This window comes from Rhyacophila brunnea, unplaced genomic scaffold (genome assembly GCF_057557595.1).
Source record: "Rhyacophila brunnea isolate RB1 unplaced genomic scaffold, BYU_Rbru_1.0 scaffold_4, whole genome shotgun sequence".
Classification (NCBI taxonomy): domain Eukaryota; kingdom Metazoa; phylum Arthropoda; class Insecta; order Trichoptera; family Rhyacophilidae; genus Rhyacophila; species Rhyacophila brunnea.
Genome location: NW_028233068.1, coordinates 21,796,352 through 21,940,530, shown reverse-complemented (window position 1 = coordinate 21,940,530; position 144,179 = coordinate 21,796,352). Strand labels below are relative to the sequence as shown.

The following is a 144,179-nucleotide window of genomic DNA, read 5'->3' as shown; positions in this document are numbered from 1 at the left end:
AACTACTCGGTGATATAAAATTCAAATTCTCTCTGAATGATGAGGAGCCCTTCAGAACAATGAAGTGATTTCAGAGGGCGTCCGCATATTCCTAGAATACCGAGGACTCATATGGCACCTGCCGAATAAATCCTCAAGAAAAGAAGGACAAACTGAGCATGATGTATTTGATAGATCCCGTGTATCATACTTTCTATAATTCACTTGAAACTCAACCTTCTGTACCCAATATTGGTGATTCTGAAACCAGCGAAGACGATTATGCATGAATAACATGGATATTGTTATTTTTAAGCCACCTATAATAATGTATAATAATATGCCTAACCTAGATACGTGTGAGATACATTATTTTAAATATTGAATTTGCCAAAACCCGATATGTTCTTTAAAGTGATTTTTAAGAATTTTAAGATTTATAAAATTCAAATTCTCTCTGAATGATGAGGAGCCCTTCAGAACAATGAAGTGATTTCAGAGGGCGTCCGCATATTCCTAGAATACCGAGGACTCATATGGCACCTGCCGAATAAATCCTCAAGAAAAGAAGGACAAACTGAGCATGATGTATTTGATAGATCCCGTGTATTATACTTTCTATAATTCACTTGAAACTCAACCTTCTGTACCCAATATTGGTGATTCTGAAACCAGCGAAGACGATTATGCATGAATAACATGGATATTGTTATTTTTAAGCCACCTATAATAATGTATAATAATATGCCTAACCTAGATACGTGTGAGATACATTATTTTAAATATTGAATTTGCCAAAACCCGATATGTTCTTTAAAGTGATTTTTAAGAAAAACTGATATTTAAATAAAAATGCTTATAATTGATTAAAACTCAGTTAATTTCTTCATAATATTTCATTTACTTTCCTTCATAATTAATTTCACAGTATTTATCACCAGACACACAACATTCAAATTGCTCCCCTTAAAAATAGGTAAAACAAACATATCTGCTTCTGCCAAATAGCCACAGAATTATAAGTTCATAATTGAGTTTTAGATTTTTTTATTTCCAAAATTTACTAATTATTGCTACTAAATATTGTGAGCGAAAGGCAAAGCGTGATAAGGGTAGGGTAATCATTCATATTATTTCAAATTATATTCAGGTTGTGTAAATTAAAAATTGAACAATAAAAATTAGAAAAAAATTATATTATATATATTACTTGAAAATGATCTTCGGAAGTTGTTCTAATATTATTCTTTAAACACATCAGAAAAGGCTTTTCCGAGTGGTCATCCAAGCCATCAGCCTGTGAGAAGTATAAGTTTTCTGATGTAGGTAATTGTTCAGGGTCATAAGCTGGTCTGCTTTGTATTTTCCATCTAGGAATAAAACTAGAAGAGGATGAATCGAGAATTTCATCTGCTCCGGGAAAGTGCTCTCCAAGTTTTTGCCAAAGCGTAGCAAGCCACGGATCAGCAACTGCATCATGGCCCAAATCATGTTGATAATCACAGAGACCTGTAAGAGATATGATATAATGTATAAAACGGTACAATACCATTTTCGCAGATTCGAAGTTATATAAAGTATCACATTTTTTTACGAGAAATGGTTTTCAGCCATTCTCCCAACCTATTTGGTTTCAGAGGCAGACACGGATTACCAATCCTTTCACCTTAGGTGGCATCACATGTATCGTTTTTGAGCTGTTAAAAGCTCCTCCTGAGACATTACCAGGGGTAAAAAACTGCTGATGGTTCAAACCAAAAACGTAGGGCCTCGTGATACGCTTGATTAATACCGTGTGTGGTGCAGGGCGGTTGGTTTGGAGGGGTCATTGTTTGTGTTGTTAAAACGCTGGATGCAGCGTCGAAGACCTGGCAGCGAATGTGGAATGTCTCATATTTGAACTATGATATAATATTATACCCATTATGGTATTCCAACAATATATTTCATTAAACATGTCTATAATATGTTTCCCTAATTACGCTTTTGTTACATCATAGAGAATAATATAATTGTGGTTGCATACATACTTAGTTGGAAAGTTTAACAAAGTAATGGAGAAAAAAACCATTTTACAGCCATAACTCATAAAAATAAAAATAGATAATAACAGCCAGTGCGGAGGAGATGGTTTACTATATAACATCCTTTGTCAAAATCACGAATGCAAGATAAAAAAACCAATTTCTATTGAATTCTCATTGCTCTAAAAAATATACTCACCAATGTCAATTAAAGGCGTAGCTCCCAGTTGAATCAATCGCTTATGTAACTTCTTTCCGGGATAATTAAATTTAGAATAGCTGGAATCACCAAGTCCCAGGACTCCAAAATTCAAATTGCACAAAGAATTTGTTGGTAAACTTTTCCTTAGTAAAAACTTCCAAAACTTTTTCATATTGTCTGGCTCTTCTCCTAAACCCGTTGTAGAGCAAACAAATATTACATGTTCTTCTAGAACCAGATTTTCGATTCCATATTCGTCCATGGCTTTTATTAGACCTGAAAATTTTCGACGTCTCGACTGTCGCCATATATTTTCAGCCAATTCTTGAGCAGTTCCGGTCTGACTTCCATACAATATAGTGATTTTTCTTTTCGCGGTCATCTTAGTATACGTTATCCAAAATAGTATATTATAGTTTAAATGTATGGTAATAATTACTTAGCACTAAAATTATTGTTCAATGGCCAGCTGTCATTAATGTCATGATTGTCAAATATTTTAGGTTAGTTTTAATGGTCTATGGTTTTAAATATGACAGTTATCTGGAAAGTTGCCCTTTAAATAGATTAATCAAAAAATACGTTTCCTTAGAAACATTATATTATATTATTATTATTTTTTATCCACAGAAATTTTGTTAAATAAAATAATTACCGAACCTATTAATAAAATAAATACTTATTGTATTTTTCTTCTTGAAAAATACACTATTTATATTTAAAAAAAATGTGTTTTAAAATAAATACTGAATATATTGTAAGTATAATTATTATAAAGGTACCATCTGCGTTATTACATTATTTTTTTTATGATCAAGCATTGCGTTCACAAAAAAAATAATGAAAGGAGTTTTACCTACCAATAAAACTCTTATTATTCAGGTTGACTTTGAAGTACTTGGAAATAGGGTTTGCTCTTCCTTCTTCGCGTGAGGTGTTATTCTACTAATTTAATTTCCTTTTTCTTGTCGTTGGTCATTCCTCCCTTTTTATTTACTGGTCATACCCGCGGGTCCCTTTATATGTAGGGAGTTTGGGACTCCTTCGTCTTCATTATGATATGGCTCAAGGAACCAGGTAGAAGTTACCTGGACTCCAAAGTCAATATGAATAATAAGAGTTTTATTGGTAGGTAAAACTGCTTTCATTATTCGAATTTGACTTTGAAGTCCTTGAGATATCTGTTTGTTATCACCTGGTGTTGGGTATGCCAAATTCCTGTATGTGACAATGATTCATTGACGAGGTATAGACCATCGTGACGTTCAATGTATAGGGTTGAATAGAGAAGTTAATTGGTTCTATTCCCCTTCTGATGGTGGTGTGTCCATCGTTCTCTGGTAGTTGTAGTGAAATATCGACTCATTACGCCAGTTACCTCTCTTTACGATATCATCTATTGCAGGGCTCGAAATGGAACGGAACGCACCGGAGCGCCGTTCCGGCTCGTGAAATTTGTTAAATTATCGCTCCTTCTCGTGGAAAAAATATGTTGACCATCTGAGCTAGATAGGCCATAGAATAGAAAATCTGACACACTTATTTTTATAAAATACACATACAATTTGATGACTATGTAAATATCTTCAGAAAATTTGTCGAGCGCTCCGGTTCGTAAACTTTTCCATTTCGAGCGCTGATCTATTGGGTACATTTACAGTTTAAGGAAGCCACCACTGAGCTGACACTGCCTGGTGGTTCTTGTACACCTGCTTCCAACAGTACTGACCTTATCCAATTACCTATAACTGTCCTGGTGGCTGGTTTTGGTGGTCCTCTTGAAGATATAAATAATTCCGAAATTTCCCCACCATCTTCTCTCCTTGGGTTTGACATGCAGACGAGTTTCCGTAAGCAGAATACTGGGTCGATGTTTTGATACGTGGAAGCGCTTAGCTTCCATTCCGATTGACGATGCTTGGCGGTATCTGTCTTTGCGCCAAACATTGGCCATACAATTATGTGGTCATCTTTATCCACTAATCCATTGTCTACTATTACTGAGTAGACAGTGTGAGGCAGTGGCGCACCCAGGGGGGGGGGGGGCAAGGGGCCTTGCCCCCCCCAAAAACATTGAAATTGAAAGCCAATAGATTAGACAAATAAAAACACGGCAAAAAACTGATTTGAAATTCTCCAGCACCCTCTAGAAAAATTTCTTAGATTTTAATTTCTAACACAAATGTCGGGTTGTTTTAGGAACTCAATCTCTAATGGAAATGTCAAAAAATTCTCGGTGTCCACCCGAATTCTGGAGTAGTGTACACCGAGTGCAATAGACAAAAGTCCGATAAACGAGAAATTAGGCTGTGTTCTGTTGGGTAGGTTTGTGTACCTATAAGTTAAATGCAATAATACTTTTTTTTCCATTTTCAATTAATATTTTGGAACTTCACTATTAAAAAACCCAAAATCGACGATAAAAATTCGGCGAAAAGTACGTCTACACCCACCACCATGGGCTGACAGGGCTACAGCCTGGGGGCCCGGGCTTAAGAGGGCCCAGCGTGGCGGCTCGTCTAATTGTGAGATAAACACACACCAGAAATTTGTTATATTATAAAAAAAAATCGCATGTGGCGCTTCATCAAAATTAACATAAAAAATATGAAGTATGATGAAGATATGATATACGTAACTACATGATACTCGTAATAATTCACGTGTATCATTTTATATTACAATTATTTTTAGTGTTTCTAGAAAAATAAAAATGGTTATTTATCCAATATCGAAGGGTCATATCATAAATTAGCTTTAATAGTAAAAAAAAGTCGCCTGCGGCGCTATTATACTTCATGGCCTTGAACATTTTCAATTAGTTATATAATTGTGCAATATATTTTTTGATTATTATGTGTCGATACTCGACAGCTCCATTATTAAAGTGGATGTATTGAAAATCGCCAATAATTCACTGTATAAGTACCCTTAATTTGAACTGAAACACAATTTGAAAAACGTTAATGTAGTGTTTCACACTGCCTTTAATCTTAGCGGTAGGTAGGGGGCCCGCGAAATATCCTACCCTGAGGGTCCGTTTCAGGATGTGGGGACCATGGTGTAGGTACACCGAGTGCAATAGACAACGAGAAATTAGGCTGTGAAGAAGAAAAAGAGCCTATGGGACTAATTTACATTCTCCTCCTTGGGCCTCCCCAATATTAAATCCTGGGTGCGCCACTGGACTGTGAGGTCATGAACCCTTCATCCTGATGCGAGAAGCAGCCGAGTAGCTGTCTTGCGAGACGTTTCGTATAGGTTGTACTCCACCAGCGTTGTTTTCCTAAGATGATCTAGGTAGGTACCACTCGTCCTGGATCCCAAACCGGTGGTTTGACGGTTTTGGTTTTATGTACTGAAATTGCCTTTAACATATTGTGTTGTACTACCACGTTGATGCTGATATCTACAATGATCATCGGTTTGCAAAATGTGGCTATGGCTGACTTGTGCACCAGAATGGTGTTGTACGACAAACCCTCCGTGTTGTGCAAGTAGCCTAGGTATCTGGCCCATTCCATTGGTTGAGGGCTATTATGATCCATTAGGTTCGTGTTACCCATTTCATTGTCTTCCATTTATTCCAAGCTGGTTTATAAGTTTTTAGAGTCGAAGGCCGCCATCTGGAAGTAAGGAGTGCCCTTTCTTCCACCATTCAATTTGGTGTTATTTCACCCCACCCGAAATTATCCATAGTTAAAGGAACAGGTCCTGGGTCCTTGGAGGTGGACGGTTGATCTCCGTACCTACTAGTTTCGTATGTAGGTGAGGTATTGTATAAGGAGGTACTATCGCCCTTTTTCGTAAGTCCACTCCCCAAAAGCATTGTTTCCAACTCGGTGCCACTAGTAAGTACTTCCCTTTTGCTGAGTTCATGTGCGCTAGGACTCGTGGAAGTAAGTTTGGTGGGGGAAATATCCACGCCAGTCTGAAGCCCTATACTCGGCTGAAGGCGTCGTGAAACAGCGTACCACTGTCTGTAACGTCTCGTGAGACGTAATATGTTGCAACGACATGTGCTGTTTCGCTTGCGAGTAAATCCAGAGGGTGGTTACGGTGTTGATGAGGTGCCATTCGGGAATGAGTTGTCTGCGGGAGAGATGATCTGCCACGCAGTTGTAACGTCTGCGGATGTATTAATTGTGCAGTAAACGTGATGTTGGCTTGACTGGTAAATACTAGTATATGTCGGCATAGGTTTAGGAGGGTGACATATTTTGTGCCGCCCTCGTTGTTGATGTATGCCACCACTATTTTGTTGTCAGCTGTCTGCAGAAGCAGATCAGATCCTATGATTGCTTGTACCCGAGATTGAATTGCAAACATTTCCTTCCTGTTGGAATACCATGCCATGCTAACTGGTTTTGTTTCCACGTACCTGTTAGGTGGTGTTCATTCAGTTGGGCTCCCCAGCCTGTGTCGGCTGCGTCTGTCGTCAGGATGTGATTGAATGTCGTTCTGTGTGTCAACTCTGAGGATCCTATCACCTGGGGCCACCACATGATGTCCTGTTAGGCCTGTGGTGGGATTGTCGCCTATTGGCGAGAATGGGGCCTCAATAATATTGATGACTGGAGCTTTGTAGCCGTCGGCAATGCATCCTTCCTCGTGGAGGTAGGATGCAAAGTTAAGTCGCCCCAGAAGAGATTGAACATGTGCCTGTCTGAGGGACCAACTGCCTTTTTGTACCTGCGTTGTGTCAACTCTGAGGATCCTATCGCCTAGAGCCACCACATGATGTCTTGTTGGGCCTGTGGTGGGATTGCCATCAATTGGCGAAGATGGACCTTGGCCATATTGATAACTGGAGCGTTGTAGCCGTCGGCAATACAACCTTCCTCGTGGAGGTAGGATGTGAATTTGAGTCGCCCCAGAAGGGATTGGATATGTGCCTGTCTGAGGGACCAACTGCCTTTTTGTACATGCGTTAGCAGATTGGAACGGAGTGCTACACACTTCTCCGGCGACAGAAACCTCCGCTTGTTATGTGTGTCCCACGTGAGGATCTTTTTATATTGTTTAACCACCCTAAAAACTGTAGGAAGGTTATCATGTATTCCATCTGAACCGAGACTGTTTCTCGGATTGGTTGGCTACCAAGAAGTCGTCTAGGTAAGTGAATATTCTCAGCCATTCTTTCGTAGGCGTTCGGCGACCCAATTAGTCAGGGATGCAAACATAATCGGAGCGGCTGACAGCACGAACGGGAGACACGTGAATTGTAGAAGCTCCCCTCGGTAGGCTAGTCGAACAAATCGACGATTTTGAGAAGCCATGGGTACCTGGAGGTACGCCTGGCTTAGATGTATTATTACTAGCCAGTCTTCTTTTTGTAAGACGGCTGGAACCTCGTAATGGTGAATTAGTTTGAATGGCTTTGGCTGTAGGAACGCATTCAAACGCTTTCGGTTGACAACAGGGCATAGGGTCCCGTCTTGTTTCTTGATCAGAAGATGGGTTGAGAGAAAACTGGAGGTTGGACCCGCTTCTTCTAGAACCCGTGAGTTCTTTAAGATCTCGAGAGTGACCTCTGCTGATTGTTGCATTTGAAATTCTTTCCATAAAAGTAAAGAAGGACTTACCAATGGTGGTGTCCGCACAAAAGGTATGCGGGCTACGGCTATTATTTTTACCAATGCTGGGGGGGGGGGGGTACACTAGGCCATCTAGACTCCCCGAAAGTCTCTTAGGCGGCCCCCAATGTTGTTGGTCGTCCAGACGTCGCCCCTTGGGAGTACCCCGGCCATAATGTGAGTTCGAGGGCCTTCCGGGACTCTGAGCTCGGAGGAATCCTTGACAGTGCCTCCCGAGTGAAGATATCCTTCACTGAGGACAAAATCACCTGGCGCGGAGCTTGTATAATCTCGGCGCGCTTCCCGGTAAGGATCTGAGTCATGTCCTCGCAAATTTTATTATGCGTTGTCCCCAAAACCCTCTTCGATTTTTTGGTACAGGCTCATCGCTGTTATAATGTTTTGAGGATTGGTTGCCCAATCCACTAACCCTTGCATACCCTTCCAGAAGCTGTCCCGTTGGGAAAATATCGCATTCTGGAGGGCAGCGATGGTCCTCTCCGTCAGATGGTTAGCTGATGACAGTGGTCGTACCGACGCAACTCGTTATTTAGACCTAACTCTACGACCGTAGGGGCCACCAAGAATAAATTGTTTTTGGGCGTTGTGCCACTATTTGCCGGTCCCCCTGCTGAAATAAAGTACGTGACGAGGATACTTCAAACATCAGCATGTTAATCGACGCTCGTACGTTGAACTTTTCCTCCTGTAGCAGTTCTGCTTCGCTGTCTGGTGTCCATTGCTTTTAGAATATCCTCCTCACGGTCATTCAGATGTTGCGCCATAATCACTGATCACTTAACGTTCACTTAACTATCACTTACGTTCGTCCAAGATAATTTTTTTTGATAGTTAGAAATGAAATGTCAGACGCTACATCTAAACAATAAGAAAGTCAAATTCAGAATGAAGACAAAGGAGTCCCAAACTCCCTACATAAAAAAGGGACGCGCGGGTATGACCAATAAATAAAAAGGGAGGAATGACCAACGACAAGAAAAAGGAAATTAAATTGGTAGAATAACACCTCACGCGAAGAAGGAAGAGCAAACCCTATCTCCAAGGACTTCAAAGTCAAATTCGAATAATAAATTATTTCTGAGTTCCCTGATTGCGCTTATAATATTGTAGAGCATACAACGGCTTTCCTCTTTTTCTCCAGCATAATATCTTTCTTGAGTATCATCGATACGCGAACATAGTATTATGCAAACACTGAAACAACATTGAAAAACACACTGAAAAGTGTCTGAAAAGAAGACTCAGGTTTCGAACCTGGGCCTGGGACCTCCCGATATTATAAGTCGACGCGTTAGCCGCTCGGCCATCGTGGGCGAAATATACTAGGTATCAGAAATTAAAATTATTCTTTTTTCTTATTTTTTATGCCACCCTTCTGCCACTTTATAGTGGTATGCTTATTGGTCGACACTAAATTATTATAAGAATGTCATCCACATACAGTGACGTCCCGTGGGGGTAGGCAGATTGAGCGTCGCTTGGGGGCGGCAGTTACCCGAAGGGCGGCAAATCGAGGAGAATCATTAGGTATATATAGAAATAGATACTAAAACAGCGTAGTAATAACAAAAATATCTTTCTATTAAAAATATCGGCTCACTGGTTGCCAACCAAAATGTATTAATTACTGTAAAAGGTTAAATAGGACTGTAATTTTTTGTCGGGTTCACGATGTCTAGTTTACTTCCATTGTTCTTGGACGTCGCGTCCTTGGTGATCAGCAATGACATGTGGAGATTTGAGAATTACAATTGAATTATAGGTAGGTACATACTTACTTAGTTTAAAATTTATCTACATATTTTTGAGAGTCACTCGCAAGTTTTGGAAGTTGTCAGGTGTATTTTTAAATATACTTATCTGAAACCGTGGACTCGCAATTTTGTCTATTGAAGCAGAGATGGCATTTAAATTAGATTTAGTGGTATACCTATATCTCTTTTCGTAATGTATCCTTACAACACATTTATTAGATATTGGTGTCATGAAAGGATGATAAAAAATACGGTATAAAAATTGGGGCGGCATTTTGGCGCTGCCTAGGGGCGGCATTTTGTCTTGGGACGTCACTGTCCACATACACGCATACACCGAAGGTGAACCCCTGGAAGCTAAACCCAAATCATATGGAAATATACAACACTATCATTACCTTTGTGTTTCGTTGCTTTTATATGACGTAGATATGTAGGTACGTAATTTTACAAAACGAGCAAGTCGCAAGCTATAATCAAAGACAATGTTTTTTATTAGGAACACCCCACTGAAAGCCGAAATTAAATAAAAATTGAAATCGCCTATAAAATTCTTTGTAGCAAAATAAAACAAACGTTCATTATTTATTGTAGAAATAATGATTTATTAACGGCATATTGTCATACATATTATTTTTTTACCATACACAGCTATCATGTTAAACTTTAAGAAAACATGTTAGGAATTAGGTACATTATGTACTTTAATTTATAATTTTCTTGATATAAATAAAAAAGATTTCAAGATATACACATTTATATTTTTATAAAAAAATAGAAGTTTTTAAAATAAATATAAAAAATATTAAAACTATGAATTAGTCAAAATCTACACGGTGAAAAATTTAAAACTTAATAAACTAAATTTTAATAATAAATATGACCATAAATATAATGTAACACTTAATAACGTTAGACGTTACATAAATTGTAGCAAATTCACATTTTTTGTACAATTGTAAGTTTATCTTTGACTTGAAAAAAAATCTTTTTAATGTTTTCAGATACATATTTACTAATTAATACAGTTGAAATTGTAAATTATCAAAATATGTCACAAATTGCAAGCTTCGTATTTTTCCGCTAGGTGCCTCTGCTGGTATAAGGAACCCCCTTAATTACCTACCTACCTATTTATTTTATTCAACGAATAATTCACAAGATTTTTAAGAATATACCATTTTAGTTATTGACCATACATAATTCTGAAAACACTCATAAGAAAATATAGCCAATATGAAAAAAATCTTTTAACCAGAACTTAATTTGGAGAGCGCTTCTGAGCAGGTATTAAAAAGGCCAATAGTTAAAATTTGTCGCAATTAAGCGTGGCAGGCGTAGCACAGTGGTAATGTTTAATTTTTTAAATTGTTTTTCTCAAGAGTGTTTTCAGAATTATAATAGAAATATTCGTCTACCTATAAAATATCTAAAATGATGCCATTTTAGATGGTTAATAGCAAATTAGAATAAAAGTTTTTATCTATTGTGGTTTGGTTTAGGCTAGGATTGGTGAATTAAAAAAAAAAACTAACCAACGCTATAAAACAAATAAGTAGGTATCACTGAAATAGTGTGCACTATTTTTGTCGGATCGCCGCAGCATACTTAAAAAATAACCAGCACCATCTGCAGTTTGTATTCTTAGTTAAATGAAAACAAATGAGTATCACTGACAAAGTTTAGTGTGCACTGTTTATGTCGGATCTTAACAGCCTACCTCCACCCTTTATCACTGGGTAAATGGAAATATAATTATTACATATATATCGTTTTGAAATATATTTTGCGGACGTTCGTCGATGTGCCGCCACCAAGAACATCAGTCCTTCCGCGTACGCAGCGTACGTACATCATGTATGTATCATATTTTTAATTTACTATTACAATTTTTTGTGTCGAGTATTTTGCCGCCCACAGGATCCTGCTGCCCAGGTTCTGTGCACACCCAATATAAAGTTTGACGCGGGCCTGCACAGAAGGCGATGTTTCGCGGAAATATCACGGGAAAGACCACATCTTAATAATCCATTTATGAAGAAAAAGTTGTACACAATTGGATAATATATAAAAACTATTTGATTGATCGTCCATCCGAGCTTTGAGGCCCTGAGTGGTGTGATCTTTCTTTTTTTTCTTGCAAGGCTGTGACGTCACGCCGTCGTTATATTCGCGTCGTATGTGGCCAATCTCTTTCTCGTTTAGATTGATGATGGACATGTCGCGATGGATGACGGCACGCGAGGTCTTTTGTGGGAGACCTCCAGGTTGATTTTTAATGTCAACGAGCAAGGATTCTTTGTTTATTTTAAAACGAAAACGTTCCGTTTGTGACACGAATGAAAATGACATTGAAATATCTGGTAGGTATCTGAAATTTGCTTTTACTGTAGAAACTCTGTGAGTATGCAGATCGTGCATTGATTAGGGTCGGCGCATATTATAACTATCTATGGCCATCAAATAAAGGAAGGAAAGAGAAAACTTTTGAGAGTAGGTTTCGCGAAATGGAGATTGTATGTAAGTAGTAAGTACCTACATATACTTAACGTGACCATTTTTTTTCTCAAAACGGGACAACATCTACTAATTTTTACGTACGTAAGTAATAGTACCTATGTGTATTCAAGAAAACGCACATTTCTTCAAAGTTTTTATTTAAGAACATGAATAAACACGTGAAAATAACTAATTTATGTGGTCTTATATTTTGCTGAAGAAAAAATTTGCTTAAGTACCTATATTTGGTTTTGATTTCAAATACAAATAAAATTCTTGGCAAGACTTCTTAAAATTTACTTTGGTAATTAACATTGCTTTAAGAATTGCGACTTGCAACTGTGTTTTTCGCTCGTCCACAACTTATTCATAAGAGAAAAGACACTTTCTACCGGTGCATTAATGCCGGGCAGACATAAAATATATTCAATAATTATACGAAAGTTTGTATGATTCAAATTCAAGGCCGAAATGGACCGAAGCGCCGTTCCGGTTCGTGAAATTTGTAAAATTATCGCTCCGTCTCGTGGAAAAAATATTTTGACCGTCTGAGCTCTACCACATAATAGTAAATCTAACACACTTATTTATATAAAATACACAAATTTGATAACAAACTATGTAAATATCTTCAGAAATTTGTCGATCGCTCCGGTTCATAAACTTTTCTATTTCGAGCTCTGTAACAAATATTATCAAAAGATATTTTTTTCAAAATGGACTTCTCCCAAACCATTTCTCTGTTTGTATGCTTGAAGTAGCTACTTCTGTTGTTTAGAAGTAGGTATAAATAATACAATATGAAAAAACAGGTTCACACGTGCCTACGGTAACTATAGTTGATTTTCAGAACTAATAATTATAATTATTTTTGACACCCTTTTGAGGTTTTGTGGTCGACATAAAAAGATGGGTGGTAAAAATACCGCTTTTACATAGTGTCGGAAAACAACCGGAGCAGCTAAAGTTTATTGTTTGCGAGTCGATAAATCTTCTTCAAACTGGGGTCAGTGCGAAAACAAAACACACAACTTGCCGCTACAGAGGAAGTAGTTGTCTGGTCATTAACGAATTGGTCTCACAAAACATATTACAGAATGTAATATGTAAATAATAATTCAATTAGATACTGCAGAAAATTTTTTAACCATAATATATTATTATCATTCACTGAAAATATTATTGTACAGTGTAGGCACCGGGTCGGGCCATCCGGGATGAAGAAAATTTTATGGAGTCCAAGGTTTATAGTGCCACAAATGATGATGATATTTTACGCTTTCGATGTAAAATGCTGATCGAATCGCAAATTTGAGTGCAAAATCACAGTAAATAGCAACTCGGTATGTACTATCAAATTTACATTGTAGAAACGTTTTTTAGAAACCACCAAGAGGGTGCTAAAAGCTAAAACTGAGTTTAAATTACGCGCCGCACATAATGCAAAGAAACCACTGGCGTACCTAAAAAGGGTCAAATCAGTAGAGAGGCTTCTAATAACGTTAATGGTACAGAATTAACATTGTTATCATAAAAGCAGAACAGCATATTTACAGTAACAAGGTAGACTGATGGTATTGAGTTACCAAAACATACTTCTAGTTGTTTTTGCAACATGCAAAAAACGATAAATAATAGCGTTCATTTTTTTATAATTCGAACCGATACTGGACAGTGGTTAATGATAGCTGAATTACCTAACTAATATAATTTATTAATTCAATCTTCTCAATATATCGGGTGAATATCATGTCGATGCGTTGTGTACAACCCGTTTAGCGAAGTAACACGAGATAAAGCGATATAAACCAGTTGTTTTTCATGGAATGGCTCGTAATCTTAAACAATTTTCTGCATGTCGCCATCACAACGTCATAAGAGTGACTGACGGACCTACATCAATCGAGGCTGGAGTACTCCATCGCCGCATCATGCGATATTGACAAATATATGTTAACCAATATCGTGACACCGCCGCGTTACGCTCTCTAGCGGTAGGCCGTGTTGAAACCGTATTTTATGTTAAAAGTAAAAGCGTAAATTCTAAAATAATATAGCAGTGTGTAACTATGTTAGCCTGTAGGATTATACTCAGAAAAGTTACTGCGTAGGTATTATTATTATGGATGCTATGAAAATTAATGATTTTTTTTTCTAATAATTAGATATACTAAATATAAACAATTGTGGAAATATATTCTGCTATAATAATTTACATCAAAGATGTCGAAGAAAGCCATATTATTAAGAAAGGACGTCTGGGACTTCTAATTTTTTTAGAAAAACTGTTAAATGAGAGAATGCTTTTATATTATTTGCAAATAAAAATATTTCTTACATCGAATTTACTTCAGCGAGTTTTAAGGAAACCACATGAGAATCAATGTGGCACGTTTATTCACGTAGAGGCCTGATAAACCGCCTGATCACATTATAATAATAAGTTTTTAATATTTTAATATACGAGTACTTTAGCTATTGTATGCCTGGTGTGAACTGTTTTGAGGCCCCTTTTAATTCTTCTGACGAATCGATTGCGCCATCTGCGTCAAAAAAAAACGCCGCTGCTAGCAGGGAGAAGATTCAACGTCTTTGATCTACATAGGTATCTACTGTATGTTTGTTTCATAGTTTCATGAGATCATTTACGCAACTTGAGCTTTTATGGAAATGGCTTGACCAAATAAGCCGGAAGTCAAAAGTATCAGAGGGCGGTTCCCCGTTCCCACGAATACCTGGGGACGCCAGAGGCGATGAAAGTAAACTCTCGAAGAAGTTCTCCGGCTACTGGCTAGCCAATTCGAATACAAACGACTACTTAATATTAAACTTTGGCTATTAACACGCTCCAGTGAGGACAGCTGAGTTCTGAAAGGAAGTAATATAATCAATAACACTCATCATTTTATTACTTTTCATAAACAGGTTCTTAGTCATCATTTTGGCGTTATCAGAACGAATAACACTGTTTCAAATCATAGCAGGGTATGAATTAAAAAAATAATATAGGTATGTACTTATTTTCATATAATATAATTAGCAAGCGTAGGTAACTCCATATTTGCACCAGGGAACACAAACATAAAGAAACTATGTAACGTTTTATGGGTATGGCTGTAAGACTGTATAGTTACGTCTGTATCACGATCATGGCCCCCACATCCTAAAGCGGGCTCCCAGGCCACGATGTTTGACGAGCCCCCCAACCTATCGCTAACGTTAAGGCCAGTGTAATGTTCCACAATAAGAACTCCAGGGTTCAGTGTATTTTTCGATATTTTTGGCATTTTTAAATAAATCCACTTGAATTATCGGCACTCGGTATCATACTATGAAGCACTGATCGCGACCCCATTTTGTGATAGCTGAGTAACATGCGACCTTCGCCATATCGGATAAATAGTAATTTGTATTAGCTGACTGAGGATCACGCTAACAATTATTGTAAAATAAAATTCTACTCGTGAAATAGTGCCGCAGGCGACTTTTTACTATTAGAGCCAACTTGTGGTGGGTGTTTATGTCACTTAAGTGGTCGACCCACCACGCCGGGCCCCTCCTAAGCCCGGGCCCTCGGGCTAGAGCCCTGTCAGCCCCCCCTTGTGGGGGGCGTGATCATGATATACATTGAAGTTTGTCCCGTAAATAAAACGCGCATTCACTATTGGTAATATTTTAGTACATCATGGGCGTCGTATTTCTTGCATTTAATGACCTGATCGTCATTAAGTTAATAAAAACTGGCTTCAAAGTCTTGGTCCATGGCAACTGGCTTTCTCATGTCTATCTTATTTATCTGTTATATGGTTACCATGAAAGAGTCACAACGAATCTGTCATTATTTAGTGGTCTATTGCAGTAGTCCGCAACCTTTTCTCAGCCACGGCACACAACAGGTCTTCCCAGAATTCCGCGGCACACCACACGTAAAACAATTTATACACCAAAACATTGACCCCAAGCCAGAATATTCGGCGCCTCCCCCCCTACCTATCGCTAAGGTTAAAGACAGTGTGATACTTTAAAATAGCATTTTTTCAAATGATGTTCAATGTAAAGTTAATCGTATTGATTCTATGCTTAGCGACTTTTTGTATTTATTAATACATCCACTTGAATTACGGTCAACAATAATTATATGTAGAGTATTGACACAATAATAATAAATTGGATCCCACAATCGTATGTGCTAAAACAATAAAACTTTTTTTGCTATTAGAGCAAACATGTAATGTGTGTTTATCTCACTTATCTGCTTGACCTGCCACGCCGCCCCCCCCTGAGCTTACCTACATATTCCTATGTATTTGTATTAGCAATAGAATACCTAATTAATATGATACCTGAGTTTGTTTCAATGAACGTAAAAGTTTTTAGCCTTACTTACTAAGTTTGGTAGCCTTGTTAAAAATACGAGAGTATTCTTTATTAATCGGAATCCAGAAAAAAGCATAAGCGCTTCTATAGAATTTTCGGCATTGGTTGCAAAAGGGTTTCGAATCCAGTCGTATTGATTGGATGAAAGTAATGATGAAATTTCTTTTAAAGCAAAGTGAAATGTTTTGGAGACGGATCCAAAATTAATTGCTTGTTTTCATTGGTGGTCTGGTAGGTTCTTTGGTAAATTTGTAGAGATCCTTGTCTTAAATACTTATTATTTGTCAGATCACGTCAATATATTTTCAGTCTGACCTTGCATTGTTTTATTAAGTTTATGCCGGTGCTCAAATTTGTTTATTACTAGCCATGTACGCAATTTTGGCTATCAAGTAATTATTGTATAATATACAAAATCATTTGTGTTTTATCAGCAATGCTTTGCGGCACACCTACCATTGTCTCGCGGCACACCGGTTGCGGAGCACTGGTCTATTGTATAAATTTGAGAGGAGGTATCGAAAAAAACTTTATCTATTTGAGGGAGACTAAAATGATAAGATTATTATGTATTATCAAAAGATTTTAATACCTACTATGCTGAATGAGTTACGTGTCCAACTTATTACAATTTGAGTTGTTTCGAGCCTTTTCCTTAAGCCACATACCGTTGATAAGCATAGAGTATAGACATTGGTTCAATTTGATTTTATTTCTATTATTGCAATAAATTAATATTCTAGTGTCTGATACAGTTTTATTAACTTTTTTTTATTAATTAAGTCTGTCGGCTTTTATTCAATACATACTGAATATATTATACAAGATTTGAATTAAAATTCTTTTTTAGAATTATCATCACAATTAATTGAGTCAAATGACAGGGGATATAATAATTAATCACCTACACCGTCGGATTTGTTGAGTAAATTTACTTTAAAGTTACAAATGTACCTACCAACCTACTTAGATTTACAAATTCCACATGGTTATTATAATAAGCGACCATTTTTCAAATTCTATAACCGCTCATCATTTATTATGTTTACACTTCTCTCACTCTGCATGAATGTAATATTATTTTCCAAAATGGCATCAATCTTCTTGAAGATTACGTGACAATGGCTTTGATGTGTAACAATGTAACATACTGTTATAGAAACTCGTAGCTTAACACTGTCATCATGTAGGTACCTATCTAACTATTATTTTATACTTTTTAGTGAGTTTGACGCAAAATGGGAAAATGAATACTTAACAGATCCAGATAGTGAATATAATAATAATAGACAAATAAAATAGTGCACACTTTTTCAGTCATACTTATTTGTTTTCGTTCGATTACGAATGCATATTTCAGATGGTGATAGTTTGTTTTTTAAAATTCATTAAACCCTGCCTAAACAAAACCTTAAGAGATAAAAAATATTCTATCTATAAAATATCTAAAAGTATGTATGATTTAATGGCATAATTTTAGATATTTTATAGATAGACAACTATTTTTTGACTATTATCTATTATGGCTTGATTTACGGAGGGTTTTTTTAATAACCAACACTATCTGCATAATATTGTAGTCTTAGTTCAATGAAAACAAATACGTATGACTGACAAAGTTTAGTGTGCACTATTTATATCGAATCTTAACAGCCTACCTCCACCCTTCGCCAGTGCCAGATACAATAGTTCGTACATAATATTATCTATATAACTATTTACCATTCCAGAGTATTTTTTGTTCCATTTTTTAACGTGTGAGCATTTAAATAACATGGAAATTAAAATGTTGTCTTCAGAAAAAATAGGATATTATAAAATTATAGTAATCTAATAATATAAAATATTTACAAGATCTAACGACGAACCTTTTCAACCGTATTAATTTTCCATAAAAAAGTATCACATAACTCGTATAACAATATAATATATTATATTTTCATCCATACAACTAGTACACAGTTAATAAATGAGTGAGAAATACTTTCAGTACCTTTTCCAGCGCTCGCAATGGAAAATTATACTAACCGGCTCGCTCGATAATTTTCAGAAAATATCAACACATTTATCTAATTTTATGTATATTACGTACAAATAAATGGTTAAGATTCTTTCGTTATATACCTACCTGGCTCAGACAGTCATATAGAATAACAGCATTCAAACTTGTGGTATTGAAAAGCGCCGCAGGTGAAAAACGAAGTTTACGACACGACATAAATATTATTTTTTTCTGTAAGTCTGACAAGTTTCGTATCTATTCAATTTTATCATAATCAAATATGTATATATAGAGTAAGTAAGTGAATTTAATTAGTTTTTTAATAATTCACTAACCGGAGCTGCGTTCCGGTGCGCTCTGGTCTATTTCGAGCGCTGTGACCTTCTCTCGGTTGTTTCCTCAGTGCTGAGGATTGTGACCACCCTGGAATTTAGTCATCTTCTGAGAAACCAAGACTCTCCACCTTTCTTGCTCATCTGCTTCGCTCATGACAGAGTGAAAGCTATCCCCAGTTTAGCTCCTTCAGTTGATCGCTCCAGCACGTTGACGCTCTTCCTCTGTTTCGCCTTCCCTGGGGGCTACCAGAAACTACCGCCTCTCCAGGTTATCTGGTATGCGCCGAATATTATGTCAAAAAAAAACTGTAGAATACATCTCAGAGATATTAACGAGAATCCTTCTTTTATATGGAGTCTCTGGATGACTGCTTGGTTTTTCCTGTACTCTTTCCAAGAAATACGACGCATTCGGCCCAACACCACATTTCGAAGGCAACAATTGTCTTCCGCTCCCTTTCTTTCGGGTCCATGAATCGTCACTATACAAGCCTACCAGTGGGACCTACTAACATCCACTAAATTGACCCATCTTTGGGAATTAGGTAGGATCTGGCTTCCGACGTCTTATAACATAGAGGTGGCTGAAATTTAGATACTATGAATATTATTTTACATTTTATGCTTCAATAAGTATATATTTGATTAGCATTGAGAAACGTGGCAGAGGACGATGCTGCAATTCGCGGCTTAAGAGCCTCCGTGATTGGTAAGACATAGGCAGCAAACGTTAAAGCAAAGACCGCGCCCCGATGGTGGTCGATCTTCGTTAGGGGATGGCACGATAAGAAGAAAAGGAATTGTAAGATGTCACAGACTAGGTTCCTGCTCAGGATGATTGCTGAACACAAATTCTGAGAACGCAAGTTCAGGTATCAGGCCATGTAATTGAACTAACGGTAACGCTTGAATATTTAAATATTGTAAGCTGTAAACTGTACGCTGTCTGTCTTAATTTAAAAAAAAAATAACCGTCCTCTTCGCTAAGTTCTTATTAATTAGATTTGTCACTCCCTGGCCATAAAACTACCTATGTTGGATGTCTCTAGATATTACATTATAATATTATATCACCATGTTCGGTCCTAAGATGATCATATTATAGGCCTCCACAGATTGGAAATTGTATTAATAGATTTTTGTTTTATGAGAAATGGATGTTAGTCACTTGCTTAACTATTAGATCCATACAAACGACTCCAAATACACATTGAAAAACAACGTGTGAATTTGAACAAACCCGGAACCCACTACATTATAAGCCGACACGTTGCCGCTCAACCATCATGGGCGACATGACTATTTAAACTCAAATTGAACGTGCATTTATTATATTTTAAAATACCAAGCACGCTTATTTGTAAATATTTTAAGAATTCTGTTGTTGAATATTCAAAATAGTTTTTTTTTTAACAATTTGTTGACTCGAATTCTTAGTTTTTCCGGTGGCCCGCCGGATGAATCTGCCCCTGTTCGTATCCTTCGGATGAAATATAATGTTGTAGGTAATATTAAATTTAAAAATAGAATGCGTAGCTACCTGACTTAAGTTACTCAGCATTTACATTATTTGAAAAAGACCTGACGAAATAATATTTTTAGCGTTTTACGCAAATACTTCCCAAAAAGTTCTGAAAAGTGATTTAATCATTGGTAACCATAATAACTTTGACCTATATTCAATGGTTTCACCAATCCGGAATTGAAGTGGGTTCTTTTATAAATCTAAGTTACTTGAGAAGAAAAATGATGACAATTATTCAAACGGACTGCTAGCATTTTGATTTGGGAGATATTATTTGAAATTTCAGATAAATAACCGAGGCAAACTTTACAAACTTTTGATTGCGTGCAATTTATTAGATTTTACTTGAATATAGTTCACTTAAGTAGATTATCAGAGTAATGAGCTTAAGAATAAATCACTTAAAAACCAATCAATGAAGCCTGTCGGTATATTATAATAATGCTTAGTCGGGTCATATTATACGGCACGATTAAAGAGTAAAAGAGTAGGTACGTAAAATCAAACCGTGTAGGTATAACACGAATACATAGGTTAAATATTTTTTCAATGATTTTATGTATTTACCATGTAATAAAATCTCTAATTAATTAGACGTGTTGGTCGAAAAATTTCGCTTCAAAAAAGCTCGAGAAATAATCAGAATAATCCAATTTCAAGGAAACCAATATTTCGAAATTTAATTCTAATTTAATCCTCATTTCTCGAGAAATCATCAATGAGATTCTCGAGAAATGGTCATGAGGCTAAACTGTCTACCGCAGCATGAATTCAAAAGAAATTGAATGGGATTTCTGGTTAAAAAAATCTTCCGACGTTCAACGTAATTTCTTAAAAAAATACAGATCAAGAAAATGAGAAATCGAGAATTCTCGAGAGATTAAAAAACCAATCTCGAAATCTCGAGACTAAAAATATTCTTGATTTAGAGAATTCTCGAATCTCGAGAAATCTCAAGCTATATGTCCAAATGATATTATTTTAACGAAAATTGTGTGAAGACAGACCTGACCAGACATGGACATGCTATCTAATGCCGGGTCCACACTGGCAACATGTCGCCGGCCACCTCATTAAATTTTACGATAAGTATGACAATTATCGTAAAATTTAACGAGATTGCCGGCGACATGTTGCCAGTGTGGACCCGGCATAAGACCTAAGATATCGGTGTTGTTTGTTATTTTAATCTACTACTCGTGATACCTATTGAAAGGGCGACTGGTGTATTTAAGAAAATTATTTCGGATACCGATATATTATTCCATTTACGTGAGTGTCAATTTTGATGGATGTTGCATTATATGTTTTAAAAATAGAATCTGTTTATCCCACTCGGATTGAGCCAATTGTTTGTTATGTCAATTATGTGTTAAAATAAAATAAATTGAATTGAAGTTAATCGAATAGTTGCATATGGTTATCTCCCACATCTTTGGTTTCATTACATTACAATCGTTTTAAAAATAAAGTGGTTTAAGTAATTACTTTATAATTGATAAACCATTTCTTTTATTCAAATGAATAATTCACTAGATTTTGAGAATGTAACATTCCATATTTTGAACATACATAACCTAAACTATATAACTTATAACTAAAAGCACGAGAAAAACGACGAGTTTCGTATTTTTTTCAAATACAGTTTTTTCTTGTGAGTATCTGAGGTATTTTCAAGTTATGTATTTTCAATTAGTTTATAATAATTCAAAAAGTATCTCAAAGCATCAACCAAAAAGAAGAAGTACTTAGAGGAAGATAAATTAGGTATACTGGCGATAATTTTTTTTTCAATTGTTTATTATTTAATGGTATTTTTAAATATTGTTAAAAGTAGGTATGTAATTAATATTATAAAGTAGCTAGACTTTTTAAAATCAATGCAAGCGTGTAAGTATTGTTTTACGCGAAAACAAAAGAGGCCGTCCAATCACGTCTATATAAAAGGAAGATCTTTCTTTTGATTGGTTCTAACAATACTCGGAAAACTTCCGTCGTTTTTCTTCTCTTTTCATCGATTTTTTGTAAAAAAAAAAAAAAGAATACAACACCGGGATCGGAAGTATATAGCTGAGAAATGGCAACGAATTTGGACAAAGAGTCGTATAATTGAAGCCACGGGCATTCGTAGACTTCTCAGCAATGAAACATTGAATACTATTGTACCTATCTATGTTATAGGGAAAGTCTCTGTAATAAATAATTGCCCATTAATATTTACATGCATATATTTATTTAGTTGTTACTGGTGAAGACTCGATAAACAGTTGTTATTATTTCATGTAAAAATAATATAAAATACAAGAGTATTCTAAATATAATACCTACAGGACAATTGCTACGAATAGCGTAAAGTGACGTACTATTCCATCCGTTAATAATGAAAATACAATGTGATACTCTAGTGACACATTGTCTCTAGTGATCGAATTTTGGACAAATAAAATTTCATTAATATTAATCTGAAAAGGAAAGTTAGCCTAAATATGAAATAACAAAATTATCGTGTGCTAATGTGGACGTTACTGTGAGATATTATGTTATGATAATAATTATATAACACATTCATCTACATATCGTGTCAATATACATTTAAATCTATTTTTTTTTGTTTCACTCAGTATATATTATATATTATTTGGCCGCTGTGATATGTACCTAAGAATGCAAAAAAAATGATACTTCTTGTAAGAGTTGGAAGTAGGGATATTTTTTATTTTGACATTATTATGCCGTAACTACATTAATGTTATATAACATCTACCTAACATATTAAAACTTCAATTAATATTCCTATTATTGCCGTGTTTATAATGGGCGGTAGTTACTAATAAATATGAATTTAGGACACAATAGTCTGTTTACTGGAAGCCAGCGGCAATTTTTACAGCCCGATTTCGGTAAGCATTCAATTCAAGAAAAATATAACCTAACCTAATCTAACATAACCTAACCTAATAAATAATCTAGTATACCTATCGGCTATTTTAAAAATTTCCTTGCCGCTGGTTTCCAATAAACAGACAAGAACCGAATTTAGTAATAATATCTAGATATATAATATTATAATATTATTTTTAAGCAGAATATCATCTCTACACGCTATTATGAAGGTTATTTAACAGCTGCAGTATTCAGGGGTAGAAAGTGATTTCTGATTTCCAATAGAGGGGTCGTATTAGCTTACGTCTACTATCTATGATCATAACCTTGGGTTTTGTGAGCCCGTTGCCAGACCTCCGCGAGAATTTGTAAAAAATGTTTACCCTTTTTAAATTAAGTAAATAAATATAACGGTTTTTTTTATTAATTAAGCAATGTGGTATTTTAAATGTTAAGTTTGGTTAGATATTCGCGTAGTGGTTTATTGAATGATTTTATAAATTCAGTACAATTATTCATATAGCTATACAATGTTTTGTCTGTAGCCAGTAAGTCAAATGAAAAGCGTTTTCCATCAAATCAATCAAAACAGTCGAACCTCATAATAATATGTATTAGCCAGGTTTTTATTTATGTGAAATGTCTGTACATTAGAAATGTTTGGAATCATTCGATTAGAGGAAGGGACACGGGGAACTGAAGAATGTTCTAAATACACATGTTCGCAATCCAAAATCGTAATAACATGCTATTTAACAAAAATAAGGTTTTTTTTATTCAGTTAGTATTTAAGCCCATGATAACGTTCTGTTATAGAGCAATATTGCCGCTATTTTGCGACTAAGATCATCTAATGAAGGACGTTTAATACCACAGACTTTTACGTTAATTTTAAAAGAGTCTTAATTGCTCAAAATTTAAGAGGCAAAAAGTTAAGATAAGTACTCACTAAAGGATTGATATGGATCTGCCCTTTTTACAAATTAAAACTTAATCAAGTCGGTCGCTAAACGCATTTCCTAAAACATTATTAATTTTGTAGATCTTATCCAAGCGAAAACTTTGCAACTTTGACGGCAATAATAATAATTTAAAACAAAGTTTTCCAAAGGCCCAACCGTTTTTGCAAAGACACCCTTGAAAAACTTGTTCCCGCGCAATTTAAGGCCTAAGTTTGGGACGAAATAATTCGCTGGTATACATCCTGGTTGGATTTTCTTTGATAATATAATATTTGCCATTCTTTTAGAAAGATTACGGGAGATATTTTTGAGCAAATGCTTTGAGTGTTTTTAGCGGCAGAGGTATTATTTTTTATGGTAATTATTCATTCATTTAAAGTAAAAATCGGCATTCAGAATGTTTTATTCTATGTTTAGTCATATTATTGGCATATTGGAGACTGAGATAGGAATTAGAGATGTACCTACAGCAATTCGGCCGCCAACCTTCAATTGAAAACTCCACCACAAAATAAATTGTACTACTGATCATACCATCATAATAGTATACCACAATTACTAAACTATGAAGCAGCTAACTTGTATCATTTATTTATGAAAAAAATACGAATTTAAAATACGTGTGTGCGTAGTCTTTAGGTACCTACCTAATGATAAATGGCTCGTAGAAAAAAATAGTTGAGTTAAATAATTTATTTTATTAATTGAGTTAGCATTTACTTGGTAGAATTCCATTTTACAAGAAATGAAAATATAATTAATATTAAATTCTACAGGTTTTTTTTAAAAAGGTTTGTCGATAGCTATTTCGGTTGTAACACCATTATCAAGACTTCTTGATAATGGTGTTACAACCGAAATAGCTATCGACAAACCTTTTTAAAAAAACCTGTAGAATTTAATATTAATTATATTTTCATTTCTTGTAATTTATTTTATAATAAATAGCTAGCACTGTAATAATGAATAAACATAATTAGGTACAACTGTCACATTGTGACAGTATTGATATACCAATAGACAACACTAAAGAGCGTTTTAGCGTATTTCATAAATACTTAATTCCATTGACACAAAATTGATACTAAAAATTTTACCAATTTTATATTTTTTCTTCTTCTTCGACCATGTCCGATCCTAATAGGATCATATGGGCCTCTACAGAGTAGAGGTTTGTATTAACAGATTTTGTTTTTACGAGAAATGGATATCAGCCACTTGCTCAACCTATTAGGTCCATACCCTGACTCACACACATATTGAAAAACAATATGTGTATTTGCCAGACCCAGGATTCGAACCTGGGACCCACGGCATGATAGCCCAAGGCAAAACAAATTAATAACATCAAAAATCCAATATGGATTTTGGTCGTCTGCCTATCATGTATTTTAACATTATATTTTTATGAAATAAATAATGCTTACTGTTTTGGTCAGCATATTCGTTCAATACTGTGGATCTAAACAGATTGAAAAACAACATGTCAATATTCCAGGATTCGAACCCGTGACTCTCGACAAACTGGGCGAAATGTTACAACTTTCTTCCGTGCGCATAAGTGAGGCCATGCCAGGACAGTGACGTAATGCAGCTAGCCGAAATTAATGAAAAAGCAGCTTCTTGTCGAGTGAAATTTGTTGCTTGCGACACCGGATGTTTTTAAAACTAAAATGTCATTGTATAAGTACATTAAATTACATGTATTCTGTCAACAAACTCACATCGACATATTCGACGCGTTGCTGTCGAGACGAGTTTAGATGTGCGAATCGGCAAAGAATAAAACTCGAAAATATTGTGTGTAGCATCCCGTTTTCTGAGACCACTCACGGAATTCGTCGTCGTTACCAACTCTGCTTCTTTCTTTCTTAATCAGTAGCGGTGCTACAAGAGCGATCCACGCGTTACATGGTTATAAAACAAGGCTCTACAACACTTTATATATTGTCTATGTATATTCCGAAGTTAGAGAGTGTAATAAGTACAATGTATAAAAATAATGCAATTATTGGTATACAATTAAGTTAGGTTATCTCCAGAAGGTTTCGTGACATAAATGAAGCGCATGTAACATTCAGTACTATAATGATTTATACTAATCATTAATCAGTATGATAATGTTTAATGTCAATTTTTAATGGATTGATTTATTAATTAAAATAAAATAAAACTATATTATTAAACAATAACGATACCGGTTCTATGTGAATTAAGCAATATACCTTATTCTTTCTTGACGCTATATCCCAGGACGCAAGTTGGTTTCCTCGAGTGCCATCTATTTGGTCCTATTCCTCCAGTATCCAGGGCATTTAGATCTAGGATATTATTATCAATGTAATTTTCATTTCTACAATATGTAGCTACTAGTGCTATTGATAATGAAAGATAATTGAATGAAATTATCTTCCATAAGTAATGAAGGGTGAATGGTAACACTAAAATAAATCATAAATATTTAATTAGCAATAGTTACTCTTGCAATAAAAAGGCAGTAAAGAATAACCCTTATCTTATTACTGTGTTTTATGGTGACACAGAATCCTCGGTTTGGCAAGATGACAAAACGCGATATTAGAAATCGATACACTGGCAAACGTCCAAAATCTTAATATTATTTAAGACAAAAATGGTGTGATTTTCTGAAACATGTGCCACGGATTTGTGCCACCTTGTTGATTCATTTTTTCTTCTTCTCGAAGGATAAGTTGGATTTAGATTGAAATTGAAAAAAAAGTTCCGTGAGCCCAAAGGTTTTTTCTCGCGCAGTAATAATATTATTATTTATTATCTTGCCGAAAACAAAAACAAATATGTACACACGAGTTACTTTTAAATCAATCATAGCATTTTGTGACACAATTATAAACATAATATTATTATACCATCTTTCATTATACGTAATATTCCTACTGATTTCATTTATTATCATAAATTATTATAAATCAAACATAAATGGGACTAAATCTGAAAATAAAATATACACATTTATTATGTTCAACACTTTTATTAATATTTATTTGATGACTTTACATTATAATCAATATAAACATAATTCTAAAATTATTATCAATATTTCTTGTGCAAATGACAATGTGGGGCAATTACTTATTAACGTATATGTAGTTATGTACATTTCTTAACATTATTTGTAGGATCGTAAATAATTAAATATTTTACTTACTTATATGATTTAATGATACTAATTTTAACAAATTATAAAATAACTTTTTACATTTTCTAATAATATTTATGTATAGTATTATACCTAGTATGATTTTCATTACTTACATGTTTATTTGATAATATTAATATGGTATTTATCAAACATTAAACGATAACAAATATGAAACCGACGGACACATATTTTTATGGTTCATTTAAATTTAGTGAATGTACAAATTGATGATTGGCTCGATGCTGATTTACTGTAAAAGGCTACATCGTAGTTAGGTGTATGTACTAAATATATGACGAAATGCCCTAATAGGAGTAGTTTGTTTGATATAATGAGTTAATTTGTAATTTTAATACTATTTTAATACTACCGAAGGTACTTGATGGAATTTGAATTTAAATTCTGATAGATTTAAGTTTTGTACTATTCCATTTGAGTCACTCATACTCAAATGGAATAGTACACAACTTAAATCAATTATAGTTAATTTGTGTCGAAGGGATTAGGAGGAAGCATTATAGAAAATGTCAAAAAACTAACACAATAATATAAAGTTATCTTTTTTGAGAATCAATTAATATTCTGTCATTTTCAACAAATTGGGTTTTTAACAAATGAGGTGGGAGTTAAATATGTGATTTAAAAATAATTGCTTACGTGTAACGGTGGGGGAGGAGGAGCCATTTATAGATGATTCATTAGTGCAAATTGTATATCTTACTTTTGAGAATGAACCACATGTTAAATGACGTATAAAAGATTCTCAGAGCTTGGAAAATAATTATTGAATAAAACTATAAATATAAAGTGAAAAGCTTTAGTTACTAAGTACACACATCAGGTAATGGCCCTTAACTATCTGATACGACCCCTTTCATTGTCACATTTTGAAAGCATCGCTCGATATTGTACTGGAGTGTATACATAAGTAGATAGTAGGTTTGTATCAATTAAGCGATTCCGGGCATTGTTAAGGTGATAAATTGGTTTAGTAAGCGGGCACTTCGTTCGATTGTCTATTGGCCCAATCCAATTGAGGTCTATGACATTGCTGAAAGAGAATAAGAATATATTATTATTCAATCTGAAATTATAAAACCAATTACCTAGTACAATTGTGACGTTCTAGTTTTTTTTAAATTTTAGATATTGATTGCAAAAAATGTTAGTCATATGAAATTTTTGTCAGTTGTTTTGGTATAGATACGACTTTGAATATAAATCAAAATATCTTGACAAAGGATATCTCGCAAAAAGCGTTGATTAAAAAAAATATATGTCATGAATGTAAACAGTAGAAAATAAAAAAAATCTGTTTTTGACACTTTCGTGTAATAATTGGATTTATGTGATTTATAATAGAGGATCTGTGTAGAAGAGGGACATAAGTGCTAAACTATAGTTGCGAAAAATGCCGTTAAACATTTAATTTAATGCTAATAAGGCGTATAATGGATAACATGTTAAGATAACGGTGCCTGTTGTCGTCAGATCAAAATTATTTTCAGTGATAGCAAAGAAGAAATCGAGGGGTTTGGGTCGAAATCCCGAAGGCCGGAATCCCGAAGGCCGAAATCCCGAATGGCCGAAATCCCGAATGGCCGAAATCCCGAAAGCCTAAATCCCGAAAGCCGAAATCCCGAAAGCCGAAATCCCGAATGCCGAAATCCCGAATACCGAAATCCCGAACGCTAAAATCCCGAATGGCCTCAATACCGAAAGCCGAAATCCCGAAAAATAAAAAAATACAAACACCAACAATTGCGCAATCTTGAGTTGCGCAATTTTTGCACGAGAGACAAAACCCCATTTTTTTGTGGAAAATGTGTTTTGCAGATTGCGCATTTTTTTCAGGACAGACAATTTTGTAGAACAAATGGATTTTGCATCTCTTACAAAAATTGCGCAATTCAAGATTGCACAATTATTGATGTTTGTATAACTCAAGATTGCGCAATTATTGATGTTTGTATTTTTTTCTTTTTCGGGATTTCGGCCTTCGATATTCCGGCCATTCGGGATTTCGGCCATTCGGGATTTCAGCGTTCGGGATTTCGGTATTTGGGATTTCGGCATTCGGGATTTAGGCTTTCGGGATTTCGTCCGGCACCCGAAATCGAGACTTCTAAAACTGTCACAACAGAATATCTCAATGTCACTTAGGTCACTATTATACAAATTAAAATAGTTTTTTTTTCATTTTCAAAGAATATGATTGAAGAAGATATTGTGAGTAATCTTAGGAGTGATAAGAGAAGGAATGTACAACCATGAACTATACAATATTGTACAATGAAGCCATCTCCGTTGGAAAGAACCTGTATCATGGATTTAATCACATTGTTTAATAGACTGACAGGAAATAGAAGGATTGTGTTGTTTGAACTCTGTTGAAGAGACTTAGTATGCACGAAGTAAGAATTGAAATGAAGAGCGTTGCCTAAATGCCCTAAACCACGGCAAGTCCTGTAGACGATTATATAGTCGAAGAAAAGAATAAATATGTATACTAAGTGGATAGATATATTGTTTATCATTGATCGTCTTACCTGTTTTCTTTTGGTTAGCCATACCTTCATGGCTAACTTGTGCTTGAGAAACTCCCTGCACCAATCCAAATACACCCTTTGATAAGACCCATTCTGAGCTGGTGGACTGCATCTTCAATAACAAAAACAACTTAAATTTATTAATAAGAAAGACTTAATTAATGATATCGAGGTAAGTCTGTTACATCAATTATTTGTGTATTATCTGCATTTTTCTTGACATGCATAGGATAACGTGCAACATTAATTATTATTGTTATGTATAAACAATATAATAATAGAACATGTTACAATATCGTAATTTTCCCTACAATATGGCTTATTGTTATCAACTTTATATTAAATTGGTATATATATTATAAGAATAATTATAATTTAGGAATACAAAAACAACATTTCATAATTGCATAAATTAACGACCATAATAATGTTATTGTATACATAAACTAATAAACACGATGATTTTAGATTTATGAGCCCATGTTACAAAACTTTTTTTTTTTAATAAACATAATGAACCGGTATATTATAATACTAAACATAATAGAAACCAAAGTTAATATTATATTGTATATTAAACATTGATTTTTTTGAACGGACAGAACAAGGATATTTCTACGTGAGCAGCTCAAGGAACATTCTGGCTGTCAAGTCTGTGATGATGACTGATGCCAGAAGTTCGATGTGTATTTAAATTCAATGTATAAGAGCTTATAATCTTCTCTTCTCTTCAAATATTTACCAAATCTCTTGGAAAATAATTGTTGATGTAATAGTTTACGACTGATTTCCTCAAAAATCTTTTATTACTAAATATATAGGTACTTGAGAGGCAGTGTATTTTAAGTAGATACACCCACAAAAAGATTTTGATAGGAAAACGAAATTTAAAATCATTCATGCCTTTAATGGTTTTAAGAATTTTAGGTACCTGTCTGTTATGAATATACTCAAAAGGTTTTCATTGGATCTGAAATATTATATGATAATTTAGGTAGGTTCAAAATCTGTACTTAACTAAAAATTGCACTTGAGATACATTGACTCTGAACTACAGATTAGAGGTGAGTTGGAAATACTGTCATCAGTTTGTGCACTTAAGTCTCGTATGAAACTACCCATACTCAGTACGTGTGGCCCAATAAACTTGTGATGATATCATCGCGAGTCGCTCGCTAGTAGATTTTCATTACTATTGACATTAAATGCGCACTAGCGAGATAGCACTTGAATACAAGTATATTTTATTTATTCGTCTATGCACTCGAATGACATAATAGTATGTATGAACAATAGGTCATAAATTTGGTGTAGCAGCACATTCCCTCGGGAATGTGTTGAGGTGACGGCACAGACTTGTTATGACCGTTCAAAACATGTTTAAAATTTAAAAAAATCATTGTTATTCATTTTATTTTTTAACATAAAACAACTCATAAATTGAAAATGTGTTTAAAACTTTATAATAAATGGAATATTTCGAAAAGCCGAGCTCAGTGTATTTTTAGTGATTCTATTGAAGCCGATATTTCAAATACTAGAAAGTATTTGGAACAAGTATCGATACTAAGTATTTTTTTATAGGTACTGGTAGTAAATATACTTAGTCTTCAAAATTGACCAGTTTTCCCACCTCTACTACATACAATACTAATGATTTTTGAAGGTCACGCTTTATTATTGTGTGTAGGAGTGATGAAAAAAACAGTTTTATTTGCCTGAAAGTTACTACAAAGATTTTATTTTATTTTATTTGGGAAATTTTCCCAAAAGATTGTTCGGCGTAAATTAAGCAGATAAACCTGAAGCCTGACCGCCATAATTTAAGTAGGCAAGTAATGATTACGGGGAAGATCGAGTTATTTGCTTTAGACCTCTGTTAAGTGGAGGGGTGGAGGCTTTGGTCAATTATTAACCCTGTGGTTCATTAGAAATCATTTAAAACCGTGAAAGCTTCTCTCTAGTTCTGTAATAATTTATCACTGGCAAGAATAATATATTGTATATACTGTATTCGTTTAAATCATTTAGAACATCATAATAATATCTTATGTCTTGAGTTGTACTTTTTTCCTAAGTAAATATAATCAACTATGTACTTTATACTAAATTGCATAACTTGGAAATCATCAGAGGCATACTTATTTGAAACATCAAAAAAAAAATATTAATCGGAGTGGGATTGGGACAAACATCTTACCTTTCCATACGACTGTTGTAAGCATTATTGATTTATCAACCTTGCAGATTTTGTCCAATACATATTATGATGTGTGAGTTTTCGAATGATCATGGTTATAATATTAGATACCTATTTACTATATTTTATTTATATATGCCGACGGTATTGCTTGATTTTAGATTGCGATCTTGCTAATAAACATTTTCATTGATGATGACACAAGATTGATGAATACTTGAATGTTGATTTTTTTTTAAATACATAAGTAGAATAATCCTTAAAAGAACGTTGAATTAATTGGGATTAGACCACACGTTTTTTGCTTTACAGGTGATTACTCGTATAATAGTGTAACACATCATCAGACGGTCTCAGACTAAAATATCAACCTCGCACCCTAGTCCTAACTTATTGATCTAAATGAGCGTAAGAAAGGTTTTGCCAATAAAAATGCGACATGAGTGAATCAGTATCGAGGGTGTGTTTTAACTATTATAATATAATTTTATCACATAAAATTAGTTATCTATAAAAATTCAATTTCATCAACATCATACAAGATGACAAATTTGCTTTTACCAACTTTTGGAGTAAAAGCGTGTCGCGTGTAGTCAAAACCGGCTCGCGCATCAAAATTTGTCTCGTCTGCAACGTGTTGAATACGTCGATGTGACGTCATGGTTATTCAATGGAGCTCCGCACATTGATGGAATGCGAATTTTTAGTTTGAAAAAAAACATCTAGTGCTGTTAGGGCTGTCTCGGGCTGCGCGAGTCAAAGCCGCCAGACCGCATATGTACATCTACGAATTGGTCATTCCTATACCGGTTCACCAGTAACCGCATTCCAATATATCACATTTCGTGAGGTTACACGCGACTGTCGCTAGGTGCCTATGTGCGCGTTCTCTCATATGCAACATTGGAGCGACGTTCCTAGAATGTTTGATTTATGACTGTGCGGCAAACGAGGTGAGTTTCGATGTGAGAGCCGGCTTAAAGAACTGGCACGGAGAAGAAGAAGAAGATGGAAATATTTGGATGGTTTAAGGTTACAAAATCTAACACCAAAACGAAAACTATGGTGGTAAATTAATAAACCATCACATACATACAATATGTTATTTATTAACATTTGTGTATAGAGCGACATGTCAAACAGGGAGTTATGAATGACAACTGTTATTAAAACCGTTGCAACAAACTAATATGTAGATCCATGTCAAGTCGAGAGAATTTAGAATTAAGCATTGCAATTGAATACAATATATCGTCACTTCAATACCACGTATAACTAGGTACATTACTAACTTGCTTAGATTATGACATTGTTGAGAAATTATAAATGGATTTAATTAATTTCCTGACACAGGAACGTGTTAATGATAGACGTTTATTCACGAAATTAGGAAACAACTCAAATTGCGTAAATAGTTATTATAACATATTTCGAATCCTCTTCTGTGCAAGATTTTTTCTATGTTTTTCTAATGGGTGTGTTTCTGAGGCTTTTCCAATGTGTGTTGTTTCAAAGAAGAATGCAAAATTATCAAAGTATTTGTCTTAAATTTAAAAAAATAATGTGTTTAAATGGCAACTGTAGAATTTTGATATTGGTGCCTACATAACTGCAGAAAATAAGGAGTACTGTCAAGAACATATCTACTTTTTACAGGGTCTTATATGATAGATAATCAATTGAGCAAAGAATTGTCTGTTGACTATGTTATATTGTAGATAAGAAATCGTCTAATAAGATTCAGTAATGTTATTAAAAAAACAACACATACAATAGAGTTACTTAATTGTAATATTTAATAAACTATATAAGCAATCTTCTTCTTCTTAATCCATATCCGCCCGTTAGCATATAGACACCACGTTTCCAAGAATCCCTGTTGATGGCAGTCTTCCAATTAGATCCTTCCATGTACACCCTATGGATGTCGGAATGCCAGGGTGTCGGAATCTGGTCTGGTTGAAATTATCTTCGAAACAGGTCCAACGTCGTCTAATCAATGTCAAAGTGATGACAGGTTGCATGGTCCGAAATTTTGTTTTCTTGATACTTCTAAATTCGTACGATCACACACTCAATATACGGTGTTTAATCTGTATAAAGTAAAATGACTCGCTATCGTAAAGCATAACCGTCAGAATGCAAGCATCGAATAGGCATTAGTCTCAGGCATTCTGCATTAAATAAAATTTTGCTCCAGCCATTCTCATTAGGGTAGCGAGCTATTTTGCGAAGTGCTATTTTCCGTGATGTGCACTCTCATGTATTTAAAGCTATCGACTCTCGATTTTTTGCCCGCCATTAATCAAGGGGGAATATGAATCGGGACAGGTGCTATTGTACAAAACCTTGGTTTTCTTCGTTTTGAGTTTTAAACCGAACATAGCGGGACGAATACTAATGCAGCCACCAATAACCAATTATTCCATTTTTTTTACACGGAAACGTTTCTTGATCAATAAATACAGTATGTGGTTTGATTTAAAGTACAAAACTGCAAATGTCACATAAAAATATCAATAACTGTCATATATAAAAATAGGCATAATATTACACATTAATTTTCGTAAGGGCATCTATAATTATTATCATAATGTTTTTCTTCTTTTCACCTGTAATATGTATTGCCTTTCGTTTCAGATCATAAATCTTTTTTATTGGAGAAGTTTTCTGAATAAAATAATAAACATTATTTATTAATTACATCCGATCCGAATTCCGAGAAAACTATCATTATCATACGAGTAACAGCAAGGTGGAGTTCCTAATAAAACTATCTCTTGACCCATTCATAATGTACCTACACAAGTTGATTGAGAGTTCCACTATGATAATGGAGAAACCAATATTGTTTTTTGACCAACGAAAACGTTCCTAGGTTTATTGTATTATTAGTATACCACTCTATCTTCACGGAAGTTAAAAGGCTATTCAAGCATTTAGTGGGAGATCTGGAAAGGGAGATTACTGTACACAGTTCGTCGATAGAGTTAACGTACATAGTAATGGAAACTTGTTGAAAATAATAGCAACACCCAAGAATTGTTATGCATAGTTTGAAATAATAGACTTATATAATGTATATATTTATATCTTCACAAATATCATTGGTATATTCAACGGGTATTTAAAATCATACAATAAATACAATACATACTATGGTAAAGGTAGCTAATTAATATGAAACAGTTTTTTTTTATATATTTAAATAACGCCCACGGTGGCCGCGCGGTTTAGGCGTTGGACTATAACGCCGTGAGTCCCAGGTTCGAATCCTGGGTCTGGCAAGTACACATATTGTTTTTCAATTTGTGGGTGTCAGGGTATGGACCCAATAGGTTGAGCAAGTGGCTGACATCCATTTCTCGTAAAAAACAAAATCTGTCAATACAAACCTCTACTCTGTGGAGGCCCATATGATCCTATTAGGATCGGACATGGTCGAAAGAAGAAATAAATTTTTGGTCTGAGAGGAAGCAAGTAGGGTTGCATAGAGTAGAGCTTTTTATATAAGGTCTTTTACGAGGAATGGTTACCATGATCATGTCATAAATGAAATCAACTGAATTAGCATACGAGGTCTTCTAATAATGGCTATGGCCAGAAGAGTATTTACCTCCCCCAGTTCCAGTCTCGAGTACCATACATGTAAAACCTTCAACAGACTTCAAACTAAAGTAGGGCGTACTGAAGACGACATTCGTCACTGTTCTGGCAGAAGACACTAATTCGAAAAAATTACATATTGAGTTAGTTATACCAAAATGTTCCTTATTTCAAACTTATTAATAAATAAACAGTCTTTATTTTAAAGTCATCCTTTTGACGATTACTTAATAAACTCACATAATAGACCATTTCACATATTTTAAAAGCTTCAAAGTCAAATTACTCAAAACTAGTATTCTCCAGTTAGTGTGTTCTGCCAGAACAAAGACGATATTATGATGAAATGGGGGTAACTCAGCCTAAATGTGTGCCGAGTTACATAGCATTGAATATTTTTTCTTATGCGAGGCATGCCTACTAAAATGCAACTTAAACGGGATCCTAAGAGCTGACGAAAACGGAGTTACTCTTGTCAACTCCTAGAGTGATGTCATAATATAACAGCTGAAGATTTCGACATGAAGAATAAGAACCAAATTACCGTGATGTTAGATAGTTTTGACATGAAATATGACAATCGGAGCGGCGCCGATTGAGGGAAAGTGGTGCAATTTGCTAATGTAAGTATCATATTATTAGTACTGACTAATTTTTGCGCACGTAAATAAATTGTGTCTGCGCAACTTCCTGGTTAAATAGTTCCATTACAGTAATTGTGGCCTTCTGGATCACATATATGCCGAAGAAATAACACGTGAATTTGACCAGACTCAACCACAGAACAATCCTTTTTTACGGGTATAGTTATTAGCCACTCACTCATCCTAGACTAAAAACTGTGAAGGAACGTCTTTGGTAGGCAGCCAAAATTCAAATCAGATTGTAACAAAAATGAATGTATGTATACGAAGAAATTTCTTATGTTATATCCTTCGTGTTTTTTTTTATTGGAATGTGATTCACACATTGTCTTTATATTTAAATTGTGCCATAATTTATTGGACGATATCGAAACTTTGGAAAAATGCGAGGAATGTATAATACTTAGGTATAACTTCTTATAGCGACAAAAATGTTTTTGGTGAATTGTCTCGGTTATATTGTGCGAGAGGTCGAATTTAGTGGCTGTTGAATTATTCATGGGGACCTTTTTAGTAATATTAAGTGAAAACAAGAAAGGTCGGACACCCTTCGACGTTTCGTCTTTAAATGCTCAAAATTGGGATACTAGTGATCCTTCTACGACAAGTCTACGCCGTAGAGCTGCCGTAGCGGACTTTTACTTGAAGCAATTTATATACAGGATAATATTTCACAGAAATTGAAACTAAGTATCCAATTTAATAACATAAATATTAAATGTAACGTATTTATTCCCGGTATATAACATTACATATTTTGTTGAGCGTATGCTCAAGTTTTATCTTGTAAAAGCATGTCATAATATGGTTTTTAGCGATGTTTCAATTAAGGTGACGCATCAGTGAAACGCCAAATAATTTTCAACTGTACGCGCGACGAAATTTTGGACTCGCTGCCATTCACTGAGAGAATGTTGACCCGGGCACACGTCACTTTGCTGCGTGATGGCGACGGGTCAATTAATTCTAAAATCGTGTAAAGATGACTAAAACGTTACCCATTTACTTTAAAAAGAAAACATGTCAATGAATATATTATTATTGTTACTAATAGAACAATAAACAGAACATAAAATGGACGTATGTTGGATTTATATGACAATTAATATTTCGTTTGACAGGCGTCATTTTCACCCGCCACCCGCAATCCGCGCATCGCCTAGCGACGATCTTTTTAGACCGTGCCTCAACTAATGCATGGCCTTAAGGCGAAGAAGTACCAAGCGAAAAAATACGAAGTTAAAAATTTGAGATTTTTTTGTTGATGATTTACATTTTCAAATAATCCAATTAAGTAATACATACGAATCAAAGATAAACTTAAAATTTAAGAAAAATGTTATAAAATGATAATTCGTTAAAGGATCACATCTTATTATTACATTTATCATTTTATGGTCCTGTTTACTATTAAATTTTAGTTTATTGATTTTTATCTAACGTATTGAAAATGTTTTTAAACAATTCACAGTTTTAATGTTTTCTATATTTATTTTAAGAAACATCGGTATTTATGAAATATAAAAATGTCCCAATAATAATAAAAATAAATAACCAATCTTAACTTATATACAAAAGATGGTCGTAAGTAATACTGAACTTTTAAATAATACATCCAATACATATTATTAAATTATTATTGTGTGGATCAGTAACATAATTAGTGAAATCCATTGTCTGTAATGTTGTTTTTGGAGTAATGTTAAAATCTTTTTTGTACGATGCTTTAAAGTACACGAATCCACGATACAAAAATTAATATCGATATTACATCTCTACAGAGTTTTATATTGTTAAGGGCCCATACGCTCAGCGTAGGTCAAAATGGAGCTTTTATAGTATTTTCAGAGCATAACCCTTGAGATTCCTTAAACGTTGTAGATAATCTATTTATATAATTTTGAAGCCTTATTATCCTTCTATATCTTTATTTTAAACATTTGATGACTGGATAAAGTATTTTTATTACACAAAATAGTATTCTTTTAAACCTTTCGCTCTAATGTTTTAGAATATAGTCCTATTTCAGTACGTCCATGTGAAGTAGGGTTATAATTTTTTAGATTAATTAATTTTTAAACGCATTTACAACACCATTAGTAAAATTAATGTTAACAATATACAGTGACATATTTACGGTAAAAAATTATATTTGATAATCTATTTCATCCCAAATTTGACAAGAATTAGCCATTTTATTATTCAAAAATGGGCACGATTAACACATTTGAAGATAATTTTAAAGATATTGATTATAAGTTATGTCTTTGACCATTTAAATGTGATAAATATCCTACGAATAATGATTGCTTTATAATGATTGTTGACCTAAGAATAAGGTAGTATTATTTTGAAATACGCCATTCATGAAGCATTTTTTTTGTTCTTATATAAAATGAAATAAATTGATCTAAAACTATCATATTATGAATATTGGAAAATACATCGGAAAACTTTTCGCAACGTTGTTTTATCATGTTGTGATAAAGTTATAGATAGCGATATCTTTCAATTTACCGAGCTATTTTCAATCCATTAAACTCGACTGCTAACTATCAATTCCATACATGTTTAACCTATGGCATGTGTGCTAATTTTAAGATGTTATACATAATTTATTACGCATACTCAGACACAGACCAGAGTATAATTTAAAATTAAATCAAACATAGTATTAGGACAAGCTTTTTAGTTTTAATACATTATAGTGATTCTGGAAACTGAAATAGGTTACGTGATTTCCAAGTATGTCAAAGGTGCTGAGTCAAATGGACGAATAATATGTAAATTACACTTGTTGATTATGATTTAAAATATATTACCCTACCGGCGGTGAAAATCTCGGTGGGTAAACGCAGCGACGACTTTTTTTGACGCAGGTGACGCAATCGATTCGACGGAAAATGTAAAAGAGGGTCCCGAAAGCGTTCTCACAAATTAAGTATGTATAAAAATTACTGAAAGCATAACTTGCTACTAACATTAAAATGGGACATTACTCGAACGGATACGTACAAAAAATAAACTACAAATTTATTATAATGTGTCATTACTGTCATATGTAATAAGAATAATTATGATATTTAGTTAACGGCCCATGTGCTCCGCGTAGGTCAAAACGGAGCTTTTATGGTATTTTCAAAGCATGATCCTGGACATTTCTTAAGCGTTGTAGATAATCTATTTATATAATTTTGAAGCCTTATTATCCTTTATATTTATTTTAAACATTTAATGACTGCATAAAGTATTTTTATTACATAAAATAGTATTCTTTTAAACCTCTCGCTCTAATGTTTTAGAATATAGTCATATTTCAGTAGGTATATCCATGTGCAGTGGTGTTAAGATTTTTTACATTTATCATTTTTTAAACGCATTTATAAAACCATTAGTAAAACTTATGTTGACATTATTATAGTGAAATATTTACGATAAAAAATTATATTGATAATCTCTGTGATTCCAAATTTGACAAGAATTAGGCATTTTATAATTAAAAAATAAGCAAGATTAACACATTTGACGATAATTCTAAAGATACTGATTATAAGCGATATCTTTGACCATTTAAGTGTGATAAACATCCGACGAATAATGATTGTTGTATAATAATTATTAAACTAAGAATAAAGTAGTATTTTTTTGAAATACGCCATTTATTTTGGCATTTCCCAGTGGTTAAGCTACAACATACGGCCGTAGCCATAAATTGACAAACTATAACCGAAGTAGGGACTAAGATCATGTTGATGCGCGTGTTTTAACATGTACCGTTTAAAAAAAAGATTTTTTTTCGGTTAGATTATCTACAACGTTTAAGGAATGTCCAGGATCATGCTTTGAAAATACCATGAAAGCTCCATTTTGACCTACGCGGCGCACGTCCCCCCTTAAGGAATGTGGGAGGAAATAGTATGTATTGATATTTTTTACTAGCTACCTATGTAAATGGAGTTGTATATCACGGAGTCACATAAAATTGGTTAAGTATTTATATCAGTGTAGTGCTACGAGAAATTACGAAATATAATTTAATACAATTTACTTCAAAAATATTTTTATCTTTGAAATATAGTTTGATTAGCTTTTTGAAAGTACATACAGGAAAGATTTTTGAATAAACCATAGTTTTAATGTATTTAATTATTTTTAAATATTGAATTTTATAAGAAATAAAAATGTGTTTAACTTAAAATTCATTTTATTTTTATCTTAACGAGATGAATGTTACATAATATATTGATTGAAAAAATATGACAAGACTTTTGTTCAGTTAGAAGTATTAAGTCCGTGATTCATCGATCAAAAACGACACGCGCTGACCTCTGTCTGGTCCAAGTGGGTGGCAAATAATACCATTTCCTTATAAAACTAGGTCAAAAGATTCTAGTTCGTAGCAATTAATATGAAAACGTTTGTTTAAATTATAACGTTATTCACTGTTTGTATACAGTCTAATTCAATGTTTATAAAATAAATATGTAGTATATGCCTCAAGAGAGATAGGCAGCTTTTCGGCCATATAGCCCGAAGAAAAAAAAATTACGGAAGCTCATTGTCAGAGGAAAAATGAGGATTGGTGCTGAACAGATTAGTTAATTACTTGGTGCTCCGAGCAAATGAAGGATGCTACGAGTCTCTCAATACCTTTAGCTAGGGGTAAGGATTGCAATACCGGAAATTGAATTCCAAAATTGAAATTGGAAACAAAATGTAGAATTAATTAATGTGAAAGGTTTAACATGACTGTATTTATGTCGGGTTACGCGATGTCTGGCTTACTTCCGTTGCCTTTCAACGCCTAATTGTAATCCCTAGCTAGGGGGGTATATAACATAGATCATCGATAAAGGATTCGCAATTCTCCAATCCGAATAATAATTATAAATTAATAGATTATGTCAAATTTGGTATATTTTTGTGATACAGATTTTCTAGGTTAACATCTTATTTATTGTGATAAAAATATTATAAAATCGAACATGAAATTAAAAATGAATTAAAACAGTTTTGAATTAATTATTAGCATTAAGCGACTTCAATGTTTTCAACATCTGTTAAAACGTTAAGAGCTTTCTAGTATTATATACGTGGATACGTCCTTATATGTTATATTGAAAAAAATAATAATAGAAGCGGACTTACGAGCACGTGATAGAGATGAAGAAGAAAGGCTATCTCTGTTCAGCGGAGGTCTGTTTGTCATTCGTGAGGTCACGCCGCTAATACTAAAATCCTTCCAAAGACCTTTTATACGAGAAAACTTTGAGCAGTTGATATTGAGAAAAATTGGAAGAGGAAAACTTATTAGCTACAGTGGGAAGCCGGGTTGTTTAGTATTATATTACTCTATGATTGTTGACATTTCTATATTTCATAATAAAAAATACTGACTCGACAAATAAAAGTACAGCATATTATGTGATATAAATTTCAAAGAAAAATACTTTGTCGACTAATATAGGATTTTTTGCCGTAGACTTTTTGTTTGTGTGCTTACGCTAAAAAAAATACCCTTTATTCAACATAATGTAATGAATTTTGTAAGTCGTACGATAAATTTCAATATATATATTTACGGCCAAATAACAGTTAATGAAACATAAGTAGATACATGTATAAAATATTGTTGTTTTCTGGCTTAGCGTTTTTTTAAAAGATGTATGAGGTTAGGTTAGGTTAGGAAGAATAATTCATATTATTGGTTATTTTCAGGCGAAAGTACTTTTTTACAACGTTTTTCCTAGCTCTTATTCTTATTTGTCCGGTGGTTCTTTGTCCGGTACAAATCTTGCAATCAATTTTTAACTAACTTCCCGACTAGCTAGATATTTGAAACTTTTAGAATATATCAGAACACGATGCCAATGCATTTTTTGAATACTTTTAGCCATCTTTAAGTAGAATTGAATTCATTTTCACTTAATTCTGTTTTGTATGAAAAGTTATTTCGACACCATTATTGGTTGCTAGGGGTCTGGGGTCCTAGCAACTAAATTATTAATATATACGTGCGTTACTATGGAAATCAATATGACATGTCAAGTACAAATTTTTTTGATCGTTTAAGCTAGTCAAGTCAAGTTTATATGGTTCAACAGAAAATTTAAAAACGTTGTATATAAAAAGTTCTTTTTATCTAGTAATTATTTGTAATACTTTTATTAATACGTTGTAATATACGGAGTAAAACAATGTCATTGGTAATACAACAAATTATATCTCTGAAGAAATGGGAATATTATAAAATTTTCTTCTTTCTCATCATCACAATCATGTCTGAAAATCGTCTGACAAACCTTCTTGCTTATGCTATGAGGTTTTATGTGAATTTATTCACTTGGTTACCTTATCGACAAAAACTCTGAAACTGTGTCTGAAAATCATGTCATCATTATCTAGCTAGGTTCTATAATGGTTCTATATTCCATTGATGATTTCCTTAGCAGTCAGCAAATTAAAAAAATATAATTTTCCCTTTCTTGGCTCAACACCATATTATATGAAAATGGAAAACACTAGCTACTTCATCTATGATATCTTTTTGTTTTTAAATATATCTCTCTATATATATATGTTGGGCGGATCATACCCGATTTCATCATTTACGCTCCACGTCTAATAATTTTGCTCTCACATTCTCTGAGTTACATAATATAGTGAAACTGAAATTCGCTATCTCATGCACTCGTTTATCGTTTGATAATACGATACTCGCTTGCAGTAAATCTGCTGTATCCACAATAATAATTTTTATTTTAGGAAATTTTATAGACAGTCCACATATCTTCTTCTTTTCTTCTTCCACCCTGTTACGTCCCAACATTGGGGCATATTGCAAGCATAAGTTGGCGCCAATTCCCTCGGTCCATCGCCAACTCTTGCGCCTCCCGCCATGTCAGACCTACAGCACGTAGGTCGCTCTTGTGGCACCGCTGCAGGGCGAGGGAGGGCCGGCTACGGCGACGGAACCCTTGAGACTGTGCCACAAGGGTACGAAGTGCCGCACTCTTTGGCGCCGGAATACGTGTCCCAGCCACGTAAAGCGTCTCACCGAAGGCTGTTGTGTCTGCTCACGAACTCGGGTGTTTGTAACGCGATCGTACGAATGTACCCCTAATATTCGGCGGAGACATCGATTCTCAAAGCTCAAAAGCCGAGACTCTTGAAGCTTAGTAAGATGCCATGACTCACAGCCATACAGGAGCATAGGTAGAACGCACGCGTTAAAAAAACGACATTTGGCCCTCACAGAATACAGCCTTGACCTCCATGCGACTCCAAGTTGGTTGATCTACTGATATGATATGATCTACATATCTACTTAGTGAAATTTTTTTAATACCTTTGCTAAATAAATGAAATAACGATGTGTCATGGTCATAGGTAATTAATCGTCCATGAAATATATGATTGATTAAGCATTTATTCAAATGAGACACGATATCGTAATTTTATCTATGTTTAAAGTTAAGTCGATAATGACAATGTGTCAATGTATGTACATACAGTACATAAATTGGTGGACAGCGATAAATTAAGAGGATTACAATCAGTTGTGACCATAATAATTATGAATATGTAAGAAAATTATCAATCAGTTGAATACATATATATATATGAAACATATGAAACAATAAATTCATATGTATGGTAGTAACATTATAATGACCTCAACAAAATGATGGAGGTAAGGAACTGGAAAAGGATTCTTTATTTAATAGCACTGAATATAGTGACACCCCAATCATTAGACATTGGAAAAACTTGAAATAATATTTTTACGCGTTCTTTAAAATTCAGTTATTGAGGTGCTAATACGAGTTAACGTACAAGTGGATATTAAAGATGAATAGATACGAAAAATTGACATATAGTTATAATGGGAACAAGATAATTATATAGAAATAATTGAATTCAACCTCACTTCACTATATAGACACCTTTGCGATAACAATCTTAAGGGGGATCATATATGCCAACAGAGAACCTAGCGGAAAAATACGATGTTTACAATTTGAGGTTTTTTTTTGATAATTTACAATTTCAACTATATTAATTAATACATTATCTGAAAACATTAAAAATATTTTTTTTAAGTCAAAGATAAACTTACAATATTGTAAAAAAATGTGAATTTGTCATATATTTGGTACATAGCTTACGTTGTTATTACATTATTTTTATGATTATATTTATTATTAAAATTTAGTTAATTAGATTTTCAAATTTGTATCCTGGAAATTTTTGACTAATTCATAGCTTTAATATTTTTATATCTATTTTAAAAAATCGATTCTTATAAAAAATATAAATTTGTATAACTTGAAATCATTTTTATTTATATAAAATCTTATTTAGGTATGATCACAATATTTAATCTCGAAAAATCTTTTTAATATTTTCAGATACATATTTGTTAATAAATACAGTTGAAATTGTAAATTATAAAAAAAAAATCTCAAATTGCAAGCTTCGTATTTTTCCGCTAGTTTTTCTGTTGGAATAAATGATCCCCATTAACGTATACTCACTACCTACATGAAATTAAACGGCGTTTATGCAATATAAAACTATTGTTTTGGGTCGCTACCCTGAAAAATACTTTACTTATTTAATACGAAGTTTTATAATAATTATACTTATTATTTCCAACTCTAAAAGTTAGAAGAAAAATGATATTTTACTAAGATTTATATTGTGTATAAATCAACCGATTGTCCTACATTACACATATTTAGATAGAAAAAAAACATTCCTTTATGTCAATAATCATATTAAAAGTAATCCCGAAATCCTAGGATTCTCACATTTCCTATCCTGGGATTTAAGGATCAAGCAGTCGAGAAGGATTGCAAACCTTATTTTACAGGTCTCACTATATTGGCGAAAACGAATGCCGTGAATAAAGTGATCGACGGTTCTGACAGGATTTGCGCTCGGGTCGGAAAAATTATATGTATTCGTTTTATTTTCTGTAAAACTGGGACGCAATTATCGCTCACAGTATATAAAATAAGTGAAAATTACCTGCTTGAATCGATCACTAGATTGTAGACAGCAACGATCCTCTTTCCTTGCCGACATTCAAACACTGCATTGTCCTTTTGGGTGAGACCGACGACTACTAAGCCTTGGTTTGATGTTATTATGAATTTGTCAGACCTGTGAAAGAAAAATGAATAAGTTTTTATGTAAAATGCTTGTACAATACCCGATGTTATAGAATCGATATTTTTATATGAATGGTCCAATTATTGTAAACTGTGAGAAATTGAGATAGTTCAATATTTGTCTAGACTTTTTATTGCACTGTCGCAATATTTCTTGTTAAGCAATGATGGAAAATGCGTAGGTTTAACAAGGAGTGAAACAGTTTCTTTGATTAGTAAAAAAAGATAAATCATCATCTAAGATGGCATATGATTTCGTTTAACAAATCAACGATATTTTCTTATTAATGAACACGACTTCTAATAATATAACTATACACTATTCATTCACCGTTATTCTGTACATAACTAATTTTCTATTTACATGTAATATACCAAATTTTTACCATTAAATTATTGCTCGAATTCATCATTGGAAACCTTAAAATAATTAACACCATTTCAAAAATATATATAATACAAAATATTAAATTATTCTGACCTTTTGCAAACGTGTAGCGCCCTATCATTTACCTCAGTATATCCATTATGTCTAGAAAAATACTATACTCGACCTTGGAATGTGCCAAAAAACATTTCAGAATCTTAATAGTAAAACGCCGTGTAAGAAATACGAGGGAGATAATTTTTAAATATTTGTCAGTTGCAAATGCATCCGTAAGGAGTAGCCAACCGAGCCTTAGAGGCTATCCTGCCAAAATGTGCGATTTTTTTTATAATGTGCAAGCATTTATAGCTCAGGTATCTAGTAAACAACCCAGTACTATGTGGGCCACTTGTGTGGTGTAATTGATTGTCTGATATGACGTATAAATGTACCCCTAATGTCATTGTGTTAATAATAATAATATACCTAACTCTGTGCAGAGGTATCAAATCTCAAGTCCGGTATTTTCTTAACCTTTACTACTAAATAATAATAATGTGATCCAAGCCCCTGCAAATATTCCCCTCCCTTTACTGAAATTCTAAAAATGAAGGACTCATAAACATTCCAATCCTGGATACAGTTAAGAGGAGTTATCGCGAGCCCCACAGTTTCAAAATTATCAAAATTAATAACACTATGATGATTGATATTATTAACAATTCATCCCTAATAATAAATCATTACTCCTGTGCACAATACTTTTATTTAAATTTTTGAAATACTTTTTGAAAACCACGGTACAACCCAACGTATTGTCATTAATCAACTGAAAGCTCTCGATGTCAAACAACAAGTGAAAAGTATTCTGAATACAGAAATTGGAAATATTGAAACTACAGTTTTTACATAGTCTGAGATATAATACAAGTGGAGCAGGATAAAATATGTGTTCTCTTTGACATTCAATAATGAATTACAATAGAAAAGAAAACAACTTAAGAACAAAAATGGATAACTAATGTCTTTAATGGATTAAAAAAGAAAAATAGAAAAATCAAAATGTATAGGAATATTTTATTTATAACACTATCAAAAGAAAATAAATCGTCCAGATAAGAAGATTGTATGTACGACAAATTCAAAGAAATTTCATATATCCTACTGTCAAATAGATCAACGCTAGCATTAATGATAGACTTCTTTTTTATATTATGTAGTCGGAAAAATACATAATTAATCAAATGAAAATCTTTTAATAGTTTTAAACTAAAGAATGTAATGGTTGCTAAAGTTGAATTAAATATGAATCTGCCTAAGATATTAGAGTACTGACAAAAATTATCTACAAAAAGTTAATATAATAAAGGGTGGTTAGTAAAAAAATATAATATATATATATATATATATATAATATCTCTTAATGGGAAATAACGATATCGTATTACAACGATGGATTATTTTCGTAAATAAATATTTATCTATATCATAAATAATAAATAATATACAATACAAACAAAAACTTTGAAAACAAAAAGCACGAAGTTAGGTATAATTTGGAAAAAAGCTTTATATTAATTCTCTTCAATCCTATAATTATGGTTGAGTATTTTTTATTAACGTGAGTATCAGCTATGTATAGTAATATTATTGTTATATACATCAAGTACCTATTTAATAATTTGATTTGTACAATTTAATAGACTTTATTTGATATTATATTTTGATTCGAAAAATATTGCGGTAATATAATAAAATACCTATCAATAAACCATCAAATACATATTACTAAAGCTTCACAAATAGACCGCAAACAATTTCTCGGAGAAAATTGAAAATGCTTTCGGCAGGGGTGTAATGGAAATTAGTTATATATATAGGAATATATAGGTTCATGTTCAGATAGGATAGGGTTCATATCACCCCATATCCCTTTTCCTTCCGCATTCACTATCATTCAATTACCTATCAGACGATTTCTCATTTCCCGGGATATTTACGCAGAAAAAACTGCAAAATTCCCGGGTGGATGTCCTAGCCTGACCATGTTCTGTCTACTGCCCCAGTATATTCTACCTAAAAATCTTCATGCATATACAATATATCATTCTGCAGAACATTTAATTAATTGGATTAGATTTTCCCCACCATGTCAGCTCCAAATGGAGCATATGAATGAGACAATATATTTACAATACTTATATATATGTATTATGATGAATGGTTTGTTATTAAATAATGAGTGTAGCATAATTGACAAGGACGGGAATACAAATATCAATATCACGTATTCCTTTAAATTTCTCGGTCATTCGAAATGAATATAATAATTATATAAACATCACGTAATATGTAGTTATGCGAAATGAATCACATAAGTTTTTCGAGTATATTATATATCATGATTCGGTCATTTCAGTCAATAAGAACGAATTACATAATATGAGTCTTTTCCCAAAAAAAATTCTTTACATCTGAGTATGACGTCTTCAAATCATGAAGAATGAATCCCGCCCATTTCTTATTACAAATCTCTGCTCTATCACCAGATCCACGATCGTATATGGTGCAAATTCATAAGTGGGGACAAAATCTATATAATTTGTATGAATGCGGTGAAATCTAAACTGCTGAGAATATCATGAGACTTGAGCTCTGAATCTACCAATATGAATGAATGAGAATGATGACTCTCTAGTGAAAACCATTTTTGACGATTTAATGTTGGTACCTGTAATTTTATTTGTTCCCAGATCTCAATAATAATACGAGTATTATTTATTAAATATTAATTTTCACGTGGAATCAGTCAGTACATATAATATAATTTCGTAATGTTATGAGATAGAGGATAGCGGGTCATAGTTGATTGGACATGTCACTCGATTATAAGTTCTCGTTAAAAACACATCGCACCGAATTATCATTATATTTATTATATTGTATCGATTGTACCCTTGTAATTATTGAAACAGTAAAAAAATTCTCGCCTCCTCCATCATCACGAACAACTACTTACTGTCTTTCATCTGCACCACCTATCCATCGCCGAACCGGAATACCTACATAATATGCATCGAGTCAAAAAGGTGCAATTTTATTGGTTTCCTCATATACTTGCACTGACTACCCCATAACATTGTAACAGTCACAAAATAACTATAGCTGCCGTATTTTTGGGACTTTGAATATGATATTCTAGAAAAGATAATAACTAATTTCAAACAAAACGTTCCTTACGCCCTTTTTGACTTAGCATCTTTAGTATTGTCTATTCTTGTTAGACCCTACTGGCATAGGATTGAATGAATAAAATATGATATAATCAATTTCTTAAATCATGGGATATAATTCAGGTCGAATATTTAAAATGAAGTTACCTATCTAATTTGAGAAAATTTTGGATGAATAAATCCTAACATAAAATTTTAATCGCAATGCCTGATTAATTTCTTTGAATAATGTATAGTATTATGGAATAAAACATAATTTATGAATCGTGATAAATAATAACTTTTTATAAACTTAAAAGACACTTTCTCATTTGGGATTCGTTTTAGTTTTTAATTATTTTCTTAAGTTCTCTGCCTGCTTTTAATGTTTATGTAGCTAACATAAAATAATTATTTTGTTTCTTAATAAAAAGTCTTGAAATCTTTTATAATATATTTTCCGTTTGTGGAGCAAAGATTTTTCTGACTAATGAAATTAGTTGTTTTATTCCGCGAACTAATTAACGTTTGCTGGAAAATAAAGTATAAAAATATTGATTTCATCCTGTGTAATTTAGAGTATAACAAGTGTTTTGAGGGCTTTCCAGTGTTGCCTTGAATATTGATGAATTAACCTTATTGTTTTATTTCCACCTCAAAGATTTCCCATTATTAATGTTCATCAACTCGCTCGGATAAGATGTGTATTTTTATTTAAATATTGTGATTGGTTATACGTTTATGCTTACGTCATTTGCTTCCATAATATTGTGTTATAAAATGTTTTCTCAAAAAAACAAAATTTAATAACAAATAAAAATATTCATTTTGTGATCATGAAATGATTATTTTTTTCACTACATCAGTCAAACTATGTACCTACTTAACTAACTTTTCCAAACTTTTTTAGTACTTCGCCTCTTTTTTTCAAAGATTATTTATCTATTACAGTTAATATTTCAATTAAGTTTCGCCAAAGTATTTATGTAATTGAACATACATAATTTTGAAAAACACTTTCTGAGAGAATATATTATAGCCAATAGAAAAAATCTTTTTTTGAAAAAAGTAAGCCGGGAATCAAACCCTGCATCTCACGGGTTTACGCCCCATCCGTCGCATTTACCAATATGCTACGCAGTGACATACTAATTGCGATAAATTTTAACTATTATTATTATGCTTTTCAAAATTATGTATGTTCAATAATCAGAATGGTACATTCTTAAATCTGTGAATTATTCGTTGAATAAAAGAAATAGTTAATTATAATTTATGTAACGGTTTATGTAACTATTAAAAAAAATGTTTGTGAAATGAAAATAACTTAGAACTGAACTTTTAAAACTATTTATTAAATAACAAAGATGAACAGCATTACTGTAAGAATAAATATGTATAGTTATATGTATAAGTGTCTAAAATATTAATTACTTGATCCTTAATGCCCCATCTCTATACTGATACACCCCCATATCTCCCCCTTTTCACTTTGAAAACCACTTTGCACCTTCTTTTTATTAATACGTGTGTAATAAATTATAGAATATCCATGAATACGATTATCAAAAAATGAGTAGGTAAGAAGCAAAAAGGATTCTTTTCATTTTTGAAATCAAAAACACACACTCTTTCAATTGTCCAAATTAGACCAAATAAATTTTAATTTAAACAATGGTCTACAATAAAACTTATAATGTAGGTACATAAAAACCCATAAAAAACTGTGTTATTATTTTTATGCGTATGATGGAGAGAAGTCCTTTGGATTTTGAGGTAATCAAATGAGGGATTATCAGCAAAAAAACATAACTAATCTCTAACGGTTACATCACTACTACCGTCATTCTGTGTACATATTGATAATATAAATAATAATTATATATTTGTCTTACCTCTGTAGCAAATCAGTTGAACCATCCTTGTTTCTTCTGTGCCAAGAAAACGTTTCATCTTTCAAAACTTCAGGAGTGTTAGCATATACTCCGAAGTGGATACTCTGCCCAAATGTTGCAAGGACCTTCTTGGGCGGAATAAGTTTGTTGCAACCGTCTGGAGATGAGTCACTTACGTCTTGGAAAAGCCTTTATATAATAAAGCTTCCATTATAATTTGAATGAAAAGATTTTTCAAAAAGGTTTGAATGATGTAATGGTGGTTGAGATACGAGATAATGGCAAAATATTATTTTTTCAAATGCAATGGATAGAAATGCTTTAATCATTGAAGAAAAACACCAGTAAAACTTTTGTATACTTAATAAATTAGTATTTTTAGATAAATTTTGAACAAGATTAAAATCATTCAAGAAATAGGCATTTGCTCCTAATTTTATTACATGCCACTAAATTTGGAGTTATGTAACTTTTAATTACTTAATATATTTTATTCAAAGCTCAATATGCTTACACAACATTTAAGAAAGTAATTATTCAAAATACATAACTTTGAAAAACCTAAAATAACATACTTAAACATGGTAACAAAACAAATTTCTATTATTGAGGGAGTTAGAAAACACCTCAGATAACGTAGTTATTAAATAATATCCGCACAGTTTAAATGAGTACTATTTGAGTTGGTAGCTAAGTTATAAATGTTTTAGTCTGGCAAGCAAAAATTATGTGTTCTGATTCTTTCCAGTGCAACTATTATATTACTACGTTTTTTTGATTGGGTATATTCCAAGAGATTTTTTAAGTTTAATTTTTATATATTATAGTACTGTTATAAGACCTAAAAATGGAATCAATTTACTGTTCTTATTTCTTAAAGTGGTTACAGTTTGTATGGTAGCTTATATTGTATAAGAATACTAATAATTAAATTAATTAAAACATATATTTATTCTTACCCTTCTGAATATGTTTGACACGTGTCTTTTATACTGTTCCAACCACAGTACGGATCTCGCGAACATCTAACGCAAGAATCATAACGATTTTTACAAAGTCCATCAAATCTCACTTGAACTATTTGTCGATCAGAGCCGACATAAAGGCTGGAAAATTTCTTCGAGTGGACCATGGATACTATTGCTTCATCATCAGGAAAGATTCTCCAAATATCTTGAAGAAAACTTACACTTTCCCTATCTGAATCTTGGTAGGTGGTGTTGCCACTTTTCCATTGTACGATTTTATAAACGTAACCTTTACCTGAAATAGTATTAATATATTATTAGAGGCGTAATTAAAGGATAATTTATTTGCGGTTAGATATTTGAACTAATTTCGGCCATTAAACGGCAGGATAATTAATTTGGTTGAACATGCAAATAGGCCATTAAATAATTTTAGTATTAATATATGGGATAGATATTTTAAAATAATATAAGAGAGAAATTCGATAGCATACTTGTCCCTGCATAATAAATGGTAAAGCTTTCATTGTTGGTATAATTTATTTTGTCGACAACTAGGACTGTGAAATATACATCTCTTTGTAAGAAAATGGGTCCGTCATACTTTGGTTTGATTGACTCAAACATCATCGGATGTGATCTAAAAATAAATTAAACATTGTAATACATACCAAAATATGTATCTAAGTAAGTATGCATTTTTTTCTAAAATATGATAATCAAGTGTGATTTATAGTAAAATTAAAACAATTTCTTAAATATAAAACATTGAAGAATATCAAAAAATTATATTTTATGTGTTTACAAATAAAATATAAAAACAAAAAAAATTGAAGGTACATACTCTAATAATAAAAAAGTACGTAGTTTTCTCATTAAATCGAAAATAATAACAGGAACAGGTACCTACCCATATTTTTTTAAATGGAAAAATAATACATAAAGAAAATTAGATAATTTAGAACAACAACTGTTTTCTGGTGAAAATAAACTAATTAATATATAAGTATGTATCGAAATGTGATTTAAAAAAATACCTCATAAAATTAACCGAAGCATCAGTGACTTGCTGCGCTCCTTCTTGAACGCACATGCCGGGCCTCGGTTTAGGTACCCTGTCCTCCGGAAGCGGCCCAACCACCCTACCGGAAGTTGGAGTAGTGTCTTTGAATGCTGCAGAAAACGGAAATGCTACGTCAGCGGAAGTGTAGGCGCAGAGCAGGGATGCAGCCATAAACGAACCCGTCACGCTCGTGAACGCACCATAGATATGCGAGTCGTCGCCAGGAATTTTGTAAACGCTCTCTATAAACAAAATAAACTGTAAATATAAGCAGGCATTTACTAAAATTCAGATTTCACACTTTTGTTTTATTTGAAATCAAAAGAAAAAGTGATGAGGATTGTTAAATATGCCCCGCGCTGCAAAAATAATATTCAATGTCAAAGAAAGTGTGAATCATTCATTTTAAGCGCGTAACATATGAATTATATCATAAGTGGTATATTATACAGGTATCAAATTTACAGGTAAATTATACAGGTAAGAAAGTTATAACAAAAATATATTTTGTTTTTTTAAGATAGGAAAAATCAATTCATTGATCAGACACGAAAATTCATTTCACTTGTTTCGAATAATCTTAATGTAAAATTTCTCATTATTTTTTCTGATTAGTTTACACTTTAGAATGAACACGTGATCGTAAATCAGGCTTTCACATTTTATACTTTGAGAATTTTTTTGATTAAAATAAGGTTTACTTACGAACTATATAGATTCCATCCTTAATATAGGACGGATCTTGAAGACATACATTGATTTATGCTTGTTTTAGTTGGTTGTTGAGGATATCAAATCAATTACCGAAGGATTATTTGCTTTATACAAGAGTGTGCTTTGGAATATATAACGAAATTACCTAAATGATGGAAATGTTACTACAAGCAGAAATCTATAAGCCATTTAAATTATTGGTGTCGAGTCAACATATAAGATCGATCATAATAATAGTTTTACCTACATGTATTCAAATTGCAATAATAATTATTGATAAATTAATTTCGTTATTAGCCTAATAATTTGACACTTAAATTATCTACGTGAATCTGGACAAACATATTTAAATATATAAACATATTTAAACATAAGCATATTTAAAAAATATTTTTTTGTTATTATTAAAATAAAATTATACAATGCTGAATATTATACATAATAATAAATGATTTAAAACTGTTAGATTTTTTGTTGAAAATAGAAAATTTTGTAAAACTTCAAAACTTTCCTACATTTGAAAAATCTAAATAAACCATACTGCACAGGCCATAGTTGTTGGAAATTATTCTCTAAAAACGTTGGACCTAGCTAAATTTTAACGTAAATCGTTCACTGTACAGGTGAGTGTTCTTATTCCTTAAGCAATCGCTCCGTCTCATGAGAATTATTTCTGGTAATTCACTACTTATCGATTTTTTTGTATATTTCTTTTTAATAGATATGCTTTTAAGATTTTGGGTATTTTTAATAAGAATACAAAATTCTTATATAAATAATGTATATTCAGTAGTAAATAATAATACAAAAAAACTAATTAAATAATTATTATTTATTCAAATAAAACGCAAACTTTATCGTACATATTGATAACACTTTTATTGAATTGTTAGTCCTAGTTGAAAATGTCTCTCAGAGGCGGACGATACCGGTCAAGTTATTTAATAAAGTTGTAAACAGCACGATACAATTTTCGTTTTATTTAAATTAATAATACAATGCATTTCCACCATGAATTGACAGTTAATACAATAAAATAAATTAATTATTATTCTCAAGAGCAAGGCTGTCATAACTAATATTTGGATAAATACCATAGACACCAGCTATAAAACTCTCTTTAATAATATCATTATTTTGAGTTAAAAAACAAATCTAGTTGAATTATTAGAAATAATTTGAACGAGACATAGACGGTTTGATAAGATAACGGCGCCAGATATTGAAATACGTGAGTTGGAATCTCTTTCAGTCCAACTGTTATCTCACCACTGTTTCAGTACGCACCCAATTAAATAAAACGTATATTTTTTGTAATTTGTATAAATGCTTTTTTTTATATTTGTATAGATACTAATATATCAATGTCATACTCAACTTATAATGTCATAACATTATGCCATTTAATTGAAAAAAATATTGTATTTAGAATAAACAATCATAAAAGTGTATGGAAGGTTATAGGTATTATGGAATATGTTTTTTGTGTGATATCATTAAAATTACATGAAACGTCTGTAACATCACTATAGAAAATTTTGCTGATGTAATGGCATTTTAGCAACAACATGATATTAAAAAACTATGTAAAATTGTAAATAGTATTTTATTTCAAGAATATTTTTTTGCAGATTGACTATTTTCAGCAGAATCTAGAGAAAACCTTCTCGCATCTGATCTATATCATATCTCATTTATTTTAATTTTTTGTGGACTGGCTACTTTCTGCATAACTGTGTCCAGTTTGTGTAGAGGTGGTAAAAGGCAAAACTCGGGTCAAACCAATTTATTGAAATGGGAAAGTATAAAAATCAATTACAATATAAATTCAAATTCCATTAATAATTACCCTCAGTCGATAGTATTATTAATTTTCATCAAAATAAATAGCTACATCCATTTCAAAAATCTTCATTATTAAGATAGGTGCATTGTCTGAAAGTTGAATTGAAATCCTTCTTTTAGATCGCCGAGCAAAGTGATTAATGAATAACTCCAAAATAGCTTTTCCTTAACAATGGCCTAGAAACGTAATTAAATAATTGTCACAGAAGACGATAATTCGTGACATGCTTTTCAAGAGCTTTACAAATTAATTATTATTTTGTTTTATGTATCGTGCGTAATAACTTTGAAAGCGCTAGAGGCTTTAATAAACGTAATGTTTCTATATAGGTAAGAAAGCTGCAATTATCATTAATTGAAAATTATGCTTAATATTAATTTTATATATTATTATTTTCATATAACAAAATACTCTATCAAAAGTTTTCAGTGGCAGATGTTTATATAAATACAGAGTATTTATTTTTTAATAATAAATAATGCTACTTACTCGATATTATACCCATTAAACGATATTAATTATTTATATATGTAATTTTCATATACGACAAAATGTCAGTGAAAACTTGCTTAATATATTCAATATTATTACTACTATAGAAGTATCAAAAAAAAATCTGCATATCCCTTAATCTAATCTCTAATATGGATTATATGGAAAAATTGAAAGTATTAGTTGCTACTCATTCGCTTTAATTGGTCAAAACACATATAATTGAAGTAAACATCATGTCAATTTCTTCCAATAGTTTGAACCCACAACCCAAGCAATTAAAACACATGTTTCTAACCTCTACTCTAAAGAGGGCGTTTGAAACTGTATATATATCTAGTCTCATAATTTTAAGTGTAAAGTATGTATAATATGTATAATTATAAGTATAATAATATTATTTCTTATGATTCGTGTCAAACTATAATAATGGAATTTTAATATATACATACATTCCGCTATCATTGCAGCATCCATTATTTGACACTTTGCATTGAATTTGATTCAGCATACATATGCAATCCGGCGTTTACCGGACGCAGGATTACAATAATATATTTACCACTAACTAGTGGGTAGCAGGGTTAATTGAAAGCATTCAGCAAGATATACATGTCTAATACCTACCAACTTATAACAATGCAATTGAAATATGTCAAGCGAACTCACCGAGTTGGTCATAGTGCGGAGTGGAACAGGTGATCTCCGCCTTGGCAAACGTCGTCCAGTGGCGTCGGTCTCTCGGGCCCCCCTTATCTTCGCTACATACCCGCGCCACCCTCGAAGAACGCCACTGAGGCGAATCTGACAGACCTTCACTAAAGTGACCCACGTGACCTTGGATCCTATTCTGGTGAACTTGGCCATGGTGGCTCTGACCTTTATGGCTTTCGTGACCTCTAACGGTTTGGCCTTGGTTGGTGTGACTTAAAACCGTATATTCCTTGTGGGTATAGGGCATGTCGGAAGGCGATCTAAGGTCTCTATACTCGTGTGAAGTATCGCATGCTACTCGTTCACGCATGAAAGCGTATATGTTGGACCCCAGAGACTGGAGGGAGACGAAGATCGGATCTAAAAAGAAAGCTTTCATCTTTATTATATGTCGGTCAATATACTATCGTTATCTATATAGTGTATATTATGTAGGTTCGTAGAAAGATACGATACTTATATAAAATTACTATCGTATAATAAGTCTTCAAAAATCTACAGATATATAAATATTCAATTCGACCGAAATTTGTATTGAGGATTTGATACTATGTTATGGTTATCTACGGGCACCATTGGTGCTCGTAGTTCTAAATAACTTTGAACTTTTGCTTAGAGCAGTGTTTACAAAAGTGTGGTACGCAAAGGGCATGCGGTCTTCAAAACTATATCCAGAATTGTATGATTTATGATATTATTGTGATAGTTTTCCCCCTGTTCGACTGTTTTTGTCCAACATGGAGATACGCCGGTAAAACAATGTCTTTAAAAGGGTATGTCCATATTGCATATTTGTGAGTAGACTATTCTAAATTATAGAGTCAATATAAATATATTTTGCTAATGCATATCTGATTTACAATGAACTATTTCCTTTTTAATATCACCAGAATATAATATTATAGTGATATAATATCGATAACCTAATATAATTGTTGTTTTTATTTAATAAAACGCAATTTTTTTGTAGTACTTATTCCACTTTTAATCAATAGATTAGGACCGGTTTCGTCCGCCTAAGAGGGACATTTTCAACAGTTGAATAATGTGTGGAATAAGTACTACAAAAAAAATGCGTTTTATTAAATAAAAACAACAATACAATGCAGTTCCACCTTGAATTGACAGTTAACAAAATAAAAGAAACTAATATAAATAAAGGCAGGTGCAGAATTCGGAAAAAAACCTTAGAAAAATACATATTATTAGAAAAAATCTTGAAAAACTCGTCGGGACCATATTTTTTTCAAAGTTGTTTTCTAATATTTGTGTTTCCAAAATAATGTATGTTGAATAAAGAATATTAAATTCTTAAATCTTACGAAATATTCGTTGAATAAAAAATGTTTATTGATAAAGATAATTTATTTAAGTAACTACATAATATGATGAACAAATGTATATAAAAAATATATATTAAACTACTTTGGAAAATATGTAAGTAGAATATTTTATAATACGTTCTAATAGTTAATTTATTGATAACAATATTTAATGTACTATTTAAAGTGTTATCATTGATTTTTTATTGACTTATACACCACACCCAGACAAATTCAAGTAATTTTTAAAACCAGATATCTGTATGACATTATTAGATTCAGATATGTCCATATTTAAAAGCAAATGTTTGGATACCTAAATATTATTTTATTATTACATTATTGATATAATATAAGACCAAATTTGATTAGGCTTATATCAATATTCATTCATAATATGTATATATATTTTGTTATAAATTAAGATTCATAAAGTCACTTTTCCCCACAGTAAGATAGGAACGGGGTGATAATATAATATTGAAATAATGTCGTTATAATATCATAAAATAATTACAAATTGTTGAAAATGTCCCTCTGAGGTGGAAAAAACCGGTTCTAATTTATTGATTAAAAGTTTAATAAGTACTACAAAAAAATGCGTTTTATTAAATTAAACAACAAATATATTATCGATACCTACCCTATAATATGGATACAGCAACAAAATAATACGTCTATGATAATGGCATTTGAAATTTTTACACATAGTTTAGTTCCAATTTAAAAACCTTGATTTTTTAGGGAAATCTGTTTTTTCATTTTAATCTTTTAGTTATTTGCAATGAGCTATAAAATGTTACAGTTTAATAAAAAATCAGTGTAGACATTTCCGTATACAATTGAATAAATAATTTAATCCCAGAAAGCATTATTTGATAGTAGGACACGTCATACAAGAAATACTTGTTGACTTGTTTTTTATACTGAATTATAAATAAAAGATTAAATATAAAATTATAAATAAAAGAAATTTATTCAAAATCATAAAATTTTTAGTTCTTTCAGTATATAACTAGGGTATCGTTATAATATAATTGTAACATTATATTGATATATAATATATAAATTAATTGAATATTTGATTTAACCAGAACTGAAAAATGCTTGAATATGGAGAAAATCATCATCATTGGCTTTTAAAATCTGTGAAAATCTTGGCTGTTATCTGTTCGTTCCATTCTGTAGAGTCTGGATCTAAACACAAATTGAAAATAAAACAGTATGTATTTTTTTTCCAGATGCAGAATTCCACCCCGCAACCAACGGCTTCTATCATGGGGATGGCAAAAATATTATTGTTTATTATCTTTATGAAAATATACGAGATCCGAGATCATTAATCACAGTTCATTTACTTCAGTTATATCTAGGAATAGCCATTTATGCTTGGTACCTAATTTGCTCCCAAGTGTATAAACTTATTATTGAATTATGTTCCACCTCGAAGCATCTTCTCAAATTATTATGATCTGCGTAATCCTGCCTTTCTCATATTATATTCTTACCTACCCACCCCTCTCCCTGTAATTAGGCAGTACTTTTTTATATCTCAATGCCATAATAACGGGATGCCTTTGAACATAAAGATTTTCATTGGCATTGTGGACAACGAGCCAACCGTAAAAATAAGAATAAAATTAATTTAGTACCAAGGGATTTTCTCGAAAACAATAATAAAAATATTGTTTCCCGTTGGTTTGAAATCGTATTCATATTTCGTTTCCGTCGGTACTTAAATATTTATATAGAAATACAAAACTAACTTAGCAGTCTCACGAATATGTTTCGTAACATATTTTTTTTTATGACACACAGATGTGAGCCACTTGCTCAACCTATGCTCTTGGTACAAATACATATTGAAAAACTACATGTGATTTTTCCAGACGCGAGATTAAAACCGATACCCGGACATTTGCTACTCCGCCATCACGGGCAGGTTATGTAAATAATAATGTTTTATATAAATACAAACTCTGTTAACGTTGTGAATTTATGCTAATGTAATGATAAAAGTCTATCGTATGGAACCAAGCAGTGACATGTACTGTCGCTTGGCTGGCGAAAAACGAAAAAATAATAATACCTACGCACTATGGTATTTAAAATGTCTTATTATCTATCTATAGTGTACAATGTACATTAACGCCATGGCAATTTGTTATAGCCTATTCCCATTAAATATAATAAGCTATTTCTTTTATTCGACGAATAAGACATAATATTTGGGAATGTAACATTCTATATACTGAATAAACATAATTTCAAAACATCTCGTGCATATACACATTAGAAAAAATCATTTTGTAGAAAAAAATTCGATACCCGACGGAACTTGAACCTGTAACTTCTGGATTCGCGAGAGTATGCTTTTACAATTAACACAATTACTGCGTACCTTTTAATTAATTTTTAATTACCACGTTTAAATAACATGGTAATTGCATCTAATGGCCGTTTAACGGGGACACGGCAGCCGTGTCGTCCGCGTCGAACGAGATTTATTAAGCTATGGGTATCTTATTGAACTACGACGATTTTAACTAATAATTTTTACATGAAATGCTTAAATGAAAAATCATACTGACGCGAATCCAGCAGATATAGGTTCGAGTCCCGTCGGGTGTCGTATGTTTTTTCTCTACAAAATGTTTTTTCTAGTGTGTAGGTATACGCATGAGATGTTTACAATGTATGTATATTTAATATAAATATAACAAACATACTTATTAGAAAAAAAAATACGACCGAATGAAACTTTCACCTGTAACCGTCGCGATCCAGATGATATGCTTTACTGATTAAGTTACAAATGCTCACTAACCACGCTCAAATTTGTTAAAAAAACGTAAATGATAAATTTTTTGTTTGGTGATAATACTGCAAAGAAAATTCCGCACACAGCACATTACGCATGTAAAAAAATAGCACACAAATATATATTTAGATATAAAAATAAAATTAAACAAGATGTAAACAACTTTTCTAAATAATGTAAAGATAATTCAGAATCTATTGATTAGTTTGTGAGCTGTGAGCGAAATTTTCTGTGCGGAATCTACCGATTACTACGAGTATTTTAAAAAATTCCGTAAATATTGGTGAACATAATTAAATTGGTATTTTTTACAGTAGATAGTGACCTTGATTGATAAATAAAATCAAGACCTCTCCGAAAAAATGTTTTGATACACAATCTAATAATTAGCTATTTTATTTTCATTATACATGAATTTATAAAAAATTGATGAACTTTGATTTTGGCGGAATATAACGTCTTTGAGTGTTCACTGCCATTAAAGTTTAAGTAATTACTTTGATAGGCTTTGTGAAAATCGCTTTGAAGAGTGACGCCACGCGAATACGCTAAAATATTTATAAGCTCAAAATAGTTCAAAGTCGAGGTATTCGACGGAATAAATTTAAATTATTGATTTCATACCGTTAGGTCTTATTTTCTATCCCAGTAAATAATTACACAGAAACTATTTATAATTAATAGTGTTAAGCTATCTTTCGTGCGCCTAACAAACCTTCCGAGAACTGAGATCCAATGTTGCTTGTGAATACCACGCACATCTATCTAGCGACAGTCATGCGTAGCCTTCGAAACGTATTGATATTTGACACGGTGATCGGCGAGCCGATATAGGATTGACCAATTCGTAGGTATTTGTTTGTGACTTCGACCCTCCGACTCGGAGTCCGAGAAGGATGCAACTTGTCGAATGCAACAGCCAGACCTTTTTTTTCAGACGAAACAATTGCATTCGACCAATCTGCCGAGCTCCATTTGGCAACGCGTGTTTTGTTGTTTTGTAAAATAAAGATGACGTCACATTGACGTATTCGACACGTTTATAGTTGGACGAACTCTGATGTGAGAGCCGGTTTAAGGTGTATGGTTCCAAATCACATTGAAAAATAATATGAAAATTAGCAAGACCAAGGATTCTAACTCAAGGCACACGGCTTCATAAGCAGGCTTACCGTATTATACTTAAAAATCGTATAATTATACTATTTCTATAATAGTAATCAAATGGATTCGCATAATGTTGGATGGTTTTTTAATAAGAATTATTTATTCATTTGGATAGATTGGTGACTTGAGACCAGCCTGGAAATTTTTACAGTTGGTTAACGTACATTATTCGTATGAAAAATGTACAAATGTTGACTTGAAACGCGGTAAAAGATCGGTAAAAATGTAATGCTCTGTATGATCTCATTCAACAAATTCAAAATTCAAATTTTGAGAAAACTGTGACAATATATTTAGACATAATATATATTTTATTCTTAAATTGTGATACAATATTTAGTAAAAAATGTACTTGCAATTCATCGGTCTACTGAATTTTTTCCCAGTGCCAGTCCAGTGCACTTGCTTGTTAGAAATTGGCTATAACGTTATTTGAATGTAGGAATGGGTATACTTAAGGCCAATACAATTGCCGTGATTTGGTTACACATGGATTTGCATATTGATTTAAAAATGAAGACTGATGTATCACCAGTGCTACGCTCTACCTTTGTGATATTGCGGACAAAAAAGGGCACAAACAAAAAAAATACACAGTTTTAGATAAGTAGTCTAATCCCAAGTTTGTTATATTGATATTATTACTACCTATTTAGTATTTTGTGTTCTAATAACATTTTTCTATGTGGATGAATTTTCTTTCCTCTGTTATAATAATTAAGTACTTACTAACATCCATTCAAGTTTTCCTTATCACCGACCCAACAGAAGTTTAATACAAGTTTTCATGGAGTGGACATGTTATAATATTTTTTTAGCAAACAAAATACATTTCCTACACATTCAGCTAATGTGCGTTTGATGGTAATTGCTGCTACAAAATGAGGAAAGGGCGTCTAACCAAAGAAAAAAGTTTTGTCTTTTACGGGCAGCCATTTTCATGATACTAACCAAAAGACCTGAACCTCATTATGTGAATCAAAACTACTAACATAATAATATAATATTGGTTGTAATAACGTAACATAACCAAATTATTTAAGTAATAGTGCATACAATTATTTTTAAAGAATTTTCCAAGGCTTTGAACCGAAACTTAACCGAAAACCAGTAAAAACCGTTATGTTTGTCAAAAAAAAAAAGGATTTTTTTTGGTTCGGTACATATTCAAACACGCGTGTTAGGTGCAACACGTCTTACGTCTTGGGTCTTGGAAACCTTTAAAAATTAATTTGAACCGAAAACCGGAAAAACCGTTATATATTTCAGTGGGTCTATTCTATACTTATCGAACACTAAATTGATAAATAGTATCAAACTTAGGGTAGGTTTGTATCAAAATATTAGCACTTATTGTAACAATTACACGAAGCCGGTTTTTATTGTTGCAATAAGTGCGATATTTTAACAGCAGCAAGATAGGTGCTGTTAAAATATAGCACTTATTGCAACAATAAAAACCGGCTTCGTGTAATTGTTACAATAACTAATAAGTGCTAATATTTTGATACAAACCTACCCTAAGTTTGATAATATTTTTCACTTTATCACTTTAGCGGTCGATAAGCATAGAATAGACCCACTGAACGAAATCCGGTATATATATGTATATTTTTCTTGAACCGGAACGAAAACCGAAATGAAAAAAAATAATGGTTCGAAGCCTTGGAAGTTTATATGTTTAAGTTTCCGAAAGCAGTTTCAGTTTAATTAAAAATATATATGAAGCTAACGTAATTAAAAGTTACTATGATAAAAATAACAGCATTATAAAATATCTCGATATTACTTACCAACTTACCACACTACTTCAAAGTATATAGACTACCAATAAAAAAATCTCTACAACGTTGTATATTGATTACATCTCTATAGATTTTGCTCATATATTATCTCCACTTTTATTTAGTTTCTTTCCATAGGTATATAATGAAAAGTTGTAGCAAACTTATTAAAGATTATAAATATACCGGTGATTTTTAATTATATAATCAGGTATATCTTCATTTATAAATTTGGATGCATGTAGGACATACTACAAAAAGATCAAAATGTATTATATTTAGATAAAAACAACAAAAAATAGATAGGTGTCGTGTCGTTCAACGAATTATATAAATTAATACTGTCACTGTCACTCACACTCTCTCTCATACATATATACACACACAAAGGACACTAAACGACCACAAGGTGGTCCTAAAAGCCACTGGATCAACAAACTACTGATTATGTTCCGTGAAAACGTAGCTGTGATATGCTTAGAATCGAGGTGAGTGAAAGTACTATGGGGAATAGATTACGTATTAAACATCCACCTTAGCTGATGATGATTGATAAATTCAATATAACACCGCTCATAGCTTGCAATTTTTCCCTGTGGAATTGCTCACTGGCCAAGCCTCAGCCTGCTTGCATTAACTTCAACGTAAACCATGTAAGTTTTTTTAATAAGTTCCATATCATACCAAGTTAGGAATTTCTTCAGGGATAAAACCATAACACAGGGTGCTCCATAAATTCGAATAAATGTATTTATCAGATTACTTAGTATTTTACATTTACTTTAGATTCAATAGTAATTATATCAAATTGTTATTAATACTGTACATTAATATATAATCGTTTCGAGTTAAATTTTCACACTAAATCAATAGTATTATAAGACTATTATTATTACCAATTATAAACCAATTCTCAAAGATATACTATAATAATATGAAAATTACGTAGCTCTAAGCAGCTGTCAAAATTCTCAATATGAAATGATTGTAATTCAAAGCCATAATTATTAACATCCGTAGGTTTGATTCTCAATATTATGTATTACATACCTGTGTTAGTAACTGTGACACTATTGGTAGATAATAAGTAATTACATTACTTCAATGTCGGTATAATAACCATTAATATAATTACGGAATTTGACGATATTATATTACGATTAGTAATTACTAAATATAGTGAATTATCGGCAACGTATTATAATATATATTATATATATTCATCTTAACATGAATTTATTATTATACGTCAGGCGCGTACATTAGGTGGGGGTCCGGACCACCGCTCCCAGAAAAATAAAAATTATTTAGGTGATTGGAATATTACTTTCATCTTCGTCAGGTCCTCATGGCTGAGGATTGTGACCTGGATGTCTTCTAAAATCTAAACGGGTTTCTCCAATTCTCTTTACATCCTAAGACAATAATGCAATAACTCGCAGACGAGCACGCTTAGTTAGTAGGTGCAGGCCAGGTGACCATCGCTAGAATATAAGTGTGGAGTGTCTGAGTATGAGGAATGTACTAATATGGAACCACATTAAAAAATCAATAAAACATTATTATGGATATATTGGCCCCCATACCGTTATTCTGTGTGCGCATCTGTTTCATCGAATTCAAATTCATTGTTATTTTTAGGTTTAACACTGAAAATAAATTCATTACATATAAAAATTCTGAGCTTTATCACGTCGTGAGTTTTATCAGATGCCTCTCTGTCGCATTAAATAGGTCTTTTTATACTTTAATCTCATAGCATTGATAATAATCGTATTTAGTCTATCTCGGACAAGATCCAAGCTGGCATGGTTAACTGGCGATATGCTCAAACAGTAAATTTAATATTGGTAGAGGAAAGAAAGATTCTTTTGGCATTGTTGCCACGACGAAATCACGTTGGAATGGTGTTAGTGTCATTTGATAGTAACGATACCAATACCGCATGCACTACCACAATAATCTGATACCATTCTACCTATACTTGATAAAGAACGCAATGTGTGTTAAATACGTATGTTGTAACATACATACTAAGTAATTTTATATATTATCATGAATTACCATCAAATGAATGCTGCGCATCTATTCTATTCACAAGACTGCTTTCGGCCGCTACGGCAGCTATCTAGGATAGGTTTGTAGCGAAGTATTAGCACTTATTTTAACAATTACATTAAGTTAGTTGTATTTTTTACAATAAGTGCTATGTTTTAACAGCAATTCTTTTGGCTGTGGTAATTTTTAGAGCAATATAGACAATTTTGACTGCTTAGACGGTTAAATTATTGTAATTGTTACAATAAGTGCTAATACTTCGATACAAACCTACCGTAGATAGCTGCCGTAGCTACCGTAGCGGCCTAAAGCAGTCTTGTGTATAGAATATATGCGCAGAATCTCTTGAAATTTTTTTTAAACTTGATCATACACAGTACAGACCACGCTGTATAGAAAGGTTTCTTTATTCATACATAATATCAGAAAAAAAACCTTTTTAGAATGTGAACGCTGCGATAATAAACAAAGAATATTACTCAATATGAAAATTCCTCTCGAAAAGTCCGAGAATTTATTCCTTACTATCTATTCGATGTCTAACTTATGACTCAGGAATTATTATTTGGGGAGGAAAATAAAAATTGATTATTTTCGGTTATTTGATGTCATGTTATTTTATTACTTCATTTGGAGAAATGTCATGCGTATTTATCTCGTAACGGAATTTGCTTCTGTGTAATAATATTATTATTTGATCCAATATTACAGATTTATTCCTACAACGTTTGATATGTATTTACTCATTTGATTTTTATTGGGAAATAAAAAATTATTCCTACATCAAGCAATCTTCATTCATGTTTTTTTGAATTCCAAATTTATATTGATTTAACTAATGAACCTATATAAACGTTAATACTCTTATTATGTAACATTGTTCCTATAAAACCGAACTATCTCGAGCAAGGCCTGATCAAAAATGAACCATAAGTGCGAGTGAGTAATCATTCGGCACTCTTGTATCTCCGCACTATGCATTAGAGTAATATAGAATTTATCGGGCTGAATTAAATATTTTTTTAAAACGTCGCCGGTAAAAGTGGATTAGACTGATTACATTCATTTAAAAACTGCGAGCACGTGTTGTTGGAATTTGGTAAGTGCTAATTATTTTTAGTTATTTTAGTAGAATATAATATTATTAACTATGTTGTGTTTAAATTTGGTAGCCGTACTGAGAAGGAACACGAGGGTATAGCGTTTCATAGTTAAGTTGATAATAATAAAATCGAGATTCTACTGTGCGTTATACGCAAGAAACACGGCTTCATTTTGCCGAAAAATAGGCGCTATCTTAGACTATAGATACATATAGACGCCACCCGTTGCATTGCTAAATGAAGCCGCGTGCCTTGCGTTTGGTTTGTGAGCGATCGAACGCATTCGTCTACAAATGTTCGAGACCATAGACCATTTCGCTAGTGCTCACCCAAAGTGCTCGCACTAGACGCTCAGAATTAAAATATAATTTTCTATTTTTTTACGTTATATAGTATTTTTAAGCGGTCAAAATGCAACCATTAGATAAAGATATCCATAATTTAAGTTATTTTAAAGAAACAGTAGGTCACTGATATTAAAATATATAATAAAATACAAATAAATTATCACGAACATGTATCAACTTACTTATGAAACGTAATACCATCTTCTTGCTTATCAGTACGGCTACCACATTTTAAGACAACACACAGAACCATCTTTTCTACTTAATTAACCAAAAATATTTACCACTGACTTTATGTTTAACACAAAAAATATCAATTTTAGCAACACGAGCTTGCAAGTTATCGACGCTATGTGAAGCGTTTCGCCCCGATTTGATGGCGATACTTTTGGAAACTGGCTTGTAGCTAGTAGACCTTTTATCTTACTCTAGCGCGTGTCGCAGAAATTGTAAGGGTGCCGAATACTTTCTCACTCGCACTCATGCATCGTTTTTGTTCAGGCCTTGGGCGCTATCTATAATATCATTACTCTAAGGTCTCGAGCGTAATTCGTAATAATCAGAGAAAATTAATTCTTACTTGACAAAAATCTAGTATTTAAATTGTAACTAATAGAGTCCGTATTTACGTCAGGTTTTTCACATTGACGCATGATATTACTGCTACATATATATAAAAATATATATTAATATGAATATCTTACTATCCAACCACGCAGTGTTGTGCTTGATTGTCCTCGTATATGAAGGGATCCCTTGCTCCGTGCCATTGCTTAGGTCCCATCTGACGATGATGGGATCTGACGTCACGGGATCCGCCCTCACTGCAGAGTAGAGGCCCTTGGACCACAAAGAGGCGCTTCTGACGTTGGGAGACCCGTCGCACCTTCCAAGGCCTACTCCCACGCCAGCATAGTGGACGTGACGCGGTAAGTGTTTGAGATTTTTCTGTAAAAAAAAGCAACAAAATGATAAATATATATTCAATAAATAGATAATATATTTTATCATATAGGCAACCAATACACGCGGAAAGTTATTATTAATGAAAATTTTCAGTACTATAAAAATTACTTTATTATAGAGGCCTGTTATAGTGTATTAAAGTACCCAATATTTTAAAAACAATAAGTGGAATGTCGGTGTATGTAAATTGCCGACTACTGATAGGGCATAGACTGTTGAGCTGATTATGTAGTTAGTTGTACAATATTTCAGTGGTAATTGCATTCTAATGAAAAATGTCATAATTATTCTAAAATCTTGTGCATTGCACATTCACTGCACACATTAAATAATCGTTTAGTATCGATTCTTTATAATTTTTATAGATACTTAAATACATATATACTTTAGATATATACGTATATTTACAGGTTAGTTTATTTGAAAATGCACTAACCACTACCACTCACAATTCTAATACAATAAATTGAGTTTGCATTTTTTTGATACTAATGTATAATTCCAAATCGTAATAATTTACATTTAAAGAAAATGTATGATAATTACAAAATAAGTATTCTTGAAAAAGTCGTCTAATCATGCAAATGTAAATTAACATAAAAGAAATATTATAGTCCTGAGTAGATAGATACTTGAAATTTCCTGCTAAAAAATCTTAGAGGTAATAAATATTGTAGTCTTTAATTTGAAAACATTAAGAAAATCCAAATGGTGTTGTTATTTAAATCGAGTTGTCTCGCAAAGAAGATATATGTACGCTCCACTTACATATATTACTAAATCCTTTGGGTTATAGGCGTTTGTTCCACAGACGTATAAAAGATTTTCCCCGATGCTCTCAATGATACGGATGTGGTTTCTGCATTCGTATTCCTGCAATAAAATAACATATATGCGGTTATTATACTCACATTAATACTACAATACCTACATCTGTTAATCATATACAGAATCGGATGCTATTATATTTACATCAGTTGAAAAATAAACGTTTATTTGACAATCATGTATATAATAATCATGTATTATCATAATCAAATCACGTAGATAGAAATTAGAACATGTTGAAGTAATACTAAGCATAGCTGTTTAAACACATAATTTTAAAGGTTCGGTTCATGTGGAAAATGATTAGTTTTGGTTCTATGAAATAAAAAATCGGATCCCAGGCTCCGGAGCATGGTTTTGATTATTTATAAAAATAATATAGTTACTCTCCGACAAGAAGATTTAAGCAAAAGCCGGAAGGCGCTGTTGTCGACTAAATGGGAGGAGTTTGTTAGTTTATAATGGAATTGCGGTTAAAAATGGGAGGAGCTTGTTAGTTCACAGTTTTAACACGTAGCCAAGAATATGTTGTACGAGTTTACCTACTTATACTTGTATCTAAGTACCTAACATTCTATTTAGAGGTATGGTATGAATATTTTATTTTAATTTTAAAATATCAAAAGGTAAATATTTATACGATTTTTTTTAAATATCTTTATTAGTTATCTACAATAATTGTAGAATATATTATATTTTACCTACCTATATGAGTTCATAATTTAATAATTTAATTTACCTGTAAAAATAGCACGTATGAAGAATAACTAAAATAATTGAATACGAATATTAGAAAAAAAATAATAATATAATCTCTGAAACCCCGACATTTTTAAGGTGTCAAGGTTCTGGTTCTAAAATGATGAAAGTGTTTTCTGGGTTCGGTTCCGGTTCTATTTCCAGCTCTGGTAATAAGAACTCAGTCTACAATCCGATGTGGACCTTGGCCACCTCACGAAGAGACATTGATGTTAGTCAATTGCTCTGTCTGTTTGATCCTTGACCTGGGTCAAAGCATACATTGCAAAAAATATGTGAATCCAACCCAAGACCTACGACTTTATAACCAGACATCTCATATATCGGGGGTGCGTTTTAACTGGAGGTATTGTCTTGAATAAACGTTATATGTAAGATTTTTATGAAATTATTAAGACTGAAAATAAATATTTTTAGAATATTCATAAACAGTTTAAATAATAGTTTCGTTATTAATATCTATAATATAGAACGGTTTAATAATTTTCTAGATGTTTTACAATACGGGTCACTATGATTTTGGAAATTGGGCGATTGTATTTGATACAGATACTTTAAATTTGATAATCAATGCAAATTACACGTCGTCAGATTTATCGAAACTCAATGACGCATGCACGATCAAGCATCGATTAAGCGCCTCACGTTTAATGGACCAGAAGAAAGTGAAGTGCGGGAAGAACAAGTCACTTGATGGTATCCAGAAAGACAGGCGAGCGCTGGAAGTCAATAACTGGAGAAGGAGAGTGGGCGACTGAAAAGAATCGATGAGTCTACTTAATGTGGCCAAGAGCCTCGTAGTCTAGTGTGTATGGGGCTGGCGTTTCATCCCGGGAGCCCGAGATTAATTCTCGGTGAGGTCACAATATATTTATGTGATTTTCTCAAAATCCTGGAGCTAAGTGATTGTTTAAATTAATGACCACTGTTTCACTACATTACTGTCATTGGACTTCATTGCTTATTGTCGGATTAAAAAGAAAAAAACCCCAGGATGTAGTGCATAGTGTCATAAATCAAGAATAAGTAATGTTATATTAAATAATGAAATACTACATTACATATTATTAAGTTATTTTTGGACGGTAAATTATATACTTAGTTATTTAATTGCAGTAAATGTATGCGCCCACGATGGCCGACTAATTACACATCAGTCATGTATCTCGGGTTAGAATCATGGGTCTGGAAAATTTATATGTTGTTTTGCAATGTGCGTTTGGACCTAGATGCCTATCAGATCTTCTATCGAACATGGTAAAAAAATGCATATTATTTCGAAAGACACCGATATTTGAAAGAAAATAATGTATAAATAAATCATAGGGGTTCAAGTCACCTATTTGCATAGCAAACAGGTGACGAGTAAAACAAAAAATGAGTTAAACAGTATTTTTTTCAAATTATCGTTTAGTTCAGAAGCTCATTAAAAGCAGTGTGAAACAAAATTATTAAAAGTTCGTGAAAAAGCAAAATAATAATAATAGTTAACATACAATATTGGTAAAATAATAAACCATTTATATACCAAATTGGTTTTTTGATTAACGTTTTATTTCGATCAATAATGCATAAATTATTGCACATGCCAGAAAATTTGCAGTGACTTACAATTAAAAAATTACCCCGAAAACAGATTTTTTACTGAGAAATGGATGTTAGTCACTTGCTCAACCTATTATGACCATACTCTGACTGATACACAAATCGAACAACAATAATATATGTATTTGGCAGACTCAGGATTCAAACCTTGGACCCACAATATTATAAGCCGACGCTTAAGCCGCGCAGCCATCGTGGGCATTGAACAAAATTACTGAAATATAACATACAAATTCTATGCTTGTACACGAAAATAATAAAAAAAAAAGTCCAAATATAATTCATATTCGTATGAAAATTATATATAAGAAAACCACAATACTTTTCAATGGGTAGTAAATCAAAGTCTAGATTTAGGTAATTCCATATAATATAACCGCAACTTTTCATTGCCAGATCATTTTGCAACTAGAGTACATACAGCCTTAAAGTCATCTCTAATTTTTTGATTTATAAAATGTTATCGCATTGAAACTGCGGAATTTCGGGATTATCTTTGCAGTATTAAATTACAGTATTATATAAATATTAATATAAATAAATTTATGTATGATGTGTCTGTATTATATTATATAACGTGAATGGGTATATGAACTCTAATAGAAATTCTGCCAGTGTTTACTATTTTTTTTTATAATCTACTTTGATGCAGTTAATCAGACTTAATGGAATAACTCTGGGGCATTCACGACCAATGAAATTAGTTTAAACTATAATTGAAGAATACATCCCGTAACGTTAGATCGAATCAAGCAATGACAAGTACATTTTCTGGGCCCCTTAGGAATTTACTAGATAAATTTTCCGAAATTCCGGTGTCCAAATAAAGTAACGAAAATCACCGCAATCAATAAATTCCGGTAGGAGATTTATGAAATATTATCAGTATCTTCCCCGCGAGTGAGTGTCCCTTAGGGGCCATATTCCGGCACCCACTATCCGTGTGACGTCACGGGATTGTGACGTGGGGTGAGCAGAGTTCGCGTGATGATAAATGGTCCTCGAAGACAGCGTCTTCCTGTCCCGCGCCGAGTTTTTTTGGTTGTCACCCCAGAGGAGAGGATTTCTCGAATGACAAATGATCGCGGACAGCACCTACCCGACTTACGGGACGTTCTGATAACTTTGAAGAAGAACGCTTTTTCTTTGTTTCATTCTTTTTTTATTCTTTTGTTTTTTAAACGTTTTTTGTTTGTTGCAAAGAAAACAAAACAAAACAACAAGTTATTATCGCAAAAGTTTATTAAAGAATAACAATAAAATAAAAACAATTAGAAGGTAAAAACAATGAAGTATGGGCATTCTTTTGGATGGGCTATTCAAATTTTCAATTATTACGACTTTATTTTGATTTTTCAGCTCACTTGTGAGTTTTTCTTTAATTAAAATCAACAGTCTACCCTACCAGACTGATGTATACGAAGTAATGATTATTATAAAATATGATAAAACATCTCAGAAGTACGAACGAACTCCAGACTCCCATAGTCCGGTGAGATCTTTGTTTACAATAGAGCTTAAATAAAACTTACCTGCGCAAATCAGTTTGTGTCAGGAAGCCCGTGTGTATGGAAGGGAAAACTGAAGCTCGCGCAAACCGAAAAGTGTTGCAAAAGTCTATACCACGCAGGCAAGTCAGTGCCATCTAGCCGACGCATATGTAATATTATTCTCCATGGTTACAGAATTCACAAAATATTGCCAAGTGTTCAAATAACCCTACGAATCTTTTTGAATATAAAAGATTTTAGAATATAAACGTGGCATATGAAAATATGCAGATACTGCGCTGGATCAGCCACGTGCACAGAATGTCGAAGGATATACCAGCAATTCGGGCAATTTACGCAACCCTCGAGGGCAAGAGAAGACATGGACGGCCGACTGAGATGGTTGGAATACGTCAAAGGAGATTTAAGAATGCTCGGTCAAAGCAACTGGAGAGTGTCTGCACAGGATCGTTCAGGATAGAGGAAGTTTTTGAAAGAGGTCAAGTCCCGCCATGGGTTTTACTGTCATAAAGGATGAATGGCATATTTTCTTTTTGCAAACATATTAGCAAACAGTAAACAAGGCGAACACCTCAATTAATTTTATAATTAACGTAATTAAATAAACTACTAACTGTCTTTAACATTAAAACTGTTAAAAAGATATTTAAAATTAATCGTAAAATATTAAAAAAAAAAAAATACTGCTGATGAACATACCTAAATGATTTTGCAATCAACCTCACGTTTAATTATATTTAACTGACAAACTGAGTTAGATTTAATATTTTTTAAATATACATACGATTGAACTATAAGAATCAGAATCAAGAAAAAAAGTAAAATAGAGGTTACCGATTTTGAAACTAATATAAAAAAATATTTATATTAAATTTAACATAAGTACCAATATCATAAATATACGTAATATTTTTTTTTATAAAAATATTTGTAATACATGAAATTTGACTACGAATCCATCGTAGTTCGAAGGGTGTACTTTACCAATTAAGCTAACGGTGCATCACTAAATTTGTAAATTTTGATCAAGGTTTTATATTTTTTTTTGTTTTTATTTCTTGGTGAATATAGGTATCAATTGGAAATAATATTAAAATTTGGTTTGTGAAAATGCCTTAGGACCAAACCGATATCACATTTATAATATAAATTTATTTAAATTGTAGAAATAGTACCCAATTGAAATAAAAAAATAAAACAAATCAAAAAATTAAGTGAATGGGAGTTATCTATTTTAATTTGGTGAAGATAATAACAATATTAACATGATTCATGGGCAGCGTCAGTGTCTCTCTAAATTTTAGTTTTAACGAATTTTCGGTGGCCAATATTTAAAAAAATATTTAATTTAACAAACGTATTTTAGACATATAGTACCTATTCTAAACAACTTTACATATTATTAAATAAGATACTTCTATTGTAATTCATACATTGATAATAATATTAATCCAATATTCTAACAAAGAGATTTCTCGTTAAAATAATGGTAATAATTGACGAAGCGGTTAGGAATTCCAGTTGCGGAACATTCAAGCGGCATCTTGTAGTATTCATTCCAAAGATTTTAGCGCATTCCGGCGGCATTTCCTATCTCCGTATAACCATATTGCGCTAGCTTCGTAGAGTCGTAGTAGCGTAGCGAAATAGAACCATAGCGTAGCACTATAGCGTAACGTCTATTGTTCACGCGGGAAATAAATGTGACGGATATGAATCAAATTCGGAACATTCAATGAATAGGTATTATTCGTAGACTATTGTATTGATGTCTGAAACTCTGGCACTGATTTGATTGTTTCGTTGATACTTTGATTAAATTAAATTGTTAATTAAATGATACAGTATTTTAATTTCCTCTGTAAAGTATAAAATACTATTAAATTTAACTATCAAGATATAATTATTGTTATCATTATTTTAGCGTGAATTTTATCCACGACAGGAGATATGCCTTGTATGCTCTTATATTAAATCTTAAGCGCCATAAGTTCTCAATTTTAGTTATGTTTTGATGTTTTAATATTTTTAAATAGTAAGTAATTATCAAAGAATTTAAAAAAAAAACATAAACCGTAATCAATATTTCTTTCATTTAAACTAGTTTTTAAAATTTACGTTAGACATTGGTTGCATGAATATTATTGTTGAATAATTAATAATAAATTATTCATAAATTTTGTAATAGCTCAGAGGATGCTTTACATTGCCAATGCGATGAATCGTATTAAGTTTTATGAGAAAAATCTTAATTTTTTTAATTTAAAAAATAGACTTTAATTATTAATAAATCGTTTTACAAATTTAAAAAAACCAAATATAAAATCAGTTATGCGCTGAAATTCAAAAGGTACATATATATTGCAATATTTTTTTTATTATTGTCAGAAAATTTCTGAGTGAGGTTGTTCCCAGTATGCAAAATTGCGACTAAAATTCAATTGAGATTTTGTTGTGGAAGTACCATTTCTAGATAAAGCTCAATTCAAAAACACAAATTGATCTTTATAATATTTAATATTTTCATGGTTGTTTGTCACCTAGATTTCTGGGTTGTTACCGCGTGTTCTTCCTCCTTTCCTCGATGTTCATTGCAGAGACCATCCTCAAGAGATAATGTGTAATTGTCTTCTGAATCTTGTAAGGCATGCAAATACTAGGGTTGCCAACATGACAATACCGACATTCAGATATAAATAATAAATTTTCTAGAAAATCGACGCTCTTTAAATTTCGCAGAATATACAACATTACGTATGAACCTAAATATTAATGTGAGAAATAACTGTAAATAGTTACAGGATAAAAAGAACTTTTTATATACAACGTTTTTAAATTTTCTGTTGAAATATTATGCTCAATATGCTCAAACTTGTACTTGATATGAAGTAAATAATAAACAAACAAACAAAGAAATATAGAATACTGAAATGTCATTTTGACATTTCATTTGGATTTCCATAGTAACGCACGTATATATTAATAATTTAGTTGCTAGGACCACCCCCTTAGCAACCAATAATAGTCTTTTACTTTTTACGGATTTTTCTGAAATAACTTTCCATACAAAACAGAATTAACTGAAAATAAATTCAATTCTGCTGAAATATGGCTAAAGATGATGGGGATAAAGAATGCATTGGCATCGTGTTCTTATATATTCTAAAAGTTTCAAATGGCTAGCTAGTCGGGAAGTTAGTTAAAAATCGATTGTAAGATTTGTACTGGACAAACAACTACCGGACTAACAAGAATACGAGCTAATAAAAACGTTGTAAAAAATATAATAATATTAAGATTAAAGCTTTTGACGAATACTACTTTCATGAAAGTTTTTTTAATAATTAATATTGTAGTGTTATGTTTGAATATAAAAACATATTTAATATTTTTAGATAGGTACGTTAAATTTTCAGTAAATTGTTAAATAATGATATCTGTCACTACATTTTCATAGTTACTACATTTCTTTTTATACCTCTTATGATTATTGTTTATAAGTTTCATCTAATAGAACTATGCAATTTCCTGCATTGGATATAATATAATATAGATGATAACACGACCATTGTCCAGAAACAATGATTTAAGTGAATATAGATTCATCATGATGCTTTTGGTATCGAACACCTATCTATCACCAAGGGGCCAGCAGATGACCATGCAAGACCGAAATAATGTACGCCATTAATATCAGTATTGTATTGCTGCCATTGTTATTTCGGAGATTCTTTTCTAAGTGCCGCTACCAAAAGAAATTTCAAGAATAGCTACCGGACAATAGAAATAATGGCAGGCTTATAATAATCATCATAACATGAATACCCGAAAAAGAAATATAATATAACCATATACTCAGGATAACAATGTAATATTTTATTATCAAAGAAAATTTTATTCTATGACTAAAACGTGCCAACGCAAAACAACAAAATTGACAGTGATTCTTAAATAAATAATTTTAAATATGTATAATCATTATCATCATCAGCTGGGGTTTATCCACTGATGAATGAAGGCCTCCCCTAACTCCCACCACTATCCTTAGTCCTTAGTTTTTTTCTGACATGTACCTACATCCACTAGCTTTATGAGTTCGTACAGAAGGTATAGCGCGTCTGCAGGTGTATACATAAATGATTAAAATATTTATGTGCCATTCAACTGCGTATCTGAGACAAGGAATATGCATAAAAATCCAAAGAGGTAATGCAGTCGCTGTTTAAGGTACTCTTGAGGTATTCAGGGTACTGAATCAGGTATTTTATAGACTTGTGTAAACCTAGTTTATCACTAGTTTTATAATTGTTAGTAATATTTTGGTTGTTTTGGTGTTCGTAATCAGGGTTTTTTTTTTTACCGTGTTGGGTGATTAGCCCTACGACGAACCCTCCTCTTTTATCCGGGCTTGGGACCGGTCATAGCGTAGGTAGAGTAGTTCCCTATTACTATAGATCTATATATAGGCTATAGAGACTTGGTGCTTAACCCAAAACGAGGAAAATAAATTAGCTGTCTTCGAGCGAAAAATACTCCGAAAAATCTTTGGACCCAAGCTGGAAAATGGGAACTACAGAAAAAAAATGAGCCACGAGTTGGAAGAGCTGATTGAACAACAAACAATCATAAGATACTGTGAGTCCCAAGGATTACGATGGGCGGGACATGTGGAGAGAATGCCTGAAGTTAGAGCGCCAAGGATCATGACAAAGTGGCTACCCTAACGGAAGAGACCCAGAGGCCGACCAAGAAGGAGGTGAGTTGACGCCCTAGAAGAGGACTGGCTTCATATAGGAAGACCCGGTAACTGGAGAAGTGTGGCGAGAGACCGGAGTGGAGAGCGGTTGTGGAGGAGGCCAAATCCCACCCCGGGGTGTAGCGTCGTGAAAGAGTAATATTTTGGTTTATATAATTATAATATGTAGTTAAATCGTTTAATTTTACACATTTTGTCACTTATTTTATTATTATTGATGTTTTTTTTATAAAATTATTTATTAATTCTCTATAAAATTCTCAATATAATATACTTAATATTGTGTAACTGTTTATTTGCAATAATAAAATACAAGCTATATTTAGAAAAAATATTCAATAAAATTGTTACATTATCAAAAAATGTATAACACCATTAAATATACTATATTAATAAAGTCTTGAATTTCGTTTTTGGCATCTTCGTGCTTTATGTATGGTAAGTAAATGGCGAAAAGTAAAAGAAAAAGGAGGTACTTAAGATGTGAGATCCGAAAAAGTAATGTTCACTCTAGTTAGTTTCTAATTTCAATTAAACCTTGCCTAAAGATAAAAGAAGCTACATCTAAAATTAATATGTATGTTTAAATGGCATATTAAATAAAAGCTTCGAATTTGGAAGCATGACGTTCAACTTACGTTTCATATAATTTTCCGATCGGCTTTGAAAATACTCCGATTGGTATCTCCGTATATCTTATATAACTCGATGATAAATCGAGTGCTTGATTACTGTAGCCTACGTATACATCTGTGTGTTTAGTCTAAGTAGTCGGCTATTACTGCATATTGTATAGGTGGTACCTTAGGGCAACAATTTAAAATGTATATTTAGTATATATGTCTTTGTTTATCTGTTATTAATTAATATAATAGAAAATACTACTAAATACTGTTATTAATTGAAAAGTATTTATTACGACATGTTATAAATGATCGTACAAAGTTTTCGAGACTGTGTTATGCACACAATTGACAACAATTATTAAAGTAGTTAATGTGTGAATTTTTTTAAAACTAATCTATATAGTAGTGAAAAATTGCACATGTTATCTATCCTCTTTATATCTTAATGATTGTTTATATATATATATATAACATTATATAATTCGTGGAGTTACTGTTAAAAGTTGATAAGTCTCTATTATATTGAATGAAATTGATTTTTTTTCAAGCATTTATTATATATACGCCTAATCCATTGTCAACTCTAAATACGTAAATTATCGTCATACTAAATTTTACACCCATGGTGGCCGCGCCTCTTAAGCGTTGGACTATCACGCCGTGGGTCCTAGGTTCGAATCCTGGGTCTGGAAAGTACACATATTGTTTTTCAATTTGTGTCTGTCAGGGTATGGACCTAATAGGTTGAGCATGTGGCTGACATCCATTTCTCGTAAAAAACAAAATCTTTTAATACATACCTCTACTCTGTGGAGGCCCATATGATCCTATTAGGATCGGACATCGTCGAAAGAAGAAATTTTAGCAGTAACCCTACGAATTATATAACCTTGATACCAAATGGAAAAAAGTACTAAACTATTATCAATTATTAGAATTTAAATTAAGTTTCTATCTAATCAGGTATAAATTTTTGGGTTTATTAACTCATTCGCTGCTGACTATATAATGAGATTTTAATTAGCACCTTTAAAATGCACGTTAATTACATCGATCGGCCGCCTGGTCATTACGCGCATGTGCGTCTTCAGCGTCCAAAGTATTAAGTTCATGACGTTAACATAATGCTTACGGGCCCTTTTAATTAATTTTGTAATTAACGTGTTAATTTGCATTTGAAAAGTAATTAGCAAAAAATTTTATGCGGCCCGTAAGCATTGGGTTAATACTTAATTATTATTATATGATAAATTAAAAACGATACGGACGTTAGAGTCTGAGAAAAATATAGAAAATTAAGAAATAATTCACGGACCATACTATCCCTCATCACATCTAAATTAGAAAGATGCGTCAAAAGAGTCACAAATTGACCTATTTTATGGCTGCTAATTACTATATTTTGACTGTATATTTGGCGGATCAGTGGTAGGTATCCCCTAGAAAGATGCAATAGAAATGTCGAATATAGACTCTTCTTCAAATATGTAGCAATTATGGAAGTAGAGAAATAATATAGATTTTAATCATTATTGAATATAGTTACTTACGTGACATTGCTGAAAAAAATATTATTTATGGTATGTTTATAAAAAAATGTTCCTAATACTACATTATATAAAAATTACCAGCGTACATACCTACGAGTATCTACCAGAATGTAAAAGTTTAGAGATTAGATAAAAAGTTATGACCGTATTCTAGTTTTTTTAATATATAATGTTAGCATTAAAAATATAAACAAAAATTTAGAAACTTGAGTAAGTACACATTTATTTTATAAATTCAATAAGTACCTATATCAAAGATAATCGTCGTTCGAAAACTTTTAAAGAAATTTCATAAAATTCCAACGACTATCTCAGTTTGTACAAGTATTTTGCAACATTTCGCAATCTGATTAAAAACCATTTAGCTGACAAAAAGGAGAGCACTCTTAAACTTTGAAAAGGAAGCAATTTCGTTCGCCTTCATTCGACACTGGAATTATTTCCGATGAGTAGAAAACTTAAGTCGAAATTGAATTTTTCATTTGACACTCCCTGACAGTGTAGCATTAAGGGAATGCTTTTATAGAATTAATAAAAGCAATATGATTAATGTAGGTACAACAAAATTAAAGAGGAAGATTAAAACCATATTCAAATAATTCATTAACGTATAATAATTATGTATTTTAAACAGAATGAAAATTAATAAACGTCTATCAAAGAAAACTATGCAAATGGAATAAGAGCGCATTGTGTGTAAATAAAAAAAATTCCAACTGATATATGTACATAAGAACATATATCTTAATCAACGAATATTTTAAACTATGTACATAATATATGTTTTATTTTCAAATACATGCTCCGATAAAAAGACTTCAAGTAAAAAAGTACTTACGTTATCTAAATATTTTTTTTACAACACAGACGATGACATTTGGACACACGTTTTATAGGCTTAACACTTCAAGAATGTTAGGTGCGTTCTTATTTGTTAGTTTGAATTGTTAACAAATAATTCTGATCGTCGTACAAAACGCCATTTTTGACTTGTAATGGGTGACAACGATGTCCTGAGAGGCCACACAGACTGAAGTATATCTCATTAGAATAATTTAATACTATAATCTTGTACTTCTATTACTATTGGTCAAAATACTTCTATGTTAAGGCTATACTTCAGTTGAGGCATAGTCTAAAAATATCGTGGCTAGGCAATGCGCGGATTGTGCAAATGACGCGTGCCGAACAAAATATAATTTGTCATAAAAATTCAACATGCGTCCATTTAATGTTATGTTTATTGTTATATTACTAATAATAATAGTATATTCATTGACATGTTTTCTTTCTTAAGTACATACGTACACTTTTTTAGTCATCTTTACACGATTTACGAATATTTTCATCCGACGCCAAGACAAAATAAATCGACGTGCGCACATATCGAATGTCAGTCTCCGATTGGCGAGTCCAGGCGACGAGTGAGAAATTTCGTCGCACCTACTACTGTTGAAAATTATTTGCCGTTTCACTGAAGTACGCTCTTAACCATATAACAGGATTAATATTACCAAATCGCATATTTTGATAATTGAAACACAGTCAAAAACTCAACCTATTTTTATTTTATAATGATCATTCTTATTACATATTAGACATACATAGATAATGTTTATCACAAGAAAGCATGCTTGATATAGGTTCTTAAATTGCTATGTTAAATATTCAATATTCTATATATAATATTATATATAAAACATTATTAAAATTTTTTTTCGTTTAATAATCCATAAAATAAAGTTAAATTTTAATAAATATTACTCAAAATGACAGAGTTGAGACTTCTTCAAAAGTATTGCCAGATTTTTAATATCAGAGTATAAATAGCTGATCAAGTTTTGATGAAATTAATAGGTTGTATTAATTGTTCTAGTGAAAATATTATCATAATATTGAAACAGGGGCCTGCAGAATTTTAAAAATTATTTTTATAAATTGAATTAAAATAATTTTCATATTATATTATTAATATTAATTCGAATCCTAGGTCTGGCAAAAATATACATGTTATTTTTTCCCAATGTGTAGGTATTTAGACCTAATATCAATTTCTCTTAAATATAAAAATTTGTTAATACAGTATCCACCATGTGGATAAATCTATAGATAAAACGATGGTAAAACGATTGGAATGTGGTAGAGAGAAAAAACACCTGCGCGCAAGAGAGCTTATTTCTAGAATACAACAGAAGGATGTCGTAAGCAGAATATGAATTACTCATGAAGACTATGATCTCAGTAATTAGACAATAACTGAGAAGAGTTATAAAATCTTTCATAATAATATAATATCTAAAATGTTGATATAACTTTTAGACTATCAAGCAATGCTCATTTTAAACAAGCATGTTTATTTATTTCACATACCTACTAAGTTAATTAATTTTACAAGTCGGCACATTAGTAATAACGTATTTCGGTGTGAGCGATAATAAATATTGTTGGCAACATATTTTCCTAAGTACAGCTCTCCTTCACAGTGTTGTCATAATACTTACGCTGCAGGAAAATTGTGCGCGAAAGCTTATATCCATAGCTGCAGTGGCCATAAAAGATGCCCATATACATTTCATTCAAAAGAAACCTTATCCTTGCACTATCCATAAATAATCACAATTTCGAAGTGCATGTAAACGATCGAATTTCTTCGTCTGGTGAGAGGAGAAATCACTATGTTTTCACATTTCGTGGAAACTGGAAAGTGATACAAATGAAGTTATATAAAACCAAATTGAAAAATATTATTTCCATTTAGTTAACTTTTTAACAGTGTATAAGTAACATTTAAATATTCTTATATTCTCTTTACAAGCAATTGCTTGAAAGATAATGAGTCATTGCATCAAATTCCGTATCTGGAAAACTCAAAAGTTGATTAATACAATATATAAAACATAATATATATATTTAGAAAGTACATAGATAGTAACAATGTAAATTTATATGATATGATGGGTATCAAACCACGTTTCATGAGAAAGTGAATTTTATAATATTAAAAATGTCTTTTACTCTTATGGTAAATTCACATAGGCAAATACACAATATATTATATTTTCACATATTATTATACCTACTTATTTCTTATCATCCTATGGTCTTTAAATTTGGTACACCGTACTAAATGTGATGGAAATATATTTCATCAACATTCTCAATATACTATTATTCGTCTACCGTCAGCCGGCTTTAATGCCCACGGTAGATGAACGGCTTACGCATCAGCTTATAATGTTGTTGGGTCCCTGGTTTGGATCCTGGGTCTGGCAAATACATATTGTTCTTCAATTTGTGTATGTAGTCAGAGTAAAATGTGTCTTTATTTCCATTAAAAATATTTAGTGATCTGATCATAATCGTAACTCTCATCCAATGAGAAAATATTTCCATAGGTTATAAACATTTTTTGAATAAATAAATACTTAGTTTTTCATTCGCAATGATATGCATTATTATTAATGGTATAGTTGTATTCCACATATTACTTATACCATAAAAAATACCAAATAAAAAACCTTTATAATAATATTATGTACGTTTTTAGATGATTAACTATTGCCTGTAAAAATACACCAGAAGAAAAACCATTTTGGGAATGAAAAATACAAATACACTATACATAAAACATATTTTTTGTAATGTATAGGTATGTACCACTATGAAAAATGTAAACAAAACTTGTCGTGAGGCATTCAACAAACCGTGAAAGATAAACAGTCTCATCATTTCCGCCAGAATATACAAGAAAAATGAAAATAATATTTTAATAGAAGGAACGTACATTTTAATGAAATATTATTATGTTCAAAATATTAAATGTAGTAAAAGTTTAATGTAAGTACTTAAACATTCAAAGCTTTGTAAAATATTGTCTAAATACAAAATTTAATTACACGTTTGACGTGAATTTGTTGTTATGTAAAATACGCTATTAACAATTCTTCAAAATAATTAAGCAGCTATGTTATTTGAATAGACACAATATATTTTAGAACAAAATCTTTCCCAAAATCTAGATAAATATTATAAATAAATATCAATATTATGTTCTTTTTTAAATACTTATATTTTATATATTTTTTTTAATTTAACGAATAATACACAAGACTGGACAAACGCCGTCATATAGTGGTACTCAAGGGTGACTAAATGCCCACAGGGACGCCCTAAAATCCGCTGGATAAACGAACTCATAAAGTTCGGTGGATGTATGTGGTAGTAAAGAGCTAGAAGAGTGGAGATAGAGGATGCCTTCATCCAGCACTGCGTCAACCTCAGCTGTTGATGATGATGAGACTAGATGAAAAATGTTTTTCACAACCCGTTTGAACAAAATCGTTTTGAGCCCTTCATAGGTTTTGAGCGCTTCTCAATTTCATCGTAACTAGGTGTAGTTAGTTAAATTGATAAAGCACATTGGCCGAAAATTGATGGATGCGAATTCGAATCCCGCCTGCTACCATATTTTTTTTCTTTCTCGAATATGTATGTTTCTGAGGTGTTTCGAAGTAGGTACTATTGCAATTAATAGTGAGGCTATTTAGAAACGCCATGACTTAAATTATCTCTTAGGTTTTTCTTTTATAATTCAAATATAAATCCAAAATTAAAACGTACAGTTTTTTATATTTTAGATTTTTCAATAGTTTTTTTTGTTCAGGTATATTTTTCCAGTAGCCACTCGGGCCCTATGACTGAACATCGTCAAACGAGGCGCAGAGATACTGATTGTGACCGATTGTAGTGAGAGATAGAGAGAGAGATCAGGGTTCGGAATAGAGATTCCTGGAGAACGGGCAGTCAAACATGTAGTGGACTGGTCTGTAGCACCAGCTTGTAATTAAGTATATATACTGTCAACCTCAAATATTCGTAATCCAAATAATTAATATACCCTAGTCTACCATTGGACAATACTGTCTTGCCGAAACAGTCATCACATTCTGATCGCTGTGCTTTATCAGTAAAACTGTCGATTTCCAAATAATACACAACAGTCTATATTGTAATTGCTACAATTACATAATTAAATTTGTATGTAACACAAAATGTATGGAGATTAATCATTGTAATATTCAAAATCCTCTTCTCTCACTACTATTGTTTATAGAAATTTTAAGGACAAATATTTACTAGTCTTCGCGAAATTAACAAATTCTGTATTTTGATTAAATATCTTACGTCAATTTATTAGTTAAAACCACTCAGTTTTATAAAGTTTTCATATGTAGTTGATTGTAAATTAAGTTTTACACCATTTTCAAGTATATTGTAAATCGCTGTAAGTGAAAGTAAGAGTGAAATGCAAGAATCGCTGCATTTCAAGCGTACTTTTTGTTTAGCAAAAATCTTATGAATAATACAAAATATGACTACTTTAAATATCTTTTCAATTTCTCGTGTCAGAGGTTTTTGAAAAAAAGTTTACATCAAAATATCGACTAAATGAATCCGGCAATTTATTGTTTTCTACATGCTATACTAAATTTATCTAACCGTTTTGATTTTTGGTTCACTAAGAAATTAAATCGCCGCTACATTAATTCTTGTAATTTGTCCGGATTATTTACCATGACGTTAGATACAAATAATTACACCCCGCGGATTTTGCTATGAGGTCTCATTCACGCTGCGCCCAGTTTGGAAATACGACGGTATCTCCGTTTCAGACGTTTTCATACGTTTCATTTTAAATCTAACAATAAAATTACAAAAAATATGACTAAAAATTCCATTCGTGCCCTTGATATATATATTAATAATTTAAATGAACATTTATCCCAGCATAATATCAACAACAAGAAAAGAAAGTTCAATTAAAAACCTATGATTTCATTAATTGTAAACAATTACTAATTATTCCTCCCAAATAAAACATTTTAAAATCCAATCTTTAGCAAATCTGCCTACTATTTTTAATGTTGTAATGTTTAAACTAGTAAACTAGTAGTCTAAATATATTATTGTTCCTGTTTTTCATATTACCACCCGGATATACTCGTAATCACGATCTCTGTAAATTGTATAAATATATAAAGCTATTCTTAGTATACCTAATAGACTATTTTTTTATTCAACGAATAATTTACAAGACTTGAGAATGTTACATTCTCATTTTGAGATGTTTTCAAATTATGTACGTTCAAGATATATAATGTTATATTATTAGCAAGTCTAAGTACGTTATAAAAAATAAAATATTGCAGTGATCCGTGAAGTCGTGACGAATTAAGGCATTTAATTTACATCTATCTTGATTTAATATACAAAAACTGATAGCCAACATTGTAACGCTATTTGATGAGCAGTGACGTCCCTAGACAAAATGCCGCCCCTAGGCAGGGTGAAAATGCCTGGTGTCGTATTTTTTTTTTCTGAAAAAGTTATTTAGTGGGGATATGCATGAGATGTTTTCAAAGTATGTATTTTCTTAATATAATTTATATTTATTAAAATATTTCGCAGAAATTAGCTATGAATACCGGTGATTCAGGTGTTCTGTTAGTTTAACAGTTCAATGCGTAGTCGAAAATATTACAAACAATAAAGTGACATAAGAATGTCTCTTACAAACGTATATGGGTTCAAATTCCTTTCTTTTCGCGAAGTTTGATCCTATAAACATAAACTATATTAGAAGGGGTGTATTATAAAGAGTGAATAGGATATATCATATTTATTTATTCCAGACAGGATGCCGCTCAGTTTGTCGCTACAAGATGGTGACGTGTCATAGATTAAGGGGCCGTGTCAAAAACACTACTCGATTTTCCTCTACCCTAACACCCTTTTTTGAAGGGGTGGATAGATAATACGGCACCCTACGCTCAATTTATTCAAAACTAAAAGGGAGGGTGAATATCTATTGTACGAGGGTCTCGTTGATTTTTCAATATAACATTCCGAACGTAAAAAATAAAGGCGTTTAGTTTTTCACAGTTCCGTTTATCTTATAATAATTGCTTTCAAGTGTACTACATATGGTTTTCCAATACGCGTTTCTGATAAATAAAATGGGCTGTATTCTCAAAAATGAGAAAAAAATAACGATTCTATGAAAATTTTAGGTCACGAACACTGGCTGGACTAATAACTTACTATATAGCACTTTTCAGTCGTTTATTTTTATGGATAAATCATGCATACAACGGAGAATAATGTAGGATTATCGACATTGCCAACACATTATCCTACTTAGTTATTTACTTAAGCAACATCTTAAAGATTTAATTATTTAACTAGATGGCTTGAGACGTGGCTCTGAGACAACGTCTTTTTATTATAAAGATTTATTTAAAGTAAAGTCTAATTATTATAGAGTACAGCGTGAAATATTACTATATTGTTTTCAGTTGTGGCTTAAATATTAGCAGTAATTTTTGAAAACTCATTAAATTTGTCGCTAGACCCGTACTCACAGGCGTTTAATGAATACGTTTTAGTTAAAATATTTTTTACACATTCATTAATTACTTGTATCCGTATATGTATCTACATATAAAATTGAAAATACTTCAATGACAAGAGAAGTGAAAAGATTATGACATTACACATTACTTTAATTAATTACCAAAGATTTCAATTATTATATATGATATCCTTTTGCAATAAAACATGAGTATTTGTGTTAATAGAGTACCTAGAGTTTCTATGAGATTAATTATTAACCTATATTATTCTGCTAATTGGTAATATTATTTAGTATTTTATGGTTATGGTGATTATTATATATAAAAAAACGTTGTTGTTATTATTTGTAAATACCTACTTTATTATTTATTGTTGATAAAAGTGTTATTGGAATAAGGGTTGACATATCCACAGACGTTAGTAATGTTTATAGATCATTTATAATACTAAATACTATGCATCAACCCAGTCTGCTGATAAAATATATAAATAATGTCAAGGACTATGTTCATATCTGGAGCAGCATCTTTGATAGCGAGGCTGTCACTAAATGGAGAATAGTTACATGTTACGTCAAAGCTGCAACAAATTTTAAAGAGGAAAAATATTACTAAATGCGACTAAAACGCATGTGTTACTTAAGATCTTTTGTCTGTCCAATTTATATGTATGTCGCAGATAATGATTTAGATTTAGAGGTATAAAAATATATCAGAATGTACAGACTTGTTAGAATTACAGATAGAAAATAATAAATTATATGACAAAGAAAATATCATCTATAGCTATACGGTGGTGTAGATACGAAATACAAAAGGAATCAGATTGAAGATAAAACATATAGTAGGCGTCCATTATTGGATACATCTGAATAGAGGTAAATGCTGGAGCAAGGTTATAGTGCCAAGAAGAAGATACAGAAACGTGTTCAATCTCAATACCATCATCCGGGGTCGATCCACTGCCGGATGAAGACCATCCCTGATACCACTCATCTCGGTCCCTAGTTCTCTGCTGCCACGTACATCCATCGAATTTTATGAGTTCGTCTATCTTGCAAGTTTTAGGGCGTCCCTATGGTTGTTTAGCGCTCATTGACAGCATTTTTTCAGCGGTTGCTCACTCGCCGAATGGCATGTCTAACTCATTTCCATTTCATCTGCTAAACGACCTTTATCACGTCGCATATCTGGTCTATACACGTTATGCCCAACATGCATCTTTCCATTTACATTAAGAGTCCATGTTTTAAACGCATACGCCCAAATGTATTCCATGTCAGTTTGGTTCTGCGAGAAACCTTGGCATCACCGTATCTTAGAATGCTGGAAAAAGAGGAGCCATTCGCTAGAGAAGGCTATTCGATAGCCAAATCATCCGGATTACGATCTTCAGCCATGATGTCATGATGAATAATAAGAAGAAATAATATTCCATTCACTTAAATAATTTTCGTTCGTAGAGGGGGGCATACGGACCCAAAGCCGCACACAATGGGTGGTTATCTAAATATAATGTATCAATAATATTAATATACATAATACTATAACATAATATCAGTAAGTATTTATATATTTGTATATTTGTATAACCAATGAAAAAAACTAGGCATGAATAATGCATGTCCGATATATGTGTATTTACCATTTCTCTTGATAAAATACCTAAACGAAAATAATGTATTCTCGGTTACGACTAAAAATTTGTCAAAAGAAATTCAATAAAACTGTAGCCAACATATTAACAGAAAGACAAAAATAAAAATATATATCACATACATAACATCGTTTCCAATTTGAAACGAAATATATTATGCGTTATATTGAAATAGTCGAGCAACCCTGGGCACAAGGGCACTTGTATCTGTCCGAGGATCATAAATAAATACGCTTCGTGGCGCTGAAGTTCCCCGCCACTTGAAAACTTCGATGAAAATTCTGTCATCGGGGAAGAACCGTTTTGACAAATTGCACTCGTCATTGACACAGAAAAGCGGTCGAAATGTTTTTGTTTGCACGTTCCGTTGTCCTGTAGATGTTTGATGGGATTTTAATGAAAATTTGAAGTTAGTGCCTACCCCATTCAATCATATTTTGTTGACAATACAAGGCGAGGGAATTTAAAGTTCAATTTTATTTTAAAATCTTCCAGGCGGACCATGCACATTATAATTATAAAGTATATTTACGAAGGTTGTAAACCTGAACAAGGGTAGAAATAAGAAAAAAAAGGACAAAATATGACCGATTCTCATATAATACTTTGTGTCGATACAATAATTAGTAAAATATATTTATGAAATACCATTTTCACTTATTAGTGGAGCCAATATTATGCACCCACATTTCTGATATTATATTAACAGACTTTATATGAAAATTGGTTGTTATTCATTCGCCATTGGTTTTGAATTATACCTACTTTTTGCCAGTAAGCGATGCCGGTCTTAATTTTTGATTATTTAAATTTAATTTAGTAGAGCAAAGCATTATTTTCAAGAAGAACTATTATGTGATATAAGATTGAATTTTTGCCCTACATCAATAACATAGCAACGGCTTTTATAATTAGGATTTTGAGAAGTTCTTCGCGAGTCACTCTTAAAATAACTTTGGACAGTGATCCACGTCCATTATGCCACGGTATATTACCCGAAAGGTTGTTGAGACATGGTAGCCGGTGGACAAAGAATATTAGTAGGTACTTAGTGTTGCTATCGTAAAAGATTACAATCGTGATTAATTGACCAAACTAGAGGCAGTTTAATTTTTGATTGATTTTCTTATTTTGTTTCCTAATAACTATTTATTGTTGAATTATACCTTATACTTATTTATGTTATTACTATTGCCACATGAATATAATATATAATAAGGCAGTCCAGCGAAAGCGGTTAACATAGACGCTTTTGCATTCGTATACCTACCTGAAAAGGAAAGAGTTCTTCAATTGAGCTAGCGAGCATCCAAGTTAAAATGAAATTTCCCCAGGCTTGTTTTTTTCGGAGCAAGGAAGCGTGTTGTAATCTCTAGCCCCTTTCAATAAGTGAAAAATCAATTCAATAACTGAGTATAATTATTATATAAATGTGATTTGTCGAATGTGTAAATGTGTTTGGTTGGATCCGTCCATAAATAATCTACTTATTGTAAATTGCTTACCATCCCATCTCTTAGAATCTAAATGATGTCTAGTTTTCTGCTGTTTACCGTAAGGTACAATAAAATTAACCTTAGTGTGATATTATCTAATGAAGTCATACGTTGTGTTTGATGAATATTCAAATGTAATGTACAAAATCTATTTGTCTGGTAGTGGGCATAACTATTTTTGAATCTATTGAACATTTTTTTATAGCAACATTTTATATGTAAGATAAATTATTATTCGAAAAGATTCATAATTAATTTATCGTTGTTGTTTTCATACGCGAAAAATCAGAAAAAGAAAATAAGTGGTTCTACGCTACAATAAACACGTAGTTTTTTGTGTAGTCACTAGCTTTGAAACATAAGAAAAATATTTATTTTCGTTGAAAATTTCAAAAACATTCTTAGTGCTTTCATAACAAAGGTTGTTTAGTTTTACGGTTAACATAATAATATAAAAAAAGTAAATGGACATCAAAAATAACGACAATATTTTCTTGGAAGTGATATTTTGACACGTGACTACATGCTTTTTTCGTAATATTATTTATTATTAGTTTTACAAATGTTTTAACAAATAAAATGTTTTTTATCACAATTTTGGAGCAAGTTAATCGAAATTTTTCATGTTCTGTTATTACCGTATAATTGTGAGTTAATTGACCCACCGTTGGTCAAAACTGACGTAACTGATAGAACGTATTGTTGCATTAATACGGCGGAGCCGATCGGTGGTGTATCGAAACTCGAAATGATTTGACGGGTCGAGGTTTTCAAATAGTAGTCACCTAGTTCTACGCAATAAATGCCGTTAACAATGGGACCGGATATACTCAAATTTCCCGGCGCCAAAACCTCTAATAAAAATAAAAAGTAGGTATGTATAAAACATCAGTAGCCTGATAATAAGTACCCCCGCTACACGGAAGTACATTGGAACATGTATATGTCTGAGAGCGATTGAAGACACATAATGTACTTATATGTAGCGGAGTACTCAACATCAGGCTACTGATTCAGGCGGGTGGGTAGAGGTTGGTGGTGTTTCGTGTGTTTGTAACAGAGAGATTGTACACTGTGAGTTCTAAACGTTTTTTGATTGACTCCCAGCGATAAAACAACATGGTTATTAATATTATCCTTGTCAAAAAAATAATAATTTAATAAATACATATTAATAGTAAAAATACAAAAAGTTGCATCGGCCGGGAATCGAACCCGGGCCGCCCGCATGGCAGGCGAACATTCTACTACTGAACGACCGATGCATACAGGCGGCTGTTATATTTTATAAAATGTTATTTTGCATAATATTACAATATGTATTCACTTATTGACGTATATTAAATATTAATATTAAGGTTAAAAATATAACTTAATAATTTAAGAAATACATATTAATAAAATAAAATATAAAAAATATTTGTCGGAGCTTGGATTCGAGCCCACGCCAACAGAACTTCAATTCAATTTTTAAACAATGACTGCTGCCTTATTAGACCGCTTGTCGCAATGTTGTGAAAATAATAATAATAAAATGAGTATCACAGTAACATTTTGCGTTACACTCAAATTTGGTGCACAGAATTTTATTTTAATGTCACGGTGAGCGGTAAAACATAAATACATGTTAAAATAATATCTGTAATAACAATATGAGTAGAAGATAATAATAACCATTAATATACTGACAATTATTTCAAATGAAGTTCAAAATTTAATTAAAACAAGTGAATACTACGATAAATCTATGATGATTCATTTTAATTGAAAACATACTACCCACTTTATTACCTATTACTATATCATAAAATATAGGCTGTGTATTTAGTTTGGCTGGAAGAGTTCAAATTCCACTCAGTCTAATTTTTTTTTGAGATTTTTTCTAATAAGTAGTTGCGATTCGAAAAAGTGTACGAATTTTATTCATTGGATGGTATCTTGTGATTAATTTTGTTTACGACTATGTCTTGGTTAAATGCTACAATTTTCTAATTTTTTTCTTAATATTGGTTTATTAGATATAATCCTATGTAAAAATGTTGTGTACTGGAAACGCTGTGCGGTATTTTTACCGAGCTCAAAATAAATAAAAATCGTCGCCACGCAAAAATAGCATGATAAAATTCTGGCGCATTACAAGAAGCATTCTGGAAATTATATCGTTACAACTGACGACAGATATTTATTGCGTACTTTTACAATTTAAATAGGACACGATTCGGGTGAGGTTTGTGGGGAAATTACACAACATGCTGTGACGTTGATGTATTTCATCAAATAAGGGTTATGTCTACATATTACTTTTTGATGACTGACTCTTGTAAATAGATAATCAAATTATAAAAAAAATATTATGTTCGCACTTGTCCACCTTTAAAGATATCATTTATTTAATTAATTTAAAATGTTTTTGAAAAAACCTAAGATATATTTCTATTCTAGCCACAATTTTGGTTCAAGTGCGATTCGACTCACATTTTTTAATTTTATTAAGATGGATTTTGTCTATTGAGCTCTAAATGAGTTCAATTTTTGCTTATATATGCCACTGCAATAGTTATAGATAATTCAGATTTTGCAATTAAATTCAAGACATGCTCTTACTACCCAACGGCGGGGGTAATCATTTTTTTAGTTATTTCATTACTTATAATGTAATTTTAGTAAAAAAAAAAAAAAAGAAACACAAGCCACAGAGGAAGGGAGAATTACAAAGTAATTTTCGTCATACGTTACATACTTGACAGGTTAATATTATTGTGAATTGTAAATGTAAGGTATCTAAATTTAATTAAATGCAGGTGCTATAAGGCATTACTGTCTTGGAAGCGCAGAATTACTGACATGCAAAAGCGGACAAATAAATGTCGGAAGATTCGCATTTTAGTTACAGTGCAGCATTCTTTCTTACTCGACATAGTACCAAATATCGTTTTACAAAGAAAATCAATTCCATTACATTGACTGCTGAATTAGTTGTGTGCCCTGGTCATTATCCGCTTAGGTGCTTGACATTTTTGTGCAATTGCAATGGGCTAGATAATATGTCCTCTCGATGGTGGATAACCAATGGTTAAATAAATGAAATTATATAAGGGGCACTAAGCGACTACAGAGATGCTTTAAAACCTGCTAGATCGACAAACTCGCGGATAATAAGGTAGCAATGAGCTGGCTGAAGCCTTCATGTAGCAGTAGATCGACCCCAACTGATGATTATGATGATACATATTGATTAGATATACATAGTATAATAATTATAATAAGACACACCCCTTTGTTGGAATATATTATATATTTTTCTATTATACTCGCAATGAAATTATGAAAACAATCTAACTTTTCCACGTTTATATTAAATTTGGCACACGTTCGAGAATAATAGAGCATTTATATTCAGTTGCAGACATTTTTTCTCTCGAAGCATAAAAATGACACGTAGCCATTGTTTACGTAAAATATTGACAGGAGAAGACGCCAAACACAAAGATGTCATTTACCATGCTCAAGAATATTTTATATATAAGTATATATATATTTTTTAATATATTTTTAAATAGAAAAAAATCCATTTCTCCTATCTAAGGTTAACATGTGTTTACCTTTACATTATCGTGTTCACGGGTACAAAACAGACATATACAAACTTTTTATGAAATGAGAATTTGATTTTTTTAATAATTTGGTATATCATTCATCAAAATACGTACGTCAAGCTGATTAGATTAATCAAGATATTTGTTTAAAATAAAACGACTATATTATGTGTGAAATGTAGGTACCTACGTGTAAAATTATTTGCAATAATTGATCTCAGTTCAAGAATTATTGATTAAACCAGAATTGTGGTAAAAAAGGAGTGATAATCTTTGAGATTTACGAACCGGAACGGTGCTCCTGTGCTTTCCGGTCCATTTCAAGCCCTGAGTCATCGAGAGTATCATTGAAGACTTAGCGGAAAAACGAGTGTTTTATCAGCAAATTTCACATTCGAGGTAGAATATCCTCGGTTAGACTGCATTTATTTGGTCAAATAACTCACAGATAAAATGGTAAACTGGAAAAACTATTGTTATTAATTTAGTTAGCCAAAAAGTAAAGACGAGCTCCATCAAGATGGGCGAATCAAATCAAAGGTGTCACAGGCTTTCCTTTGATATATGAATCTACGAAGAAGACTGCCAAATGGCCACGATTGCCATTCATGAGATGTTTTTAAAAACCAAATCAAAACAACTGATTTAGTTTGAGAGAAAATTAATATCTCACCTCAATATTCACGATCATAAAATCCCGAAATCGTGTGAAAATGCTTTCATATTCTCGGATATAGACATTTAAATTTGCGATGTGTTTAGCCAGTTTCACAACATGTTTTAATCACTACTATGAACAGAGTATAAAAAATGTATAAATGTAACGACAAACGTAAAACATCTAATACCACCTATGTGTTAATTGATATATACCATAATAGTTATATACACGAATATAATATTTAAATATTTATAAAGAAGTAAATAATATTCATTAACGACTATAGTCAGAAGATAATTTTATTATTGCCATCAACGGATGATGTTGAAAATTTAATTTTGGAATGAGCAAAAATACGTGAGACATCTATCAAAAGATTAGCCCACGATTACGTAATTTTTCAGATCCTTTTCATCAACAAAAAATCATTTGCACGAAGGCGACAGTCTGGGCACAGTTTAATTGATGTGAATTTATACACAGTTTAATTAAAAAAACATACCTTTACTGCAAATATTTATTTATGCTAAACAAAATTAAAATGTTACATGTTTACCAGCTAAATGTTTGTAGATTTAATATAATAGCCCGAGAGCATAACGAACATAAAAACACCACTTTGTTATGTTAAAATAAAACGTTCCTACACTTTTGTATTATTTATATTTTTTGACGTAGAACCACGTCTTTATATTTGGAAAGTTAGATGAAAAACGATGACTTTATAATTATTATTGCTTATACATTTTGAAGAACATAACAATATTAAAAATGTATGACTAGGTATACAATGGAGTCCCATGACTATGAATATTAGATTTAAACTGGACGGACCTTTAAGGTCTGCGAGATAAATGGGATGAAATTCACCTCGATTACTGAGTTCCGGCGGTCATTTTACGTTCATAACTTTGTGAAATCTTAACCGATCCGATTTTTTTCACTGCGCTTTTTTAACCATCCATTTATTCAATTCACTATACAATTTAAAAAACACTTTGTTAATTTCGCCCAGGACCGTCCATAAACTCTTCGATTCAATTCGTCAATGAATCACTATATTTTTTTTTATTACGGTGTGAATTTTGACCGGGTGTGGAACCTATTTAATTATTTTTATTACGAGAAATCGTGGTTACATACTGGTTATCCATTCGCTTATTTTTTTTTAAATAGGTACCATAATCAACCCTTGATTCACGGATTTCGAGATATACATATGCTATTATGCCACTACTCCAACGTGGTTCTATAATGGTGTTAGTATAAGATTAGCAATAAAGATATATTTTCGTTTCGCTATTAATATGGCAGTTCACAAATTCTGCTGTATGCTACAATATTGGTTTCAGAAAAGGCGGCATTTTTTTATGATATCGGTACAAAATTTCTTATAATATTGTGGTATTTAATATGAAATCTCTGCGACCCACATCAAGATTTGGACCATCGTGAAAAAGTGTATTTCACAGCATTACATTTCAAATAGATTTTTCGTAGCATTTCCGCAGATAAACGAAGTTTAATGATACCTTTGCGTTATTTTATTATTTAAAGATTAAATCGTTTCTGTTCTGGCAGAACACACTAACTGGAGAATACTAGTTTTGAGTAATTTGACTTTGAATTGTTAAAAAGTTTAAAATAATGGTCTATCATGTGAGTTTATTAAGTAATCGTAAAAAGGATGACTTTAAAATAAAGACTGTTTATTTATTAAGAAGGTTTTCAGAGAGTAAAGTTTGAAATAAGGAACATTTTGGTACTAACTCAATATGTCATTTTTTCGAATTAGTGTCTTCTGCCAGAACAGTGACAAAATACTGTTTCACCAAAGGGTTTGGACTACGGGGACCGTTCGTCGTTAATTTAGAAACCCGTAGTTTATTTTCGTTACGTTTTGAAAAAATACTGCAGACAGATTGACACGGAGAAAAAACCTCTTACGTCTGATTTGGATAGGGGCACTTTGGATTGGCAACTCTAAAAAGCAAAAAAGTCACTAATCCGATTCTGAGTGGAAATTTTTCATTTGGCAACACGGAAAAGCGAAAATCTAATTGTAAATGAAAAATTTGACTAATTCAACAACATCCACTATTTTTAAAAAGAAAATATGGTCACTGTAACAATAATTACAATAATACAGAATAATAAAATACATAGAAATAGTAATCGTATATATAATCTTAAAATATTCCATACTTTCTGTAGGTATTTAAAGATGCTCGTCATAAACTGCGTTCATTACCCCATCATTATTGGTTTGTTTTGAGGATTTATTATAAAGACCGTGTACTGTTGTTTACGATTTTTTGAGATTGTTCAACTTATGTTTGAAAAAAAATATTGTTGAATATATAAGGTTACCATATAGCATATACGATAATAAAAAATATTGGATTTTCTTGTTCCTATAAATATCTGCATATTTAATAAATGTATGGAATTGACTGATTGAGTGAATCTAAAATTTTAAATGCTTTGTTTTTTTGACAGATGTGAAGTTTGTTACAACTTATAGCTATTTAATTATTGACCAAAGTAACTCTTTGCTATCTTTGCTTTCATGTATATAGTCACCATATATTTATATAGACATAAATAGTTATCTTCAACATTACAGGTTTTGACATTGTTTTGATTATTAAGTTAAATAAAAAATACATGAAAAGTATTCTTATTAAAATATTCCCTTTTTATTTTCGCAAGAACTTATTAGATAAGATTTTAACAAGAAAAATAACAATGGAATAAGAGAAAAGAGTCCAATAAATGGGCACCTTCTATAATGGTTTTATTAGTAAACTTTTGAATTCAATATATATATATTGAATGCCTCTTATTAGCTTATTTAGAAGACTCCAACCTTCGCACTGGGTTAGCCAGTTCCTCACCGGCCATGGCAACTTCGCGGCCAGACTCCACGAGTTTGGCTTGATAGTAGATGGGCCGGGTTGTACCTGCGGGCATGACCACCAAGATGTTGAACACATCCTCTGGGATTGCCCGCTTATGGAATTCGAACGAGTGGAGCTGTTTGCCAGGGTCCGTCCTCACACGGGCCCAATTGGTCATGGAGATCTGGTAGCAACCGAGGCCAACTTTGCGGCATTTGAGAAATTTGCAGCGTCGTATGGGGAGCGGGATAGTCCCGACTCTTCTGTAGACTCATCCATTTCAATTCGTGACACTCAGTATGCGGGTACACAAAGCTCTTAACGTCAGCGGACAGCGGAGCCAGTCCAAAAACAGACATTTTCTTTCTTAACTTTCTTCTTTAAACACTACGGTGCATGGTTGCAGCATCAGTCCCGTGCGGCTCCGTCTCGGGACGGAATGAGCACTTAAAATCACTTCTTTCAGACACGTTTAAAGCGTCATAGAAAGCGGTCGTGCATATCCACGGTTGTGTATATATGACGGGTGGTGGTAAAAAAAAAAAAAAAATACTACACTACACATTAAGCGAAATAAGCCGGTTGATCAATATTAAATTAAGTATATTTTGTATAATTTTATTCAATAATAAGTATCTAGTGTATATTTGTGCTAACGTTAAAAATAAAATAAATTATACTAATAGTAAAAGATATGTTTTTAACTTACTACATTTTTCGTAATATCATTTCGGCACTTGTCAACACATTCCCTATTCCCTCATTCTCTGTAAGCATTAAAATACCTTCCCACAGATAAAGCATTGTTGAAGCAGCTCAAATTTTCTTCTCTCACCACAAACATCGTCTCCTCAAAAGCGTAACCAAGCAACGTCGCGTCGCCTTGACACTTCCTTGAAAGGATTTTCTGAATTAAACGGTTTCACGAACGCATTGTACATGGCGCCAATGTTGTCTTTATACTTACCTCCTTCTACTTAATATTAGGATTTTAACTTCGCACATAGAAATATATATTGTTACGTCATTGTTTAAACTCAGACATACTCGTGGCTGTTAAGAGATCACTCGAGAAGTTAATGGCACTTAAGTGCCAATAGCATATAAATGAAACAGGTGAGTAAACAAATAAATAATTAATACAACATTATAAGTATATATAAACGAATATAGCAGGCATGTAGCGGATCATATTATGGTATTTTACATATCTACTAAAAGGTATATTAATATAGGTACTATTTACGATCATTGCTTGTTAGCTACTCGTTTAACCTATAAGGTCTTTCTTCTGCATCAAGAACACATTAAAAAACAATGTGTGAATTTTCTAGTCGCGGAATTCGGTTTAAGAAAACAATAAAAAATATGTGGTATAAATGCTAAATTTTTATTTAACGTTTCTAGTCAATTAAGATGATTTATTTATCGTATTATTAAGTCAGTGGCAAATTTTATTTATATTGGATGAAAATTGCAGTTTATTATTTTATTAAAATATTATTCTCTAATTTTGTAAGGAATTATTCTTTAGCAAGAAGCTTTAGCTTGGGTCGAAGCTTCAAATAATGCTTGATATTTATTTATTTAGAAAGCGTATTATGGCATTACAGCGATTGGTCAATGCGACATAATACATAATAAATACAAATTATAAAAATGACTTACAAATAACAACCAATATAACAAGAAAGTATGTGCTTATGTAGATATTAAAGTTAAATGAAAAATAAATTATAAATTTAAGACGTCCACAAACGTGATATTGTTAATAAAAAGAAAATCAACCTTTATGGTGCCATCAAATAAGTTAATCGCACGACACACAGCATCATGAAACATCACATCTGTCCTGCGTTGGAGTATCATGAAGACCGTAGAATTTTGGAGAGAATATAAGTTTAAAAAAATAAGCTTCTATAATCTATATAGAAAACATTATTTTTCTTCTTATTTTTATCAGAAAATCTCTCGAGACTTTTTATGTTTAATTTTTGTATATTTAATATGAATATAATAATACCTAGAACAATATATTTTTTATATAAATTCATAAAAATTATCGTAAAAAACACATTTTACCGCGAGAGCAAGAAAAGTCTTTGCTCAAATCTCAATAACAAGAAACACAGGTATACCCTTAAAAATTAAACTTTTAAAAGATACAGGTCTTGCAATATGCAATAACACTTCCAGAAATGGCTACTTTAAACGTAAATTATGCAAAAGTATAGCATTTGGGTCCTGCATTAAAAACATTTTCTGTGGCTTTCGCGGGGGAAACGTACTTTGCATAACCAATATTTGTTATTCATAAAAAATCTGTACATACACTGATGTAAATATTATTAAAAATTTACCGACATGGTTGTGCGGAAAAAAAGGTTATCAAAACCGTGCAGTAGATTCTGGGAATATTCACATTTTTAACTTTATTGAAATTAATATGTGAATACCCTATTAGCTATAAAGTTGAAATTATAATAGGGAGTTATGTAATTAGACTAAATACAATTATAATTATTGTTAATAATACGAAACATTTTATTGCATTTGAAAAATGGGTACAAAATATGCATTTAATATTTTTAAATAGGTACTATAATTAGATAACTTGCTTTTCATTGTTTTTGAGATAGCTATTGAATATCATTCTACATTTCCTTCTCTACAAAATGATAAAACTATGTAAGTCTTGAACTGTATTAATTTTGTGTTTGAAAATATTAGATAACTTTAAAACCATAGATGCATTAAATAAATTATATACAATTTTTTTCATACAATTGAACATTATTTAATTGTTTCCAATTAGACAAGCTCATTTTTCCATTTTTATTTTAAATAAGCCTAGCTAGATTTATGTTAACACAATCACTGCATACCTTTTAATTAATTTTTAATAACCACATTAAAATAATTAAATAACATGCTAAATGCATCTAATGGCCGTTTAACGGGGACACGGCAGCCGTGTCGTCCGCGTCGAACGAGTTATTAATCAATTTAAGTTTAAATTTCATTTTCCCTACAGTGACCGAATCAGCGTTATCTACTTGTAGTACTGAAGTGACGAATTAATAAAATCGGTCTAATAGAAATTGATTTTAAATTATATTAATTGGCGATTGTTTTAGTCTTATAGAATCAATGACATTATTAATGGACGACTCACTCAATACAGTAGTTAGCAAATAAATTCACGCATAGCGACATTCGCACATGTATAGGTATACGTCACGCAATTTCCATTATGCGACATCACGCATCGGGAATTTATAGCAATATCACCTTTATTGTAATGGCGTTAGAACAGTGTTTCTAGTGACAATCATCGTTTGAGCGAACCCGTTCGAACCGAACCATTCGGCAGACCCGACACAAAGCATCGGGAATTTATAGCAATATCACCTTTATTGTAATGGCGTTAGAACAGATTATGCCATTCGGCAGACCCGACAAAAAAGTGAGTGTCATTTTTCTTTCCAGATGCGTCGTCCATATTAATATGTCATTGTATTAGTAAAAAAAACTGATAAATAAGAATGGTTTAGTGTTCTATGACATTTATTGTTTTGCTTCAAAGCATAGCATATAATAAGTATCTAATATCTACTCTACATGGAGATAGATTATTTAAAAAGACTTTTTAGAGAATGGCGGTTACCTATTCACTCAACCTATTGGGTTCTTGCTCTGTGTTCAAAAATACACCGAAACAATGACATGTCAATTTAAGTCCACTGCTGTATTCGAACCGGATCCCTATACATTTGATGGAACGGCTTCTGTATAATATTATATCATTGCGAAATATTTATTTTAATGGATGAAAAATGGTTTTATAATGATCAGCTCGTTGTCATCATATATACCTACAAACATATTTAAACCAATGAGATTTTTTCTACAGGTAGGTAATTAAATTATAGTTTCAAATATTTGCTAGATGTACACACTTATCGAATATTAAAAATAATAATCGTCACTGTCAGTGTAGTGTTAATATTTATGAGGCACTAAAGGTATTAAAAAACGTAGGCATACTATTATTGTCGCTCCTAAACTGGGCATAAATGTGTCAATATAGAGTGAATTTTTTTTTTTTAATTTTTTGAAGTTACACTTCTTTTGGCGCATTTGGGAAATCAGATCAGAGTATATTTTTGGCGTGTGACAATATGTAACACATAATTAAATTTATTTTTTCACACGAAAAAAAACGTACTCGATTGGATTCGAACCACCGATTGTTCAGTTATCAGCCGAACGCACTACCTTTACGCCACAGTATGATACTGCAACCGTAACGATTATACAGTATAATAGTATAGTTTAAAATTGTTCCGTTGCCTAGGCAGCGAATTTATTATTGTCGGCCATTTGCAATTCCTTACGTAAACAAACGATTAAACGTCGGTTTCAACGAGTGACAGTTGGTACTTTAAAAATAAAAACAACGAGAAACCATTATATAATTTAGTAATATAAGTTAAAGTGTATAGATATAAACCAATGGCGTTCCAATAAGCGGTCCCTTTTCTTGAGAGTGTAATTTGATAATTAAGAGCTTGTCAAAGAATATAGTTTATCACAAGTTTTGTTTTTATTTTGTTACTCCAAAGAAGTATAACTTCTAACGCGCGTACATAAGTACACACACCGATTTTTTTTACGATGAATCGTTGTTAACCATTTTCTAAACACCCGGTGGTGTTTTTCATAAGACAAAACAAACATTTAAAAAATAGCATCCATTTTTTGCTCAGCCCCAGGATCGAATCCAAGATCCTATAGATGGCCGATTTACCAACTCGCCCATCTTAGCAAGTGTGATATATACAAATAATATATCCCCATATTATATTGGTGGAATTGTTTTTATTTTGACCATGTCCAATCCTAATAGGATCATATGGGCCTCCACAGAGTAGAGGTGTGTATTAACAGATTTTGTTTTTTACGAGAAATGGATGTTAGCCACTTGCCCAACCTATTAGGTCCATACCTTGACTCACACACAAATTGAAAAACAATCTGTGTACTTACCAGACCCAGGATTCGAACCTGGGATCTACGGCGTGATAGTCCAACGCTTAAGCCGCGCGGCCACCGTGGGCGCAATGGAATTATTACATAATATAATATTATATATGGTGGATTAATTAATAAATCGATTTAGTTGCAATTTTAGTCAAATATAGATTTATCGTTATGAAATGCAATATGTACAATTATCATATTTTGTTTTTTAATATAAGTTTAATACAGCGTAAAGACACATTGGGTTGGATGACTGGCTAACAACCATTCATTGTACAAAAAAAAACTCTCTTAATAAAACATTCACTCTATGGACGATATCATGCTTCACTTTAGACCGAAAATGGTTATTTACTAACCGATATTTCGGTATGAGAAAAACATTAACTGATTGCAATACTGGTTAGAGTCAAAAATCACATAACTTTTTACAGTTGACAGGGCAACATGTAAAGTTTTACAGTGAGTGTACATTTACACTAAAAACTTCTACGTTGATTAGAAAACTTTTAGCTACATGCTTTTTAATTTATATGTAACCGAATGGATTAGTAGAAAAACCATAATATATAATATTTAGATTACTTTAATGTATTAAAAAACTTTTGCACTGACATACAAAGACTAATGCTTTTGTTTTGACTTTAAGTTAATTATATTTAATATGTATTGAATTTCAGTAATTATTAAGTTAACTTATTTACAGAACAGTATTTTGAAATAATCTACAATCTACATGGTCTCACATTTTCACAAATGGTAGAATAGTAAAGCATTATAAAGAGAGATAAGATAAATGTTAGGTACTAAATACCTTACAGTGTAGCAAAGTGCCTTTAGAAATTTAGTGGAGGACTAATTTCCTTTTAACCGAGATCGGAATTAATTTTAACTCACCTCAGATTTTCCGCTAATAATACACTTGGCTACGTCAGTCGCTTCCAAGTAGAGGGAGTCTTTCTGAAATTAATACATGTATGATATCAGTGTGAGAGAATATTTATGTAACTAAAATTTATAACGTGACAAATGCTGCTTGAAAACAGGAGAAACACATATATTATTAAAATATTAAGAGATAATTTTTACTACTAACTATTGTTAAAATTGCAAATAATAAAATACATTGAAACCTTGATCATCCGGATTTTTGATTATCCGGATTATTCAAAACAAACACAAATTAGTTTCCTGAAATATTTATCTTCGCGATTTAAATATTTATTTTGAATATTATCGATATGCCATTGAAAATAAAACATGTTGTACTATTATTAAAAGACAAAGTGGTCTGACATACCTTCATCAAATACTTTTATAGACACGTTAAAAGTGTTTTTGGAGAGATAAGAATACTATGAAGAGTTTATAATGGTGATGTAATAGGTTTAAATTCGAAAAAACTACAAGTTTGTAGCATTAAGACTTGAAAATAATGCATCGGGGTAAAAAATTGTGATGCGAACGATCGTGGATTCCAAATTTTGAATGATGAGAAAATAATTGAGGAATTATCTTCCTTAGAGGAACAAGATCAAAAAGACAAATAGGAGATTTCCGAGGGGAGAAATTATTGGTCATACACATTATGAAGCTTTTCAATGCTTAGATGTCGCCATGAAGTGGTTTGAAAGCCTAGAAGAATGTCTTATAATGTCTTAAAAATATTCGTAATTTGGCAGTTTTCAAAAGAACAGCTAAGCAAAAAACAATAGGTTATTGAATTTTTTGCTAAAAAGTAATTTAAAATTGAAGCTATATGTATAATATATAATATCAATAAAAATTGTTCATGCAAAATGTACTTTTCTTTCTCTAACAATTACGATTTTTTCAATTATCCGGATTTCTCACTATCCAGACTACTTTAATCCCCAATAATCGAAGTTATACTGTATACTTAGGTAAATATTCGTATTTACCTATGGGCTACCTAAACACGGCGATAGACATAGGAAAGTAATGCGATAGTTAACATATAGGGTGAAGTTATTCTAAAAATTAATAATTGTTTACTTAATTATCATCACAATTAGTAGGTACATAATAATTTTAAAATAATATATAAAACTAGCTGAAGTACACGATTTTGCACTTCATCGATATACCTATATTTATCTTAACTTTAGAAAACAATAATAATTATTTTATTATCACGTTTTTCTTAGATCGTATTCTTGTTTGTCCGGTGGTGGTTTATCCAGTACAAATCTTGCAATCGATTTTTAACTAACTTCCCGACTAACTAGACATTTGAAACTCTTAGAATCAGAACACGATGCCAATGCATTCTTTTAATACTTTTAGCCATCTTTAGGTAGAATTGAATTCTTTTTCAGTTAATTCTGTTTTGTATGAAAAGTTATTTTGGAAGAAATCAGTAACCCAATCCACTACTATTGGTTGCTAAGGGGGTGGTTCTAGGACTAAATTATTAATATATACGTGCGTTACTATGGAAATCAAAATGACATTTCAGTATTATATATTTGTTTGTTGCAAAATAGCAAAAAAATGATTTGTTGACAATTGCCTTATTTGTCCTAAATTGTTAATACTTACATAGAATTGTCAAGTTCATATGATTCAACAGAATATTTAAAAACGTGGTATATAAAAAGTTCTTTTTATCTTGTAATTATTTTTCAATATCAACCTACCTACTTAACTATATCTAGGTAGGTATACAAAATGAAAATAACTTTGACTGCAGAAGTCAAACAAAAGAACACCACATTAAATTTGAATTAAAAATATGCAAACTTTATATTAATCAGTGGTAAAAATTCAAAATTGGAAGGAACAAATAAAAATATACATACCTACTTTTTATTTTATATTATAGAATAGGTATACAAAAATTATGTTATCTTACAACCTGAAAATGTATTGATTGAAAAATGTATAGAAAATTCAAGAATATCAGAAATATAATATCAAAAATATGCATAAAACATACAAACATAAATTAATAAATTGGAAATTTAAAAAAAAATGTAATAAAAATAGTTTGAGATGTATTTAAGGCAGATTATTAACGTGTATTACCAATATAATACTATGTATCTACACACCTAAAACAATATTCTATTACAATTTAATTGCGTATTTAAAAATGTACAATATAAAAAATAAATTAACTAACCAGGATTGCCTATCAAGAATGAAACCAGACACAGGAGTATTAAGTATACAACATTTAAATTTATGCCTCACATACTATGTCCCAGTGGAAATACCAAGGACTAGATATGCCATGCACGAAATAAGAGCGCAGAGGGAAAAAAAAACAAACAAAAAATCAACTTTATTCCGTTCAGTCGTCAGAAAATAAACTCCAGATATACCTATACAATATATTTACACATAGTAGGTACACAGACCAGCTGAAGCATTTTTCCATAGCATTATTAAAGACTGAATAGACCTAATTTGACAACATATTTAAAATTTCATTCAAGATGTTATTAGGGCAACATACCATTTAAAATGATTTATGGTAAAATAAATTATTATATTTATTAAATATTTTATGAGGTTGACGATACTTTATTCAATTTGTGTCTTATTATTGTAAATATTGAAAATGATGAACTTTTATACTAAAAAGAACAGTCATAAATATTCATGTTTTATATGTAAAGAAATCAGTGGCGCACCCAGGATTTATTATTGGGGGGGGGGCCAAGGAGGAGAATGCAAATTAGTCCCATATGCTCTTTTTCTTCATCATATAATTATTTTTACATATTTTTACAATACAGGGCGATATATTTGTACAGTTTCTCCTAGTTTTTATTAAATTGGAGGCATAGTGGCGGTAACCGTTGAGCGTGTCATCGGCGACTGGCGGATTGGAAGTGACTAACAGCGACCATGCTGGACATGTTCATCCAGTGGCGCATCCAGGATTTAATATTGGGGGGGGGGGGGCAAGGAGGAGAATGTAAATTAGTCCCATAGGCTCTTTTTCTTCGTAACAGCCTAATTTTTCGTTTATTGGCCTTTTGTTTATCGCACTCGGCGTACCTACACCATGGTCCCCACATCCTGAAACGGGCCCTCAGGCTAGGATATTTAGCGGGCCCCCTACCTACCGCTAAGATTAAAGGCAGTGTGAAAGACTACATTAACGTTTTTCAAATCGTGTTTTACTTCAAATTAAGGGTACGCTTACAGTGAATTATTGGCGATTTTTAATACATCTACTTTAATAATGGAACTGTCGAGTATCGACACATAATAATCAAAAAGTATATTGCACAATTATATAATTGAAAATGTTCATGGCCATGAAGTATTATAGCGCCGCAGGCGAGTTTTTTATAATTAAAGCTAGTTTATGATGTGTGTTTATCTCACTTATCTGGTCAACCCGATACGCCGGGCCTCCAGGCTAGAGCCCTATTAGCCCTCCCCAGGCATGACATACACCACTCTGGAATTCGGGTGGACACCGAGAATTTTTTGACAGTTCCATTAGGGATTGGGTTTCTAAAATAACCCGACATTGGTGTTTCGAAATTTTTGTGTTAGAAATTAAAATCTAAGAAATTTTTCTAAAAAAGGTGCTAGAGAATAATTACAAATCTTTTTTTGCAGTGTTTTTATTTGTCTAAGCCCAAGGTATAGTTTATTGCCTTTCAATGTTTAAAATCATTCTGATCATTTTCATTTTTGGGGGGTGCCAGGGCCCCTTGCCCCCCCCCCCCTGGGTGCGCCACTGAAAGAAATGGATATTTAATATAAGAGTATTCTGTTTCCTGTTAACATAAAGTTTGTGCAATATTTTCCACCGCGTTATTTCTTTGAAAAACTTTCCACTGTTTTCTCTATAATAGTTGAAAATAACTCGTTATAAAATATTTTTGACAAAGAGTAATTTTGCCGCCTAGAATATGAAACTGGTATTTTCTGAAACAAACAACAAATTCTAGTAGAGCTTCCTGTAGATGTCAGACCGTCTGTCAATTATTTATTTGCATATTTTATAAACTCGCCTCGCTCACAAATCTCTCTCTCGATGCTCGTATATTGAAGGGAAATTTTGACCTCTTGCTGTCAGGAAGTTCTGCATAATTCATTTTTTTTAATTAACATAAATGTAACATTTTGAAATTAATAATTCTGTACATTACTATTTTGTGGATAATTATTATGGCTGAAGTAAATAATGTAGTTTTTCACAATATTTTCTTTAATCATGACCTATACTAAGAAGATCATATTATCTACATCCACAGAATGGAGGTACTTCTTTCACGGCGTTACATCCCGGGGTGGGATTTGGCCTCCTCCACAACCGCTCTCCACTCACTCCGGTCTCTCGCCACACTTCTCCAGTTACCAGGTCTTCCTATATGAAGGCAGTCCACTTCTACGGCGTCAGCCCATCTCCTTCTTGGCGGGCCTCTGGGTCTCTTCCGTTGGGGTAGCCACTTCGTCATGATCCTTGGCGCTCTAGCTTCAGGCATTCTCTCCACATGTCCCGCCCATCGTAGTTTTTGGGACTTACAGTATCTTATGATTGTTTGCTGTTCAATCAGCTTTTCCAACTCGTGGTTCAACAGAATGGAGGTTGTAATAACTAATTTTTGTTTTTACGTTTTTATACAACATATTTTAGCTCCATTGGGTCTTTTATCTGGAATCCTTATGAAGTTTCCTTCAAGCTTATTTTAGAACGCGTACAGAAGAAATTTCTTCGATGTCTTTATTTTAAGACCTAAATAACTATTTTCCTTTTAATAATTCGTAGGTCACTTCTGCTCTTAGAACATTTTTGCTGGCTATCACGAGGGTTGGTTTCTATTTCTGGCATCCTGAATAATTAAAATTTATATGCGTCTGTAAATTACATACGTGGTCATGGCCATGAGCGATTCTGGGTCAGAACTGTTTCCCCGAGTCAAGCCTATCAGGTACCATTAGCGAGGGGTGCAAGACTAGTAAATGCGCTCCCTAAAGACATATACATTTTCAATGATGTACTTTGAATTTTGTTTTTCAAACTTTATTATTATTATTATTGTATTCTTCTCTCTTGTGAGAGTAATATTTGTTATAATGTAAATTCCATGTTGTAAACATCCTGAATTATGATTTGTTATGTCCAAAATGTTTTGTTTTCTTAAATTAAATAAATGAATGAATGTTAAAAAATACATTGATAAAAAAGTGTTTTTTTAGCAGACCCGTGATTCGTACCCGAAACTACTGAAGCGATTTCTGATATTCGAAAATATCATGTTAACATATGACATCTCTCTAAGTATTCTAGGGACTCTAAGTATTAACAAAATTGACACTGCACGCATATACGCTTAATTCAAATAGTCGGCACATTTTAAATTTACATAATACATTTAGCATACCTACTTAACTATTTATGTATCCTCCGTATTTGGGATAATATTGTATGGGACCGGATATGCTTTCTAATATACCTGCCTACTGTAAACTTTTAAACTTGTCAATGTAACATTCATTTGACACATGAGTATTGGATTAATTTAAATGCATACACACTATACTAAACAAAATCTACTGAAGCCCAGTACAACTCAGACGTATACACATCTTCCGGCGTACACATTATAAAATCATTGTAAAACTTTTGATTTTTCATAAATGCACGTCAACAAACATGTTTTGTTTGAAACTCAATTCATGTCCACGTACGCATACACTATCATCATATTAAATGATGTTCGGACAGTCCACATCGTAAAAATTTGGGAATTTTAATCAAAATAACACTCCACGAGACCGCGTGTCGCTACTGTCGATGAAAGAATAAAAATATCCCGGAAATATGTATGTATACTTAATTATATTATTATAGAAAAAAAAAATTTTTGATCATGTCCGATCCTAATAATTACAGATTTTAATTTATACAAGAAATCTCAAGAAGCCTCTTGTCCAACCTACTAGGCTTAACATAAATTGAAAAGCAATATGTGTATTTTCCAGGCCCAAGATTCAAATCTAGGACCCACGACATTATAAGCCGATGCGTAAACAGCTCGGCCATGGTTGGAATTCCGATTCTCGGAATCTTGTTCAATTTCTTGACTATAATTTCATATTTTGCCGTTGGTTAAAGCTACTGAAATAGCATTCATCATCTTTCCACGGATTAGGTAGCCGATAAGAAATAACATGTTCAATTGTAAAATATCGTTTAAACTAAATCATTAATTAAGGTTACATATTGCAAGTAAGAATTCTAACAATTTTGACAAAATCGCGAGGTAGAAAAGGGATTATGTTCTAAAGAATTAACAATGAATCCAATGATGGTTGTAAGAAACACATCATTTTCTATAGAATAAATAAATAGTACGTCAAAGCAAAACCGCATAAAAATAAAAAAAATAAAGAAAATGTGTTTTGCATAACACAATAATATAATGTTATTATCCTGCATCTGATGGGTTTTGAAGACGCAATCAGTAATTTTATTCTGTGTAATTTATCGCCTTCCTTAACAGACGTGGGAAATGTTAATATATCAAGAAAAACTCAATTATTCAAAGAAAATTTTCTTTACAAGTTTTATGTTGTTTTTGCCGTAACCGTCTGCCGAGTGAAATTGAAAGGAAATAAATTGGACCAATCAGTTATTTGATATTTTAGGAGCCGCGGGAGGCTATTTTATATTCATTTTGGACAGAACACTGTCATGGGGTTTTAGGAAAAACGTTTGATAAATTCATAGACCAATGCTATCGAATAGCTTGTATCACTTACCTATATAAAACGACTAAACATTTTATAATAACATCTTTATAATATTGTATTATTTTTAAATAATATAATCGTGATATTAATTAAATAATGATTCATTCATTTATTTTTAGGTGAATAAAACTTCTAATGAGTAATATTAAAAACTAAATATATATTTTTTAAATTATTTAACTATGTTCGAATTAATAATATGCGAGATTTAAGAGAGTGACATTTTTAATTTAATACATTAGAGTAACACACCAGAAATATACGTATTTTTTTAGTATCTAACATATTTACTGGAATCTGCATGGGTGCGGCGGGTGCATTCAGCCAACTTGGAGATGTATGGGGATGAAGGCTGTAAGACCAAATGTCGTTTGTTCAATGCGTGCGTTCTATCTGTGCTCCTGTATGGCTGTAAGACATGGCACGTTACCAAGCTTCAAAATTGTTAACTGTTGAACTTTAAGAATCTATGTCTTCGCCGAATTTTAGGGGTACATCGGTACAACCACGTTACAAACGTTCAAGTTCGTGAGCGGACATGGTAACCTTCGGTGATTGAAGTAATCACAAAGATACGCTTCACTTAGTTGAGACATGTGTTCCGAATGCTGTCTGTGGGTGGAACACTCCGCACCCTAATGGCACAACCTCAAGGATTCCGGAACCCCGACCCTCCCTCACTCTGCAGCGATGCTACAAAAGCGATCTACGCACTATAGGTATCACACGGCGGAAGATACGAGACGTGGCAATTGACCGAGGGAAGTTGCGCAATCTTATGCTTGCCCTATGTCCCAACACTGGGACATGACAAGGTGAAGTAAGTATTGTCGAACAAGAACTTCTTGTCTACGTGTTAAAACTGTGAACTAACAAGCCACCCCTGTTTTTAACCGCACTTCGACTACAGCGACTTCCGGTTATCGACGAGTTGTCCACGTGTTAAAACTGTGAACTAACAAGCCCCTCCTATTTAGTTAATCGCACTTAGCGATTCAGATTACAGCGAATTCAGGTTATCGCCTAGATCTTTTTGTCGGACAGTAAGTAATATATTTCCACTAGAGACTTGAACCCACAATCGTCCCAACCCAATACAAATACGTATCTGAAGAAAACCCGAGTCGCTACGTATGTATTACTAATACGCAAAAAATCAATTGTTATATACTCGTACCTACTATACATAATATATGAATAAGAATACCTACCAATTTCTTAAATAGTAACATTTTATACATGACAAAGATGTACCTACCCATAATCGCTAGTAACACACCACATAGCAAAAAATAGAGGGTAGCAGAGGAAATGGCAAATTGTACCTTATATACTCTCGGGTACTGGATTAATATTCAGGATGTTGGTATGTATATTGATGCGATTTGGCACACGTCAGGTAGTAGTGCGATTAGGTTACGCCAAACTTCAATAGAGTAAACAACCACAATAAAAAGAAGAGACTACATTAATGATGATAATGAACAATGTTAGTACTCAATTACTATATTCGCTTTTGTGAGAAGATTGTTTTAATCTTAGACTATAGATACATATAGACGCCACCCGTTGCATTGCTAAATGAAGCCGCCTGCCTTGCGTTCGGTTTGTGAGCGAGCGAACGCATTCGTCTACAAATGTTCGAGACCATAGACCATTTCGCTAGTGCTCGCCCAAAGTGCTCGCACTAGACGCTCAGAATTAAAATATAATTTTCTATTTTTTTCCGTTATATAGTATTTTTAAGCGGTCAAAATGCAACCATTAGATAAAGATATCCATAATTTAAGTTATTTTAAAGAAACACTAGGTTGCTGATATTAAAATATATAATAAAATACAAATAAATTATCACGAACATGTATCAACTAACTTATGAAACGTAATACCATCTTCTTGCTTATCAGTACGGCTACCACATTTTAAGACAACACACAGAACCATCTTTTCTACTTAATTAACCAAAAATATTTACCACTGACTTTATGTTTAACACAAAAAATATCAATTTTAGCAACACGAGCTCGCAAGTTATCGACGCTACGTGAAGCGTTTTGCCCCGATTTGATGGCGATACTTTTGGAAACTGGCTTGTAGCTAGTAGACCTTTTATCTTACTCTAGCGCGTGTCGCAGAGATTGTAAGGGTGCCGAATACTTTCTCACTCGCACTCATGCACCGTTTTTGTTCAGGCCTTGGTTTTAATTAAACATACTCAAGTACCAATAGTACCTATTAAAAAAGAACGATACACACTGTATAATATTTCAACATATAAGTGATATTATATATAGGTATACGATGTATAGCATATTATTATTTTATTTGAACATACTGTGATGTGATGATAATATTTTATTTATTTAGGAATTGGGATCCTAGACAGAATTTTACTTCCCGTAGTGCCTGGATTATTAACATTATCGAATCGAATATTATATGATATTGTACGCACAATACCTTTTCGTTATTTGTAACCAAGTAGATTCAGTGCCGGGCTACGAGACTTGGACACCCGAGGTACTGAATGATTTTGAAGCCCCTACGGTAAAATAAAATAACACTAGGTATACCTAATTTCTAACTATCAATGTACGTAGTAAAAATAGAAATGTATATCTTCTCTAGTAACAGAGTGACATAATATAATATTATTAGTGGTTTTTTTTTTGTATACAATTACATATCAAGTTACAAGATTTTTTGCAAGGATTTTGTTACAATTTGAGTACCTAGTTACTATTATATACGCAATTTGTACAACGCATATTTTTAATATTTTGTTGTAATTTAATAATAATTGTATGACTAGATTAAACCGAAGCCCCTTTTAAATCTTCTGACGAATCGATTGCATCATCTGCGTCAAAAAAATGCACCGTTGAGTAGATTAGATTTTGTTATCTATTTTTAATTATGTTGTTATTTCCACACTCCACCCCAATCTGATGTGTTCCCTTTTTTACATAATGCGCCGTGAAGGGATCAATTTTACTTTCTTTCACTCTCATTAATTAAATACAGATGAATGATTTTAAGCTAAATTGATAACTTTACTTAAGTACGTATTTATTATATTAAATCATTTAGAAAATTTTAATATCAAAACCTTCATTTCACCAAATGATTATTGAAATACCATAAAATTTGTTAGTAGTTGTATAGTTAAATAAAACTGTTTTTATAAACCAGTGTAGAATGTGTCAATTCATTCAAGGCAACGATAATAAATGTAATAGGTGAGTATATTTCGACACATCTTTTCTTCTTCTAATAATTAAATGAGTAAGGAAGAAGTTTTATGGGAATGTAAAAAAATGGTCGATGCATAATTTCGAATACATAACATAAAGGTTCATTCAAAACAATCACATTACAATGAATAGTAATAATTCAGATATTTTTTTTACATAATGTGAAAATCTATTATATGACTGAACGTATCGTCAAATATGATAAAGGCGACATTAATTCTTACGATAAATATAAAATTATAAAGACGCAATAATTTCTTTAGATCAATCAAATGCACTATTTCTTACAACAACAAAAATATGAAAACTAATCCTTAAGTCCCGGTATGCGCCTAATTATTCTCCATTCCACGATTTTGAGATTTTTTGCAAGATTCAGGATTGCATCCTCTAGTATGTATTATAAACGTTTATTAAACGCTCATTTAGGTAAGTCTATAGATAAGCGTGTGTGTAGAATTATTAAAGGGTGAAGTCTAGGAAGCCGTCTGCCAAGTTTGGCGCGTTTCCTGTTTGGGATGGCGGGAATCTAGCGCTGCGGGCACCGGAAGACGCTGGCGACGCTATTGTTGGTCAGGATAAAACAATAATAATTGAAGTGATATAAGTAAATATGCCATATATTATTCAAGGATATATGAGAACTTTTAAATAGTCGCGCGGTAATAAATTAATGATGGTGCATTTTAGCTTGACACCAGACTTGTTAATTGTATGTGATGATCTCTCATAACATCGTGTAGTTTCTCTTACCAATGAAGGTAATAAACATACCGATACTAATGTTATAACATCACTGTGTTATATAAAACATTCATAACACATATATTTCTCAGTTGAGGTGCAAATATATAAAAAAAACATATTTTTTGTCCCATGTTTCTATTTAAAATCTATAATATTTTACGATAATATGAATACTTAGGTAGTTGCGTATTGCAGCTTAGTGAGTACAGACAGGTTATACGACAATGGCTAGAATGTTGGATTACTTTGAAAGGAAAATGTTGTGGGAGCTTTTTGGAGCTATGCAGTACGGGAAACCTGGCAAATAAGACGCAATGAAGAGCTGTGTAAGATTATATATAGGTACAAGGTACAATGCACCTAGGCTCTGTATACAATATGTATATTAAACTGTTGTGACTCATGTGAGCAGAATACATCCACCGTATGCCAAATACATGCTTTTTAAAAATAATCCATGGGTCTACTGGATAAATTAAGAGAAGGGAGTGCGATGTAGCTGTTTGGTATGCAGAACTACGTGAAGACTACTAGAGACCAAGTGTATTATAGTAAGAAGAAAATTAAGGTATTGAAATCCCGCATGCGTCAGAGGTGTTCTAAATAATTATATACAGTGACGTCCATAGACAAAATGCCGCCCCTAGGCAGCGCCAGAATGCCGCTTTATTTTTTATCTAGTATTTTTTATGATCCTTTCATAACTCCAAAATCTAAGAAATGTGTTGTATTGATACACTAGATACTAACAAATACAAAATTAAATTTATAAATATTTTTACCCCAAAAGTGGGATTTTTTAACGTTGGTAATACAGTGGCTTCTTACATATCCCGAACCCGGCAAAAAAAATACAGTCCTGTTAAACCTTTTATGTTAGTTAATACATTTTGTTTCCAACCAATGAGCTGATTTTTTAATAGAAAAATAAGTTTAGGTAGCTATTTCTATATGTACGAAATGATTCTCTTCGATTTGCCGCCCTTAGAGTAACTGCCGCCTCCAAGCGACGCTCAATCTGCCTACCCCCATGGGACGTCACTAATTATATATGCACATACGACTATACGAGCACATATTTTTTTTTAAACATTTAAGTATTAATTAATAAAAAAATAATCTAATAAAAACTCTCATAATATATCTCAACCTGTACTCATGGTAAACATAATTTATAAAAATGTATTTATAGGAATATCTATAAATATAAAATTATCCAACCATAAAATACCTTCGTGAACTATCTACCATAAAATGGCGCTCCTTTGTCGTAATTATGGAAGGTGGGTTGTAGGAATGCTGTGGCCCTGATTTCCAGATAGCCGCCCAAAGGGTTCGTAATTAGGTTTTAGGCGAGCGAGATGTACAAACAAGTTTTTTGTAATTAGAAAAAGAGATAATTTGCGGTCGCACAATGGTAACCACTCTCGGACCTAATACGATTAAATTTATTGTATTTTTTCACAAACATTATTATATCAAATTTACTGAGCGTAATTTTATGAAGCTAAATTAGACAAACAAAGGAGTAATGGAAAATTATACTAACATATATGGGTTTATGAGAATTTCCATTTAGTTGCGGGGGTTTCTATATTATTTTAGCTTTATAAATATGTAAAATATATTTATTTTAACATACTCACGTTATTCTAACGTAGTGTCTGTAAAACTTTTTTTACCTGACGGCACTCTGGGGAAATTGATTTTGCTTAGGGCAAAATAAAAATTCCCCAAAAAATTAAATAAATGTTACACATTTTATAGGTTACAATAAAATAATATTGTTTTATTATATTTATATACATAGATATAAAAAAATATTACTGAAAAGGTTTTGTAATCATTTCTATTTTATTCAAATTTCATTTCCATGGGTGCTAAGAAACCTTATTCGTAAAAATACGACGATGGCAATAGAGATTTAATTACTGTAGAAACTAATCGAGGATATTAACTCCAAGCCGAAATGCTGACAATTCTCGTTTAGAAAATAAGGTTTTGTGCACAGGATTGTTTTTTGTGTCTATTGATGGCTATCCACTAAATGTCAGATGTGTAGTATTGTATCTTGCGAAAAAAATGATGACTCACAAATACATTTCATAATTGAGTAATGGAAAATACTAAAAATATGCGGAGAGATTTTCCACTGTCTTACAGCCGTTATATTATTTATCAATGTGATACACACTGTTCTCAATTGATTATATTTTGCATTCACAATAATAATTACAATAGTGTCACTTTATTTCCACCTTATAAACAGTTTTGTGTAAATGATAATAAATAAAATACTTGAATGATAATAAGTATTATATTTTTTTGTAAATAAAAAGCTAGCCAGACTATGTAAAAATGGTACTGGAAATATAATATTATGTATTATCAACAGAGGGTTGGAGCGGGCCCTTTTTTGAGTTGCTCCACACCGGGTTAATAAATTTTGTATATAATTATACAAATGTTAAAATATTAAAAAACATAATAATAGTTTTAAAATAATCGTCATTTTCATTATTATCGTATATTTCATTATTTTCATTACGATCGCAACGGATTAGGTTTTGGAAGTTAAAAAGACACAAATAAAACATCAATTTTTGCGGGTAAATTATCTACTGACACAGAGTAATTGTTTTATTAAAAATGAGACAACAAATATTTTTTATAATGCTTATAATAAAAACAAAAATATTCTATTGGGAAACTTGAGCTTATTTGTTGTAGGTTAAGTAGACCAGAATACAAAATCTACACGTGTATGTTTATTTTAATTGTGTGTACATATTGTTTGTAAAATGTTTGTAATTATTTTTTATAGAATGTTCATTTGTTCATGCGTATTGGTCTGAAATAGGCAGCACCTAACGCTTCATGAAGTTTGGTTGTGAAAGTTTATTTCGAATGTAGTTATTTATGACAGTCATTGCAGAAAAAAAATAATTCACATAAACTTCTATAGGAAGTGTGAAATGAAATCAGTATTTTAATGACCTACTTCGTCAACTCTTGATGGAAAGCGTAGCATAGTGTTGGGTTCAGAAATGTTAATTAAAGCTGTATTGTTTTAAATGCTTCCGATTTTACATTTTGTGCACACAGTATTTATTTTTTTCATCAAAGAGGGTCTCAATACCAAAAATATTGGGAGTACCTGATATATGTTATAATTAACAACGGTATGTCTCATAATTCTCACATAATAAAGTGTATCTGAAAGCTCATATGAACAGAAAACAATTCCCGTGAAAATCCGCGCACTCGCGTAATCTTAAATGTGCAAAAACCAAACTTCCTCAAAGTTGTTAGCAAACAAAGCGAACTGACTCGACGGCGAAGCAAATTTCCAAGAAAATAATAATCGCTAGCTATTAAGATAAATTGAAAAACAACGATCTGTATCGTTTGCATTTCCTGCCTCACAGCCGAGAAAATAACTCTTGATTCAACAAATTATTTTAATGCGTCTGACAGATTGCTGTAATTATTATTAAGTAGAGAAATGGAAACAAGAAAAACCAGATGTTTCATTTTCTTGGTCTTTTCTTGTTGTTGTTTTTTTTTTTTTTTAAATATAAAATTATTCCCGAGTTTTCTCTTGCCGATTCCGAAATACGCAACATAAAAATAAATTATTCCAACACCTTACCCTATTAGGAAGGGTCAACGATATTAAATTTACGAATGTAAGAATCCGTTTTCTATTGAACTTGTATCATAAATAGATGATTAAATAATCAATACATTTTTTTATGTAGGTACTTTATTCTACTTTTATTTTCTAAGAATATTATCAATACCAGTTTCATTTATTAAGTAATTTTCTGCTGAAATCACCTTTCAGTTTCACATGTCACGTGAAAAGTGGAAGAAGTGTGTACTATTTAAAACTAATTAATTATTTAAATGAATAATAAAATAACAAGAAAAATAATTTTAGCATGTAATCTATTTTATAATATTGATTAATAAAATGCAGTACATAATAATTCAATTATAATAATACGATATGTATAAAGTATTTAAAAAGTAGAGTTATATAAATATTATTACAATTCATTACCATTTTAGAAAATATTATGCAGACTTATAAATCATCTTTGTTTAATAAGCATGTGCCGCTATTCATCAAATTGATAATAGCAAATTCTTCTAAAATCTTTAAATATACAACTCGTTGCAGATTACTGCCTGCTTTAACTTATAGCGGAAATTGGGTTACCTTTATCTATATATATAAGTATATAGATAATATTTAGTGAGAATAATAAAAATAATTACAAGATAAGAAGAACTTTTTATTTACAACGTTTTTAAATTTTCTGTTGAATTATTATGCTCAATATGCTTGTACTTGATATGAAGTAAATAAAAAACAAACAAACAAACAAATATTGAATACTGAAATGTCATTTTGACATTTAATTTTGATTTCCCTGGTACCGCACGAATATATTAATAATTTAGTTGCTAGGACCACCTCCTTTTTACGAATTTTTCTGAAATAACTTTCCATACAAAACAGAATTAACTGAAAATGAATTCAATTCTGCTTAAAGATGGCTACAAGTATCAAAATAATGCATTGGCATCGTGTTCTAATATATTCTAGTTTCAAATGTCTAGCTAGTCAGAAAGTTAGTTAAAAAAACTATTGAAAAATTTGTACTGGACAAACATCCACCGGAAAAACAAGAATACGAGCTAATAAAAAAACGTTGTATAATATCTTTAAATATAAAGAAATAATGAATAATCGCGTTCGTGTAGGTAAGTTTAAATAATTTCGCAAATGCCTATTTTTAAGAAATATCCAGCTTTGCATAAGTTTAAAAAATGTGTTTTAAATGCCCGTATAAATAGTATTATCAAATGTTTAACATAATAACAGAATTTCTGTTATAAAACACCAGTCACACAATGATTGATGAAAATGCAAGGATTTTATCAATTTATATTTATTGCCAAGTTGCACAATTACGAAGTCCTTTTAGTAGAGAGTAGGTATACCATAATTTTGCTTACTAACCAAAGTGTAATAAATAAGCATTATATTATAAAATAAGTATTTTAATGGTGCAATATAAATCATATCAATGCGCCATGTATATAAACAATATCCCACTGGTTATATTTTAAAGAGGGTTTTAAGTTGAAAATTGCTTTTGAGTATGAAATATAAATCACTTGAAAATACGGTAGCATGCACACTATCATTTTATACACGGTTGGTTAAACGATGCAAGTTATAGCAAACTTAAATAGTTTGACACACTTATGTACCATTTTACCAAAGCAATTTACCACTATAGGCGGTTCACACACAGCGACTCAATGTAGAGCAATAACAAACATTTATATTTTTTTTATATAAATGATGATAGTAGATACGTGGTAGAACTCCATTATTTTTTAAATTCCATCATTAGTTTTAAAACGAAGTTATTTTCGTTAATTCTACTTTCTGTATTAAAAAAAAATATATATTCATACTTATACTCTTTTTAACACTATAATAGGCCATGCGGTCCAATGACAGTAGTGTAGTTAAACAATAATGTATTTGTTAATAAACGATAATCAATAACAAACGCCTAGGCTTTGAGAACGGGTCTAGGATGATTTGGCACCGCGAACTGGCCTCCGGCGATTGGCCTCCGGTAATTGGCCGCCAGTACAATCGGACGCCGGCCCAATTGGACGCCGACCCAATTCGACGCCGACCCAATTGGCCTCCGGGAGAATTGGACGCCCCGCAGTTGAATTAAATGCGCAAAGGAATAGACGTACGTTACGATTTGTTGAAGTAAATAAGAAAGTCAGTTTAATATGCTTCTATCTTCTCAGTAGTTGTACCTTATACATTTCCGTATAAGGTACAAGATTCCGGCCATTCGGGATTTCAGCGTTCGGGATTTCGGTATTCGGGATTTCGGCTTCCGGGATTTAGGTTTTCAAAATTTCGGACATTCGGGATTTCAGCATTCGGGATTTCGGCCTTCGGGATTTTGTCCGGCACCAAGTACCTAAGTAGTTTATCAATCAAACTACTGAAACATTTATACTTAGCAGATAACTTACTTAATATTTTGTTTGTAATTTCATATTATCTTAAAATACGCATTTATGCATAATAATATACATGTTTAAGCTTTATTATAATATTAAGTCGATAAAACGCTGAAATATAATGTTATTTTCATTCTAACATCTAAAATTATTTTTAATATTTGTTGTAAATATAAATAAGTATCCATGTATAGACAATAAATCAATTGATTATGCACATCTTTAAGTTTTAACGAGGGAAGAATTATTTTCTTTTAATAAACATCATAAGGCATAATAATTATTCTCAATCTATATTAAAAATGTGTCAAGCGCGAAATGTATAAGGTACAACTACTGAGAAGATAGAAGCATATTAAACTGACTTGCTTATTTACTTCAACAAATCGTAACGTACGTCTATTCCTTTGCGCATTTAATTAAACTGTGCGGCGTCCAATCTTCCTGGAGGCCAATTGGGTCGGCGTCCAATTGGGCCGGCGGCCAATTACCGGAGGCCAATCGCCGGAGGCCAGTTCGCGTTGCCAAATCGTCCCATTCCCTTGAGAACATCACAATGTGATGTCATAATTATATTGTGAGCTCATCGAGAATCGAAATCGAAAGCCTTATGCACTGGACTACGACTACAATATCTAATGAAAAAGTAAGCAAACATTCATCTAATCACGTAGAAACATGAATAAATGTAATATAATTATTCTTCTTCTCTTCAGATATCGTTAAGGGGATTAATAATACTTGTACAAAAAACTTTCGAATAATATTTGAAAAATCCTAGCAACTGAGGCTATTTCACAATAACGTATAATGGCGGTGGGTTCGTGAAAGATTTTCCAGTGGTCAATTATTGACCACAGATGATATATATATATATATATTAATTATAAGATTTTTAAACTATATCTGTGTTTAATGTATAGGTAAATCACAGGAAAAACTCAATTAATTTTCTGTATCTTCGAATTATTCAAAATATAAAGCAGACAGACACTTCAATCCATTATTAAAAGTTTTGTTCTGCTAATAAAAAGCCCAAAACACAATGTATCCATAATATCGTATTTTTTTAATAAAACTGTGAGTTTGTAACAAGTTTCTGAAGATATTAACGGTGAAATAATTTTTTTTTATAATAGATATTTTTTTATATTGCATCGGGAAAAATGGCATTTGACGCTAAATACGTGGATAAAAATAACGAGCTGTGGTTGCGCCAAGTTTCTATGCGCGAGCTCGCTCACTATTGTTTCCTTTGAGTAAAACTTTAGATTAAGCTTAGTATTATTAATATTAGTGTACTAAGACTACTAAGTATATTTTATAAGTTATTAATTATTGTTTTATCATTATTTTTCAATAATGATAGTTTATGAAAGAAGATTTTAATTTTAGATAAAATTTAATACGAAAAGAATAATTACCTCACAGTCTGCTGTGCTGATATTCGAAAGATTAAGCCGGTAAATGTTGTCCCTGAAATTAAAGAAAAGTAAGTTACATTAAAATCATTATTCTGGCAACATTTAATTATTTTATGAAGAAAAGTCTACTATAAATAATATGATTATATTAACAGCTCGGGATAAATTTTGCCAACTAATTTTCTGGCATACCTATGTTTCGTTTTGTAAACGTATAGTGTATTCAATCACTTTATACATACGTAATAATGTAATATAGGTAGTATCCCATCATCATACTGGAAGGATAATATATATAGAAAATAATTCATATTTTTTTTTTTTTTTTGACCATGTCCGATCCTAATAGGATCATATGGGCCTCCACAGAGTAGAGGTTTTGTATTAACAGATTTTGTTTTTTTACGAGAAATGGATGTCAGCCACTTGCTCAACCTATTAGGTCCATACCCTGACTCACACACAAACTGAAAAACAATATGTGTACTTGCCAGACCCAGGATTCGAACCTGAGACCCACAGCGTGATAGTCCAACGCTTATGCCGCGCGGCCACCGTGGGTATAGCCATACAATAATTACGTATATTTATGACATTTTTCTACATCTATCATCATCAGCCTGAATCTATCCGCAGCTACTTGTTTAAGCTGTTAATTCATTCCTTTTTTGTGCAGTGTATTGCCGCATACTTTCAGAGAACTAACTGTTTTTTCCTAGGGGCGGCAGGTTATATGAAAGTATGGTGAAAAAGTATGGTGAGGCAGGTTGATAATCAATTTGCGGCAAAATTTCCACGTTAACATTATATTATATGGGTACGTTATAATGACCAAAGTAAATCCTCCGTGATGCCCTGCATTTTTTTTTATCGCGTAGCTATTTCTCGTAAGTTGTCGGCTATTGTTGGCCTGCTTCATTTAGTTGTATGAGAAAGCCGATTACTCCCTCCTTTTTATTGAATGGTTTTGTCATTCCAGCGGCATATAATACCACCTTTTGGACATTTCCACTATTTATCCAGCGATTGTCCCTTCTTCGAGCTATGTGATCAGCCCAGTTGACCGATTTTAGCAAACTTAATTACATTGCATACATTTATGTGTTCCCATTTTTAACAATTACGTTTTTTATCGTTACGTGTTATGCCCAATTATAACAAGGTGGATCTTCATACCATGCTGTGCTTCTCTAAGTTTTTGTTTGTTTATTTTTCGTAAGCATATGTGACTTCCGGAAGTGCACACTGTTTATACACTATATTTCGGGTACACAAAGAAAGTACCTACATAATCAGGTGGCCAAAAGCATAGTAGCAAAAGTAATAATTATAAAGCATCTTCATCATCATGATCCACTGCTGGATTCTTCCTTACCTTCTTCCATTATTTTAGATTCCTAGTTACGTACTGCCGCAGAACTTAATGAGTTTGTCTATCCATAGAGCACCCATGTGGTCGTTTAATCATCTATTGGTACCATTGTACGACGTCATTTATCCAGTGGTTGTCTACTCGTCAAACAACATAATATCCTGTTCATTGCCAGTTCATTTGTGCTTTGGAACCCATATCATAATTATCACGTAATACTATTTTTCTCTTTATCGAGCTTAGATTATTTTATGGTCTTTCCGCGTCATGCTCAACATGCACTTTTCCATGCCACACTCTTATAATTTCTCGTTCTCGTAGTACAAAGTCGTTGAACACTTTACGCTTAAGACACAATGGAAGGTCATCTTTGAATGTACTATTTAGGCGCCCAAATGTCATTTTGGTTCTGCGAGAAATCTTGACATATATAGCCGCGGACATTTGACCAATAATTGATATTTGTTATCCAAGATAGAAAAGCATCGCTATGTGTATAATATATAATAGTAGGTAATTTACCACGAAAATGTTTATAGATTACAACAAGTTATTTATATAATAAATAATCTATGGTGATAAAATATTTTACCATAATAATATGTTTTAATGTAAAACGTATGTTAAACCTTTTAATAATAATATCTAGTTTAAAAAAAGAATACTATGCCACGATACCGTATTTACTATATTTTAGTGACTGAGTGCCAATAAACTTTTCGTGTAACTTTCCCACTACACCATTTCATATCTATTATAGTATTATGAAGTATTTTTGTACACTACGTATAACCATGTAAAATTGTGCCAAATGTTGCATCACAATTTTACAGCTTTCAATAAACTATATAGGTGCATAAATCTCAGGTCACGAAAGCTGTGAGGAACCCATAAATCAGAGACCGCGCATGAAATGCCTTTAGCATTATAATATAATACTGCCACATAAGATAGTTCATGTATGAAATAGCACACAACTTCTCAAAAATATATTATCAGATAATAGTTTATCAAGATTTGAAAAGTTACATTAACCTAGTGTTACGCCAAATCTATATATATAAAACAAGGTCGGGTTAGTTACACCATATAACTCAAGAACGGCTGAACCGATTTTTATGATCTTTGATTTGTTGGATTTGTCTCCGCCCCGAATAGCAGAATAACTATTAAAACATTGGATAAATCACGGAAAAAATAAATTATGAAGAAAATTAATTTTCTCATACATTTTGTATGGAAAGGCTTTTGACTGACATCGATGAATTTGAACGATGAAAACCTCGCGCATTCGAAAATAAAAGAAAATCACAAAAAATTTAAATCCGTATACAACGCCATCTCTGATACATGACAGAAACAATAAAGAAGAAACAAACAAACAAAAGAAAGAATGATAGTCGAAATGTCTAACTGTCAATAGTGTAGTGTGCCCAACATTTCGTGCTTCATGATAACAGCTCAATTTGCTTGAAAACGATACTCATTGAGATATGACAATCGCTGAAGCAATTGTTTCTGCATCTCCAAGTCAGATACGCACATTATTTGATATCATTATTTCGACATGCTTCCCATCGAATCCACCTGAACTATGGAATAAGTGAAAGGATGACATGTCAGAAGACATTTTACATCGAATTTGTGTCAGTTCAGGGAATCACGATCTCTAGGTGAATGAGGGGATACATAACCAGGCTTTGCTTTTGATCAAATACATGTGTTACCTCATGTGCGGCAGTTTTTTAGTCAAGTTAGGAATGCCAACGCCACATCGTGGAATGAACGACGCTTTCAATCGAGAATTGGAACGTGATCGTGAATATGATCGAGATGCATTGAACCAATCAGTTCGAACGAATGTACCACTGTTGAACCCTCAACAGAAGGAAGTGTACGATACGTTAATGAAGGTAATTGATGATGGAAATGGTGGCTTATTTTTCCTCGACGCGCCCGATGGAACTGGGAAGACATTCCTCATGTCATTGATTTTGGCTACTGTTCGTGCGAGATCCGAAAATGCTGTAGCAGTTGCTTCTTCTGGGATAGCGGCCACGTTATTAAAATGATGCCGAACGCCTCATTCAACGTTGAAATTGCTGACTGAAAAACCGACATGCAACATTGCGAAATACTCAGCAATGGCCAAAGTTTTGTTAGCAAGTAAAATCATCACCTGGGATGGATGCACAGTGGCGCACAATCGCGCATTGAAAGCACTCAATCGAACTATGAAAGATCTGCGCAATGACTCAAGTTTTAGAGGCGCAATGATTCTACTGTCTGGCGATTTTCGCCAAACACTACCAATCATTCCAAGATCGACCGCTGCTGATAAAATAAATGCTTGCCTCAAATCATCGACTCTGTGGTACTATGTGAAGACACTTCAGCTGACGACAAACATGCGAGTTGCATTGCTAAACGATCCATCTGCCGAAGATTTCTCCAAGAAATTGCTGACTATCGGTAACGGTCGTGTTCCTGTCGATGAATCGAGCGGATTGATTTCATTTCCGCTGAATTTTTCCAATTTCGTCTTAACTAAGGACGAACTCATCAACAAAGTGTTACCGAACATCATTGCTAATCACAAACATGACAATTGGTTGAGTGAACGAGCATTATTGCGGTAAAGAACAAAGATGTGGATCACTTAAACTTCACAATTCAAAATCAAATCGTTGGTCTACTGCATTCCTTCAAATCTATCGACTGTGTAACAAACAAAGACGAAGCAACCAACTATCCAACTGAATTTTTAAACTCATTGGATCTGCCTGGCTTGCCACCGCACAATTTACGACTGAAGGTTGGCTCGGTAGTCATCATTGAATTGAAATTGAATTACAATATGTGAACTAACCAGACCCAGGATTCGAACATGGGACCCTCGACACTAGATATAGACCGGCGCTTAATCCACGCGGTCATCGTGTGTGTACAGTGTGTACAGTTCAATATAATTAAAACACTTTTCATTTTGATTTGATTTTTGCACATTTATTGAACTTATTCATTTTGAGTATTCATTTTAACTTAATAAAAAACTGAATTTAATTCAGCTAATAAGTTAACACAAGATTATTGATTCTGAGGCGGTACGAAGTTTGCCGGGTCAGCTAGTATTATATATATTATAGATGTCAGTTTGATTGTAGAACTAGTACCGATATAATAATTGTCGACGTTTTCGTATTTTAGACCCGTAGGCATCTACGTCGCGTATCCGGAAATTTGTACGTAAACAGTTCACCGCAGGACACTTATTCGTGCGCCGCAGTACGTGAAACATGAGTTCGTGTAACATTTAATAAAATGACGAGTTCTTCGTTGAACATTTCACCGTGGAGTATATTTGTACGTATGCTACAACATGTGGCGCTAGTTTGCTGTTCCAATTAGATTCAATACGAATTTTATGAGATGTCTTCACTAGTTTAGGTTAGGTTAGGTTAGGGTTAATCTAATTGGAACAGTATTATTTGCAAACTATAGCCGCATTTTGTAAAATACGTACAAATGTATTCCACGGTGAAATGTTCAACGAAGAACTCGTCATTTGATAAAATGTTATACGAACTCATGTTTCACTTACTGCGGCACACGAATAAGTGTCCCATGATGAACTGCATACGTACAACTTACATGTAACCTACGTCGGTGGTATATACATGACCATTCATTCTGGATTTTGAAGGAGACTCTATTATTAAAAAAAGAAGTTAATTGAGCACACGACTATTAAAGTGGGAAGCCATTTACGAACATGTACAGGAGATTTGCGAACATGGTTGTAAAGTGTCTGTTTTTCATATTACACAAAACTGAAAAATCTATATGAAAACGAATGTTTTTGATACTTTTGGGAAATTTTTTGATAAGTACATTACTTGCACTACCATAATCAATTAAAAGACGAATTTAGTGAGATTCCAAGAGACCTCTTGGAAGAACTGAAAAAACTTTTAATAAAATAAATATTTTTAAAACAGCTTATATACATACAGCGATATATACCTACTAGATTTTTTTTATTTAGACGAGATAACGGGATGAAAATGATAAATGATAAAGAAAATAGTTTATTGGAAAATATAAATTAGTATGGTAATATTTTATTGTCCAATATTTTCATCGAGAAATTATGGTCTCAGTAAACGATTTTTTGAGTGATATTCTATCAACGTTGGTAGCGTATACGACATATAATCGATAGTCTGGTGAAGATTATTTGATATATAATTACAAATTCTGTTGTACATCAACAATTTCAAAGCTATTTAACCACATAGGTGTACGTGAAGCGAAAGTGTATTGGTTCTGGGTGCTTGTATGGCAAGTGATAAAGTGATATGTAATATTATAATCATGGGCCCCACATCCTGAAGCAGGCCCCCAGGCTACGTTGTTTGGCGGGTCCCCTAACCCATCGCTAAGGTTAAGGGCAGTGTTATGTTCTATAGTAGTATTCCTCGAATGGTATTCTGCGGAACTTCAGGGTTCCGTGTAAAATAAAGGGTATTCCGTGTATTTTTAGCGATTTTAAAATAAATCCACTTGAATTATCGGTAATCGGAATCATATTATGAAGCACTAATCGTGACTCCTTTTCGCCATATTGGATAAATAGTAATTTTTATTAGTCAGAAAATACACCTAAAATAATTTTACACGTGAAATAATTCCGCTGGCAACTTTTTTACTATTTGAGCAGATTTGGGGTGACTTTATCTCACTTTTTGTTAAAATAGCCTCCACAGTTGAAAAGGAAAGTTACTAGAAATAAATAAATTGAATGAAATGATCGGTAAGTAATGTATAATATGGTGATACTACTGGGCTAAGGGTTTGTTTTAAAATGGACGGCAGAAAGCTCAGTGTTAGGATTTCCTTACAAGGGAGTTGGGTATCAGAATATATTTATATACACATAACACATATTTAATTAAAGAAGATTTGCTAAGAGGATGGCTGCATATCTATTTTAGCTTAGAAAATAAATAAAAATGGCGGAAATACATTTTTAAACGATTTATTGGTGAATTCTCACACGGAATTCAAGAACATTCTCGTGACTGTTGACAAACCCGCAAATTTGCAATTATAAATTAATCGGTAATAATAACGTAAAACAATTATCATGATCATAATAAATGTACTATCGGTTTATAAGTTTCGTCAATACGTTGTCACGATTGGGATAAAAATGTTAAATGTAAATACAATGGAAGTATGAATTCGACTAGACAAAAATAAATTATTGATCGACAAGAAAAAATATAAATTATAAAATAATCATTAAGATGAAAATATCTAAAACTATAACAATTACCTCGTTGGATATATTATTTCTTTTTATAAAAAGGGTGTATTGATAATTCTATAATTAAAATAAATTGCTAGGATATATTTTACTGCGGGTGCTAATTATTTGATAAGCAAAATAGCGCTTCTAACATCCCGGACGATAGCATTACCAATAGGTATGATGATTTTGTTACCGAATAACCGGTTAATCGAAAAAAATAGATAATTTTATGTTTTTCGAGAATCCGCGACGCGTCACGCCGAACCCTCCCCCTAAGCTCTAGCCCCCAGGGCCATGATTATAACCATCGGGTTTATAACCGTTTGTGGATTTTGGCATCCTTTCGAAGAGGTTGCTTAATTGACTTTTGCACAAGTTATTTATCGTCAGCCAATTGACCCATTTATTTGGTATATGCTCTGGATCAAAATATTATAATTTTTCCAGACGCTGGATTTGATCCCGCAACCCACAGCTTCGGAATAGGATATTCTGCCACTCAACCACAGCGGCTGCATAATATAAATATAAAATATCCAGACTTTTTCAAGTAACTAAGAATACAATATATTTTCACAACTGCCTATATAATATATTTTTTCATTCATCACTCTTAATAATATATTCGTATAAGAAATACTAATATATTTTTTTCTACATCTATCATCATAATCGGATAATGTTCCAACAGTGATGTAAGTATATTTATCAATGAATAAAATTGAGGCAAACATAATATTGATGATACATTCACCAGTCAGTCATAAATAAAATAAAATTATCGTTAAAAGCATAATATTATCTTTTTAATATAAAAAAACAAAATATTTAGATGAATATAATATCTAGTTACATTTTTATAAATGAATATTAAGCAGGATTTCAGATATTACATGAATAGTTACAAGTCGTTTAAAACTTTTCTAAAATTAATTATCAACTGCTGTTGATCCACTGCTAGATGACGGTTTCTCCATAACATCTTCCACTTCTCTCAGTTTTTAACTATTTACTGCTAAGTATAAAGCCAATTTTAACCAATACAGTAATTCTATGGTTGTTTGGTACCTACTCCCTGTTTACTGTTGTTTGAATTTTCCGAGTAACCAGCTCATTGCCATTATTTTAATATTTGGTATACTATCTAATTTATCCCATCGCAAACTCTTGTCTTGTGCATTCATTATATATTTGTTTCTTTTGATGTATATCCTCGACATTAGTGACATGCATATTTAAATCCAATATTAATACCATATTTAAAAAAGAAACTGGTTATAGGATCAAAATAATTAAAATTAAAGATTATATATAAAAGCAAGTTTAATTTCCTTTCTGATTCAAGTTAGGCCAGATTTTCAGTATTTATTTTTGCTAACAACAAGGAATATTAAATTAAATACAAATCATTAGATTAAATTTACTGCCAGAAGTATTGTGCAATATGTAATTGTAATAAATTATATTGATAAGTATTTTCAACATACACTGAGACGGCTACACTGCGATTGAAAAAATCATATAAATACATATTGACGACCTATGCTATGCTAAAAGAATTTTATAAATGCAGGTCGGGACGTTCTGAAATTTTCAAAACGAGTGCGTTGGAGATTTGCTTTGAATTTATATGCAGTGCAAAAATCCAGGACAAATTCATAGCCCCAAAGATATTATTCATGGAATTTCGATGCGATGTATAATATATTATTATGAATTTTATAGATAGAACACAATGAATATAATAGTCCAGCGGCATAACTAAAAATTTCTTCCTATACACTTATCTAATATTATTAGAAAATATGTGAATTTTTTGATCTCCATCTTGATATTTCATGTGCTTACAATTGAAAACTATCAATTTAACTTCTTATTAATATTCAGCACCATAAAATATAAATGTCTAAACTGATAATCAACCGAACTAAACGGTTATTACATTATAGAAAAAAATGGCCGAATTGAATTGTAAAGTACTAAGTTTAGCTTCAAATTCGTATCCATTACTATAAAATACATGCTCAAACCGAAAAATAATTAAATAGAGATAATAGTTTCAGAAAATTAAATAAATATAAATTTAAAATGACTCAAAATCTCTAAAACACCATGCATAGGCATATTTTCAAAACTATGGCCGCCGGGTTATAAGCAATTCTAATATATTATTAATTTTCACGAAAAAACTGTTTAGCTTATAACAAAAAATATTTATTTATATTAATTTACTGCTGAATTTAAGGAATTGGAACAAAAAATGTTGTTATTGCAAGAATATAATATTAAACATAAGCACTTTTGTGAAAACGAAACAATAAAAATGTCAATAACATGAATTCATTTCTCATAAAGAAGTCATTTATATGCCCGTATTTGTTTCTTGTCTTTTGTCATAATATGCTTTATTTCATACATTGTGACTTTCACGACTTCCTTTCCCATAATTTCCTCATTCATTCTCCAGTTTGAATCAATAAACACAGTTGAAAATATATAGGTAATTCACAGAAAAATAATATTTAGGCTACGACTGCAGATAAATTCAAAAACATGATATATTATTATTATAGTAAATATCAATAAAATAAATAACCAACGACAATATATTATTGGAGGAGATAGCAATATATTATGTAAGTTTATAAAATCAATCTATCACGTAATCTATATCTACTTTATATAAATAAAATATTTATCACAACACGTATTTCGCTAACATACTGTACTTATACTAGATCACGCACATTATGTGAGTAAAAAGTATACCGTATTAAATGATTTTTATATATTGTAGTGAATATTAACTATTAGTTATTAAATCGTAAGGGTTATTTTCAGATATTCTATATTATTACTTAAATAATAAGTTTTTTTGTCACACGCAGGGAACATAGAATTAATTGGAACTGAAATATCTAACGGGTCTGGAGTAACAGGCCACTAATCTCGGGTGTGGAAGAATATAGAATAAACTTAAACACGTATCAAGAATACGTCATTCTAAGCTTGTCTTTCGTTCTGATAACTGTTCTCTGTTTATTCACTGATGCTCATTCAATATTGGTCTATTTGAAGGTTGCAACACACGCTATTGCACGTATATAATATTGTGTAGTCCATTTTTGTAGGACACTCACACATGCAAAACCCTGCTTCAAAATGTAGTATTTATAGCCTATCTGAATTATATTTTTTAATCTATTCTGTGGTCACATCGAATATTCTAATAACGAAATGCATTATTTATTTTTATACTTCATACTCGATGACAGAAAATTTTCAAAACCAATAAAAATATAGCATTTGCTGTCATTGCTTGCGTGCAGAGTGGCCATGTTAAATTTAATTAAGCTATTTACAAATAAGTTATTAATACTGATATATTATTAAGATACCATTATCATGTAATATCAAATACAAAAACCAATAGCAAGTACCACACCATAGCATATTTTTTCACATAGGGGGCAGTACCGAGCAGGTTATAATGTAACAGAATAATTAAAGTAACATGATATCATATATTTTGATGATGAAAATGCTTTTATTCAATAATAAAACAAATTGATAGCTGTATTATTTTGAATGGCACGGCTAAGAAGATTAGTTAAATCATAATATTAGCCGGTAAGCCGACAGTTGGAAGTTTCTATCAATTTATTTTAGGGATTTTATCTCAAAATTTCAATGGTGCGTATTCACCGCAGATAAATTCAATTAAAGCATCGCCATTCCAATCATAAAATAAAATACAGTAGTATTACGAAAGGCCATTAATCCTGTTAGAAGTTATCTACTATTTTCTCGATAGTGCAAACTGATAGTAATTTAGGTCAGACATGGTGTTCCCACTAAATCTACACAGTAAAACTATTTCAATCTTTCAGAGCGGATATACGTCATACTCAGCAGTAGCGAAGAGTGGAGGTAGGCTGGATCCGCCGTAAATAGTGCACATTGAACTTTGTTAGTCATACGTATTTGTTTTTATTGTACTAAGACTACGATTTATATGTGTCGCTGAGTTTCAAAACCCACTACAACACTTTTTTGAAATAATTAGGATATATTATATATCGTTGGATTCGTTATTAAAATTTCTACATGAAAATTTTATCGCCTCTTTCAAAAGCCGCTACGATTAACTGTCATTTATGAAACAAAATCAATGTGTCTATCAAATCCCGCTATAACACCATCGAAACATTCAAAAACCTTTTTAGTTCAAAAAGTTTTTGTTGATTTTCTCAACATAATGAAAAAGTGTTATAGCGGGTTTTGAAACTCAGTGACACATATATAGTATTGGTTATAGTTTTTAAAAATCAATTAAACCCTAAAACAAACCATAATAGTTTTGGCATATTTTGGTTGATACGACAAAATTGTGCACACTCTTTTATTCATTATACATATTGTTGGTTCATTTTTTTTAAATTCATTAAGCCCTGCCTAAGCCAAACTATAATAAATAAAAATATTGTTCTATTTATATAATATTCAAAATCATGTTAGTATGATTTAATTGCATAATTTTCGATATTTTATAGATATACGAGTATTTATTGACTATTATCTATTATGGCTAGGTTTTCGCATGGTTTAATTGAATTTTAAAAACTAATCAATACCATCTGTAAATAATTGAAGTCTTATTTCAATAAAAACATATACTTATGACTAACAATATTTTATGTGCACTATTTATAGCCGATCTTATTAGCCTACCTCATAATATGATTATGCTAATGCATTTATGTATGCCAAAATTATTTTTTACTTCTAATTTATGGTACTCGTGTTGACTTTTATTATCATCATAGCGCGGAAGACTCCTCTTTCTACTTCTGAGATTTTGACCATAGTCCGTTTGTACGATTCGCAGTCCTCTATTTATATGTGAGTAAGTATTCTACATACCAAAGTCGTTCAATCGAGATATGGCGTGTAAAGCATTATTTCTAGCACAATGTATAGAAAATAATTAGACATAAGTATCTAATCGATGCACGAGGTTGCAAATAAAAGTCGTAAAGTAAGTTTAAAGATAAATATCTCGAAGACAAAAGTAATGCGAAAATAATTTGCTGAACCAAAAGCAGCCCTTATCAATGGTGCTCATATCGAGCGAATCAATAACTAAATTTATCTTCACTAATGTTAATTGACGGTAGAATATATGGCGAGATTTCTCGGAGAAACAAACTGATATGCAATGCATTTCGCAAAGTGACCTCCCAATCAACGTGTGCCACCAGTACTCACGTATACGCATAAACATAGACCTTCAATTTATTCAAACACTACGAGTAGTACAACATGGCATGAAAAAGTGCATGTTGGGCATAACGCAAAAATACCACAAAAAAACTAGTGAATAAGGAAGCATACAATAATTCGAGCAGCGCTTGAAATGGAAAATTTTACTCACCGGAGCGATCAATAATTTTCAGAAAATTTTAACGTAGGTGCCTAGTTATCAATTTAATGTATATTTTATAAAAATAAGTGTGTTAGATTTTTTTCTTATATGACGTATCTACGAATGGCCGAGGAGAGTGAATAAAGGTATTGGGAAGGCTGATAATTAATTAAGATGACCTAATCCAGACCTGGGCAAACTTTTTGAATGAAGGGCCACATTATAAATATAAAATGAACGGCGGGCCGCAAGTAACATAATATGTTCAGACATAGTAGATTATTTATCATCATGAAAAAGGAATTTCAACATAAAAAAATAAATGATTTTATAATAGACAGTAATTTAATGTGTAGAATGAAACTGTTTTACATTTTCAATTTTTTTTTAAATTCATGTGTTAATTTGTAGTTAAGACTCTTAAATTGCTTGAAAATGTTGATGGTGATGCTTGATTGTAAAGAGTTTTTAATGATTTTCATAATTGAAAATGTTTGTTCATATATTATGTAAGTTTATCCAAAAATAACCAACATCGCTCAGTTCGCGCGAAATCTCAAATTCTATCATAGTTTGAACAAAACCAGAGATGATAAGTCAATTAACAGGTTGATAAACTCTTCAATGTATTATATATTAAAATTTTAAAAAAAACGATGTTAAAATGTAGAAAAAAAAGTAAACTTTTTCAGATATACCGTACGATTAAAGCTCGCGGGCCCACAGAAATATCTGGCAGGCCGCGGGACGTAGTTTTCCCAGACCTGAACTAATCAAATTTTTCTCTCAAATACGGCGATGATAATTTCACTATTTTTCATGTATTGTTTATTTATTATGTACTTATATCGTCACTGTTCTGGCAGAAGACACTAATTCGAAAAAATTACATATTAAGTTAGTTATACCAAAATGTTCCTTATTTCAAACTTTACCGTCTGGAAACCTTTTTAATAAATAAACAGTCTTTATTTTAAAGTCATCCTTTTTACGATTACTTAATAAACTCACATGATAGACAATTTCAAACATTTTAGACTTTCTTAGAATTAACTTATTAATTAACTATTTAAGTTAAAATTAAATGAGGCGTATTTCAGAAATCATTTAACATATTAAATACCCTTAATTGTTATTAAGTAAGTACGCAGTAAGGAAGTAACTTTTCATTGTCAATAGTTAAAATGTGCCACGATTTTAGGTGCTAAATTTTAACTCTCAACCTAAAATTACACCGCTCAACGTATCCCATAATAACAATAATGCCTGCTTTATGCGGATAGCACTTGGCACTAAGTACTAAAACAAACAAAGGTCAATACTCACATTCCACCCGCGTACAGAATTCCATTCTCTTCGTCTATGTGTAGCGTCCTATAGTAATTTCGGCCACAGGTGAAATCCGAGATGAAATCTGTCAAACAACAAAGAGTTAGCCGTATTATCTGTTGAGATATGAATGCTGGATGAAAGGTCTACATAATATTATTGGAACACCATTATAATGGATTTTATACAGATATCGGTAGGTATATGTATGTAATTCAATCACAATACGAAGGAAAGAACCATGGAAATACTATGTAAGTACATACTATAAATATGTTTATTTGACATGTTGCCTAAATTGTTACCTATCTACTTCTATAGTTCCAAAAATAGGAATGTGAAGAAAAGAAAAAAGCATCTGTTGCGAAAAGTAAGTATTCGGATTCAATTCATTTTTATTTAGTGTCGAGTTAAGAGTGAAAAATGTACTTTTTTATAAAATATTACTTAACAAAAGAACAGACTAACATAAAAAAACGTTAATGACACCTTTTAGCTTCGTTTTTATGGTTGGAAAAATGTTCAAATTACTGTTGAATTACTACGCCGAATTTTTTGAAAAATTACAAGATAATAATAGTTTATTTTTGCTTGAATTTAATAGATAAATAAATTTATTATAAAAAGATATTTCACACTAATTTAAAGTTATTCATTTGACATATAATATTTTTAAGTTCCTAACATCGACACCTTGATAAATTATACACAAATTTACATATTTCTTAATAGTCAATATTTGATTTCAAATCGAAACATTTGTTGTGTCATTTTAGTGCTGTTGACTAAAAAAATGTACATATTGCATGTAATATATATTTTTTTATGTATTTATCTTATTTTAGTTTCATTGTGAAAATGATATTACTGCCTACAATTACGTATTAGACTTAAACATAAAATATATATGAACCTACCTATGTATGTGTTTTAATCATTTACATGTTTTAATTATAAAAGAATATGAAATGTAAATATAAAATCTTTGAAAAGAATTATAGTGACTGATATTATATCTGCAAGTAAAATTATTGTATTGACCACATACAGATACAATTAGTAAAATGTAAAACCAAAATTGTCTTATGCAAGCTTATTAAGAAAACTCATCAAGTGTCCATTTTTCAGTTACACTTATACATGTAACATTTATTAGCTTATTATTTGTTTCTGCGCATCTATTCTATTGACAGCTAACTTATTATAACAATTATAATACCACAATACATGAAAATGATAAACTACTCTCGATAGCCACCGATAATAGCCTTGTGTATAGAATAGATGCGCTGAGGTTGAATGGTAAGTGAGATTTGTTATGATTATTGTAAGGTTAGATTTATGTTTAAATGTACTAAGTATCTGTTGCTTCTCCTTGTTTATAAAAAAATGTGTTATCATTAGATTATGTAATTAGTTGATAATAATAATGTGTACATGTATTTGTGGGCATAGCTCAAAATTATTGTGGATTATTTACTTTTTAATGTAGTTATTAATATTCACATACCTGTTACTAACTATGTAATAAATTATATACTTTATTGACACAGTACCGATGATTGATGAATAACGTTGAATATTTCCTTAACTGGTAAATATTGTATCTTTCAACCTATTACAATCCATACAAATATAGATTTCGATAATGGAAATAGCATAATAAGCTAAACAATTATTTATGTTATAAATTATTAACCTTTAAAATCGAAAATGTAGTTGATTAATGGTTCACGGTACATATTCGTCACTTCAATTAATTATTTCCACTTATGTTACATTATTTGTTTATTTGGTAAGTAGTTTTATATAATGTCTTCGTTCAATGATTGTCAAGTCCATTTTTAGCTAATAAAAGTGAATTAAAAATGGAAGTTACTTACATAATCGGCACACGCATCGAAAAATATAGTTTTGTAATAATTAGATTTTATTTATTCAGGTGCAATTAATAATAATTATTATGTTTGTCAAATATTCTTATTGCAGTTTCGTAATATGGCGCATATTTTTTTATAAATATCGAATAACAAAAGTTTACAGAGCTAACTGACTTTGTAAAATAGTTGCCTATATTAAACGTTGAGATTTTTTTTAATAGATGCACGGACAAAATAATAAATAGTAAACAAAATTTTTATAAATATAATATACAAATCGGTATCTATTTCCTAGACTGTAAAATTATGTTTGTGTTGTCATTAGAAATGATAAAAAATATATAATTAATGTTAATTACATTTTTTTCATCGTTGATTTTAAATGATATGAAGTACTAATGATCTGGTTAATCTATAAATCTGATGACATTTCGTGATAAAAAATAATTCACTAAAAAGTCAATGTCAATGGTAACATAAGTCAGTGACTATCGTCATGTTACGTTATAAGTACCTATGTCACAAAAGAAGAATTGGTATTTATTATTTTTTTTCTATTTTTAAAACAAAAAATTGAATTTACGCTAGTACCTATATAAATAAAAATTTAGTGTTGGGTTACACAATAAAGTACCTAAACGAATCACCGATCCTTTTCCTTCCCACTACAAACAATACGTAACATACTTCATCGTTTTTAAAAGGACACTATTCATAGTATATTAAGTTTTATCGATATACAAAATTTACATTAGGGCATAATCTATGATCTCATTCAGAGCTTTTATCTTCAGTTACTAGGTACTTAAACCAAAATATGATAGTTGTTTTACAATTTAAAATTACTGAAATATTTCGTAAAATATTCTTTCAAATGGAATTATTACAGCCAATTTAATAACTTAAATATAACTAATTCAAAATTCCGGTAATTTTTCCAAACATGAAGAATTGATGGTTGTTCTCTATTTTTCTACAGAGAAGATGAAAATATAAAAAATAGCCGGTGTATTTGATCAGGTCAAAGGCCGGAGAGGACAAGGAAAAATATGGATAAATGCAAAAATGTTATGAGTTTTTCATTGAAATAGCCGCTATGGATCATTGAATGCTTAGACTAGACCAATAATAGTGATGCAGTCAACCAGTGGAGAAGATAGCCAGATGGCCAAACTATCTGGGTTACGAACTTCAGTTATGATGTCACGACGAAGAAGGAGAAGATATGGCAAATTTAATTAAATTATAGGCTTTAAGCTAGTACTCTAATTTCTATGCTGAATACAAACATAATAATATATTGAATATTAAAAATCACACGACTATCTCGCCAAAAAGTGCTTCAGAAAGTGTTATTATAAAATGAGATTGATTTTCTTTTCAGTGAGAAAATCACACTCTAGTATCAATATGATCCGATTTGAAGTGGACTCTTTAAGTAGATTATATATCAAATACCAATATAAGTACTGTATTTTGTGTTGTTAAAATATATTATGAATTCAACTGTCACTGTATTTTTTTATTAAAATACTATTATTAATGCAAATAAAAATAAACTATTACCATAATCTGTGTTACGGCTTAAAAGGGTTTAGCAACTCTGATGTAGACATGTAAGTATCATTCGAAGTATCTAAGTTATATTATGTAATGGACATAGGCACTTCAATAATAAACACATATTATATACACGATATATTTTTAGGTTTATTATGTAAGTAAGTAAATATTTACCTCGGTTGTGTTTTTCATTGGGGAGACAACAGTCATCTTCATCATAAAAATGCCACGACGTTTCGTAATGTCCAGATACATTTGCACAAAAGTAAACACAGCACATACAAAAAAGCACTAGAAATTTTTGCCCAATATTTGTTTTAACATCTGGCTTGGAACACTTTGTGAAACTAACAACATGCCTTAATATTGTGGATTTCATTTTATTTGATCGAAGCACTTTGCATGTTTTGAAAAGTTTTTCCACAAATACAAAGGAATAAGTTTTTGATTCATCGTATTGTTTGAATATTAACTTATGCTCACTTTTTAATTTAGATTTATATATTCTCATAGTTTCTATTGTTTTAAATTAAAACATTCAACATTTTTTCGGACAATTTTTTTATCGCCGATATAAAATTGATTATTTGTTTGATGTTTTAAAAATTCATTTAGTTGATGGTATATTATAAATTACATTTAAATTATTCTCTTTCATTCAAAGAGTATTTCACCGTTTTTTTTAAACATAGACTATTTTTAATAGTGTAGACAATCTTAAAAAAAGATAAATAAGTATTTTAATACATGATATTTTATATATATTGAATACAAGAAAAATAAATAAGGTATAATTAAAATACTTTTAATTTATGCCTTAACCTACACCAAAAAGTAACATTTTTATTCAACATACACAATACTCTCATCTGAAATTAGTGTTCGATGTGTGGTTAAATTTCACTCGGTTTTTTAAATTTTTGAATAGGTTTGTTTCTGAGACTTTATAAAAATGGTGTATTTTCTAAACATAACTGTTTAGTTTATTACATTACGTTTGATTACAATTGTAAGTTACATCTAATGTACCTCCGTTGATGATCGATGATCAGAATCGTAATATCAAAATCGCCATGTTATATAATATGTCCTCATTAAACAGTAAATAAACAGATAAGAGGTAATGAAAACGTCATTTATCACAATTTACTGTATCTATTACGAAAAGAAACAACGTCTATACCAAAAAGATGGCAGTGATGGATTGGGAAAACCCAAAATATATTCCAATCCACCTAACGATTCCACTTAATGGCACAGTTACCTTAATCTGTAATATATAATAAACTTTAAATATATAGTATATATTTTCTTAATTATTACAAATATTTAATTGAAATTTATCTTTTATTTTTATTTATTAATAAATATTGTCGTAGAAAGTAAATTTTTGTAATGTTATTAATTGTACTGGAATTATTAAATGAATCATAGTATACCATTCAATAAATATCACTGAGTAAGCAGCATACTTTATTATCAATCTCTTCTGAGTTATTCCTCGGAGTCAAGAAATTATAGAGCCCGAAAAATCAATACCGTGAAAGCCTTTAATATTCTCTGACGCTTTTTGAAAAGTCTTCAGAGGCTTCTTTGGGATAAGTTTTTTAAGAAAACTAAGAAACTAAAAAAAACACGTACGCTCGTTCGTATTATTTCTTCATGAAGTTTAAAGAAAAATCACAGTTGGTGCTTTTAATAAAATAATATCTTCAAATAAATGTGTTTTTTATGTAAAAACTTCGAGAATTGTGCCTATTCAAATAGTTATTCAAATTATACCATGCAATGTGAAGGTTGACATGAGTTATTTTACCTTCTAAATTTTTATGTCTTAGAGGAAGCTATACAACTCTACTGACATGGATATTATATCCTGAGAAAATACTCTTAAATGCTTCTATTTCAAAACAAAATAATAACAGCTGGTTATTCACATGAATAATAATTGTGTTTTCATAAGAATTTCGCAAGAAAACTTCTTAAATAAAATCTTTTCGAGCATATTAAATTTACTTTGAATACCTAACTAATTATATAATGGTTTTTAGTAAGTAAACATGTGTAAATGTGTGAGAAATCTATAGAAATGATTCTTAGTATCAGCATTGTATCTGACCAAAATTATCGAAGTAACAGTCTTAAATATCGAATTTTTTTATAGATATAATACGCATATCGCGTTTTTGTATTAGTATTATATTATATTGATCTATCAGATGTTGAGAATACAATGTAATGTTTTTTGCAATTTTATGTTAAAGGATTCAATTTTGGATTAAGGTGAATATTATACAATGATATTTCTGCTTGAACATACAAGCGAGTTTTCTTAAAACGTCAGAATAATCATAGTGATTTAAATCCGTCACATCATTCTGACAGGAAATTATTCTAGCAATATCATAATATTATACAGTATAACGTTTATATAGAAAGGTGTGTTAGAATGAAAATTTGATTGACGAAAGGTTTATTACCTATAGGTATACTAATTGTATGAGAATTGTATTATATACACATTGAATAATAATTATATATGTAGTTTTGTTTGTATTAGTGTATTTAAAGGTAAGTGTATAGGATACGGTGATTAATCACCTATGCCCCAGAAGCTGTCAGAGAACGGATTATCACTGGCACCTATTTTATCTAATAATGCAATTTCGATATAGCAGGATGAATGGGAGTATTCAATGGATTGTTGTATTGTCTCTAAATTCTTAGAAATTAATTACTATGTTACATTAAGCGTAGGCACTATCTAAGGAAAAAATTGCAAACTAAGTACTTACACAACATATTATATAAAACTTTTTTTTTTTCAAATAGTTACACATCAATTGACTGCGATTCTTGATAATTTTAATAGATTTTTGGGTGATCACTGCATGTTTTTCCTTTGCTGTTCCTCGTGAAAGCCTCAAACAGTGTGCATACGTTATATTAGAGAAGTATTTTAATGGCCTTTCAGTTTAAAGTCATTTCATATATTTACTCGATTCCTACAATCAACTATAATGGCAATAGGAATATTAGAAACAAAAAACAATATTCTGAGCACAAAATGGAAAAGCAGATCTGTCTGAATTTGATTGAACTTTTAATAACTTTTTTGTGTGAAATTTACCAATTCAACCGCGTTTGTTTGAGTTATGCCCTTATCTCCTTTACGCATATGTTCATTATTATTAAATTTGCATGTTTTAAATTTTCAGACTATCTCTTTTTTCTATTTGCATTGTAAAAATAATGACAAATGTAATACGAAGAAATCTATACATTCAAATTGTTTTTGATTTTTCATATTCCAAATATCAAAAAGTATTTTTCTTACACTAGATACAAAATATGTTATTCTACACCATTGTGGAATATTGAAAATAATTTAGAGAATTTTGGTATTGAACTATTCAGAATGTTTCAATATATACATCCGAACTAACTTGGAATTGCCTATTGCTTACACTTTATTGGATAGTATACCAACTACATGATTTCCGTATAGGAATACCGTATATACTAGAAAGGCATGTAACTATAAACTAAAACTACACATGTTGGTCGCAAAAAAGCTCGTGAAAGCTCAAGAGGATTTGGGTCGACGCTTTAAAACTGAAAGCTCGCATGCATGAACTTATGGAAAATACACGAAGAAGCTTTTAGGATAAGTTATCGCCTCTGCTGAACCTTGAATTCGTACAAGGGCTAAGTATATAAAAAACGAGTGTATTGAATGGAGATTTCATCTATTTATATTTAGTTAATTATTATAGTCATATATTATACGTTAACTCAACATACTCATAATGGGTATATTTTCGAGTAATCAAAACAGATTGTATTAATGTTAAAAATATATAAGAATTTAAACGTACACATATGTATCTGCTGTGGAGATCGGTAGGCACATAATACAAATGCATTTTACGGTATTGTATTTAAATTCATTTTCTTAAAGCAAAAAAAAATAAGCGTAGCGGTTACAATGATTGAAATTTAATTTAAATTTAAATAAGATAATTTATATACCGTTTAAAACTAAACATTATAATATTCTGGAAATATATTTCAGTAGTAAATATAGTCAATTAATTTTTCACGATTCTAAAGTTCTATTATTATACTTTTAAAGTGTAATTATTTTTTAAGAATATTCAATAATAATATAAGTAGCTAATACTCTGATTATTAAATAGCTTATGTAAATAAAGAAAAAAACAATATAATTTAATCTTTTGTAATTAATGTTATTTACAGATATTTTAATTGATAGAAAAAATGATAAAATCTTTTTTTTTTCATAATATTTAGTAACTTTCGTAAAATTGTAATAGTGTATAGGCATAATATATATATATATAGCTTTGTATAATATATAAAAAAGTAGCTGTATTATAACTTACGGTTTTAAAGTACCTACATACTAAAAACATATGCAAATAAAAACTTTTTTATAAATATAATACAAACTTGTATTCTATTCAATATCTTCACAAAATGTATTTACTATTCATTCCCTTTTTAAAAATTCGCTTTCTTTCGTATAATTTATTTTTGTTTTGTTTATTCTTTCACTACAAAAACAATGCGATATATCGCGATTCTCAACAATATTTATAAAATGTGAAATGCTGATATATACGACATACCCCGTCAGCCGTCTGACGTAAACTAATACAAGGGATGTTTCAACCCTTATCATTTCTATGAGAAGAGGGTTAAAGCATTTGACTGCGCGCGCAACCTTTCGGAAAATATTTTTGCATCGGCTTTTGGTCAAGTGAATATGTTTTTTTTAATACCGTCTTAAGTATGTGTAATCCTATTGCTTTACGCTGTTTAAATCTAAAAAGGAGAATCAAGATGTGGAAACAGATAATTTTATTAACATTATTATTATTATTAGGTTACATTAGTTATGCAGTGTTAATTTAATAATAACTTTCAATACTTTCAGTATATTTTATGTATTGCAGAAAAAAATGGTTTAAATATATTATTATGAAAAAGCCATTAATCATCATATAATTATATTTCAACATTTATAAAGTACTGATTTAGAAATATAAACTTTTTTATTACCTCAAAATTCAAAATGGCTTAAAATCTAATAAAAATGACGTTGATGTTGACGAATGGCCTTAATGTTTTTAATGTGTGACTATCTGGAAAAATACTTTATATTTCAGTCTCCAACGCCCCTAATAATATAAGAACCCTGATCCACTTTAGTTTTATGGTAAATCCAAACCTGACCAGGCATGTTTAATTTTATGAATGTGTTTCAACAGAAGAAGATCATTTGTAAAATTCGCT

At 31.8% G+C, this 144,179-nt stretch overlaps 2 protein-coding genes and 1 non-coding gene across 4 annotated transcripts in view; all 3 read right to left on the bottom strand.

The window, feature by feature from the left end:
• The window catches only part of LOC147067091 (NADPH-dependent diflavin oxidoreductase 1), a 10,345-nt gene extending 7,648 nt beyond the window's left edge, over positions 1 to 2,697 (bottom strand). For both annotated transcript variants that reach the window (XM_085954633.1, XM_085954634.1), the window contains exons 1-2: positions 2,203 to 2,697; positions 1,190 to 1,488 (exon numbers count right to left, since the gene is read on the bottom strand). In XM_085954633.1, the coding sequence (XP_085810759.1) occupies positions 1,190 to 1,488; positions 2,203 to 2,587 (684 nt within the window). In that variant the 5' untranslated portion in view covers positions 2,588 to 2,697. The remainder of the gene's footprint in view (positions 1 to 1,189; positions 1,489 to 2,202) is intronic.
• Positions 2,698 to 28,155: 25,458 nt separating this feature from the next.
• Positions 28,156 to 139,065, bottom strand: LOC147067089 (semaphorin-2A-like). The gene is made up of 14 exons (XM_085954828.1): positions 139,035 to 139,065; positions 135,415 to 135,502; positions 121,978 to 122,029; positions 103,632 to 103,694; positions 69,103 to 69,207; positions 68,073 to 68,316; positions 56,722 to 57,126; positions 52,975 to 53,242; positions 52,432 to 52,577; positions 51,929 to 52,232; positions 50,970 to 51,158; positions 45,353 to 45,487; positions 29,870 to 29,981; positions 28,156 to 28,371 (listed from the first exon to the last, which is right to left on the bottom strand). Coding segments are annotated over exons 2-14 (2,088 nt in total). The 5' UTR covers positions 135,417 to 135,502; positions 139,035 to 139,065; the 3' UTR covers positions 28,156 to 28,308.
• On the bottom strand, positions 91,729 to 91,799 carry TRNAG-GCC (transfer RNA glycine (anticodon GCC)). The gene has a single exon. It is a non-coding gene; the product is annotated as a tRNA-Gly (tRNA).
• Positions 139,066 to 144,179: the final 5,114 nt, after the last annotated feature.

Bases quoted from the DNA above. Each gene is read 5' to 3' on its own strand.
- LOC147067089 (XM_085954828.1), bottom strand. The intron at 51,159-51,928 runs GTAAGAATAAAT...TATTATATAAAG, and splicing joins TGTCAAACATATTCAGAAGG to GCTTTTCCAAGACGTAAGTG. The intron at 45,488-50,969 runs GTAAGACAAATA...TTTCTTTCACAG, and splicing joins TCAACTGATTTGCTACAGAG to GTCTGACAAATTCATAATAA.